General features: G+C 39.3%; 2 protein-coding genes across 4 annotated transcripts; one reads left to right on the plus strand and one right to left on the minus strand.

The window, feature by feature from the left end:
- Positions 1-26,906: 26,906 nt before the first annotated feature.
- On the minus strand, positions 26,907-115,805 carry GREB1 (growth regulating estrogen receptor binding 1). The gene is made up of 33 exons (XM_059468144.1): positions 115,702-115,805; positions 82,913-83,069; positions 77,821-77,946; positions 76,950-77,126; positions 70,032-70,214; positions 69,605-69,748; positions 68,191-68,316; positions 66,148-66,270; positions 65,154-65,291; positions 64,801-64,986; positions 63,909-64,259; positions 63,082-63,210; positions 61,400-61,525; positions 60,752-60,949; positions 60,481-60,661; positions 58,799-58,991; positions 58,076-58,212; positions 56,772-57,111; positions 55,125-55,240; positions 54,213-54,412; positions 52,329-52,418; positions 50,368-50,942; positions 43,270-43,372; positions 42,400-42,558; positions 40,562-40,704; positions 39,639-39,800; positions 37,656-37,860; positions 36,668-36,842; positions 35,529-35,747; positions 33,142-33,277; positions 32,405-32,605; positions 30,273-30,411; positions 26,907-28,615 (listed from the first exon to the last, which is right to left on the minus strand). The coding sequence occupies exons 2-33, from the start codon at positions 83,067-83,069 to the stop codon at positions 28,452-28,454; spliced, it is 5,802 nt and encodes a 1,933-aa protein (XP_059324127.1). The 5' UTR covers positions 115,702-115,805; the 3' UTR covers positions 26,907-28,451.
- An 8,964-nt stretch (positions 115,806-124,769) lies between these two features.
- E2F6 (E2F transcription factor 6) lies at positions 124,770-135,111 on the plus strand. Of its 3 annotated transcripts, XM_059467964.1 has the most exons (8): positions 124,810-124,981; positions 125,774-125,883; positions 128,881-128,929; positions 130,443-130,659; positions 130,975-131,133; positions 132,126-132,240; positions 133,517-133,668; positions 134,382-135,111. In XM_059467964.1, exons 1-7 carry the CDS (start codon positions 124,810-124,812, stop codon positions 133,634-133,636), a joined length of 942 nt encoding a protein of 313 aa, XP_059323947.1. In that variant the 3' UTR covers positions 133,637-133,668; positions 134,382-135,111. The 3 variants fall into 3 exon arrangements, with proteins under 3 accessions (XP_059323946.1, XP_059323945.1, XP_059323947.1); XM_059467963.1 differs by lacking the exon at positions 125,774-125,883 and having other exon boundaries at positions 124,770-124,981; XM_059467962.1 differs by lacking the exon at positions 125,774-125,883 and having other exon boundaries at positions 124,785-124,990.
- Positions 135,112-144,179: the final 9,068 nt, after the last annotated feature.

Consider the following 144,179-nt stretch of genomic DNA (forward strand, 5'->3'; position numbering starts at 1 on the left):
CAATAAATACAGTGATGATGATGATGATGATGATGATGATGATGATGATGATGATGATATGAACAAATAATTTGAAAGATTTCTTTTTCTTGCCTAGAAAAATTATGGCCAGATTTGCTGGTGGTGTATTCTCAAAACACCCATATTCCTTCATATTCAAATCTCAACATTTTTCAAACAAAAATGCTTATCAGGAAAAAAGGAAAAACATTCTGCTCTCTATAATTCACAAGTTATATGACACTCAGAATACTCTGTGGAATTCTACTGAGCAAATAGAAAAGGTATAAAATTATACTTTTTCTGAATTTTCTTCCACTTGAATAAAGACTATGAAACCATTACAAATAGGGAGCAATCAGAAATAGCAAAACAAGCACTACAGAAAGAAATTCACCTAGTTCTGGTACGTCCAGTTCTTAAGGGTGCCATTACTGTTAATTACACTGGTAATTACACTCACACACTCTGGTACATGTGTAATTAGGATATAATTTCATGTGGGGGATGTGACAAGTAAGTTTGAGGTGGCACAATCAGAGGAAGACAGAAGTCTGGCACACAGGCCTTCTCTGTTCATGACAATGTCTTGCACTTGGAACATTCCACTAAGGATTGCACCACGGTATTCAAACAAGTTTGAATTTACTCAAACAAGTTTGAGTTTACCAAGTCTCTCAACAACCTTATGGACCAGAAGATATTGTAAATTCCATTTATCAAATTAAGAAATTGAAATACTCACTGATTAAATTACTTACTTGGCATTACAAAGGACTTCTAGCATCTCAATTAGGAACAGAGCTCTTTCCACGTGGTCCATTATTTTAACAAGTGGTCTATCTTTTCTATTCTCAGAAGCAGAATAAAAATACTGGCACTGTTGCCCCGGTAATTAAATGATCAGAAATACTCTTCCAGGCTAAATTAATAATTGGAATACAGATGCATGCTGTATGCAAATGCTGTATTCAATATAATTGCATTTTCCTGCTGCATGTGCCTGTTTGTGTTTAAGAGCTATCATAGAGTGGTTTGGGTTGGAAATAACCTGAAACCATCTGGTTCCAACCCCCCTGCCATGGGCAGGGACACCTTTAATGAGACTAAAGTGCTCAAAGACCCATCCTGCCTGGCCTTCAACACTTCCAGGCATGAAGCACCCACAACTTCTCTGGCCAACCTGTTCCAGTGCCTCACCATCCCCACAGTAAAGAATTTCTTCCTAGTATCTAATCTAAGCCTACCTTCTTTCAGCTGAAACTGAAACTGCTTTTCAACTGAAAGATGTTCACTCTTGTCCTACAAGCCCTCATAAAAAGTCCCTCTCCAGCTCTCTTGTTGTCCCTTCTGGTACTGGAAGGTGCCATAAGCTCTCCCCAGAGCCTTCTCTTCTCCATCCAACTCTCCCAGCCTGTCTACAGAGTATGGGTCCTTCAGCCTTCTTATCACCTTTGTGGCTTCCTCTGCACTTGCTCCAGAGTTCCACATCTTTCCTGTGCTGAAGGCCCCAGAGTTAGGTACACCAGCCCCCATGAGGTCTCATGAGAACAGAGCAGAGGGGCAGAATCCCCTCCCTCACCTGCTGCCCACACTGCTTTGGATGCAGCCCAGGACACAGTTGGCTTTCATGGCTGCAAACACACATTCTTTCTTTCTTTTTCTTTCTTTCTTAAAAACAATCAAAATTCCACGATCCAAAAAATAAATCTCAGAAACATCTGAGATAATAGGAACTGCCACAGGCAAACAGTACATTTCATTAGCAGAAAAGTCAACAGTGTGTTGCAACAGAGCTGGTAATTTTACAAGAGTGCTGCTGCCCGTGCATTCAGTTCCTCTGAAAAACAATGATCAGAGACAGTCCTGTAAAACATTCTTTGTGTACTGTGCAACAACCACGCGACTCTCCAGGATCTCTGCCAACATTTTGAAAGTACAGTTAATATTGCAGTTAAGTATTTGATGTTTTTACTTGTCTAATCTCTTGTTCCTGCTCACATTTGAAAAACAACCCTAAGGAACTTTCATTCAGACCCGCAATTAATGGAAAAATTCAGAATTTAATGAATTATATTTTGTCCATTCTTTTGAGCAACTGTTGTAAATCGACTGCCTTTCCTATTTAGTAGTCTTGGAAAGGCAAACTGATATGAGCAACAACAATTTCAAAGCAGACACAATGCATTAAATCTTTCCTTTAGTTGTACCAGCCTCAGAAGGCACCCTGCTGACCTTAGAAAACAAGCTAATGTGGGGAAAGGATGCTTGTGTCCTATTTCACTTGCACTTAAGCGAGTGAAATAGGGCACAAGTGCTATTCCTGTACAAGACAATCAGAGTCAAGGCACAGGTGGAGGCACTGGGACACTCTGGCCTGTGCCCTGATGCTGGAAAAACAGCACTTGGCACAGGTGCTGCCACAGCCAGCTGGCAGCTCCCAGCTTGGGAACGAGCATTTCCAACAGGCCTCTCAAGGAGGCCAACTGGTCTTTAGCATTGATGGAGTTTAATAACAATAATAGCAGGAGCTGACTGGATCACCCCAGGTAGCATCAAAGCCAGAGAATGGGCACTGTCACTGTTTAGTTTACTATCACCAGTGTAGCCAAGAGATCCAGATCTCCTGAGAAGCTATCTGAGATTTTTTGCTTCTGGGAGTGTGGACATTATTGAACAGCTCTCCTGATGTCTAAAATAAATAATATGCTCCTAAACTGTCAGGGGAAATTCAATAATATTTATAAGAAAACTTTAATTTGTGGTGCAAAGCAAAATTTGCCCTTTGACCTCTAAAGAGAGTCTTTATGACCCTATATTGCCCAGTCTGTTAGCATTAAGCCAAACTGTACTTTTCCCAACTAATTATGGAATGTTTAAGAATGAAGATATTTCTTTTAGCTGATAGAAGGTGAAGTAAAACAGAAGACTCAGAGATAACAGATATGGCCTGATATTTGCAGAACAGATTAGTCTATATTTCATACTCTCACTTAGAGAGAAAATATATATCTTATATAAAAATATTTCAAGCAAAAGATAGCACTAGTAACTGAAATCCATGCCCCCTTGGGAGAGATGTGGAAATGCAGTGAGCATGAAAAGAAACAGGAAATATTTAGGCATTAGGAAAACTTTGTAATAGTAGGAGCACCCAAGCTCTGGTATGGCTTGGCGGAAGAGGCTGAGATCTTTCAGAGCAGGCTGAACACACATTTGACAGAAATGTTTTAATTATAGTTGAATTTGCCTCTAGGCATAGAGATGGACCGGATGATCTCTGAGTCTCTTGCAGCCTTGAATTCTGTTAGTCTATGATAAAGTGATGTGGCAGAATGAGAATCCATTTTCAGGAGTTCTTTCCTGGCAAGGAAATCTCACAGTGGGAAAAAATACAGAAATTGGTGATGAAAACCCTGTTACATGAAATGCTTTGAATTTAAAAAAGTAGTGCAGAAACAAGTTATAGGGAAGCACAGCAGAGTAGCAAAGGGATGGGCAGGGTGACCTAAGCAGCTCTTCTGTCTCAAACTTCTGACTCAGTCTCACGACATCACCTGACTGGTGTTTAGCTCATCACACTGATGCAACAGGTGTTGTAAACAAAGTTAGTAATTTGTGAATTACTCAAGTAATTTAAATCAGGTTCCTACGGTAATCACACCTCTAAATGTAGTTAAGTACACATTGAGTGCTTTATTTCTGCTAGTACCAGATAGAAACATCCTATTACTTCCCTTGAGGAGCATCTGATGCCCAAAGTGAGTTATATTTTCCCTGCGGTATGGGTGCCTTGTGCATCTGGTCTGTTCTTTCACAGAGAACCAGAGTAGGTACCTTTTGGGAGGAGATGCTATCTCCACTACAGAGTAATTTTAAGGAACAAAGAGGAAGGAGGGCCACCTTCTTTCAAGGTAAGATGACAATCCAATTGCCACATGATCATAATGCCTTTCTAAGTGACCTAAAGTAAGAAAACCATTTCCTAGCTTCTCAAATAAGTCAGATTTGACTGATAACTTTAATTTTCCTGGAGAGGTTGTAACTAGTCAGACAAGGCTTGGGACATCAGTAAATAATGTGGAAGAAAAAATGTAACTACCAAGAGTTCTGTCAGAAACTTCAGTAATGAATTCCTAGTTAAATGGCTTGATGTTCTAACACTCCAAACAAAAACACCCTTGTCTATGTTTATCTTCTATAAGAAGGCTACCGAAATAAAGCCACTGGTCTGTAGGAGACAACATGGGAGCTGCTGTCCATGGAGATGACCACCGAACAGTTTAAGAACTTTAAGAATATGGAAGCCCAAGTCGAGTTTTATCATGTGAAGCAGAGGAAGCACAACAAGGAACCAGTTCTGTTTAACTGCCTCGCTCAAACCTGGTCCAAAGTCAAAGGAGCCATTATGCTCAAGCACTCTAGCAGCTCCAGGGTCCCAAGGCATACATGGAGACTGAGGAACAGGTGTAGGGTGGGAAGATCACAGCAGTTTGGAGTCTTCTTGCTTGCCCAGCTCTCACAGCCTGTATTTCTCTGGAGACAGCGTGGGTGCCAGGGCAGCTCTTGCAGCATGAGCAGTGTTCTCCCTGTCCTTTCCTTGCTGAAAACATGGATACCTGCATTGTAATCATAGAAGGGCTTGGGTTGGAGGGGACCTTAAAGACCATCTAGTTCCAATCCCTTACCACCATGGGGAGGGATGTCACACACTACACCAGATTGTTCAAATTCCCATCCAACCTGGCCTTGTATGCTTCCAAGGACAGAGCATTAACAGCTTCTCTGGGAACCTGTGCCAGTGCCTCACTCCTCACAGTACAGATTTTTTTTCCTAAAATATAATATAAATCTCTCCACTTTTAGTTTAAAACTGTTCCCCCTTATCTGAGCACTGCCTGCTCATGCAAAAAGTTGTTCTTCCTCTTTTTTTATAGTTCCTTTCAAGTACTGGAAGGCAAATCTAATATTTCTTCAGAACCTCTTCTTCTCCAGGCTGAACAATCTCAACCCTCTCAGCCAGTACTTCATAGGAGATGTGTTCCAGCATTTTTATGTCCCTCCTCTAGACTTGCTGCAAAAACAGGTCCATTTCTTTCCTTCACTGAGGACCCCAGATCTGGATGCAGCACTGCAGGCAGGGTCTCACCAGAGCTCCTTTTGACAGAGCCCAGGATACATTTGGCTTTCACGGCTGAAAGTTCGCAGTGCCAGTTCCTGTGCCAGTTCCCTCATCCACCAGAACCCCCAAGTCCTTCCCTGCAGGGCTGCTCTCAATGAGTTCATCTCCCAGTGTACTACACCAACTTCCTAAATGATTTTGAAATCCACATGTAAGCTGAATGCTTTGTAATAATCCAGCATATAAATTAAAGACAAAAAAAAGTGAGAATATCCATGGCATTTCTGTCCTGGAGCTGCTGCAAACTGCAGGAGAGCTCAAGCATTCTGGTTTGCTCACCACACTATGAAATGACTTTGAAATAAAGGTAGAACTAAGGACTGCAAGCAAGACACTATGAAGCTGCTCATTTAGCCAGAAACCTCACTGAGAACATCCCAGGGCTGGGTTAACACAGGGAACCCTGGTCTTTGAAATACACCCAGAAAGGGCCTCATGCCAGGTCTGTATTTTTCCTGCTGAGCTCCTCCCTTTTCTTAACCTCACCCTAGTCGCTCACAGAGAGAATTATCAGCTGTTTATCTAACATCTTGCAAGGCTTGCTGATAAAGGCTGTTTTGTCACCTCCCGCAGACCGCTCAGAAGGGCAGGGCCTGTTTGGCTGCCGCCACCATTGGCAGAGGGGGTGGCCCCACCACCACACGGGCACTTGCTTTTGTCGGGTATTTTAATGGCTGCAGTTAACACTGCACCTGGGAATGTGTCCCTTAGGAACCACCCTAGGCTACCAAAAGGTGTTTCATGCTGATGTTCACCCCACCCTCCCTCAGGGCATCAGCCTTTCCAGACCCAGAGGCCTCCCTGAGCAGCTTCTCCATCAGCCCTGGACATGGCAGCTGCTGCCCACAACTTTCCCCAGAGCACAGAGGAGGGCAATACATGCCCCTCACCGGAGCAGGGTGAAAATGGCTGCTCCCCCTTACAGCCAGGAGCAGAAAGCTGGTGGGTGGTCGAGCTCCGTGACAGCAGCATTGATGCTGCCCATGGCTTAGGCTTGGTGAGGCTTTGGGTCATCCAGACCCTGATTGTTAAGTGCAAGGCAAAGGAGTTCAGAGCTAGATCTGGCTGAATGTAGCATCTGCAACCACAAAGAATCTATAAATTTTGGGTTTTCATGATACAGAGCAAACAAAGCTCATCTAGCCCACTGATGTTCAGTCTGAGACACAGATACATGCTCAGTCATGTAAACAGAGGACTCTCTAAAGAGAAAAAAAGGAAGGAACTATCAAGAAGTTCCTGATTTAGTTCAGAGGGATTCTGGTCAAACAGGTATGGCAGCAGAGCTGAACTGGCAGCAGGCTTGTTAAAGACTTGAGGAACTGGGTTTGTGCCACATGCTGGACCTCCAGGCTCCCAGTACCCAGCAGTACACAGAGCAAAGCTGCTGCTGCTGTGCTGTGCCTGCTCTTCAAATAGTACCAGGCACAGACTGTGCTTCTGCTTGCTAGCAAACTTTGTCATGGGTCACATACAAACACCTTGTACAAATACCTTATAGAAGCTTGTGGGGAGCCTTCAGAAAGGGGCATTTCCCTCACCCCATTTGTTTTCTGTGCAATCTTAGGCATGAATTTCAAGAGTGATGATGGGGTTAGGAAGATGGCAGCAAAAAAACTGTGCTGTACACTGAAAAGCTGCATGAGCCTTTAATGTTATGATTGAACCCTTTATCCATTTGCCTACGGCAGCTGCCTCCATAGGTATAAAAGTCATGGCAGGTGGGAGGTAATAGCCACATCTGGGCCTGACGTGTAAAACCTAGCTGGGCTTTTTATTCTCTCTGTCTATTTACTTTGTTTGCTTGTAGACTTAGAGGTCTTCCCTATGGGTATCATAGCTATTTTAGGCTGCCCGTGATGCTTCCCATCCCCCTGTCCATTGATTTGTGGGAAGCCTCCCATCAGAATGCAATTCATTCAAAGAATATTATATTTTGCCACAGAGGGACGTTCCATCAAGTCAGTACTGATATGTAAGTACTTGCACATTAGTCACTGTCCAGAGTCATCAAGGGCACCAACAGTGACGGGCAAAAGAGGTTTTAATGTATGGCTTCATGACAGGCTTGATAGAGTCATGACAAGCCTCCATTAAAGTGTGAGTGAATTAAAATATACATGGGGGTTTTTCCACTTTGTCCATCTAGGGGAAAAAAAGCCACGTAGGCTTGCTGTTCTTTGAAACCCTTCAAGCATTCAAATATGAAAGCCTCACATGCAAATTCCTAACAGCAGAAAAAATTGTATTGTGTGTAGTTTTTGTAGGGGTTTTAAAAGAGATTTGCTAGTCACAGCTTTTGAGGGAGAAAGTTTATGTCATTTTGTGGGACATAGGTATGTTTGTAATATGAAGAGACCTTGTGTCCCAAGATCAGATTTCTGGAGTGGAACAGAGGAGGAAAAACAATCCAGCGTCTGAGGGGTAGGTCAGGAAGTTTGGAAACTTCCATTGGGCCTGGCGCTATTGCAGGCTGTCTGTGCTCTGCTGCACAACCCTGCTAACCTCACTCTGCTTCTGGTTTTTTAATATAAAATAGAGAAACATTATCAACTCAGACTACTGTTACAAAAGCGAATTTCTCAATTTTCACAGTTCCTGACTTCATTGGTTCAGTACACAGGGCTCACATGTAGTAAAGACTGCGTGTATGCAAAAGTAAACACATGTTCATAAATAGACTTTGGAAGCAGCTCCCTGCTGGCTCTTGTCCAGAAGGGAAGAAAATAAAGAGGAGGGGAGCGTGCCTCTTCATTGCAAGTGATTTGTTTTTCTCACTAATGCTACAAATTGTTCAGGACCGTTTCTAGGAAGAAGGCAGTCATAAAATCCAATCAATATATGCTGCAACATTGCTGACTAGAAGAAAAACAGCATGTGCAGAACAAGAGGAAGTGTTTGAATAAAATTCTTGGAAAGAAGCATCTCAGAATGCAGTGGGCCAGGAACATTTTTTCTGTGGTGTACATTTAGTACTTGTTCACACAGAAAGATTTAAAAGTATTTAGAAATGTTTTTTAAATGTTAATAATCCCTTGGGCTTGACTGGGCTTTAATTAATACTAAAATAACAGCATTGGCTTTGAAATTCTTTCGCCATGTCACAATGTCACACGTTTAGAAGTTTTCTGCCTCTCCTCCTACTTTCTTCAGTATTTTGCCTAAACAAGGCTCAGTGGCCTGGCAGCCATCAGTCTCTTTGTTAAATGTCATACAGTTTTTCTCCAGGCAGGACAGCACTATGGGTGAAGCTTTACAGATCCCTGGCTGCAGAGAATGAAGTTTGTAATCAGTGGATGCTCCACAAAGGGCTGGCTGGCTCAAGAGTAGAGCAACCTTGAGTGTTTATTTTACATTCCTGAAGGTGCCACTGCAACTATGCTGGTGATGAAGCAGTGCTGGATTGATAGAGCACAACCAGCTGCCCTCAGGAATGCTTTGGGACTGTCTTTTTTGCCTTTATTGTTTAAGGACAATATGGAGAGACAAGTTACCAGACCTCCACCTCCAAACCTCCCCCAGCATGTAGCAACACAGTCAAGGCCAGCAGAGGTCCACCAGTGTCACTGGAGGATTCCAAGTGCTGTTTCTGTTACCTGCACTGGAATGATTTTCCCAGAAGTTAGATCACAGGAACATTCAAAGCTCCATTTTGTGAATAATCTTTTATTGACTACTTTGGACTTTAAAGGTACTCCTGACTTCAGTGGGTGAAGGATTGTTAATTGTTCTGCGAGAAATTAACAAAATTAACACCCCCTGAGACTCCAGACTGGCAGGATTAATTTTTAAACTAACTTCACAGATCAGGTAGTCAGCAAAAAGAAAGATGGTGGCAAGAATAATCTGTTCACTGTAGCAGGCTCCTGCATATTTACTTGTTTTCTCTTCATTATGCAGTGCCCATAATGTAATTATTCCTTTGTGTAGGGATTCCTGCAGAGGGTAAGCACATAAGTCCAGCTGTTCTTATTCCACTTGATGTGCCAACTTGACCTTTTCAGAGCCTTTTTCACCCAGGCCACAGCCTTCATTATGTGGCATCAGTTGAATAGAAAAATATCCTTTTTCTGGGCTGGATTGTTAGTGCTTCTGTTAATGAGATAGCACTGGATTTTGAGTCCCCATGGTATCTAATTCAAAGATATTTAATGTAAGAATCCTACTATATTCAACCCAGATGTACCTGTCTGACTTTAAGGTGAGAGAATAGCTCCCCTTCAAGGCCACCTTTTTAAGTGGGATTAGATCCTGGAGCTGCCCTTTTTACCTTAAACAGTCCTAAGAAAGATGATATTGCCTGGATTCCCTTTCTAATTAATCCACAGAGAGTGTTGCACCATTAGAGCATGGTCCATTTAAGCTTCCTTAGCATGGCATGACACAGAGCGACAGAGCGTTTAAATGCAAACTTTTCTTCTCTAAATGTAACTCTGAGCTGCCTTGGAAAGATCGTTTTCATAACTGCCTGCTATTCTTTCCCATTAAATTTTCCATCTTTTTTCCTCACAGGATAGATCTACTTTTGTATCTCACCTAGAGCATACCACTTCCATCAAAATCAGCTTCTCTTCAGCAAAGCTCTCATAGTCAATGAAAAAGTGAAAACAAGTGCAAATACACCCTGGAAAACATTTTAGCAGTCAAAAGAGCTTCCTTTGTTGCAGCATTAAATTATCACAGAGTTTATAGAGAAAGTATAAAAGTATCCTAGGGTTTATAAAGAAAAAGAAGATTCACTAAGACTCACATTCTATACTGCTGTTTATTGGCCTTCAACAGTGCTTTGAAGCTTTAATTGGGGCTCACTTTGTCACACAGTGTACAGGGAGGAAATTAAAAGGTTGTGACAGCATGCCTCTTTTCTGAAATTCTCATTCATTTAAGTGAAGTTTTCCCAAGTCTTAGCATTCAAAAGTCTGGGCAGTCATTGACTCTCTGCTACTTGCCACCAACTTTATTAATATAATAAGGAACAAGTCATCATTAATGTAGGCAGCCTAGGATGAGCTGAAGGGTTTGTGTGACATGTATGGCAGGGTCAGGAGCATGCTGCACAGCTCCCACAAGGCCAGCAAGTAGTCAGGAGGTATGTCTGCTCCAGCCTGCTTTCAGGAATGCTTGTCTGAGGATTTACAAAGCAGAAAATAAACTACTGGTGTTGCCAAGCAATTAAGACCACTGTTCAAAGGCTCTGAACTGAGACAAGCCAGTTAAAGTGAGGAACTGCCTCTCCCATGTGTACATGTTGCACAGATTCCTAGTGAGTAACATCTTCCCAAACCTTAGAGGAAACCTAAGTGAGCTCACTCTTCCCTCTGTAGGGAGGGCAGAGACAGACGCAATTCCAAGGACTGAGTTACTCCAACAGGATTGTTGCCTTTGGACTGTAGGAATAAATCCTTCGGTGGATTCAAACAAAACCTATCTTTCCTATTTTCACTGAAATGAGGTAACAAACCTGCAGCATCCTATTTTGTTACTTTTTTTTCCTCCGGTGTGGGCGGAGATCAAGTAAACCCACAGGAAAATGGGAGGTGGGAGCCCCAGGGAAACTGTGGGAATCCCTGGAGTGGATGAGATTGAGGTTTCTTCCTCAGATGCCCTGTGAGGAAGGGCTGGATGCTGATGTCTCTGGTGTTTGGCAGCCCTTCTCAGTGTAGGCCAAAGGCTCCTTCAAGTTCTTGCCAAAAGCTGAGGAAAAGCATTTGCCGGGCTGAAAGCAGCCCAGCTCTTGCCTACAGCTTACGTGGGTGCTCTGTGCAGGGCAGGCCTTTTCCCCATCAGCCAGTGTCTCCATGGCCCTGGATCTGTCCACCCTCACCCTCCAACTCTGCTTCACCCTCTACCATTAACCCCCTCGGTTCCAGCCTTTCTGCCAAGCCTGGCTGCATCCCCATGGGCTGTCCTGCTTGTTTGTCCTTTCCTGCTTACAGGCTACAAGTGCCCAAGCAAAAGCCAAGTGTCTGGATCCTGCAGTAAGGACTGGGTTAATTCTCAGTCCAGAACATCCTCATAGTTCTGCATCCATTGCAGAAACTTCCTTTTCCTACCCAGCTGCCCAGAGCTGCCAAGAAAACTGAGGAAACTTGACCACTGCCTCTGCTGCTAAAAAACCTGCCACCCCTCAGGCACAGGCTGCCTGCAGGAAATTAGACACCTGCTTTGGTCTTCTTCTTGCAGTCATGAAGTGTTGGTATAGTATGTCTGCCAAATCACTATTAATAAACCACCTTTTTGACTGTCACAGAGTTATGCCAAGATAAAATGCCATTCCTTCTACCATCCATCTTCTTTTTATTTCACAGGTCCTGGCAGAGCTCTCTTTTCTGTACTATTTCCTGATCTATTGAGATTTGTGGAGCACTGACCAAAAGAGGAAGAAAAAACTAGTGAGTTAGTCAAATAAGTAGGAGTTAAAGAAAACTACCTGGTTCTCAGTTTTACCATTGGGTCCTGACTATCTAAAACTTGCCATCCTAGGGGGAAAAAGGATAGAAAGGGTATTAATTTTGAAGAAAACATGAACCTTCTAGCATGGATTGTATACACAGGTGTTGCTATGGTCTGTGCCCATCTTCATGGGCTTGTCCTTTACAAGTCTAATACAGCTGCTGGAGGGAAGCAGGAGAGGAAATTGATGAAAAATAGGGCTAACATATTCTTTAATTTAAATTCCTTTCACTTAGTGTTACTTTTCATATAGAAAGGGGGGAAAGTATGATTGTGTTTATTTATAAACTGCATTACCCAGCTCACACACAGCACAGCCTGGTGAATGTTGCAATATATTGCAAAAGGTGTTATTAGCATAATCCCCTTGCAACAGATGGAGCAGCTGAGAAAGTTGCAGAAGGTTATTGAAACTCATCCAGCAGCACGAGGGAAAACAGCTTTGTCATCCTGTCTGGGGCCAGCACTGCTCTGACCAGGGCAAGAGCCACAGCTCATTTCTCAGCCTTAGCTGAGAGTCAAGTCTGCCTTCACTTATATTCAAGTTCTGGCCTCTGTTGCACAGACAACATTAGATTTCCAGGAGAAGGGATTTGGGAGCACTCAAACTTTTTCTATCCAAGGTCATGTTTGTAACTGCTTTAAGTTAGCTCACTTGCAATGACTGATGCATTTCCACTGACCTTACAAAAGCACCAGGACTCATACAGTGAATCCAATAAGGAATTGATGGTGAAGGACATTTAAATACCCATTGGGAAAACTCTCCTTCAAGTTTAGTCTGGCTTTTTGTTGGGTTTTTCATGTTTGTTTTTGTTGTTTTTTTTTTTTTTTTTAATAAGGCTAAAACAGATTAAGGAAACTGTTGTTTTGCAAAAGAGTTTTCATATAAAATATTTATTGCAAATTATTTAATGAAAGAGTATTTTTCCATTGAATTTCCAAAGTGTCCCTCTGAAGGAATGCTGCCCCTCAGATGCTTTTGACTCATAAAAACATCTAAGCAAAATTGGCAGAGTGGAGGGGCTCAGAAATTTATAATGAAAGAAAATCCTTGAACTCCAGGGATTTCTCAGATATATTTCCTGAGATGGAAATCCCACAAAGTCTCAGTTTGTACCTTTTCTGCGTTAAATCCTTTTCTGCATTAAAATATCCAAGAAATAATGAGTTCATGGAATCTAAAATACTTAGAAAAAATAGGGTAATCCATCATAATTTCCATATTTTAAAGGAAAATTAATGATTTTATTAGCAAAGCTATGCTGAATTCCTTATTGCTTGTGTAAGTAAAAATTACCCTTGAGTTGCCTGATGATATATTGTTTGCTTTGCAAAGGTCACCTCTGTCCTGTAGCAGATTGCAGTATGGATGGTGTTAGAGTTGAAGCTGTACCACGTGCAGAGAGAAAACCCCCACACAATGCAGGAAAAAACACTCCTGAGATGAAAAAAATTAAAAGTGAGTAAGTTAAAAGCTTTCAAACTGGTTAGAAGGCATACAAAATATCTCAATATAAGGATACATCCAAATTATCTGACCTTTTTTTAAAGGGTACATCCAATTTAATTTGTTTTACTTGTTACAAGCTGTTAAATATCATATGGCCTCATTTCTAAGAAGGGGAAGATAAATATCAGGTGTCAGCCAAAAATAATATGTGGGACCACTGGAGGGCACTTTTGATTTAAAAATCCCTCACTTTAAAAGTCTTTTGGCAGCAATACAACTTCTGCAAATGCAGGAGAGAGCAGAACTGGAGCTTATCACTTGTTCATGAAAATTTATAGGAAGATATTTCTTTCATTTTAAGATATTTTGTAGTCCAGAAGAGCTTGAGGAAATTCTAACAAATAACCTTTATGAAACATCTATTCACACTAATTTTTTTTCCTTATTACAGATTTTTGCAATGTGACTGTTTTGGCCTAGATCACATAACATTAATGAGTCACTTAATTGAAACAACTACTATAGATTGGGTTAGAATAAAAAAGACTGTATTTTTTGTCTGTGTTGCTATGCGGACACATTGCTAGCTCTGCATTTAAAAGAAGAATATGCTAAAACTATTCACCTGATCCATGGATCAGATATCTGCCACTTGGTTCAAAGACTCTGAGTTTACTGAAGGAGTAAAGAAGGAGCAAAGAAAAGTAGCAATTCTCTGTGTACTGGATTCATTTCTAGGCTAATCCTGCAAACTTTCTCCCCTCAGCAGTCTTTCTTAGATGATTGATATAGATCTCTTCAGAGGGAGAGTGGGCCTGAATGAAAAAAAGATTTATCAGACCAGCTGCCAGTGTTCAGTCTGTCTTTTTGCAGTTTTTTTTTTCCTTGTTGACTTTGACCTTCCTGAAAGGGGGCTGCTTCCTGCCTGGCCTCCCGTGCTTGGAAGTAGCCATGCAATTCCTTGTTCCCCATTTTGGTTGGGCAAAGAGCAATTTGCTTCCATTATAGCAGAGCATTTCTCTGCAAAGCCACAAACCCAGCATTTCTATAAGATCAGACCAAAGCTTTTGTGAAATTCAGAAGACAGAAGGGCAAAAAGGAAAAGAGGGAAAAGAGAACAAGAAAAAATGAAAAATGCATAGATGCCTCCATCAGGTTCTCTGTTCTTGGCTTTTCTGAATGAAGGATGAAGAATTTATTGTGAGCAGGCATGTCTCCATTGTCTGGTAACAGTGCCTGTAATATAGAGTAAATGATTGCCTGTTTGTGCTGTGGTTTGTGGTTCTGATGATGAACTTCCTGAGGGACTGTAAAGATAAAAATCACAGTTTGGTACTTGGTGAAGATTTAAAGAGCTGTAACTTCTAAATGGTACTACTGAGGGATAAACAGGCTTTTGCCTCCTGCCCCTGAGCACCATGGCAGGGTCACAGGAAGCTGAAACTGAACAAAAACTCACACTGAAGCCCACAAAATTCGTCCCTACAGGACAGAGCACAAAGAGGCTCTGCAAAGCTGAGTGAAGGCTCTCCTTTGCTGTCCGCTTTACAGGGAAACCATTCCAGTACAGCACTGGCAGGCACCAGCACAGATGTAAAGAACTCAGGGATGGTGGTGAAGTCACAGCAGAAACTGCCAGCTTCATTTGGGACGATACAGATCATAAATCAAAGGGGAAACAGTTTCAGGAACTTATTTTCTCTCTGCATTAATATATATGATATTATAGTGGTAAATTCTCATAAAATTAGTGGCTGATTTTCCTGTGAGTGTGGCTACTGGTACCAAAAGAGAGAAAATTGATTCTGAGGATGGTCTTGGGGTCACTTCATTCCTCATTTCAGGAACTGCAATCCCAGGTGGCATTTACCTCAGTTCTAATACACAGGGCATCTGAACTGGGAGCATGGGGCAGAGTGAGGCAGTGTGCCCTGACAGGATGGCCATGCATGAGGCTTTGAGTAAAACATCTCCTTCTCTTCTCATTGCTCCTTTGCTCCACAGGCAAGCACATCTTCACTTTCTGCTCCTGTCTCGTCAGGGCTTCACTATATGCAGCCCCATTTGCAATTTCTAAATTATTTCTAACTCTGTAAAAGTGATGAGATCCCCAAGCTCACTTGATTCCATTTCCTTAACATATTCCCCACCTCAAATATGTTATTTCTAGTGAAGTAGAAGACAGTTCTTTATTTTCTGAGCCATTTTGCCATGCAGGTTTTTCAATGATCTCCCCAGCTTGTGCACATTAAAAACAGAGGGGACACATTCTGAGGTGCCAGCATGATGGTCCCTGGTGGTGCAAACCCTGTTATGGCTCCCTGGGTGATGTCTGTGGGAAGTGCTCAGCTGATGACAGCCCAGCCCGTATCTGCTCATTTATTTGGAGCAGAAGCTCTTTGGGAAGATGCAGTGGCAGTGTCTTCTGCTGGCTTTCATGAAGCTTTTTTTTTAGCTCCCAGAGATAGGGGACTTGAAATTGAAAAGAGTTTTAACCTTTGCCATGACTGGTAACAGCTTGGTAATTTTTTAAATGCAGACATCTAAAAGCCCATAGCAAAAAACAAGCATCTATCACGACTTTCAAAAACCTCAGGGTTTAAGACAGCTCTGGTACTTGGAGATGTGTTTGTGCTTTCTGTCTGTTTGGATTGGGTTTTTCCTAATCTGCTCCATTATTCAAAGTGTTTTACATTTGCAGCCTAGACCTCAGTAGGTTTTGTTTAGCTGCTCAGTTGGAGCTGCTGAAGCTCAACCCTGGGCTGACCAGTCCTTGGACTGTGGCCTTGACAAGGTGCAGACTCCTGTCCAGGAGAGATTGAGTTGTCACAGACCACTTTAAAGAGTAGGAGAGTCAGAAACAGAGAGGTTGACACTCTGTTTGCCTTTATGGCAGCATGAGATAAATAAGTGCTATTAAAACATTACTCATCGTGCACATTGTTATGGTGCAAAGGCAGTGAGGTGACAGGAGCTGGGGGGTGAAGCAGCTGACAGCCACTCATGGCCCTCACTGCCCTTCATCCCCGTGGACCAAGCTGAACTTTCAGATCTATATTAAGACAGGGCATGATCTGTGAGACATGATCTCCAGATACAGAATGACCTCCCACAACCTGCCCTAAATAAAATGCAAAAGGACTTGGCCTGCAGTCAGCTTCCCCAGAGTGAACCACACGGGAGGGTCCGGGTTCAACTTACTGTTTGTTTTTCAGTAGGTGGGAAGGCAGCACACGTGCTTGATGCTGGAGGAAAGCAGATCTGCAGTGAAGTTGAGACTTATTTACCCTTGCAAAAATACATCCTCTACTCTCTGAAGGGTCAGCCCTCCAAAATGGGAGCAAGGAGCTGCAATGAAGCGGCACCTGCTCCCCTGGCTGCTGCTGCCAACCTGCCAGGCATGGCAGGGAAAGGCCACTGTGGGGAAAGATGCTCCTGCCCCTGAAAAGTCTGGAGTCTATGCAGGAGATGGCTGCAAAAAGGCCACCAAAATAAAACAGAAGGAGTGCCAACACTGTGGCCCCTGTGCATAGGGTGCATAGGTACAGCTGATCCCTGTGCCCGAAGTGGTACAGATCAGCCACAGGGGAGGAATCAGGCCCCATGGGAAGAGATTCTTCCCCAGCAAAGGTCCATGGGATGGAGCAGTCCCAGAGGCCAGGGCATTGCCATCTGCAGGGACAGCTGGGAACAGCCTTGCTGTCGTAGTAGCCGTGAGTGTCCTGGCTGTAGAGGGCAGGACTGCAGCCCTTGGGCAAGTGGGCTCTGCCTCTGGCTGCTCTGGGGCAGCACAGCTCTGGTGGGGTGAGGGCACCTCTGACCAGCCCTGCTCCTTCTGCCTTACCCAGGACAGCTGTTCAAGCTGTTCAGTGCAGTAAAAGCCTCACAGTGAGAAACATACAGTTCTTCCATCTCCAAAGAAATTGATGCTGCTTAAATTGCTACTGGAATTCTGGTAAATCTAGGACTGTCTGTAGCTCCAGAGAAATGCCAGTGCTTTGTCATGACCAGTGGTTTGTCACTGGGACTGGGAACTGGGAAGAGAATGATGGAAACTTGCCCTGAGGAGTCCCTCTCCCAAAGCAGCATCAACTGCAGCAGCAGCACTGGCAGCAGACAGTGACTGCAGCTAGTTGTTGAATTTCTGGAAGGCTTCTCCCAAAAGGTCTCTAAACACAACAAAAGATTCAGGTTAAACGAACCTAAAAAGTCTACGTGTAGGAAGAAAATGAAAGTTACAATTTTCTAGTGTGCCTGTTTAATTTGGGTACCCAGTGCAAGTGGCTCTGGGAGTATTTTTACAAATGGTCCTTGTGGTAGAGGTGAAAGTTGTAAAAATTCTTCTGAACATGAGGATCTCGAGCAGAGCTCTTAGAGCTCAGCTACCTAATAATTTGAAACACTAGCAAATAAAACGTGAATTTTGCTTTGGGCAGTATAGATAGTTTGTATTTGAGGCAGGAATTTGCAGAGTTCTCCTTGATTTCTGCTATGTTTTGATAGTCCCAGTTTTGACCACCATCCCCACATGTTATATCAGCTTCTCTCAATGATGCTTAATTTATTTGTTATTTTTTACTTACTCCTCCTCTGGAAAGAACGAGAGTTCACAATCTATTTCCTAACCATAGGGAAAGCAAATGTCTGTATGACATCATATTTGTTTGGTCCTCTTGCAACATCATGATAAATCAGAGGAAGTTTAAAGTCTAAATGCTTACAAAAACAAATTTTTGCTTCTGGAAGCAGGTAAGTTTTTAATCACATGCTGCATTTCAGAGCCTGGGCCCCATATGTTTTTATTTGCATACCTAGGGAATCCTTTTATCAAGGGGCTCTCTGTGATGAGCTTTTAATATTCTCTAATATATGTATTCTATATATATATATATCGTCTTCAAGGACCAAAATTTTCTCTGTACTCTGCAACACACTGATAGGCAGAACCACTTCAGTAAATCTACAGAGGTAAGTGGCTCTTCTTTTCTGATGTCCTCAGCAGAAGCCCAGAGTCAGCAGCTCCTAAAGGCCAATAGCAAGAGTTTCAAATGATATTTAGCACATCTATTTTGATCAGAAATCTGATATTCTTTATATGCTGAATAACATTGTTTATTGAACTTGTAATGAAAATTTCAAATTCACTGCAAAACAGATTGTTCAAAGGAGAAGTAGGATCCATGACTTTCCTTGGCAATTTAAGAGACTTATAGGTGAAGGAAATTTCTAGAAGGAAGCTAAAGCTAAAGTGCACATCATACAAATGCAATAGTTAAAGTGTTGTGTAGGATGTCTTAATTTTTAATACAGGTGAAAGCCAGGAGTTTAATGACATTTGAAGTTTAAAGAAAAAAATAAAATCCCTGACTTCTTTGTTCCTTCTCAGTTTGGTTTATATTGAGCATATTCTTGATGTTCCTTCAGTGCTCCAACCATCACTGAACTAATCAGTCCCATCTCTCCCACCCAGCCTCCATTCTGCTCAGTCTGTAGGGAATTTTCTGTGGAAATAGAAAGTTGCCACCTATGTTTAATTGAGAAATCAATACCTATAAACTATCTTCCTATCTGTCAAAAACAGGCATCTACCAACACACAAATACCAGGAAACCTGTGTGCTCATAGTGAGAACAACTGGTGCTCATTTTCACCCTCCCTACATGTTCCTCCAAATATGAAACTACTTTAAATGAATGTTTCTGTCATTAGCTTAACCAATTTATTCTATGTATTCTACCTTAAAAAGCAAAAGTCTCAGATAATCCTTGGGTACCTGCAGGACATATTAGTTCTAGACACACATTCATGCCTGGCCATATTTAGACAACATTTCAAATATTGTCATTCCCTGAAAAATCGTAGATGTGTGTGTCTATAAAAATATATGAAAACCATATATGAAACCATAAATATTAATTTCAAAGCATATAATTGTTTTTAAACCACTTTAATGCTTTTTTTAAAGTAATTTAAAGCCTTGGTTATAACCCATCCTGCCTTTTCCTGAAACTTTTAGTGAATTGCTAGGAGATTCAGTAGAGCTGTTCCTATTTCTACCCAAAGTCTCCTGAGAGGGAATTCATCCTGTGTCTTCCTGCCAGAAACCTCTATTGACCCACATCCTCTCCAGCAGCATTAGGCATCAGCCCAGACCTTAAAACGCAGGACCATGAAGCCACTATTAGGGGGGCATCAGTGCAGATTGTATTTCATTAAGGCAGCTTCAGTCTTACTGAGAAAAAAATTTGTATTTCACTGGCTCTTTTTTTAATGCAGACCTCCAGAGCAAACATTAACACTGTTCTTTATATCCCTTTCCCTCTATTATACCTAAAAGCTACCTTTCAACAGTGTGGCTTTGCACAGCCAGTGAGACAGCAAAGCAGACAATACAGAATCAGTCAGGTTTTCTTGTAGAACCTGACATACACAGGAGAAGCAAAATAAGGTTTTCCCCATTCAGTTTTTTTTTTTTTTTAAGTCCACAAGCTGAACTAGAAGAGATAACCAAACCATTGATCAAACACAGACTTTAACAGGAGACTAAAAATACTGATACTCAGTACTACTGAGGGTCACACAGCACAGCTTGTTACTTTTTTCTAAAGCTTTAAGTGTTATTTATGCCACCTTAGGGCAGAGTCTCTTACCCAAGACCAAGGGGAGCCAATGGGGGTCTCTGGATGTTCCTCCTCCTCAGACGACATCCTGAGCTGGTAGTTTTTCCCTGTTCTTCACATACACTCTAAAGGCACTGCTGGTTTCTGCCATATACAAAAAAGCTGCCTTCAGATTTTAGCTGCCGACAACAAAGCTCCAGAGAATATAATTTCGTAGTGATCATGTTCTTGCTAATTTTACCTGCCGAAGTTCTTGGAAGCACAGTCAGAGCAAGAAACCTGAGCTCAGTAAACCAGAGCACACTTTCCTTGCAACTGACTCCTCAAGTGCTCTTGCTCAGTCAAAAGGTTCAGGGAAAAATTAGAGCCTGACAAACACAAATTCACTTCGAGTCAGTACCCTAACTTTCATATAAGATTTTATGGTCAGACAGTTTACTGAGTTATAAGTTCCAGAAAAAGAATACAAGGAATTTTTACTGCCAACATTTTGTTACTATCATTGATCATATTTTGTATGGATTTTCATAGCTTAATTTTTTTCAGGACAGGTTCTTAATGCCACAATCTAATTCTGCCTTTCTGCACAGCTGCACAACTCCACAACTCCACAACCATAACTGTGTGAGTGAGAAGACAAGCACAGCTTTCCTGTTCCTCTGTGCAATAATATTCAAAAGAGGATAATTTTTGTTTCCACTTGTTCCTTTTGGTTTTCTGTTCGTGCCTAGATTGATACCAGTATGTAGAATCCACACAGATCCATACAGATCACACACTATTTATTTATCAGATAAACTTGTCCTGAATTTTGAGACTTCTGTCTCTGTCTGAGAGGACAGCTGGGTCCAGCATCTTGAAATCACTTCTGGCAGCTGGCAGAAATAGCAGCCTTGCCACCAAGATACAGCCTGAGGCTTTGTGTTCAAACTGACCACTAAATCACAGCTATGATACACTTTCACACTCACAGCCTGTGGCTTGAATTTTGTTATTTATCATCCCTCTGCAGTAGCTGGTGAAATAAAGTTGCTATCCAAATCCCTGAACCCTTCTGTTACAGGTCCGGCTTTGGGCAAAGGCTTCTAAATCTTTCCACTCTTATGTAATGAAATGGGCTATTTATAGCACCCCACTGCAGGAGAGTCCTGGCATTAACTATGAGCTGATAACAGTTATCAAATGAACAAATATGCCCAGCTATGCTTTACACTTAACCCTAGGCTATATACAAATTCAGTGAGTAGGAAAATAATCAATCAATGGAAAAACACTGGAAATAAGGCATAGAGTAGAGAAATAGCCTGTTGCCAGCATGTGGTCTCTCACCACTGTGAGTGTCACAAAGTAGGCAACAGATAGAAAGGACTAAAAAGTGACAGTCCTCTGTGCAGCCCACCAGGCACTGTCAGCTGGAGGATTAGGGTATCACAGCCATGGCTGGACAGTGTGTTGGTTTCAACAGCAGCATCAGCATCAGCTGTTCTTGCCTCTGTCACCCTCCTTATCCCACAATACAACATGCAAGACTGTTTAAAGTCTGAAATACTTTCCTAAAACAATGTATGCTGAGGTCTCAAGAAGAGCTGTGGTATTTAGCTGAGAGTTAAGTTCATTGCTGCATGGAGTTGCCTTTAAGCTTTGGGAGTATTGGGAATGAGTGTTATTCCTGTGTATCAACCAAAACTAACAGCTGCCAAACTGCTCTGAATGCCTGGCATGGCAAGGGAAGTGCCAGTTTATATCACAGGACAAGCACTAGATGCAGGCAACCCAGTCTCAGCTCACTCCAGTTGCTCCCTGGGCCTATGGGGTTGTGCTGGGCTCCCTCAGCATCCCTCCAGCACTGTCACACAGCTCCTGCTGCTGGCTCTGACCTGCTCCTGCTCCTGAAACCCTGGCACTGCCCCACTGCAGCCAGTCCCTGATGCAATGACTTTCCACCTGATGGGTGTCTTAGGATGACAAAACACTGATGTGAAAGGCATCTGGAAGAGATCTAACCATCAGAAAAAATGATGCTTACTTAGACTCTTCATCCTTCACATTAGAAAATCGGAATCTGAAGTGGCCCAACAGCCAAGTCACCCTCCGGTAGCAGAGGAACTCTTCCAAGAGAAAATAGCACAGCACTTGAGTTACCAAGATGCTCAAGTTACTCATTTCTGTTGTACACCAAACATTAAGACTGCAAGCACAGAAACTCATTTGTTAGCTATCTCACAAATCACATTTTCTTTCTGGAACAATTTTGGGGAAGGAAATTCAATACAATTCTTCTCATTTCAGATAAACAGGGAAATGCCACGCCTAGTGAATTTCAATGGCATTCCTGCCCCTGCTGAAATGTCTATTCACCAAATTTAAAAGATAGGAACCACTGTTTGTTGGAGTAATTTTCCACTGTTCCACCCATTTCTTCTGATAAATTTTCTTTCAAGCTGTGATGGGTAAGTATAACAATCTATCAGAAATAGCATTTAAATAATTGTTATATGCTGCATAATGTTTATTTATCAAATTCTTCAAGAAGTGGGTGTGCATCTTTCCCAGCACACTGTATTCCTGAAGCCTTTGTCATTTTCTGTACCATCTGATTTCAGGAACTTCCTGCTTTCCCCAGGAAGCACTAACAAGTGTGGGCATTTCCCCTTGGCAACGCAGATGAATCCAGTGGCTGCTGTTCCTAGATCAGTGCATCTGGTACCCATGTCCAAGGGTGACCATCACCAAACACTTCTGATCAATACACCCACAAATGGAATAATGACTAGATGTAAAAGAACCTTTCTCCATAATTTGCATCAATGATGACAATGTTTCCCAGACTTTTCCCAAGGTTCTCATCCCCACTACCTGCTCCCCATCCCACCTTCTTGCTTGCACACCCACACAGCCAGGCCACAGTTTCTTTGCTTTCTTCACAGTGTTCCCCAACGACCTCAGCAGCTGCTTTTCCCTCACTCCCTTTCCATTTTTGCACTCTCAGGATTTCACAGCTTTGTTGCTACTTCCCCAGTTGGTGTTTTCAACCAAAGACAAAGGTGGAAGGACAGCTGACACAAAATTCACAGAAAATGTTCTCAAGACTCACAGTTCATGTAGGCTTCACATCAGTTTTTTGATTCCTCCTCAGCCCATAGCCTCTGTGACACCCTCTAACAACAGGTTTCACTGGATAAACACTATAAACAGAAGTTTTGATGCCACTTTTAAGCAGTGTCCTGTGATTTCACTACATGACACAGGTTAAAGAGGAGCAAGTTGCTTTTTATAAACAGCATTTGCAAGTGCTGTATTATGAGAAGAAAAAAAAAATTGTAATCACTCCAGAATATTTAAAAATAGAAATATTAGCTCATGGTAGCCTCTATGTGAACTTTCTTTTGCTGAACTGATAACAGTCATCTTATTTTTAATAGAATAATTTAATAGAATAATGAAAAGAATATTTAAATATAGAAATATTAGTTCATGATAGCCTCTATGTGAACTTCCTTTTGCTGAACTGATAACTGTCATCTTATTTTTTAATAGAATAATTTTTCAACTTAAATAGTAATTTAAGATATTTTTAAATACAATCTCAACTCTACTGTACTGGAACAGCATCACTTTCCTAAAATAGTTGCTTTTCACATTACAATAGTTTCCATGGACAAATCTTGTGGAGCTTCTCTCTCTCTGTTTTCTTTCTGTAAAGGCTTTTGTCTCATAAATGCCTATGGAAATTTATAGCATCATGTATATTAAGAAAGCTATATTGAGAAAGCAGAAAGAAAATCTACCTAACAGAAATACTGAGTCATAGCTCTCCCTTTTTGCATCTCCTGCAGAGGTAAAGTTCAAGATCCTACAAATGCAGACCAAACATTATTCCAGTGGGGGACTTAAGAAGGGTACACAGGGCTGCCAGCTGCCCCACCACAGGTGCCAAACTTCAATATTTATGGTTGATAAATAAACAGTATTTACAAGTATAATTTAAGGCCTAGTAGAGAGAAATCACACCATCAGCATAAAAGAAATGTTCTATATTTTTGCAAAAGCACATTTATGAAAGTGTATCTTATGATGCAGAATCAGCCCTGTGATTACTGCAATAACCTCTGAGCAGTATCTGTCCTCATAGCTGTTAATTATTCTGATAGGTAGCAACAAGTAAAAGCCCACTTTCCTGTCAGTCCTGTTGTCTCTAAGTATAAAGAATACTGTTTAATTATTGTTAATGATGCCAGTCATCATTTTCCACAGCATAACAGCTCACACTGACAGAATAATAATAGTTCATAATACTTCAGCATTTAAGTGCATAATCAATACATTGGTCATGTAACAAGCGAGGAGAAATTTCCTTCAGTTTATATTCCTATGTAAATCTAAATCAAAAATTTCAATTTCCTTGAGGATTTTAATCAAAACCACATTTATGTATGAAGCTGCTTTATGAGATCTTTCTTTCTTTAAATCATGGCAGTTGATTCCCAATGCCTTCTTCTCACAGCACAGGAGTCTCACTGATATATCTGACACCCCAGCACTTCCTAGGCAAATAATGTCAGCAGTGGACAATGTCAGCGTGTGGACTATTGCCTCAGAACTGCCGGAGTTGTGTCCTTCACAATCATCAATGGTTATTTTGGGAGCTGTCAAAACAGGACTGGAAATGTTTTAAAAGCATTTGCAAACTACCAGAGCCACTGAGTATTTATTCAGGTGTAAACTGGAGCAAGGATAAGGGACAGAAGAGAGTCACCAGGCAAAGGATGGATGGGGCTAGTTTTAATTTTCACTGAAGAGCTGTACCCTTAAGGAAGTAAGAAAAAAGGGAAGAATATGGATTTTTTTTCACTCCAGTATATCCGCAATATTTCAGTGGTAGCTGATGAATTATTAGGACTGGCTGCTGAGGGGATGATGTGGGAGAGGAGGACTGTGGCAGGAGGGTGGAAAGGCAGCATGGCAGCCTCGTGTGGTGTGGTGAGAGGCTGTGCCATGGGGCTGTGGGCGCCCACCAGGGTGCAGGGCTCTGCTCTCTGGGCAGGCCACGCATGGCAGAGGGATGCCAGCAGAGGTTGGGCTTTATGGTCATTGCAGTGCTTTACCACCCTGAGAAACAGCTCTAGCACTGTCATATCTGGCACGGGCACTGGGTTGTGGCTGGGGGATGGTCCCAGGAAGGAGGGATGGCTGACAATCCTCACTCACCCTCACAGCCAGACCAGAGCAGCAGCCCATGGCAGATAGCTGGGTCCTGTTGGGATGACACCCACATGAATTCCAACTTCCATGGAAGTCCAGATTCTTTCACACTGCACATAGTCCCTGCCCAGGGTCCTTGATCCCCTGCAAACACTTCCAACTGCAGCCAGGAGTTCTACTTTCCCCCCAACTTCTTCCATGCTGCTGGATCGATTCACAGTCCCCATTTCACTTGCTCTTCAATTTCTACCCTGTCCCTTAACCCATCCTTTGGGTTTGTTGTACCTTCCCTTTTGTGTCAGTGATACCTTCCACCACAGAGTGCTTTTCAGCCTTGGGAAAGCAACCCCCTCACAAGCAATGTTTAGCAACTGCTTTTAGATGCAGAGTGGGAGCTGAGATCTGTACATTCCCTGTCACCACAACAGGAAGGGATGAAATCCCTTACGTCCTCCAGTGATTAGATACCAGATATTAGTGCTTAAGTGCTTGTGAAGAGCTCTTTAACAGGGAAGAGAGGATGGTAAGAAGGAAAATAATGTCACCTCTCCAATAACCTTCTCTATATTTGGACTCTGTCTTTTACAGAAGCTGAATCATAAACTACTTCTCCTCTGACTGACAATTCAGAACATGCTAATAATACTATCTGCAGGTGATAATAGTGGATGACTAAATCAGAAAGCATGGAAGGTGCTAGAGAAGAAGGCAGAGGCTATAAAAAGTTTGTTTGCTATCACATTGTCAAGTGAATCCACAGAATGCAGAATTCTGCTTTCTTGCCACATCCAAAACCAGAAAGGAAATGCTTAAAAGATTTGTATGCATAATGGGCATGGGCCAAGTTTTCTCACAAAGGTCATGGGGACTGAAAGCCAGTGATTCCTTCTCACAAAAGAAAGACAAGAGAAGTGTGGACCTGGGACCTGGGTTCCCAGCCCCTACACATGCACATACAGTAAAGAACTATAGCACCAAGGGTAGCAGCACAGGATGCCAGTCCCACCCAAACAATAATTTATCATTATTATTTATCTGTATTACTTCATCTCAGAGTCCCAACTGGACACAAAACCTACATTGCCCTCTCCATGAAAGCCTTACACTTTAGGGGGGCTTAGCTTGTAAACTAGGTCAGGGATAAGGAAAATTTTGGATGGGGGTCTGGAGGCTGTCTCTCCCTGAGTCATCCACCATCATTTTTTGGCCTCCTGTGGGCAAAATGCTGTGTTTTTCTGCCATGTGGGTGCACAGATGTTCCCACAGCATGACAGGAATTACCTGCGTTTTGGTCAGAGTAAGGGCATATCTGGTCTTTTTACAGGGTATGCTCTCCAAGGCAATGGGCTGTGCATGCAACTTTCATCACATACAATTGCTCATAAATATAGTCCATGATGGAGAATGATTGCACTGGGTCACACCATAGACCCAGGTCTGCTGAGGCCAGGCCCTGGGACTCCTGTCAGGTATACAGGATACCATATGGAGAAAAAGGGTAACATGAAACAACACTCAGGAGTACGATGGCTTCCGGTAACTGTCAGCTGTATTTTGTCAAAGTTTTGGAAACTTTGTGGCAGAATAGAATGTTAAGAAAGGATGTGATTTATTTTTTATTTATTTTCTTTATTATTTTGTACTTTAGGGCTTTTTTAGTTTCTTGGAGAAAATGGGTGTCTAAAGGCTGACAAAGCAAATGTCAGACCTAAAACACACAAAAAAGTTAATGGACACCTGGTATAAGTTGTTTAAATATTTGGTTACAGGAAAGGAAATTTCAACTCACTGTCTTTCAATTTGAGTTCTTTCGAAAATCCTTATACTTTTGAGGCTGTGTTATGATGCAGGCCATTAAGAAGTCCTGTATTTTCTCTTGATCAGTTCAGGTCATTCCTTAATTATATTAACTCCTTTCAGCCAGTGCTTTCCCTCTGTTTTTTTCCACTACAAAAATGTGTGTACTTATTGGCCCAGTACATAACCAAGACAGGCGTCCGTGCAGCATGAACTTTATTTATAAAGACATAAATGTCACACTTCCTTAAAAAAAAGTTTAAATTAACTAATCAACTGATGAAAACTGAACAGTAATACTATTTACATAGGCCAATGCTCACCTTCCTTCACAAAACTTAAAGTGAATTCTCACTCTGAAACACAAACAATGAAATATAGAAGCACACTGATTGCCAGCAGTTTCCTTGTAGATAGCAATCCACATGTCTTACAGAATTCACAACTTACAGAACTTACATTTCCTCTGTAAACTAACCTAAATTATCTCTTTGGCACAGTCATAGGGATGCCTGCATTTCAAGGCCAGCACTGTAACAGACTTAGACACCAATGGCATTTCATCTGTATAAAGCAAATGATCCCCTCATTGGTGTATCCAGCAAGAAAGGCCTGCCCAAATATTAGATATCCTCTGACAATGTCTATACTCATCCTTCCTACACCTTGACTGAGTGACATTAACACTGATTCCATAAAGACAAACAGGAAGTTGCAGCTTCGACAGCATTCCCAAACACCGAGACAAGGACAGTGACCACTGATTTAACATCTACAGCGTACGAAATACCACAATGCCCGGTGCTGCTCAAAAACATGGGTTTAGATTTTCACCTGAATTTCTCAGCATTGTAATCTCCATTTCTCACTCCTTTGAAGCACCTTGGCAAGAAAATATCCCCAGAAAGTGTATTTGGAGTGTTTTAGAACCATTTCATAGGCTTTCCTGAGTGCACTTGCCTCAGCTTGAAGTCTACAGCCAGTCTACAATTTAGTCACAAAATGTCACTGTTCTAGAAATAAATCACTTGCAGGTCAGTCCCATCATTTGATCTCTTCAGTTATTCAAGTTAATATCAGTTTCAGGTTTAAATGTTCAGATCTCATTTTACCATCTTGTTAACTCTCTTCCTTATGCTAATAAAACCAGATATATAATTAGTCTTCTACTCCAACAGTCCTGCACAGTAAAACTATCCAGTGTGGCACTTATTCCAAAAATTAAAGCTTCAACTGAGTTCCTGCTGTTAAAGAAATACACTTTACAAATCTTCATGTAAAAAGCCTATCTGGATCAATCAGAAGCAGTATACTACTGAACTGTACCAACTCCTGTTGCCCTATGCTGACTGTTTGATAAATAGGACTTGTAAACCAGAACCTGCTCCTAAATTTACATTTCCTATTTCTGGTATGTGCAAAAAGATTCTTTATGAACTTGCATGTGGTCTTCTTTGTCACAGAAGTGCACTCTTTGACCTCTCTTCTGCTATGAAATGCTTTCCACCATGTAAGTCTCTGTGTCTCTATCAAGAATTAGGGATGACTTCCATCAGAACATTAAATTAGAAAAGTCACTTCAATGTTTGTAAATATGATCTTAAGCTGTCTGATTAGGTATCATTCTAATAAACAACAGGAAACAGTCCTGTTTCTGTTTTGAAAGCAGAGTGCCTCAAAAGTAATTTCATGAGATGGTGGCAATTAGTGTCTTGTGTCATTGGGGAAATGTGTCTCTTTTCAATTAAATATGTCGTCCAGTCAGGAAGAACAGTGGTCTGTCCTCTTTGGCGTTGGCAGTCTGGAATTCGTCCCGCAGGCGGAACTGCCACTCATCTTCCAGCTCCAGCCGGACGACAGTCTGGCGGAGAGAATTGCGGTCCTGGCAAATCACACACAGCGTGGCACCTGGGCAAACAGTTCAAAAGGAACTCTCATGAGTATCCCCTTTGTTCTCAGATCACCCATCTCCCACCCCCCTACATGGAGAACTCCACTCATTTCACATCAGGAGAAAATTTCACATCAGGAGCTTGGGAGAAAATTAAACGGCTCAGGTAGGACTTGAGGCGAGCTATGTTCAGCTACCTATTTGTCAGGATCTTCTTGTGTAACTTGAGGCACCTCATAATCACCTAGTAACAGGACTAGAAGCACTTTTCAGGATCCCTAGGGTAGGAAAAGTAAAACTGGCAGGTCTAAGGAGGTCTAAAGGTCCTGGCAGCAAACCAGATAAAAGCCCTACATCCATTCCTGTTGTAGCCCTCCTGATCATTACCTTTGTTGCGTGAAACCCTCACTCAGCAAAACCCACACGGCAATCACTGTGATGACTGACTAAGCTCTTTGTGCTTTGCTGCCCAGAAATGTTCTAAACATGTCTTTAAAACTAATCACAAATTTTAGTGGCTTTTGGATTGGTAAACTCATGTCCTGGCAAGAAAGAATCTGGTTTGTGTGGCTACAGTCACAAGCAAACCCAGAATGCCAAACTAAAAAAATGATACTTCAGTAACCAATGCCAACTGTCCAGTCTGGCATGCTGATAACCACTTTAACTTGCATGCATGGCTTCATGGCTGCTGAGGAAAGTCCTCCTTTAAGAGAAAATATTTACCTCACCAGCATTCAGTAATCTAAATGAGAAATGGTGAGGTAAGTGGTAATGGCTGAGACAAAAAAATCCTGTGAATATAATAAAAAGAAACAAGACAGAGAGTCACATGGTGTTTAATTCTTATGTGACCCATTAGAAAATCAAGCAGACTGCCAGGGGAGATGGAGAAATCCCAAAGCAAACATACTTTATGCTACATGATATAAAAATGGACTGGTTTATGCAAAATGAGACTGACTGGTAGCCTCTGTTTTAGCTGCAACGAAGAACACAGCAGTCTGTAACAACTCTGCCAGTTTCAAGAGGCACTAACCACGGTGCTCTTCCCCCAGTGACAGCTGAGAGAAACAAAGCCCCAGAGCACCAAATGCCCAGGATAGCAGCAGGAGGATCCAAAGGAAGTTTGCAATGGGACTGTCTGCAACACAAGTGGAAGTTACTTGTCTCCACTGCTGCACAGCATCATAAGGTTTGCATGGAGAAACTGGGTATCAGGAATAAATAGTAAATGAGCCACTTTCTATTTCTAAAAATAGGAAATAGATTTTGATAGATGCTTGTCAATCACCTATTTTCCATCAACATTTTAAAAAGCTGTAAGATCACAGTAGGTAAATGCTTCATGCATAAATCTTCAATACTCAGTTTTCAAACAGAGTAAGGAGTTGTGCACATACTCTAGGCATGATGATATGGATCCAACATTCCTTCTCACTTAGAAATCTGCAGAACTTATAGCACTGCTATATACCAGTTTACTACAGTGCAGAGCCAGCATGATCAAGCATCAAAGTTGGGACATATAAAGAAGAATATCAATACATGCATGAATAAATGCATATATATTAAATAAATATAATAGATTTAAAACACAGATAAAATAGATTTTCCCCACATTCTCAGAGACCATGTCACCTAATTCTCTGTAATAAAATTATTGCAGCTCACCTTTAAGAAAATGAAACTTCTTCAAGAAGCTAGCCACAACAAAGGAGTCACAGAGGTACAGCAGGAGACCACTGAATGTCAAACCAGAGGAACTGATATTCAGAGAATGAGGCCGAGAACTCACGTAGCAAACTGCAATCTGATTGGGAGAGAGTGGAAAAACATTAACATCTTTAGAGCTTCCATATGAAGCTTCCAGTATCTGCACTTGATTCAAATTCAGACCTTCTTTCCAACTCCAAATATTGTGAGCTTTATAGTTCCTTCCAAAACATAGCACTACTTATTAATAATATACATAAGCACAATTCATCATCATCATCATTATTGTTATTGTTATTGTTATTGTTATTGTTATTGTTATTGTTATTGTTATTGTTATTGTTATTGTTATTGTTATTGTTATTGTTATTGTTGTTATGTTTAGATGTGATAGAGTTTGAAAGCTGCAGTAACAATTGCTCTCCACAACCATAATGCTGTGACCTGCCCTGCACATTTTATTTATATGTGAGTAAATACAATAACTCTACATTCAGACATGAAATTAACCCCTAGAAATTCCAAATTTCATTTACATTACGATTACTCAAGGGTTACTCAAGTCAGTAGAGTTATTCATATACATGAATTTATGAGGTTTCCTCTTGCCTAGTTTGTTTTTATGGCTACTCCTGAAATCTACTAGGAACAGGAATATGTACAGCACTCTTTCAGGATTTATAAATTCAGATTAAGGGTATCTTCCACACATGGCTTAGTTTCAAAAGTGCCACTGTACTACTTAGCCGGGATACATCCTCATCTGGCATGGATCAGCATGACTGAGTGGAGGAGGAAGGCTGAACTTCAGCAACTAAGACTCTGTACCAGAGTCTTATTCCTATTCCATATTCCTTCAATCCTGCTGTATCATATTACAATTCAGGCAGCAATTCCAAATGAAAGTGAAATAATTTCCTTTGCTGAATGGGTTAGAGCTGAAAGGATGCAATGGATGAAGACAGTAACAGTACAATGCCCTCCCACAAAGCTTGTTTTTCCAAACATGGTGGAAACAAAAGCCTAAGAACTCAAAATGTTGTGGGAACAGCATACATGGGAAGGTTATTACACAGCTCTTTGGAAGAGAAGTTCAGGAAACCCAGAAAGACTGAATTTCATTTAGTATTCAGTGAAGAGATAAAAACAGTCCTATTTTATTATGCAGGGTGCCCCCGACAAAGGAAATTATCAGCATCTGACTCTATTGATTCAGAAGGCTGAGCAATTGTTTTATTAAACTATATATTACATTAATAGTATATTATAACTATACTAAAAAGATACTATACTGTACTATACTATACAAAGATACATACTAAAGGAAAACCCGTGACTGTCTCCAGACAGCCAGGACACAGATTTGACCTAATAGACCAATTAACATAAGCAACCATCACTAGAATCTAATTACTAAATCTCTTCAGGTAAACAATCTTCCTAACACATTCCACATGTGCAAAAACAAGACCAGAGAATAGAGATAAGAATTGTTTTCTCACTGCGATTTCCAGGAAAAACCTGAGAGATAAAATTATGTCTCTTACTGTTCAAATAATGTAAATTCCACACAGTTCCTCTCTCCTGAACCACACCACCTTAGTACCAAATTTCTATTGACATATTTGAGCTGAATTACGACCTTGGCTTTAGATCCAGACTCATCAGAGAGAGCCAACAGCTCCTGAGACTTAATGTCAGCATCTCCCATTCCCACTGGTTGTTTAATATTTGATTCTCTGCCTCAGCTTATCAGTCTGAAGTGAACTAAAACATCTGTATATTTGAAGTGCTTTCTAAGAGTTATCTAGTATTTGTAAGACCCTCTTGTGGAAATAATTTTCTGTAGGAAAAGCCAAATTATAGCAGATTGAGAAAGCACTTCATAGACTATATTAGTGTTTAGGACAATTCTGGGATTTCTCTCCATGTACTTTAGTTGAAGCCTCTGACAATATCTCTACAAGACTAAGAATTCGATTGTAACATTATAGAAATGTGCCTCATTCTTCAAAGGAATACATCAATAACCCACCCAAAACAGAGCCTACACATTTCTAGAGCTACTTGGAGATTGTTTTGTTCAGTACCTGTGGTCCTAAGTTAAGGTAGCAGTCCACAGACAGCACTGGATGGCTATAGTTCTTCAGTGAGAGAGGGAAGAAGCGATGGCTGTGGTACTGGAGATACTTTTCAAGGAGCAACTGAGCAGGTGCTGCCAAGAAGGTGTGCTTGCTGTCAGGAGCACAAATGTACTGAGCAGGGGAGATTGAAACTGGATTGTCAGACACCTGTGAGGAAAAAATATTTCTTGTACAGATCAATCTTAATCCATCAAGCTGCGTGAATTCTGGTTTGTATGAAATACATTTCTACCCTACAAATCTAAGTTTTACTTAAGAAGAAAAGTTATTCTGCAAAAAATATCTGCTACCAAAACGGTTTCAGTTTCATAAAATTATATTTGTGTTTATAGACTTTGAGGTTTCTTCTTTGAACTCAAAGTACTCCTACCTATGAAGTCACATGAAGTTGCACAATTCTATAGCTGTAGATAAAATCCACATACTGAATGGGTACTTGGATTGCAAAGAGACACTTTATGTGTTTTTCAAGGTTTTGAAGGAAAACTATTAAGGAAAATTGTATTTATGGCAAGAATATTTTGGATTTCAGAAAAAAAATACTGAAAAAAGCCCCACATGGCAGACATACCCCATTACAGGCAACAGATGATGCACCAAAATACCTCAGGTCTCCTAGTTAAAAAAGACAAGAAAGGAAAACACAATTTTAACAACAGCGCAACAGAGGTCTCAGTGCCCACCTTAGACTTTATGTGGAAGGATCGCTGTCCTCCAACTGCAATTTGCTTTTTCATGACACTGAAGTGGTTGAACCGACAGATGAGAAGGCCAGCACTGTGGACACGCAAGTTGAAGTCAACATCATCACATGTAAATCTGGAAAGAAAAAAATCATAGCAGGTCAGAGGAATGTTCCTCATCACACACTGACCAACACAAGCACTCAGAGCCTTTGATCAGCACCACAGAAAGGACAGGTATCAAACATACTGACCCTCCACCAGTGCCTATCAGTCAGGGAAAGGGGATTCAGCTTTCTAGTAATAAACTAGGCTAGCATCAGTTTGAGAAGACCAGAATGAGGGAGGAAAGCACTTAGGGAGGGAAAGGATCAAAAGCATAAAGTGGAAAGGCAGTAAATTGCTAAGGAAAATACCCAGGAGTTAAAACATTTTTTTTGCCTTTTACTACAATAATGGAGTAATAAGAAATTGCTACATACATTACTACTCCAAATAAAGTCAAGGAAATTAATTCCTTTGACTTCCAAGGAAAGGGATCAAGCCTTATGTTTGATTTATCAAATGCACAGAAGTATCTGACTACTCATTTTCCCCTCAGAATATGAATAGCTAGCAATTTTTTCAATGTTCCTCTACAGAACTAATGTAATTGTATTTTAGAAACAAAAACTATTTGAAGGCAGGTAGTCTTTATACAAGAGAACTGCTGAGACACAGGAAAAGATTAAGTAGAATGAGGGCAAACATCCCTCAGCTAAATTTGACCCGTTTAAAAATATGAGGGAACAGAATAAAAGGTAAACTCCTAAAGATGACTAAATTCAAATACTCTGATCTCTGGAAAATTCAGGATCAGTTCTTCAATTTGAATATATTTCTTACAAAGGAAACAAGATGATGTACAGAACCACTGGATTGACAACCAGAGCTTGAATTTAAGCTAACTGAGCAACCAGTGCAACAGCCAACACCAGTGAGAAACATGGCATTCAGTTATAAGTTTTTTAAGTTTTTTCTTTGATCTTAGCAATATCTACATGGTTATTTGATATCCCTGACTGTCACTGCCTCTGGGTTTTAAAATGTACCTTTTTCCTTGCCCAGGCTTGGAATGCCATACAATACTTCACAGTCAGCAGTACCCACACAGGATTACCCTGAGCCTCCTGAGGTTCAAAGACAGAGGCAGGAAATGGGTGGTGTGATGTGGCGTTCCTGACATTTTAACATTGTTGCTTGTACTCATATCATTTTGCTTTATTGTCATTGTCTCCATATGCCCTTCATGCATAATGCCTCATAAGGTAACACACTTAGGCAGCCTGGGAGCACAGTTCTCTAATAGGAGATGCACAGGGGCAAATTTGTTCTTTTAAGATGTCAGGCTGGTGACAATAGAAATATAGAACATCTGTTTATTCAGAGAATAAAGAATGCAGAATGCTTCTCTGCAGTTAGAAGTAAGCTTGGGCCTCAAAAGATATCTTCCTGAGTTAGCAGGGCTCTGAAAAGCACAGTGACTGATGTTCAGTTACCCAAGTGTAACTTACAGCCATTTTAATTACCTGGGCTGTCCCACACAGCTTACAGAAAACCACACATTTCATGTCATACCTGCCAGCCCCATATGGATGTCTTCCATATTCTAAGGCACTGAAAGACCAGTTTTGGACAAGTGAATCCCACCTCTAGTGATATATATACACTTCATTCTGTTGTTATAAATGCATGTCCCTCAGAAACGGGAGGAAACGCATAGTTTATTTCACGCAGATCAGTGAAATTCTGTGAGACTATGAACCTAATGAATACAGTTCTGTCAACTGTGGTAATGCTGTGCATGACAAAACTGAAATCTGATATGTCCTCAGTGGCACAATAACTGAAAAAGTGGAATTTCTGAGACAGCTGAATGTGAGAAACAACCACCAATGTGAACAAGACTTATTTATTCTTTTCTTCTGATTGTCCCGATGAGCACTTATGTGGTATGCTGCACTGTTGTGCTACTCAGGGTAAAAAGCCCAGATATATATATCTGAATGAGATTTGGTTATGCACCAATCATCCATATATTCCTGTTGCCTTTGGAAGGGAGAGCAGTTAGGCAGACAAGAAGAGAAGTACATTATTGACCAAAGGCCACTTGGAGTAGACCAATACTGCAGAGTACACTGCTTTCTATGTCTATCCTGTCACTTTGTTATCACTGTTTTACTTGGAACTATAGAAATTAATGTCTTTTTCCAACTTCTGGCAGCCTGGGAAGGATTTGAATCACCAGTAAGAAAACAAAAACTGTCTGTATGCCATTCACAACTTCCCTAAAAAAACAAGAGCTTTGTTTAAGCTTTGCTGCTGAAAAGTGCTACTGATTCACTTACCTGTTCTGATTGTACTGTACATTCTGTGTCAGATCCACATTCAGCATGATGAAGTCATGCACGTGGCAGCAGGAGAATGGTTCCTTGATCTCAGCACTGTTTGTTTTACTGGACCATTTCCTCATTCCAATTAGGGCATAATGAGTGACATTGGGAGTTGCTTCAATGTGTTGCAGAATTTGCTTCAGGGAAACATTCCTTTCAGTCCATGTATAGTCACTACAATAATTATGAAAATGTGTTAATTTTAAAATATATAGAGAACATTCGGAATCTCTTTCTGCTGAAGAGCAATTCTTAACAGTTGGAAGTTGTTATGACTTTCAGGTAGATAACTTCAGTGTTGTCTTACTTGACTGTATTTTTTTGTCTCTCACTATAGTTAAAATTAACTAGTGCTTAGGTGGTAGGGACTGGTATGACAGATCTGTAATTTAGTCTACATCTCTCAAAATATTCACTCAGATATGTAAACTTTTAAAGTTACCTAGATAATATTCCAATGAATCTTGGAGAGTTGCTGACTTGTGCCATAACTTGAGCACAAAGTATTAAGATCCTTCTAGCCCACCCCTGGAGTCCATAAATGTCAGTTTTCATCGAGTGTCATTCTCTCTGAAAGTCTGCTGTAAATTCTGCATAGTCTATTCATGGAATAGATAAAAAATCTAGCACAAACATTATTCTAAAGCAATGAAAACAAAAATGCTAGTTCAGGAATTTGGGGAACTCATAAAGGAGACACACAGACTGGGACTGACAAAAGAGCCAAAGGAAATCAGTTGCACAACTTGCACAGAACTGTCATTTAGCTTCCCTAGAAAAATCTGGTGAAAAATTGACATGTTGTCCAGTGTATCAGGGAGTGTTTACAGAGTCTGAAATCTGCAGTCCAAGTAACTCTAGCTTGAACAGCAACGGTTGCAGGGCACATAAATCCTCAGGGGACACGAATGAACAACACGCACTACACTACGTGCTGTGCAAAGACAGATACCTAGGAAAGTGCTCTCCTTGGGCAAACATAATTCTCTGCTTGTACAGGGTAGAAGTTGTAGTGTAGCAAACATAATTTCAAAATTACATGCAGAGAAAGGTTAAAAGAGATCAGATGAAAAAGCATACATTTCACTATTTACCTTCTCCTGTCTCCTGAACAATCAACTTCTACTGCGTTCCACATAACACAGGAGTCATCTGAAATGACAATGAAAGGCCAAATATCCTGGGGTTTTATCCCCAGCTCTTCCTGCCGATTCCGTTCAAGCTCCAGGTTATGATAGGACAACTCCTTAATCAGGAAGTGTGCAGCACCTGAAACCATGGGCATAAACCACCAGATTAAAAATAGGGGCAGAAACCGTTTGCTTTTAACTCAGAAGCCTTTTGAAGTGAATATTTCTGCACAGACAAGGGTATAAATCACTCTGAAGATTTTAACCCCACCACCCACAGCCAGCTTGCCAAGCAAGTGACTTAAAGAACCACCTTGGCAAGGATGAAAAATGATGCCTGACTTCTGTAGTAAAGATTTTCTAGTGTCTTAAGGATTTAGTGACTACTTCTTTTCACATGACAATATTTGTGTTCATTAGCATCTCTAGGTGCAAAGAGTTAGAGATGCTGACTGACCAGCTTTCCAGTGAATGACACTGGAAATTGTCCCTGATGATCTACTCTGAATGTTTGTCACTACTGCTGTATATAAGGTGTTCCAGCAGCACAAGAAAAGGGTTGAATATTTCACAGATGTTATATTGGCAGAACCTTCCTGAGGGATGGACCCAACCAGAGCATCATTGCCCATGCAAGTAGCACGCAACTTATTTCCACAAGTGAAATTGTGGAAACTGTGGAACTCCATCTGAGTTTTAACACCCTCAGCTTCTTTCAAAGACAATAGAAGAGTTAAGTATTTCTAGGGTGCAACTCACTGAGCTTGCTCTAGGTGTCCTGGATTAAGAGAAGTGTATCTTCAACTGTGACACATTGTCTTCAGAGGCAATGCAGATCACCAGCTCAGACATCCTAGCTGCAAGCTGTGGGTCTACATTTCACTGTCAAATAGCAACACCTAAGGACCCAAGTTGTGTGTCCACATTTTTTAGAACCTCTTGTTACACTTACCTACTCCTGCACTGTTGAAAATGCTTGGAAGAACGAGCATGATGTGGTTGGGCCAATACTTCTTATATATGGCCATTTCGTACTCCTTGACAACTAAAACATGCAAATGACTGGCTCCATCCATTGCATGATATAAATTGAAAAGTCCATGTTCATGACGGCCAGTGGTGGGAGTGAAAGTGGGGCTTTTTATGTAATCTTCACTCTGTAGGTAAAAAGAAGTGTGAGCTTCTGTATTAATCTGGACAGAAAAAGGAGAAATAGATTCTTCAGGACAACAATTCAGATACACTAACACTAGACAAACTGACACATTTTAAAATTCCTTGACAGGAAAATAAAATTTTTATAAGAATTGGAAAAAAGAAAACTATCATTTAGCTTAATTGACAATGAGAGTGTGGTGGGATGGACAGGACTGCTAACCTTGGCCTGCCAAGTGCAGAGGTACCTTGAGGATAGATCTGCAAGAAGATTTAGGTCCCTATGATATAGGACTGCAAGAAACACCTTACTCCAAAACTACAGTACAACTCTTCTGACTGGAGCAAGGGAATAGAAAAAGAAGAAAAGGAAGAATAGTCCTTAAATGTCAAAGCCTCAACCAGGCCAATGGCAGAAGCAAGAAAAGAATCCACAAGGACCCAGCACACAGCTCTGACCATGTAGCCAAGCACAAGTTTACTGGGTGTGGGAGAGCAGGAGATGTCATTCTTACATTGCTGTTGTGTTACTGTCTTGGTTCTTCTATTTAAAACTTGAACTGGAGGGTGATATTGATTTATTAGTGTTTATTGGAAGCAGCTTATTTTCTCCAGGATAGAAGTGCTATACTGCTTACTGCTGCTCCACAAATTGCTTCAGTACTCCAAGCAGTGTGGCCTGAGCAAGGCACAGCTTCACCTTAGGTGTGAGCATCAGGAATATCTGTTAAGATCAACATCTCTGCACCTGTGTGGCCTCACCTTGAATATTCTGTGCAGTTTTGGGCACCCCAAGATAAGAAAAATATTAGACTATTAGAGAGTGTCCAAAGGAGCGCAGCAAAGAAGGTGAAGGGCCTGGAGGAGAAGCTGTGTGAGGAGTAGCTGAGGTCACTTTTTCTCTTCAGCCTGGAGGAGACTGAGGGGAGACCTCACTGCAGTTACAACTTTCTCATGAGGGGAAGAGGAGGGGCAGGACCTCTTTGTGGTGAGCAGGGATGGACTTGAGGGAATGGCCTGAAGTTGTGTCAGGGGAGGTTTAGGTTGGATATCAGGAAAAGATTCCTCTCCCAGAGCGTGGTTGGGCACTGGAAGAGGCTACCCAGGGAAGTGGTCACAGCAGCAGCCTGCCAGAGCTCAAGAAGTGTTTGGACAGTGCTCTCAGGCACATGGTGGGACTCCTGGGGATGGTGCAGTGCAGGACCAGGAGTTGGACTCAATGATCCTTGTGGGTCCCTTCCAAATCATTTATTCTGTGATTCTGTGGTTGGAGCTTGTCAAACAGATACCTTTCTACAAGCATGACATGTAATTCTTTATACAGTCTTGAAGCTAAGATTCTTTAAAAGCATTATTTTTATATGAAAGTAACTAAGCATTTATGCAGCATAAAACAGGATATTCCACTGCTTTTTCTCTACAGAAAAAAATGCTTCCTCTTACTAATGGTATGATAAATGAAATCATATCTTTGAGTTTCTTTGCAGAAACTATTCTCACTTTAATATCTTAAACCCATAACCAAAGACCTTTTGTCACAGATAAGACTGTTGATACCAAAGGATCAACCTTGACTTTGACCAAAAGATGGAGCTTTTTGGTGTCTCAAAATTTTTTTTCACGTATCCCTTTCTGGGAGAAAATACAAGCTTAGCATAAGGGCAAACTCATTGTCTCTCGACAGTAGCAACAGTAGTACAGAGAATACTAATTCAACAGACTTTGAAATTGGTGGTGTCTCTCTCCCATATATAGCCACAAATAAAAATAATCCAGCTACCTTATCTGTGACTAGTGGTAGCCTCATACTTTCCAACTGTCTTCCTGGTTGGCTAAAGACAAAATGATGCTCCTTGGATTTTGGAATGATAAAATGCAGCTGTATTTCTTCTCCCAGCATAGAATAGGAAAAGGCAAATGCATGCAGAGTCGACTCATAAATCTAAGGATGAGAAAAAATATGATAATTCCATTTAAAGTCAAACCACAAGGTCTCAGTGCAGTTTATATACATTTACAACATTGCTGAACAGATTACAGTCACTTACTGTATGACATTAGATTTAGCTTCATTATTTTAGTGTTAAGCAATAATCCCTAGGCTAGAGCTTAACTAAAAAAATACAGATTAAAGTGTTCCCTCTTTTGAAACTGTTGTTTCAGTTTCATCTTACAGATGGCACCAATACTTACAGGCCCCTCCTGGCTTTCACAGTAATACTGACACATAAAAAACAGCATTTGCATTGCTGACACTTTCTTCCTCACATTAAAACAGGCAAGAAATTAGAGGGTCATTCTGAGCAAAAGCAAATTGTATACCACACACAGACTACTCTGTGCTGGACTACTCCTGTGTCAGAAGTAGCACCTGTTGCAGTCAATTAGGTGCAAACTTTTCCACTTAAACAAAGCCCAGTGGAAATCTTACTGGGAAAGTAGTTTTAATTGGTAGTACATACGCAGATCACAGCACCAAATAAACTAGCATGAATGACACAAGGGTCGGTCCTCTGAGCCCCCCAAACTGCAGCCTAGCCAAGGCAGGCAAACCTCAAGAAATAACAAAATCTGTAAATCGGCTGTATTTGTACACATAGACAACTTCTAAGCCAATCAAAATACAGTGAATGTACACAAACTGTGTTTGGGTTGTGAATGCTTCAGCTTCTCATCTGCAGAGTAACTCCTGGAAATCCTCACCTGGTACCTGGGATTGAACCCCATGTACTGATGGCACTGCTCACAGTGATGGTATGTGTTGTACGCTGCGTACTTGGACACTCTCATCCTGGTTGTCTGCCGGCACGTGTACATGTCTTCCTGCCTCCTGCTCACTGATCTGTCTATAGAGAAAAGAAACAAATTAAATGTAACATATATTCAAGGATAGAATGTATTCTCTTGTGATAGACTGTTTCTGTCACCAAAAGCAGCTTCTAGGAAAATGGCAATATAAACCACTTACAAAACAAACCATGAATTCATTCCGAGCACAGCATATTTTATAAATTACTACGTACAGCAAAGACATCTAAAAGGAATTATCTACAAATTCATGATTATGGTAATTCACTACAGATTTCACATAAGGCTGAGATGTAAGCAATGCCTGACCATTAAAATTTTCATTGTTGCTATTATTGGTAGAATGCTTACAAAGCAATAAATAGTAATAAAGACCCTTATGACATTTGCCATTCTGTGACAGACATCACAGTAGATTATGTGAAATTAATTTGGCAATTTAGTGATGTTGTTCCTTCATGTATATCCATATTTTTCAAAGGATTCTCTTTGTGAGAGACTGAGAGAAGATGAGGTATATTTTCTGCTGAAAAGGACTTTTTTATTTAATCTTCCACTCAGATTTTCAGCATCAGATCAGGTTGCTCAAAGCTTTTCCTTGTCATGTTAAGTTTCAAAAATCACCAAGAGTGGAGCTTTCATAATCTCTCTGGGCAACCTGCTCCATAGTTTGACTACTTTTTATTCGGCAAATATTTTTCATACAATCTAATTGTAATTTCCCATGTTGCAATTTGTGTCTGTTGTCTCTTGTCCTTATGCTGTGTATCTATAATAGTTTATTTCTACAAATGCCCATTAGGAAATTGAAGACAGCATTCAGATGCACCTGCTTGACGTCCCTAGATGAAACTAACCCAATTCACTCCAATTTTCTCCATATCTTAGTGGCTGCTCACTGGCCTCACTTCTCGATGTCAACGTCTTTCTCATACTGGGAGGCCTAAAACTTGACAGAATACCCAGATGTGGCCTTAGAGTTGCCATCACAGAAGAATAATCACTTCCCTTGACCTGTTGCTAGGTTATTAGTGAGCCATTGACCCAGTGGAGAACTGGTGACTCATGTTTAATTGTTGTCAACCAGCACCATCAAGTCACCTTTATCAAAGCTGCTGTCTCTAGAGCTGGTCCCGAACTTGTACAGCTGAATAAAGTTATTCTATCCCAAGTGCAAGGGGCATGTTGGATGAACTGTTCTTGAGGCTCCACTTCTCCAGCCTGCCAAGGCCTTTCTGAACAGCAGGGTTTCCTCCCTGCCACCCACTCCCACAGGCCTGTGCATGTCCAGCTGGCTAATTCAGAGCACCAATTCTCACACCAATACTCCAGGAATCTAGGTCTGAGCATGTTCATCTCAAGCTTTCCAAACCTAACCTAAAATCTAAAAAATAAACCTATAGATACTTTTAAATACAAAGCTAACTTTATGCACAGAAATCATTGCATTGCTACAGAGAAGGGCAATGCTACTTTATAAAATCATTCAAATGCACAAACTCATTGAGGAATTAGAGCTTTTTTAATGAAAGACTATCCATATAATATTCCTTAAGTAATTTATATGGGTCATACTCTGGTACTTCATCTGGAAAACTTGAAATCTTTTTTCACTATTACTTAATCAAAAGCATTTCTGGTATTTTAACTCTGCTTAAAAGTTTAACAGGATTCTCACATTAAAAACAAATAAATACATAAATGTGTACCAATCAGATTTTTAAAATTCTAACCTTCACTGTCTATAGTCTGAAGCTTTGAACAAATCAGACTTGCATCTTCATATTTTGGGTCATGGATGGTGTAGTCAAAAGGTATCTTCTTAAATGTCTCCAAATCTGGCCACATATCTCCAGGCTGATGGTAGTATTGATCAGATTCTTCTTTTATGTCTATGATATATCGAAAAATAAGAATTCAGAATTTTTTTAAGCTCTTTATATTACTATAGATGGTTTTGCTGTACCTATTATTCCTGCTCCATTTTTTCTTTCATTAGTCTGATGGCACAATGTCATTATGCACCAAGAGGTAAACTTTTGCATAAATGAACCTTGCACCTCAATGCAACTCTGCCTTTTAAAATTATCTTCATGTCCTGTCTGACAGAAATACATCTGGGAACACAAAGCAGTAATACACTGTAAATAAAGCAAGTTTGGACCAAAATTAGATATTAGAGAGCAGAAACTCCCTTCCCTCGGGTAATCTTGTGTAATAAGAAAACATGACATTGCTCCTCAGGGTATAAATCTGGCAAAATTTCAATGATTCCTTTTATGCTTTACCACAGAAATTAATTCCAATTCTACACTGAAGACCAATGGTTGGATATCATTTAATATACATAAATGCTGTCGATCTCTTTCCACAAAAACCAGAGGTATGTTCTTTGCTTAAATTCTAAACAATGAATAAAATAATGAAATATTCTTAAGTATCAGTTGAAGATCTCAGAAAATTTTTTTACAGTATTTATATAACGTAAAGCAATTGCAAAGGTGATGAGGATAGAATAGGCATAGAATATACAGACAACTATATTTCAATTTAGCATAACAATTTTCTATTGTCTCCAGAATATTTTTATACCAGGAACTTACTGATGTTGATTTCTTCCTCATCGTAAACATCCACTTCTGTCAGTCTAATCAGCATTCGGGACAAAATACTGAGGAACTGCAGGTAGGCATCTGTTTTCCCTATCTGTAAACATATAAATTAGAAAAAAAAAAAAAGTAAAATTTTGCTTTTCATCATGTTAGTTTTCCATATATCTGGAAATTGCAGCTGTGGTGAAACTGAATGTTAATAATCAGGACTTGGATATCTTTGTTATTTGTATATTCCTTGGCATAAATGAAGAGCATAATGTTCAACAGTTTTATTCTCTCTGTGCAGGACCTTAGCTGGAAAACACATTTTATATCAGAGGTCTAATTACAGGCCCAGAGACAAGAATTTTCTCTCCTGATGTTATAGGTTCTACACAGGCAATAAACATTTAAAAATCACATAGGCTCATAAAATGTACAAAGAACCCTCAAATTACAAGATAACTAAAGAATTATCCCAAGCCTTTCATTTCTATATGATTCACCAGTACACTGCCTGCTACTGAATTCAGTCACTCTCCTGAGGAGTAAAAGTGGCAACACATCCCTGGGAGAGCTCCTGCTGGCCATTTCCACTCCTGAAGGACATGGTATGTGCAAAAAATGTCCTGTTTTCATGCTGAAAATACAATATTTCCTTTCCAATCTTTTAAAATTATCATTTAAAAGTCCATTTTAAAATTATCTTAAAATACAACTTTCTCCTTTCTTTTTCACCCCATCAACACAGTGTATAAATTTTCCCTTCACTACATCAAGAGTATTGCTGAAAGGTTTAAGCCATAGCCAGTGATTTATTCAGTGGGTTGTTCTGTCTTTCGCAGGTAGTTTGCTGGTGATAGCATCAAGTAAATAAGGCCATATCCAAGCAGGCCCCTTTAAAAACCATGATGTTGTGTGTGAGCAGGATGTACAGGGGAGGTTAGCACATGGATCAGTTACAACACATTGGACAGCAAATGTCTGATTTCACAAAGGGGCATCAGATTTTGGATTAGGTCTATATTACTACTGAATTGAAAACCCAGCTTCACTTCCATTACTGCTAGGACATGTCAGAAGCATAGGGTGTTGGAATTGCTAAACAGAGTATTTAAGTTACTGTTTTCCATCTATGACAAGAAAAATTTTCATTTTCTCTCAACACTTGAGGAAGGGAGGCTTTAAATTCAAAGCAAGAGACATTTGCTCATTATCTGTTTCTCCTATCAGACTGCAGTTTGAACAGTTGCTTGCACAGGGTGGATAAGGGTCTCATTATCCCTATTCTCTGTTGAGAATCAGATGTCAGCACACAACTCTGTCATCCTGGAGTAACACAGAAAAAAGAGTAACTTCAAGTAGAGGAAATGACAGCATGGACTATAGTCAGCCCATGGACCAGATGTTTCTAACTCCCAGTTTTGTTTTTTATCTAAACTCCATTGAAACTGATGAGAATTTTTTACTCTGACCCTGGAACAAACTTGGAAGCAATGGCTACTCATTGAGGAGCTAAAACAAAACCATCTTATTTTCCCACATCTGAGGCAAACAAAGAAAATACTTTCATTTGTTTTCCTCATGTCTGAGATTACCTTTTTATTCTGTTATGAACATACTCTTTTAAAGTGCCTCTAATCATCTTTTCATTAAACACAGGGTAGCCTGACATATTAAGTTTCCAAATTTCAAACAAGAGATCATTTATCAAAACCACACCTGTCTCCTTGATATTAGATATCTATATAAAAATTAATTCTTAATCTGTTTGAAGTATATACTTAGAATTGTCAACAGAACAACATGTTGAAAGCCTTACTTTTTCTTTTTGGTATGCATTAAAAAAGTTCTATCAAACTCATGTATTTCAGAATGTGTGTGGGAGTGATGAGGCTACTGCTGTGTGGTGCTGAGATGAAAAGCATTAGTCACCAGGCTCAAGGGTACACAAACTGTAGGGTCACGACTCAAAAATGCTGGAAACCACAGGATGACAAGTGCTACACCGCTAATCTAATACATGCACTTAGGCCACTGCATGCATTAGATCTTACCCAATCTCTATCTGTCACATTAAAAGTTTCCAATTCAGTACTGTGAGTTTTATGAACTGCTAGATATGAGCAATGCTGTGTGTAAAAAGCTGTTGAGAGCTTTCAGAAATATCTCCATGTTATTAGAATGTTTCCCTGCAGAGACTGGGCTGAGCACATGCAGCATTCATATTTGGACTCCATTCACTAGCACATTTGCCTGCATTTACTGCTCAAGAAATGAACTGGTGAAAGAGAGAACACCTTTTTCAGGTCATTTTGAGATTTTCAAAAAGAAAATGAGAAATTAATGACATCTCATTTACAATCAGCATTTACTCCAGAAGGGAAGAATCTTGAACAAGTGAACTTGTAACATCCCGAGATAGCTAAATGCACCTCTAAAACTAATTGTACTGTTTTATATGCGTACCATCTCCAGGCAAAATGGAATAGCACAGAGACTTTTTCTTTGTTTGAAAATAAAATGTGAAAATAAACTGAATAGCAATCGGAAAACACAACTTCTTCATCTCCCCATCTTGCCCCATCTGTCACTACCCCTTTTTCCAAGAGTTTGTGCACTGTAAGAAGCTACCAAGAGATCCTGCAAGCAAGGTATGCACACCTTTGAAGCATAATGCTCTGCATAAGGGGATCCTGCCCATCCCCTATCTCCTAACTGCAATAAACAGGAGATCTGAAAAGAAAATTTAAAGTGGATACCTGATTGGTCTGCAGCTTTACATGGCTTTGGGAAAGTCAAGCACAATGCTGTGCTGATCCCAACTAGTGACTCTGGGCTAAGCATGATATATTAGTAATGTCAAGAACTGGTAAGGAAGCACTCTGAGCAAGATGTTTTTCCCCATATCCTGTCTTTGCTCTGGATACCAAAGTTGCAAACAGATTAAAAGACTGAAGGAACCTAGAACTGGGGTGTATTTTTACAATTTCTGAAACAAAATGTACATGAGAGGGGCCACTATGACAAACAGCTCTGCTTTCCAGAAAAAAGGTTCCTCAAACATGTGGCAGTGCTCAGTGTTTTGTTAGATAAGGCACTTGGGGGGCAATATGCCCAAATAATGGAAGTATTACTCAATTGGTTCCTGTCTATCTGAGTTTGGAAGACATAAGTCTGAAGAATCAGACTTGGAAGAAGAAAATCCCAGAAGACTAAGAAATGAAAATCTCAAATCTTTTGAAAACTGATGATAACTAGGGAATTTGGGGCCTGATGAGATTTAGGGGGTTTGTTTCTATTTTCATCCTTAATGTCATGGATTATTTAGTCCTTAAAATACTAAGAATATGTTTACTCTGAAGCTCTTCATTTATGAGGAAGAGGAAGGAATATGAATTCAAATTTTTTCCTAAAGAAAATTTGACATATATATGAAGGTCTAGTTTTTATATGAAAGACATATATTACCAAAGAGAAGGGGAAAACTCTCCAAAGTTTTTGACCACTGAACTCTGCTTGCCATAGATATCAAGCATAGGGTGCAAACCAACCAAAAATCTGAGAGAGAGCATTCCAGTGAGATAAACTGCATGTGTCCCTCCATGCATCCAGAGAATTACATTCAAAAGTGGTGTTGTAGAACATGCAACAGTAATGAGCTTCCTTTTTTAACTTGTTCCAGATGCTGGACACCAGGACCACTAGAAGTATTTTATTATTCTTACATGTTGGTATAAAGCATCATCTGATTTCAGGCCTCACATTTGGAGAAATATGGCAAAAGGGGAAATAATTCCATAAGGGGAAGTTCTCTATTCTAATTTCCAGGAAAGACGGTTCTTCACATACCATGACAGTGGTTTTCAAACTGAGGCCTGTGAATCAATGATGATTTGCAGAAAACATGCTGATGATCCACAGACAGTTGGTCAAATGTTGATGGCTCTTCTCCATGTTTCCAAATGCTACATTCTTCTAAAATACAGCTAATAATAGATATATTAAATATTTCCCTAATATTTTTCTTATATAAGCTGAATGGTGTATACGTTCATTGTAATGAGTTTTTAATAAAGTTAGAGTAATAAAATGGGCAGTAGTTTTCTTCTTCAGGAAGTGTCTTAAGACATGCTTGCTCCATTCCCTGGATGTGGTGCCACAGGACTGAGTTGTGCTCACCAGCAGCTTCCACGCTTCAGGAAAATGCCAGTTCTAAATTGTAAAATCCAGTTAAAAACTGAACATACAAAACCCTGATTTGCAGTTTGGGGAACTTTAAGATGAATTTTCTGAGGAAAAAATACTTGAGGGAATTTAGAACTCCATATAGGCATTTGCATGGGAGTACCAGGGAACAGACGTTGAGCCGTAGATACGATACGTATTGCTCATGGTGATGTATATTGAATTATACGCACTAACCAATGGCTTCACTTTGATCATATGAGCTAATTACAGATAAATTAGTCCATACCTATCCAGTTTTTACTGCATTTCCTAAAGCCTATTGTAAAAATAAGACATTTCTTGCCTTCTAATGTACATAACTGTCCTTGTAAAAATCTGACAAGTCTTCCAGCAAAATATTTTGACCAGCACATAGGGTAAAATATCTCCATGAGAGAAGGGTGAGTATATTTTGTTTCTAATTTCCCTGACAGTGAGAACTGTCATTTTGATTCTCTAATGTTTTCTTGCTCTGTTGATTTAGCATTTTTCATTTTAATCAGAAAATTGCTTCCTGATTTAAATTTTAGTAAAGGAATTACTGCCTTATAAAGAAAACAATTAATTACTAATTTTTGGGAAGATACTACTCTGGAAATCTTATACTTTGGCTGAGATGTTATCAACATTTAGATATGAGCTGTCTAATAATTGTTTTCATTTCTGCCTATACCTCTCGATGGAGTAAGTATTAAGTCCACGTGAAATGTTAATATTATCAAAAAAAAAGAATAAAACCTTCTTCAGGAAGGAAAATTATTTCTTTTCAAAAGAGAAAGGCAATTCTAATTACTGCATATTTTATTGCTACTATTCCCTTCAAAAACACTGCATTGTTATACCTTAAATTAACCCACATACATTTAAAGCAGTTTGTTTGATTTACGGGTGTTTTAAGTACTTTGGGAGGTTAAAATAGTAAAGGTAGAAAAGTTGCTGGATTTTTCCATGAAGATAGAAATAAATTAAGAGATTTCCATCGAATAATAAGTAAAAAATTCTATTAAATTAATATATAATGCTACATTTTTTTATTTAGGAAGAAGATATGATACTCCTGATTTGATGAGTATGAATTTGAGAGGAGAAGATATGATATACTCCTGATTTGATGAGCATGAATTTGTTCTGTGTGAAACAGGTATATTCTTCAGAAAGAACTGAGGAATATAAAATGAATAAACATATAAAAAGCATCCTTTAGGAACTAACCAACTGTAGGACCCCATACAACACTAGGAAATAACCTGCATTGTGAAGACAGCTGAAAAAGAGATGGAGTTTCAAGTAAAAGAATTGTTACCAAGGCTGAAATTCACAGCTGTACAGAGGTGAGCAAGATCCTATTCCATACTTGGAAAAAAAACCAGAGAGATTTGATAGTGAAAAGTGGGCTGACAAATAAACAAGCTATCTGTTTGATAACAGTTAGTTAAATTGCAAATATCAGGTGTGTGAACTATCAAAGCCTTCTCACCATGTGTAGTATGCTGTCAGAAGTCTCTGAATGACTCTTCTGAGATTCACAATTTACATTTGGGACTCAAATACCAAGAAAAAAATTTCTTATTGGTTAATCTGAATGTTTAGGATGGCTTTCAGAATCATATCTTTATGGGGTTTGATGTGAATGCAATATAAAATTCTAACAGAAGTTAGAGCCTGTCCTTTTGTTACAGCCTGTCATTTTGGGTTTTTTTGGGGATGAAAATGAACATCTCTCTCCACATTGTATTCATTTTTATGCTACAGCTGATATGAAATTCAGTTTCTTGATCACTTAACACCTCAATATTTGGCAAACACAAACTATTTAGATCAAAGGAATGGACAGTGAAAAACTGATCCTCAGTTTCTGGAATCCTTTGTGACTCAGAGTAACATCTGTGAGAATTCCCAATATGAAGAGTTCATTTATGCTCCTTCTGCCCCATATATTTGCATATACAATGGAAAACAATAATGTTACAAATAGCAATATGGAGTTGCTTTTTGCCATGGATGGGCATAGAAGAGTGTATCATGTGGCAATCTAATTCAGTAACTGTCTTTGGATTAGTTCTTTGGATTGATGTTACAGTAACTGGAAACACCTTTGTCTTGGTTTGCATTTATCCTGTTTGACTGTGAGGTTGACAGGAAATGCATCTGCTCTCAGCAGGCACAGTGCCTCTTCCTATCTTGTTGCTTCATACTGCAGTAAAACATGAGGCACAATTCTACCTTTAGCCTGTAACATGTGCACTTAACTAGGAGATACCTTGCTCAGAAATAAGTGCTAAACATTCCTGGAGAATTTACACAAGAATTAACTTCTTAGAACTAGATCCATTTTCACACATATTTTCAAAGTAATGTAAAAAAACTCCCGGGTAAGCTACTCATCTTTTAAATATGGCTCTGCTACTTTGAACTGGCCTTCTTGCATGTATTATTTATAACAGCTTCTATTTCTGTCTGCTGTGCAAAGGAAACAAAATAATTTCATTACAAACTCAGCTGCTTTCACATTGAAAGCATAAGAAAGTGGCTTTGTCAAGATCTTTGATCTTTATTTAAAACATAAATGCATATGCAACTTTAACAACTGAAATTATACATGAAATCTATCTTTCGAGCAAACTGTCTTTAAAACATTTTAATGGAGAGAGACTGACAAAGTGAATATTGCTGCAGCGTCTCTGTATTGAAACTCAGACTAACAGTAAAGCAAGGAAGATAGTTTTTATTAGAAGGGATTAAGAAATAAAATATAAGTAATTCACTCTCCACAAAAAACCCCACCCCTGCAAGTATGAATAATAATGACTAAATATTTTTTCTGAGATTATGATAAACAAAATGAATCAGTGATAATACCTTTTTCTTTTTACACACCTGTGGTGGCCCACTCAGCAGCAGTCTCCTTGGGTGGAAGGTGTCCATTCTGCCCTCATTTCTGTTGTTGTAGTCCATGTGGATTGGCTTGGGAACCGTCCACTGGCGGTAGTACAGGGACTGCTCCGTGCACGTCATCATCTTGCTCATAAGGGGACGGAAAGAACTTGCCCACATAACAGAATGGTAAGGCAAGAGGGAAGAGGATTTGGGAAGTCCACTGCTGTCTGTAGAAGTAATAATGTCATAAACCAGTTTGGGCAGGAAAACTATGGGAGGCTGTTTAGATGCCTTGGTCATGGAGCACTGAGACGTCTGTAGGATGAAGGAGTTATGAGTAGGTGCAGAGGAGGAAGAAGAGGAGGAGAAAGGTGGGGAGGATGATGAGGTGATGGAGACTTGGGTACTTTTTATGTTTTGTTTCATATCCAGTTGTTCAGTTACTGGTGGCAAGTGTTTGCTGATTGTTGTTTGTGCCCCCTTGTCTACTTTTTGCTTCTGCCTTTCATAGTTATTTGTAGTTTCTTCAGTGCTGTTACTTAGGGCTTGGGGAGGGGATGACTCAGTGCAAAATGCTGTAATTAAAAGAAAAATTGTATTTCAACACAGTGCAACTATCTCTTCTAGTCAATGCCACAGTTAAACAAAACACAACAAATAATCCTCTTGATACATTGTCCAGCAAACATGGCTCCTCCTCTTGATTTGACCTTCCTCGTACAGGAAGCCATAATGGGACAAGTTTGTAGTATTTGTTTCAAAGCAGAAAGTGGCTTTTAAAGTCCTGAAGTTCATAGGAAAGATGTCAGTGATTGCTCTGTCCTCTATTTCCCTCATACACTTCTTGCTGAAGGTGCTCACCTGATACTTTATTCACTCAAGACAAATACAAAATTACTAAAACCATTGTTTAAATGCATTGAAGGAAGTAAGTATTTCCAGGCTATTACCCCACCACACTACAGAAATGTCTACTCAGACTGACATCTAAAAACAGTCCTCTGAGTCAGCTCTGCTCTGACACCCATGTCTGGGTCACTGCAGCACTTAGGCTGATCTAATGAAACCTGGCAGCCCTCAAGCACCTGGTGCTACAGAATGCTTTAGTGCATTCACAGAGCTCTGGGTCAGCTCAGAGAACATACTGAATTCATGGATATTGGCTGGGAATATGTGATGTAGATACACCCTGCAGGTAACTGTGCATTTTCTGAAAGCTATATATTTTTACGCTATATATATTTTAACTATTAAGATTTCTTGAAAGTTTAACACATGTTAAATGGTTCTGAGCATCTTTAATGCTTAGTGAAAGAGGGCATGCAAATATGTCACAGTCTTTAAAGTAGACAGAGAACTGCTTGTGGAATCAGTCTACACAAGGTATAAGAAATATCTACCTAAGGCTGAACATAGATTAAACCAGATTTCCCCTCATGGTGAAAACAATCATGCTGGTTCTCAAAAACCCCCACATTTTGAACAAACAAAAGTCAGTAGAAAGAAGAATGCTGATTTCAAGAAATGCTATCCTCTGTCTATTAATCTGAAGTAGTCAGTAATAGCCATTAGCAACAAACACAAAAGTGTCACCAGCACTGTGAATGGCTGCAAGTAACACCAGTGTGACATCCCTCAAAATACCAGTATCCAGGAGCACAGAAAATAGTGAAATAAAAATATTTCTTTGACCACAGATGTACTGAGGGCACAGAGCTATGGGCAGACCACATGGAAGTACCTAGTTTGAGCACCCCATGGCATGTTAATTTTTCAAGAAAGAAAAGATCCTATTTTCTATATTTCAGAAGTCTAATCCCTATATTTTCTAGTCATCTTAAGTGATCCCATTAAAATAGGCTTGATCAAAACCTTAGTGATTTATGTCTTATACTATTTATCAAATAAGCCAAGGTCTCTTTTATGTCCTAAATTTAACATAGATGATCTTATGGTCTTACTGGAAGCTTTTGAAGAGAGAGATGAAGATGCAGAGTCATGGGAACATGATCTTTCTCTTTTCATAGGACTTCTTTTTTCTGAAGTAGAACCTGTTTCATGAATGATAGTAAGGGAAAACAAAATCAAAATATAATTTAGGTAAGCCTCTAAGTGACAGCTATATTGTCAAAGTAAGGAGAAGTACAGAAGGGTTTGTGTGGGATTTGGCCTCATCCTGACACTGTTTCCAATATGGAGAGTATCTGTTCCCACCACAGAATATCGGATCAGCCTATGGTCTAATTTACCTGTGCTGAGCTGCAACAGCTTCACAAAAATCAGTGCTGCAACCAGGAGCTGGTAATATCTAGGCCTGTCTCAACCATGGTTTCTCTTCCAACCCATGTCTTACATTCCCAACTAATCCAGTGTCAGGAAAAGCAGCAGGCAACAAGCTCTATTTTATCAGTATGTTATGAAATTACCTCCTACCCCACACAGCTTTATGGCCAGATTATATCTCAGTTTTCAGAGATGAAAATCCTCAGGTGGATGGCCATCATTCACTTGAGATTCCTAGCTGAGGCTCCTAAGTTAAAATGCTTGTTTCTGTACAGTATTAACGTGATAAACTGAGATAAGCACTGCCATCAGCAAACTTAGACTGTAAGCCTATCTCACATGTTCTGAGTTGGACTCTGGATGATCACACCATACTTCATGGACCAGGAGACCACAGGAGCCCTTTTGACTCAGATCACATACAATCTCAGCATACTTCAACTAAATGGACAGAACTGCTCATTGCAAGGAGTACCCATCACATCTGAAGCAGGCATCTCTTGAACACAGTTTGAGTATGACCTCAGGCATTTCATTCCTCTATGAAGAGTCCATATTGGATTAAAGAAAGTATTTTTGTTTAGCTTGTTCTGCTGTCATTTTCAGTGAGTAAGAACTTCGTAGGTGAACTTGGAAGGTAATTGGGTTTCTTCCTCCTCATAGTATAGAAAAAGAAATGAAGGCAAGTTGTTTGAGATTTAAAATACTTTACAGGGATAAAAATCCTTTGTTTTCCATAGGCACCATAGATAGTAAAGAAAAGTGTAAAGAACTAATAAAAAACTGATAATGTCCATCAATTATAACTCAAACAATGCAGAAAGTAATTGTTCCTGGGTAAATTATTGTTGGGTTTTGCATATTTGTATGTGCTCAATTGGTTTCTTAAGAAATTATGAATTCACGAACTCTACACTGTTCATTTGATTTCATGGGCATTTTCAAGGAGAACTCAGAAGTTTCTATGTTGAGATATATTTTCCATCCATACTATTTAACCCCTTACAAGGTAGGGACTACTCAGCTGTTTCCTTGAAAGGAATCTTTATCACTGACATCATTGTAAGGATAGGTTCAGTAGCACCAGGAACGGTTTAGTTGGAGCTGCCAGTGAGGGGAGGGATGCAGTCACTGCTGCTGCTTCTCAGACAGCAAATCTCACTCTTCCCTGCTGGGGAGGGAGATGCAGAGGGTCCTGGAACAGTGAGTGTCACCTGAACAGTGAGTGTCACCTGAACAGTGAGGGTCACCTGAACAGTGAGTGTCATCTGGTGCTCCTACTCGAGCTCCACTTGGTGGCTGTCAGAACACATAGGGCAAAGGAGGAACACAGAAGGGAGCCAGAAAACAGAGAGAGAAACAGATACAGCAGTAGAACTGCAAGAAGTTAAAATGCATCAGCAGCAGGTGAGGAAACAGAGGTTCAATGAGATGAAACAAAACTAAGGAGCAGAGATCACTCAGTAAGACTAAAGTGAGAAAACCTCACCCATAAATTGCTGCTTTTGATAATCATTTTCACTCATTTTACAGCTCATTTTATTACCAGTAATAAAAAATACCTTCTGTTGCTATTTCTTCATCTTCATTGTCAGTACTGCTTAGTTTCTCTGGGTCACTTTCTAACACATCATTCACAACTGGTTTCTCTGTGTGAATTTCTGAGCTCACAAAGTATGCTGCCAAACCAAGTTCTTGCTCCAGGCTTGTCCGTACCAAGGAAGATGAATTTATTAAACGTAAGTCACAGTATCTCAGTGATCTGGAGAGAAACAGGAGGAGCTACTATGAAAACTCACCGTAATCTACTGCCTTATCTCTTTGAGAAACACAGCCAAAGGGAAAATTTTTCACAATTAGCTTCAATGAGGGATGAGATAGAACACAGTATTTTGTGCTTAATAAGTTTACCACTGTGATGCATACACTTTTCTTTCTCTTAACCCAATTACACAACTTGATTTACTGCACTGAACATTAGCATCAGCATAAGAATAATCATTTGGATTCTAAACCTAACACACACAGAATAGGACTCAGTTGAACATACGAAAGCATTTAGTGCCCCAGGGCATCCTGTCTCTCTTCCAGCTGCCATTCCAGAAGGCACTCCACACATCCTGGGGCACACATACAACCATCATCAGCAGATTTCTCAGCTACCCTAAAGAAACCTAAGCAGCTATACTTAAGCAGCTATACTTATTTTTTTTAACATACCCATTCTCTCCTCTAAACTGGGATAACTTTTATAATATTTTTGAATCTATTTATGTCTTTGTATAAACAGAAGTTTATTATCAATAACATGGAGTTTGCATTTATGATACAAAAACTGCCCCAAAAATGGCAAAGAAACACCTTGACACTGAAATCTGTTCTCCTCTCACACAAGTAATCACACAGTTAATCTTTAGCTATTTGATAAGCAATGGATAAAACACTGCCACTGAAAAAAGAGTGGATCTTCTTACCGTGGCAAAGACTCCCCTTGTGGATCCATCCCACTAAAAATCAATATGCAAGGCAAACCTTCCAGTTCCAAATAGGTCTGTGGCCTCCAATCTACATCCTCAATTTTCTGCCAGATCTGTACAAGGTAGAGAAACCCTGTTGGACATATCTATATGTTGGACTTATCTGTAACTATATAAGAAGTTTATATATACATATATTTGAGATATATCTATATCAAATAAAAAGACAGTAAGACATACTTTATCATCCATTATAATAACCCACTTGTGCAGTGGAAGAGAAGCCACAATGCAGAGCCCAATTCCAAATAGAAAGCTCTCACAGCTTCTAGAGCATTACAGGCAGCAGTCTGCCTGCTGTTAGTCTGAGCACATTGGGACAGTATGTTCCAGCCTGCAGAGATAGCACTGAGACCAGGGCATATGGCAAATATGGCACAATGGAGAGTGAAGCTGAGCAGGAGTTTTGGGGAAGAGAATACAGAGGCTTCTCTAGGCAGATAATATATGGATGTCTGAGTCCAAGGAAGAAAATAAGCTAGAAATGAGAGTTTTCCACCTTAGAGGAACAGGAGAAAGTTGGAAGTGTTCAACACACACCACTGTCCCTATTTACAACCCTCTGGAGTCTCCCACTCTCCCCTAAAGCTATCAGTTTTCCTGGTAACTTTATGAGAAATCTGACATGTCCATATATTGTTTGACTGCTCAGGCTCAGGCTGTATTGCTTTACTCACCAGTCAGTCCTTTCTGCTGTGAGACTGATCTACAGATAAGGAGCATCTATGGTGTGAGCAACAGTACAACAACTCACCTCTGACATGTGCTTATGTTCCCCTCTATACATGTCAGAGAACATAATCAGGATGTGACTCAGAACTAATTCTGATTTTTCAGGGTAAGTGGTGTCTAATTAATAGCAGAATGAGATCAGCATTAGGCTCTGGATCTCAAATGACTTAATATAATGTATTGGATCAAACAGAGTAAACAGTATAACATATAGATATTACAACATTCTAGAGGAAATACATTTTTGCCTTGGAGATCAGAAGATGGTAATTTTATGAAGAGCAAAGGACACTTTTTTTAAACAGATGACCCACGATTCTGGACTTAAAGGATATAAATTAATCCATAAACCAAAACATGATTCAGAAAGCATAAAATCCCAAACTGTGAACACCAGGCTGCTCTAGGATCCATGATCAAGCAAATTGGTCTTTCAGTCCCCTGCTGGTGACAAGAATAATTTAACTATCAACTAGTCACTGATTAAAACCTTTTTGCACTGTGATGTTTTTGTGAGAAAATTCAGCTAAAACTGAACATTTTATTTGGCTTTTTATAGTCCCTTTCTCATAGTCCCTTTAGATAAAAGCATTTCAGCTGTTTCTGAGGGTTGCTACTGGAAGTCAAGTGCTAACTGTATTAGTTAATATTTCACTGAGCATTAACCACAGGCAGGACAGGAGAGGTGTCACAGAGAGTATGTGTAAAAGGTAAAAGTCATGCTCCTCATTGCAGTTTTTGGTTTTACTTTAGGACTGCACACTTCAGTTCATGGCTATAACTGTCACCAGTAAAGTCTCCCCACCTACCCATCTAAGGAAGCTTCCCAGCACATGCCATTCTGCAATTTACCTTCAATTGTTCCACAAAGTGCTTCCCAATGGTGATTCCAGAATTAGGATTTCCCAGGATTATTTCAAAGTTATCTTCAAGGGCTAGTCTTTCCCTTACATTATACAGACGTTCATATGCCACTGCAGCCAGAGGGACACATGGAATTCTCAACACGACCATGAGGCCGTGGCCACTAGGACATTGCCTTGAAGAGTTTATTAGATTTTGGGTGATTTCCAGAGTTTCAACTGAGGTGTAATTCTTCATCTGAGAAAGACCACACACTGCCATCATAGCTGCAGAGTAGTGTTGGATGAGGACAAAAGTCCTTATCACTGCACTGTGTAATCTGGGGAACCTGAAATAAATGGTGAATTAAAGAGTATTAAAGGGTGATGTGAAAAAACTTACAAAATATAGTAAACTCAGGATTTTCTCCTGTAATGAATCCTTTGTATCGACTATACAACAGAATCTCATCAATTGCAGTTGTAGAGTATTTGCAAGGCACCATTTCACAATCAGAACTGATGTTGTCTCATCATTTCTCCTCATAAAAGTTTACAAAGCAAGTAGTCCAGTAAAGTTACATCACTTTAGTTTATCCATACCTTACTGTTATTACAAAATTTATCACACAATATTAGCGGAGGAACTCAGTAATAGCATCAAACAAAATTACATTTTCTTATCAATAAGAATAGTATTCTTCATTGTGTGCCATTCTTAAGGGGCAGAGAAAGATTGGGTGTTTCTCTTGTTTTATTACTGAAGCCCTGAACCAATTTACTCTTGTGTTCAAGAGGACTGAATATATGTAGGCAGCAATGGCTTGCTCAGAATTGTGACTATGGCTTGCTGTGAAGATTTTATTTCTGATTTATGTGTACCTGCCATGGTGATATATCTAACTTCTCTTTGTGTTCCAAGTGCAGTGTACTCAAAATCAAAATCAGCCAGGGCCAGCAAGTGATAATATTGGACAAAAGTAATAACACATTTAAAATTATGTGGTGATACAATGGTAGATTATTACAATATAAAGGAGTTACAGGTCACAACAAGAACACATTGTAAATTGGGTTAAGCAGTGTGCATGCTCATAGTAAGAGACAGCCTCCACTGATGACACTGCAGGCCCAGTATATACTAAATACATAGGAGAAAATTAGAGCAGGTGAAACGTCTTGCATATGTAAATGATCTGTAAGACAGAGAGAAGTAAAATAAATAAATAAATAAAATGGTCTTCTAGCTAATAACTCAAGGCCATAAAAAGGACTTCCTAAGTTTCCCATGTTAAGCAAAGGAGGGCCCCATACCTCTTTCCCAAAGCCATGACCATTGCTTCAAAAGAGCTGTCGTACCGGAGCAGTGGAATGCTATGTCCAGAGAGGGTGGACTCAATGAACTCTGACAGTCCAAAGTATTTCTTGTTTTCATGGTATAAATCTACACCCTAGAGCAAATGAAGCAATAAAAATACAAGGATAAAGTCTAGAAATAATTAATTTATGAGTGATTAACCATTGGTATCTTGATATACTTACAATCACATTCTCTAATAAACATACATCTACTCAGACATATTAAAACAAGAAGAGAAAGAAACAGAACTAGCCATTTTGAGACGATGAAAATTTGACCCAATTTTTCCTCATTTCTTTCTCTCTCCCCATAAATCCAAACACACAGACAGACCAGGTATATAGACTAAATATGCACATATATGAATAAAATCCATGTATGTACATATATTTATGCAGCAATGCACTAGAGACAGAACTGAAGATTATTTCCATTTATGTAGCTCAAAAATATTTAGCAGAGCTACTAAAGTTTATGGAAAATACAAAAGGAATAAAGAAAAAGAAAGCTAGAAAGGATAAAAAAGGAAAAATGAACTTGCCACAGACTGAACAGGATGTCATGCAAACTTCACTCTTGTTTACAAAAATCTTGGGGACTTCACTGTTTTATTAAGTACATAAATGGAAAATAAATCATGAAAAGCTCAGAAAAGCACCTCAAAGCATCCATCTTACATTGCTGTATGAAGAAGGCCAGTGGATCTCATTGTAAGGGCTGATATGAGTGTGCTGTGTCTGCAGCGCGTAGGGGAAGGAAGTCACATGGAGGGTCACAATATTTGGTGCCTCTTTCACCTCCCTGCAGTTCAACAGTCTATCAACAAGTCCCGTCGACAGCTCTGTTTGAGGATAAAGACTATGCATAGCACTGCAAAAAAAAGAAACCCAAAACTCTCCAAAGTGATCAGCAAAAGGCAATATTTGTGTCTGTGTAATAGCTTAAACCCGGATGTGAAATCAAAGTTACAGGAATTTAGGACTCTTCTTTGACCCTGAAATTGTTGCAGAGAAGAAAATGCAAATTATTTCACTGCAAGTAAAAATTTTGGTGAGTCTGATAAGCTCTCTAACTAGCAAATTACCAATCCCTTGCAGCTACCAGAATATGAGAGATAAAGTAGGAAAGGAAACTAACGTGGCAGTTACCAATAGACACATAGTCCTGTAGTAACTCTGGTCAGATTGTTAGTGCTGCCCTTAACAAAGGATAATTCTAACCTACAAAATCAAGATAGAAAAGTACAGATGATAAGTCAGTATGATAGAACAAGAGAAAAAATGAATAGTTATTCTTAGAGCAAATCACAGTATCATGGAATACTGACAGTCAATTCCTTGCTCCTGAGCAAAATTTCAGTCCAAATTAATGCTATTGAATTTTTGGCATTTACCTGCCTATTTATCTTTATTAGGCAGAAAACAGAGTTGAGCAGCAACATAGGTACTTCCCTACCACTCAAGGAATATGAAATGCCTCAAAGGCTGGGACAGCTGTAAAAGTCCATGTAAGTTCCCAAGACAGGGGAGCTGAACAGGAAACCCTCAGATGCAGTTTCATTGAAAGTTATCATTGTTAACCTGCATTCACAAGTAAGATTCCAGTGTTTGGTTTCAGAAACACTACCACCATCCCAAAGTTGGAATATGTTGGTGTTTCTGGAGTTCTGAATGTTTTCCAACCTCCCCAAGAGCCTCAGAACCAGACAGCAAAAGCAGCCCCACTTGTCAGCAGGCAGGTTGTTGAGAATCTATGGAAACAGAGCTCTGTGAGGGAAGAGGGAAGCAATGAGTTACATGAGTGAGCTGATGGGAAACTTGGTAAACACTGGACAGGAACCATTCTCTTTCCCTTCAAACTCTACCTGGCATCACTAAGAATCCACAGAAGCTTTCAATTCTTACAAGTCACTGATTTTGGATAGAAAAGAACTGCAAAACTTCCAGTCAGTTAAAAACATAGGCAGCGGTGTTGGGTCACTAGTTTTCTGCTCACTGGGTTGAGGTTTTGCAAATTTTACAGCCCAGAGGACAGTAACAGAGGATGAGGAGCTCTGTGTACTTTCACAGGAAGCTTCCCCCTGAACAAAGGACAAACAGCCAAAAAAATAATAACTGTGCTGAAGATAGATAAGAATGGGGTGCAAAAAAAGCTGAAATGTTCCGCTGAGGCACAATACAATAAGCAGGGTAAGACTAAATCATGAAGGACCTTAAAACATATTTATTCAATGCATGGGGAAGCAGAGTTAGCAGAAAGTTGCAAACAAATATGAAGGAAGGGATAAATCTGAAAACTAATCTTTAGAGATAATGCAGATAATAATAATTTCTCTAAAAACAAGTTACAGTTTTCTTACCTCATTAGATCCCAGTGTGCGTGATCATGGATTAGGACAAACAGTGTGTGTGGATTCTGCATAGAGTTTTGTAAAAAAATTTTGAATTTAATTTGGGCTTCTGCATCTAGTTTCATAACATACTGCTCCACTCTCTGCTTTGTAAGGTGTTCCTTTTCTAATCCAAGTTCTAATAATATACCTAAAAGAACAGAACAAGTGTCAGTATTTCTGGATATGACTACATCCAAGAATATTGTGTAAATCTAAAATAAAGCTAACTAATGAGCACCTGAGTGCCAGAGATGAAACAAAGTCTGTTGGTAAGTCACTTCGGAGGGTGGAACACAAATCAAGAAATCAATTTTCTCGAAGGAGCCCAAATCAAGATTTTGAGTACTGGAGTCAGCAATTGAGCAAATATGAGACAGCAATTTCTGAGCCACTGCTAGCTGGAATGGACGGATTTGATGTCGTTCAATCTCATAACCTGGAAAAAGGCAAAATTCTGTTTAGATATATGCCCAAAGTCTAATCTAATGTAAAATGTTAAGAGTCTGGCAAAGAATAACTTATCTACTCTTTAAGTACTTTGCTTATTTACAGGAGTACATTTATGAAAATCTATAGAGAATATGCAAAGAAATCTTTCTGCATTTGGACATACTGGTCCTGTAAAGTGTCTGAGACCTGAAAGTGAATTGAAACAATAGTATTCTGGTACCAAAGAAGTAAAACTTACAGCTTCAAACACTGTAACACCCAGTGGAATGAAGCAGAACATCCATCAGTGTAAATCTGAATATTCCAAGACATGAGTTGCAGTTTGCCTCAGGACCTCTCCTTTCTGGGCTCTGCCCAGAGGGATCTCACTGTGCACCCAGAACTTGGTGTCCAGTGCCCTACTCTGTTACCTCTTTAGAACATCCTCCTTACTCACTTGTACACACAGCTGTTCCAGCTCCATTCACTGCTGTTGGTTTATTCGCTGAAGCAGAAAGTGATGAAGAGATGTGCCCTTGGTTTTCTTGATAAAATTTTTCCAGCAAAAGATCAATGTCACCCTCTGTCAAAGGGAAGGGATAGTGGAATAAACATCCGTGTTAATAAGATCTGCATTTCATATTGATTTTGTTTTGTAAATCTTAAAAACTTTATATATATATATATATATATTTGCTAGCTATCCTGCCCTTGGCTTATTGGCTGTTTTATACAGGAACCCTCTTGTTATTTTCTATTGCATCTCTTTTTACAGAGTATCACTAGTAAAATGAAAACCAGACCAGAGAATGACAAACCCTCTCTGCAGACCAGCTAGGACATTTATGGAATGTGGTAGAAAACTAACCTTAAGGCATTGATGCAAACCAGCAACAACAATGACATGAAACTGCCTTGGTTTATGTTCAGACCATGGATCCATACTGTTCATTAACAAGGATTACAAGGAAGTTGAGAAACATCTGATAAACATTTTTAAAACTCTAACATTTTTGAGAGACAGAAAGAAAAATAACTTCTAATACAGCCAAAAGAAAAACACGAGTCAATGCTGAAGCAAGCAAGGTGTATTTTATTGAAATATTGAATATCTGCAAACATACCCATTTCTATAGAGCAAGGGCCTTACTTAGAGATGAAAGCTATGCAGAGAGTACAATCTGCCTGATCCAGGCATTAGTATTTTCTCAGCAGTTGAAAAGATGTTTGAGCATGTCTGCAGTGAGCTCAGAAAGACAGGGCCTGTCCTGTGCAGAGCAGTCCAGTGAATATGGGTGGCAACTATTTTTAGGATGCTCATTTACTTGTTCTGCTACACAACAGCTAAACAATAACAACTAAACAATAATATTGCTAAACAATAGCAGCTGCAGAGAGCTCTATATCTCTCTGTGGTTCTCTGATTTTGAGAACCATGCTTTGAAGATACCAAGATAAACAATATATGACTGCAAGATGATTTAAGGAAAATGAGATTCCCTTAAGTGACCACTCAAAATATCATGACGCATTCAGAAGGGTTCTTGTGATCTATTTACTAACATGATGTGAAAGGCAAAGAAGACTGACATCTCATGAATCCTGACAAATATGCTGCATTTGCCCTAGTTGTGGTTTAACTTTCCACACAGCTTGATCTATCCCCAGATAATCCTGCCTGTTTTAATTCTCAGTACACTCACTTAACAAATGATCCAGTCTCTCTGCAATTTTCCTCTCTGTCCCAAGCATCACAATCAGGTTTTAAGTATGGTATGTTGAAGGGGCAAATCCCACCTTTCATGAAATAGCTCTTATCTATTCTGCTCTAAATGCTTAGGGTAAAAGAATTTATACATTCATATGCATATGGACTTATGTAATGTAAGGATGGATTTGCATAGCTAAGAATAATATGCTCAGCTGTTTGCTGGCCTATTTTTATGAAACCAATGGATTTTAGAAACTGACACTTTTAGGAGGAATTTCAATTCAACTGTACTTTCATAACTTTATCCTGCATTTTTCATGTACTTCTAAGAGTGTCTTCCTTCTGGTAAGGAAATGAGCACAGATGTTTTCATTAATTTAAGAGTTTCAGGGATTTGGAAACATGCCGCTTTACAATTTGTTAGGTACCTGGGCAGAGTGTGCTAAAGAAGGACCCCAGAGTTTCCACCTTCCCTGTGACCAGCTGATAGTTAACTTCTTTCTGGTAGTCTGAAGGACTGAGCATGCTCTCAGACAGAACTCTTGCCTGATACTTTCCTAAAAGACAAAAAAATTTAAAAAAAAAAAGGAATTTTGAAAACTCTTCAAACTAGTTAAGAATGTTCCTCTAAGTCATAATAAAAATACTCTACAACTAAATGAATACCACACATAAAAAAATGGCAGAGATGAGTCTTTTATATCTCCAACACATGTATGCACCAGACACATGTAAAATAGATTCATATTTTACAATTCTTTGTATTTCATTCCCAGTTTGGAAAGTATTTGTTGATACAGGATATCAAAAGACCATATAATATTGGAAGGAATTTCTAATTATCTTACAATCATATTGAATCTTTGAATGGCCATTCAGATAATTTATTTAATTGTGAGCAGGTTGTTGAAGGGAATGACATTGCAAGACCATCTTTTAGAAGCTAAGGAAAGGTTCCCTGCAGCAATATCCCAGTTGCACAGAGCAGGAGAGCCATATGCACTGTGTGTGCTGTAACTCACTATTTCTTGTCTGCAGCCTTGTTGGCTGAGATGCTCTGGTGAGAAAATGGGCAACGCAGGCAGAAGGTGGCTGGGGAGAGACCCAGCTGTGCAGGGTCAGCTTGGCTTCATCAAAGCCCACTAATGGTTGGCCAAAGCTCTGCTTTGTGAGGCAGCTCACTGGAACTCCAACCAAAGCCCTCACAGCACTGAACTGCTCTGGTTTGCCACGAGATAGATCCTTGGGATATTACCTGTAATCACAATGCAGGAGTCAATGGCTCGGTTCCTACTGGCACAAATGATCACCACATAGTTTGTCTTTGTTAGCTTTCCTTCCATGAGGAGCTTAAACATTTCTGAGAGCCCTTCAGCCAGGGAGTAGCTGCACTCAATGATGTGGACACTGTCGTTGCAGGAGCTGGCTGCCAGCCCTGCCAGCCAGGGCAGCTGGGCTGAGCTCACCGGGGCGATGGGGCCGGGCAGCTGCGGGAAGGGCTGGGGAGCAGCCGGCTGGTACTGGCGGATTTCACACAGGTGCGACTCCCGCCACGAGCGCATGAATATCTGCTCCAGATCCTCAATCAACGGCACCTGGTCTGCAGCTAAAAGAAAAAATAATAATAAGAGGGAAAGATTATGAAACAATTAAACAGAACTGTTGAGTTAAAAACTTCTTTTTTTTTAAAACCATGCTTCAGATTTCTGCATGCAGGACTCTGTTGCCCTAAGTAGATGAAAAGCAAATTTTTCATTTTGAAATGCCTTTGTGATACTCAGATAAAGCTGCCCTAATTTGAACCTGAGCACCAGTAATTAGAAATATTTAAGAGGTTGAGTGCTGCCTGTCTCAGCATACTTCTAAACCACAGATTGTCTGCAAGAACAGTGAATTACAGCTCTTTTCCTTTAATTTTCATTGCTGAGGTCCCAGATGCAGAAAATAAACTTTGTATTTTTATAACTCAATCTGTCTGGCCTTCAAAACATAGTCACTTCATTTTGTTCCATAACCATGAATGAAATAGTTTAATATCATATTATCAAACACACATATTTAGTACTGTCCTGCCCTAATATTCCCCTTCTCATTTGCCTGCATGTAAAACATTCAATGTAGTCTGCCTGGATGTAGAACAATCTTACCTAGTTGAACAAGGTAGTAGACAGTCAGTAACAGCTGCATTTCCTCAGAAATAGGCTGTATTGTGGATGCACCATATTGTTCATATGCTCTAGATAAAGACTGTGAATTTCTGTAACAGGTGTACAGCAAAGGACTCACTATCACATCATTAATGTTCCCACAAAGATATGGGAAGTTTCCATGACCTACAAAATAAATGTATGTACACATCACATTAATTTTGTCATTTTTCATATGTGCAGTAAACAGTTTTAATAGTCACCCTCTTGAAATGGACAGTGTTTAGGAGTGGGATATATCTTTACATCTCTTGCAAAAAATAGAGGCCTTGTTGTGGGATTGGGGGATTTACCTTTAAAAATAACTGGTTTTGCTTTACAGATTTTCAGCAAGTTGTCAGGAACTGAGACTGGTTCTCCCGAGCCCACCATTGGAGAGGAGGCTGGTCCCGCCAAAGCAGAATGTGGTAAAGATGACAGGCTTCCTCCATCTGAGATTGTAGACAAATTATTCCTGGGGTTAGGTCTGGTAAGGATTTCCTCAAAGATAAGTTATTCAGCATCATCTCATATCCACATTTGCTATCAGCATTAACTGTTTTTGTGGCTCCATCAAACAGCCCATGACCTGTTACTACAGCCCACACTATTGTGCTCAGTGTCTTGGAGGACTAATTATGTCACTGCAACACTGGACAACACATATGCATCTAAAGATTTTGAAATGTTTATAAATAAACACTTCCAGGTATGAATGCATAAATAGAGAGACCTATGTGATATTGTGTAGCTGTGACTACATGTATAGTTATGATTTGTGAGTTCTATGTGATATATTTAGTTTCACTCATTCTAAACAGTTTTTATTGCTATAAGAAGAAAGAAAAAAACATGATTAAATATTTGCTCAGGCATAACTTCTTTATGGTAATTTTAATATTAAAAATAGTACATTAAAAGAAAATATTTTGGGGAAACTGGGTTTATTTCACTGCATGTCACTCTTGTCTGTATCTAGACTTTAAAATCCAAGTGCCACAAATATTTTGACAAATAATTGAAACAATGAATGGTACTGCTATCATGGACTTGAGTTATTATACTAATTTTAATATTCCAAAGGTGTTTTGGTGTCTAAAAATGGATCCAGGCATCTGTTGGGATTTGTTAATGACTGGAACCTAAGGAGAGTTAGGCTCAGAGCCTCAAAACCAATGGAAATAAAGCATCTAGGTAAGCACAGAGAAATCTCTCATATGAATCTGCATGTGTCTTTAAAATAATGCCTCTCTCCCCCCATTATTTTCTGAATAATGAGACAAAATCATTACTTTGTGTATAGCTTACCATTTTTAATTCTGTTTGAAGCCTGTGGATTGAGCTGCAAGTTCCAGGTCTCAGTGGATGATGGAGATTCTGGTGACCAACCTTTATGGCGCTTTTTTGGAGGCCCTGAATTTGTTAATGTGCCTAAATGTTTCAGAGAAATATTAGAATAAAATATATACAGGTTTGTGCATGGTAATTCAATATTTTTTGATAAACTGAATGTATTCAATGAGTATGGTAGTACAAAAGGTCACGTCTATGAAAATAATAATTTTGTGTGGTTTATTTTACTTTGTTGTGTCCTGATTAAATTTCTTGGAAATTTCTGGAGCAGAGAACTCCTAATTATCCAGATTTTCCTTATCTTATACCATTGTTTTCTCTCTACTAAGAAAAATACATTATAAGTACAGTAAGAGACATACTAAGAATCCTTAAAAGTACTAATATTTTGAAGTCAAGACTGTGGGCATTTTGCTCCTTTTATTTCTGAACACATGACACAGTGTTACATGGAACTGAAAAGTAATATTCCCAAGGGTTTCAGAGTAATAGTAATAAACATCTGAACTCTTTTCAACAATTTCCCCATTTATAGGATTTTTGCCACTTCTTGCTGATTCCACCTTTGGTTTTTTGTTGTTCCATATTAACTCCTATCAAACTACTTCTACACCTTCCTCCTACAGATGAATAGCTTCAATTTTTTTTCCTGTGAAAGCAATTTTCTTACAGTTTCTCTAGGACATCCTGATGACTAACTTCTTTAATTTTCTTCCATCATTTTCTTGAGTCTCCTTGTGCACTCCTGCAAACTCCTAGAATGATGAGCCTCCAATAACACCAAGTATTTACAATTATTGGGAGTCAATGGTCCTCCAGGAATTGCTCAGAAACTCACAGGATTAAGCTATTTCTGTTTCTGGACATGACTACCAAAGGTCATAGCACTGCTTCACCCTGCCAAGGCTGCACCTCCTGGCAGAACAGTTAGTGCTACATAAAATGCGAGGCAACATAAGAATTTAATATAAAAAGTGCGGGTTTAATTTTTAAAAATTTATTAAAATTAAAAAAAAAAAAAACCGAGGCCTTCAGATCCAGAAGAAGACGGTTCTCTTGCAGACCCTCAGACACAGATTTCCAGCGAGTTTGTCCCTGACACTTTTGCCACGCGAGGGCAGCCTTTGGCCATTTTGCTGCTCATCCTTTCACTTGCGTTCCTGGCATTGCCTGGGACAAAGTCACAAGATACTGAGGGCAATACAAAGGATTTTTTATTTGACAGTGCTGTGCTCTTTCGTGCAGATATGTTGATATGTGAAATAAATCCTTCTGAAATGAATTAGCAATAATGTGCTGCTGCATGGAAAAAAGAGATTAAGAGCCTGAATGGGCAGAGAATTTGTCTGTGATGTCAGCAGGGAAACTTGGGAAGACTTTTCCTAAAATAGAGCTATAGTTTGTTTCTAGCCATAGTGAAAACTAATTTTCTTCCTTATACAAGTTTGTGACACAGTGACAGAAAACAATGTGACACAGTTTGTGACAGAAAACAATTAACAAAAATCCTAATACTAATGCTACAGTGAGGACAATTTATTGAATTTGGAGCTGGTTGACAAAGTCCAGCTCTCCATCCCAAAGTGAGGTGCAACAGTTCAATAGGAACTGCAATAGGAATCATCCTATGAGTAATTACTAATAAATATTCCTTTATTCCCTTTACAAAATCTGTTGGTGAAATCGATGCAAACTGACACATTCCTTAAGAACCTGGATTCAGAATCTGGTCTGTGTCTCTATGAAATTAATGAACTGTAAATATGAGGAAAACATCCAGCTAATATTATGAACTGTAACAAAACTGTGGCTGAAAACATCTAAAGAAAATTTTTCCCTGGAAATTAATACAGAAAATTGTATTGTGGTCAGAAAGGACTTGGAAGGGAATGGTAATTTCTATTCATTCAGGAAATTACAATCATGATATCATTTGTTCAATGCTTCTGTTATACACATAGAGTTTAGGGTTATTAAACAGCAAATCCATACAAATACCTAGCACTGAAGGTCTTGTCAGAGCAGACAGGTTATTTTTCATCATCTGTTGTTTAGGTGATTCCTTGCCATTATAAACTGCTGAGCTGAATGCAGCTGTTGAAGGGATGTGATCTACAGCTGCAGCTGAAAAGGAAAAAAACCCAAAGTGTTCACATTAAACATTTCTAAGTCAAGATCCTCAGCTGATACAACAAACCAATCATTTCATCATTTATTTTAATAGAGCCATTGGGTTCTGCTCAAGAGTGAATACATTGCTGAATGAAACAATCCACTTCTGACCTCCTACTCCCAATTAAGTGCCTGGGCAAAATCTGATTCTTCAATTAAATGCATATGTCAGGAGCTGTAGCTTCTTTGCATGACCCTGGCTCTTACATAAAGTTTACTCAAGAACGAGGCAAAAGAGACATGTTTAAAATTTACTAAGCCTCCATCCCAATCCTTCTCTAAGATTTTTGAACTGTGCTGCATTAAGAAAAAAAAAGGGGGGGAGGCATTCTCAAGACTAATATATTTGATATGTTTGTAATTAATGTAGTGTTTTTTGTAAAATCTGAGGAAAAAAAAAAAAGGCAATCTGTCATCATAGATTGATGATTTGTTCTGGAAGGGCACCAGTATTCCAGATCACAACTATTTAACAGGCTTCTATCTCACACAGAGAATACAGAATATAACCACCACAGATGCCCTGCTCAGCTCCCCTGTGTAAAAACCCAGGAAAAACCTGTAATAGTCACAAGACACTAAAGAGCTGTTTTCATTATAAGAAGCTCAGAGAGATCACTCTAGCCTCTGTCATCTATCACGTTTCATTTATGTCAAATTAATGGAAAAGTAAAGGTCACAAAAAGAATTTTTAATACAAAGAAAGTTACAGATACTGACCATTAGTTTGTTTTTTAATATAAAGTCACTTTTCTCAGCAGAAGAAAAAATCCAGAAGCTTTCAAGCTGATGCCCATATACTGTCTGTATTGAAAAGGATTCTGGTCATAGCATAAAATAAACTGGATCAGACACAAAAAGCTAAGATTACAGAGGATCCTGTAACAGTTGTCATCTGTGACCAGACAAGTGACAGCTGGAAAAACACTTCAGAAATAAAGCCTTTTTAAAACATTCTGGTTTGGTTCAACTGTGAGTGAACTGCAGAACACCTATTTACTATTTGCTAACCTTTTATACACAAACCTGATGTGAGAAAATAGACAGCGAGAAGCCTTCAAAGAATAATTGCTTTCTTTGTTTGTAATAGATCTCTGATTCTATTCAGCTTGTTTTATTAGGCAATGTGCTCACGTGTTTGTTTGTCTTTGCTTTCACACAAGTACAAGCACCCAAATACACAAGCACAGAAGAGTTAAGTGGAAGTGGAACCCCAGCATGTTTTCCCTCCAAGAGGTACCTGTTGGCTGAGTCCCAGCTGGAGCACTGGGATTTGCAGGTGGGAGAGGCTCACTGGAGGTGCTTCCTGAGAGGCCTGAGCTTTCTGGCAATTGGAACAAGGTGCTTGAGCAGGTACTGGTTGAAGACTGCCGGCCTCTGAACTCTTAACAAAAAAAAAAAAAAAAAAGAACTTACTTTATCTCTCTGATAATTTCACACATGAATTGCTTAGAGGTTACAGCTCTTGAAATGAGGGAACCAATGTCTTCAGACATGCCAGGCTTGTATTAGGTCAGACAATGGCTTTTACAGCTGCTCCAGCAGTCACCTGGCTTTAGAGAGTCTTTCAAAGGATCTCTTAGGCTTTACACAGACACCAGACCCCATAATAGCTAAGCTTGGATGATGAAAACCAGAGCTCGAGGAAGACAGCTTCATTATCTTACCTGCCCCTTTCCAGCAGATTACAGATCCTTTGGTCAGAGCTCCCTGTGCATTCCTGACCAGATAATACTTTAAGTGTTTCTGTTTCTTGGGCTGAGTGGTCAGTTTAAGATTAATGTGATTTGAGAATTCTGTAAAGTAGCAGAAACCCTTCTTGCCACAGCCAACACAATTGCCAGAGAAGCCTGATAAAATAAACAATACACATAATCCAATGAGATAGGTGGGTCACTATTAATAACATTCAAACATGACTCTTTCCAGAGGAAAGGCTGTATTTAGGTTTGGGGTTTTGGGTTGGTTTTTTCAGAAAGTGAAATTTTTATTACAGTTTTCCTCAAAAAAAGTATTTGCACTTTGTACACAAAGTGTATTGCACTTCAGATTACAGACTGCAAAAATACAGCCCCACATTTAAAAAACAAATAAAATGGGTCATATTTTTAATTTTCTCCCATAGAAAAATATCACAATTCCTATTTATTACCTACCTGTGAAAAGTGTCTGACTGAAGAGCTCTGAGTCAATTGCTTAACCCCAGCCCTATTCAGCACCACAGCACGTACATGCTTCACTTCTCTTTCAGTTTTCATTGACATATCATTCAATTTCACTGAATTTCACTTCACTCAATTCAATGAAACATGAAATTAAGTCTCAAGAAATTAAGTATATATAACCTACTATATTTAGATAGATCTAAACATATTTCAGTACCAAGTTCCTACTACAGACACTGTTTTAGAGAGGAGAAACTACTAAAAGATTCCTGGGCTATTAAATTAAAATAGCTTTGTCAAATTATGGCTGGACTGTGTCAGCACTTCACAGCAGTTGAAACTATTTATGATTACAGGAACAAAGTGTCTGCAACTTTATAGACACAACAGAGACACAGTCCTTCCCCGTAAAGCTTTTTGTACTCGGGCTTGATGGGGCATTTCCAGGGATACTGCCATTTCCTCTCATTCTGAGATACACAGCCTGGGCCTCAGCAAGGGGCTCATGTGCTGATGTCATTAGCACCGTAAATAAAGGGCTCTGCTCACACAGCTGCCTCAAGATTCTTCTTTCTTTTGCCCATTTTACAAAGCATTTCTTAAGACATTTTCATCTTCATCAGACTAATGCAACTATCTGAAAATACGTATTAGTATTAGTATTAGTATTAGTATTAGTATTAGTAATAGTATTAGTATTAGTATTAGTATCATCATCGTCCTCCTATACTGAGCAATTAAAAGATAATCTACCCCATGGAAATATTCTCTCTGTTCCCTACACATGACCTGAAGTATGAACTTTTCTTTAATTTTAATCATATGTAATGTACGTTTTTATTTGTAATAACAGGAATTGAAAAGCGTCTATTCAGGTTCTATTCCTCCATCTAGGCATTCCTTTCTATTCAGTTAATTGAAACATGGTAAAAATAAAGGAAATGTATTACACATAAGGTGGACAATACCATTGTCCAAGAAAAAAAGTGGAATAAAGGATCAATAATATGGTAAATCAAATTAAGAGACATTGATGAAATTTATTATTTCTATCACATAACTCAAACAATTAAATTTACAAACTAATGGTCAACGCTTTTTTTCTTTTTGGAAAGTACAAACACTGAAACATAATTCTCTGTAAACACCTGTTGTTTGGTTTTCAACCCGAGTACTTTCATTAATTTTCAAAAGGTTCAGAAGAATTTATTAAAAACTAAAGTTGATGTGGAGATTGGTCTGGTATCCATGGGAACAAGTGGCTAACAACCATTGAAAGCTGCCCATTATCTCTCTGATCCTAGTCAGTAGGATGATAAAAGTCATTGTGACTCATAAAATCAGGACAAGTCATGACTCTGCAGAATCCTCTGTGTTATATCAGTCAGCACAAAAGCATCTGTCTAACATCAGAGAGCCTTGAGTAGCTGCAATAAAAGCAACAACAAAAGGAAACAAAATTAGAACGGATGTGGCAAAAGCTGTAGAGTTTGCACGCATTTTATGCAGATTAAGAAATCATCAAAAATGCTTTTGCTGGTAAATGAAAACTTCCCATCTATTTGGCAGCACACAGATCATCACAGCAGCAGCACTGCAATTTTTGCCTGGTGGCCACCTGCAAGATTGAGCATGTTTTCAAATTTACTCTTTTTTTTTTTCCCAAAAGTACACTTTTTAGGTTTTACCATTTTGCTAGCAGTGTCTTGAAAAAGCAACTTGACAAAGCCATATATTAAAGTATTTGTTCAATCCAAGTTGGATAGCAGACAGAAAATCTTGTCATTTGGACTTCAGATTTTCAGATTACTTCTGTAAATTATATCTGCCCAAACTAGATTTAGCAATAACTTTTACCTGAAAAAACCTTTTGCCCTTATCACCTATTCTTAACTCTGCAGCATCTACAGGAAAATTAGTTTACACTCTATATAGCATGAGGTGAGGCTAGTAAGGATTAAACAGATCTAAACTGTCCACTTGTTTTGAAAAACCCTTGGAGGACATTTTAAAAGTTTATTTGTTTAATTTTCCTTTAAGTTAAATTATCATCTTTCATGTCAAGTTTCGCCAGCCCTCTGAGTGTGACCCCTTCCTTTCTTGGAAGCTCTTGTTAACATCCTTTTCCATCCTTTCCCTCTGACTGACACTCTTTGGTCACAGCCATTGCTTCATTAATGCAGCTCAGCCCTGAAACCACAGATAGAACACAGCATGCTCTTACAGCTCCAGTGCAATAAAATGCTGTTCAGTCATTTCTCATTGCTGGGCTCTGCCACCCCTGTTCAGAGCATTTCATGTGGCAGATTGAGTAACACTGAGAACCCAAACATTTCATCATCCTCCTCTGAATGCCCTGCTCATGCCATGGCCCAAGCCAGCAGCTGACAGAGGGGACAGCTTGTTTCATAAACAAGCTGCATTAAATATTCTTCCATACATTACAGAGAGCACAAAGGTCAGGGGACTTGGGTCAGCCATAAGGTGACCCAATATATCTATGTCATGGGATTGATTTCACAAGAGAATTAGAAATCAATGCCTGGAGTTTAGGGGCTAAAAGCCTTTCACCTTTCGGTCATTGGTTCATACTGAGCTCGGCTCAGTTGTGACTAAAGGCTGTTCCCCTCTGAAGTTTGTTTAATCAGAAGGTGCTTGATTGCATCTGTGATTTGTCATATGCATTTGCTTGAATTTGCTCACATCACAATAATCAATTGTCCATAATTTAAAAAGCTCTTCCACAGCAGGGACCTTGTGCTCTGAAGAAGGACCTTGCACCAAAAGGTTGTGAAACCTGAGCTACCTTCTCACTGATAAAATGGTTCCTTTGGATCAACGGTGAGCTTGTGTGGGGATAAAGAGAGGAGTTCAGAATGGAAGGACATCCACTTGATATTTCATAGTCAAATTTTTCACAAAGTAGTAGAAAATTTCCTTTGTGTTTTTCTTTTAAATGAGTAATAGGCTTTTAATTAACATTAGTATTTTGGTGGAAAGTTTGCAGCTTGCTTAAACAAAGAATAATTGTATTTTCAACTTTTCACCACAAGTATTTCTTCTTTTCAGTTCTACTCATAGAAAAAGGTACTCAAACACTGACAATGCTCAATGGTTTTCCCGCCTACTCAGTACCACTCCATTTGAAGACTGAAGTCCTAAGTTTAAAAAATGAATAAAATCAATATGGTCAGGGCAGAGAGCTCCATTGTATGGCAACTCAGTACTGCTACAAAAGCCCAACAGATAATTGCATATTTATAAGAAGCAGTCACAGTATTTTATACTACAATGTTTTCCTCTTACATACAGCTTACAATGCAAGCAAACTAATCTTTTCCTCTGTCCTTCTGACCTCAAGGTCCTACAGAAAAAAAAAAAAAAACCCAAACATTTCTTGTTTCCTGATAGGAAAGTAGGCAGCTGTTTGGTCTTTTGGAAGATGATAGGTGAATAGCTGCTTTGTTTATCATGAGAGACACTCCTGAATAGCAAGACTAGGGAAGAAAAATAAAACAAGAAGAGAAAAAAAACCTTTGGGAGTGATACATGTTTGCTGCTTTAATTAGGAAATAATAAATATCTCACTATCACAGATCACTTCCTCCATCTAAGCATTCCTTTAGACTGCATAAAACTCAAGAAACAGCTTCCTAAAGGCAAAAACCTGCATCTGTTTTGCAAAGCAGTTAAATCTGTGATCTAACGTGATTAACAGAATCAGATGAGGAACATGCCTAGAGACATTTTCCTTATCAAAAATATAGTCTTTTCCAGAAACTGCTGAGGTTGTCTTCCTATGGAACAATACATTAATTGTAAAAACTAAAAAACAAAACAACCTCCAACAGAAATTACTTTCAAATCGGAAGCACATCTGCCTTGATTGGTGGGACAACTTGGTAGCATTGTCAATAAAATGGCACATGCCTCAGAGGAATATCAACATTCCCAAATGGGAACAAGATCTGAAGTCAAAATCTGGCCCTGAAACTACTAAGATATTTCCTGCTTTCTTCTGGTCTTTTTATACAATCCACAGGCAGCCTCACAAACACCCATAAGAAACCAGGACACTATTGGGTGACTCATTGGTGTCTTCTCTATTTAAATAAACTCTTCTGAAAAAGTCGACAGTACTGAGGAACAGCTGCCTTACAAAAATACAGTATATTAAGAGGAAAAACATGAAATTAGGTAAAAAAAAAAACAAAACAGTGAGGCTGAAGGGTTACAAATCCTGTGTCTATATCACCAACAAGCCTTACTAAAAGTGTGGGATATATACTCTGACCCATGACAGTTAATTTCAATTCAAAATTAATCCAATTAAATTTCCCTCTAAACTTAAAAAGGCTTGAAGGGACCACTTTCCATGCTGTTTCAAAAGGCCAACATGTTTGACAGAACTCAGAATACCAAAAATAAGGCTTCTATGCTGTCTTGAAAAGCAAGACACTAAATTGTTTCCCTTCTTCATATGGCGTGTTTTCAATTTAAATCTACTGCCAGACAGAGATCACTGTGCTACATTAGGAGATTATTTACAGCAATGATGGTTCTGGTTTATATCCCACTATTGTCCAAAACCATCAGAATACTCATGTCTACTTCTAATTTTACTTCCCCTGATTTGACTTGCACTGGGATATGAAAACCCGAATCAAACAATCATTTCTATCCACAGTGTGACCTATTGTACAAATGGTGTACTATCCCCATGTTAGCATGATATTTTTTTATTAAATTATATATTATGATACATAATTTTTTCATTAGATTAGGGACCAGGAACATTATTTTATCTCCACCTTCCAGATGAAGACCTCAGATCTTAAAGCATGTAAGCTCTTTTGTATTTGAGCTTGTAGAACACATAAAAGTCATACTACAGAGTTACTAGAATTGTCTGCAAAAGAATATGGTTAACTGGGGTTTAAGTGTATAACAACAGTCAAAAATAAGCATTTAAATGGTTTCAGGAAACTAAAATGTATTAAATAAGCAAACTGAGGATGCAAGTAGCATAAAACCCTCCCAATTATGTTCCTGTTGCCTTTTTCTGTTCTTGTTTAGCACGCAATTAACAAATACACTACTTCCTCTCTGCTAACAGCCTAAGGAGCTTAAGCTGTTAATAGTGCTAGCACTGAATGACTTGAGTGGTACAACATTCCTGTCTTTATCTTTAAAATGACAACACGTGGGTGATTTACAACCCTCCTAATTCTTTTACAATCACTGGTCAAATGCACTGTGACCAATCCAACTCTACAAGATCACATAGGAAAAGAAATTACTGTACATAGGATCACATTATGCACCTTCACACTCCACTGTCAACCCAAATGCCTTGGAGACTTGCTCAAACTGAGATAACAATTGAGCTCATGTCATATCCCTCAGTGTTTGTGAAAGAAACCTCTTAAAATTCTTGGGAAATGTTTCCCTTTTGCTATTCAAAGCTCAGGCTGATGCACAAATATATGATGCATCTTTTTTTGTGAACTCTGAAAACAATATACACATATCTGAGAGTGCCTGATTGAAAAATGAGTTCCCCCTCCAATTATGCACCACCTTTTCCAATATAAAAAATATTCCATTTTAATAACATTAATATTCATTTAAGTAATTCACATGATTGAGATTTTCCCTATTTGGCTTGATTTGGACAAATTTAATGGCAATCAGAATGACTATAATAAAAATAGATAGAAGGATCTATTTTTATGTCAGAAGAAGGATCTCTTTTTATGTCAGAAATTAAACTTTTAAGTAGATTAAACACAATAAATTGAAGCATCCTCCTAAGAGTATTTTTCCAACACACAGTGTTAACTGATTGCACATATGGGGAATATTTTAACTTATAATCACTCATTTATTTATATTATGATGATAGCAAGAAGTCATAGGTTAGGAACAGAACCCAGGCTATTGTTCAAACACAGGGGAGAATGTTATCCCTATCTCAAAGAGGTAAATTGAAAGGGTCATTATTTTTTGTCGTCTAAACTATCATTAAACTGTTTATATGTATATAAGAGCCTGAAATTTCCACTTGACAGGCCTACAGTATGTATACATCCATATTTGGAAAGCCACAATAGACACAGGCAGCAGTTTAACCAGTCCAGTTACCAGATGTGCAGTTCCAGCAACTCAGACATGCACCAGCCAAATAATGACTTTAGCATTGGACTGATGGACAGAAGGTGATGAAGCATCTCTAATGAAGTGCTCACTCTGTATCTTTCCAAAGCAAACACAGCCAGCTCTGACCTGTTATCTTCTTGTGCATGACCTGTGAGCATTGCTGTAGATGTGGAACAGAAATAAGACCTGCTGAACTCAAAACCACAAGTAGCTATTAATTGAAGCCACAGAAGAACCCAGTTACTGCAGTCAGACACTCACCCAGCAGGGCATTGCGCCCGTTGTCATCTGGCAGGAATCTTTTATCCACAGCACACACTAACAGGTGATCAGGTAAATTTGGTGACTTTGCACCAACAAGTAAAAATCCGGATGGCACCTCAATATGTTCATTAGAAATTGAAACCAGTCTCAAATCTTTACCAGCCTGGCAGAAACCTAGAAAAAAAATTCAACTTATTTTAATTTTTTGTTTCCTGCTCACAGTTGTCTTTGTTAAAGAATTTCCTATATTTTTAATGAAAGCCAAAGGCTTACCCTCTAAGATCAAGGGCATGCTAAAAGGGAATTTTCTTTCCTCGTTTTGGTCAGTCATAAACAAAACGCACAATGAAGTTTCTCTTGGTGGTAGTTTGTAACCAACATATTTATAGGACTACTGTCATCACTAACACCATAACTTTGGTCAGACATTCAAAAAGGGAGAAAACAGGTCTCAAAATCTGGTCAATTTCACCAGCCTTTCCTGGGTTTTCAAATATTTTTGACACTTAATACACTTTAAACAGGAAAGAGTGGTGATAAAGCAATAAGAATTATCACAGTCATTTTAGCAAATGCTATACCTGCAAACTTTGCAATTTAAAGGCTATGCTGCCTAAGAGAACAGAAGTTCTGTCCTTGTGCCAGGCATTCCAACACAAATGCTTATCTGACACTGAACAAAGACCCTGTCAAACAGAAGAGCAACTGAGACCCATCCAGCCTTGTCAGGCAGGTAATGAACACTGACATTTTTAGGATTTTTGTATCATATAGATTATGTAATTCTGACAAATTATAGGGGAAATAGCCCAAATTCTACCCTTTTCAGTAGGGCAAATGCTTCTGACAGCACAGTTGGTATTCTTACCATCAGTAGTGCAACATCCTTCTGGGGGAGGCTTCACCTGGTAAGAAACAGGAGGACTACTTGATTCTGAGCCTTCTTCTTCCTCCTCCTCTTCTTCTTCTTCCTCATTATCTGCTCTGCTGCCTGCTGCAAATTATCATAGTATAAATTACTTGGACACCAGAAAATGCTGGCAACAAACCAGTGAGTGAACAGGGTGACCCAGTTATAGAAAGTATTACAGCAAACTGGATTCTCTTCTCTTGACAATGACTTTACTGTTGCCAACTCTTGATAATTGTTATTCCTTAAAGCTCCAACTTCCAGTCATGCTTATAATAGAATGTCTTTAACCAAGAAAATAAAGATGTTAGTTCCTGTGCAAAACAAGTTAAAAAACATGACTCAGCTGCACCTGAGAAAGTAAAATACCCTTAAGTACAGATAAGAAGAAGTCTCAACGTATTAATTTTTAAATCATATTATTTTAATATAAGTGCACAATTTTTAGGGGACTAGCTTCTAATGCTTGATCTCTTGCTGATCAAAACAGTGTAACTGTATCCTTTGTTTAGAATATTAACAGGCAATAAAACCCAAAGTCATTACTTCTTGGCACTTTAGAATGTCCTGGCTACAGTCCAGGTACAGAATTTATTAATTAGGCATCGACCATGTCCTTGGTTTTGTACAGGAGAGTGAAAAAACAGTTCCTGCTAGAAACTAGTTTCACCACAGATGATGCCATGACAAGAACACCTAATTCTCAGCCCGTCTGTCTCCTACCAGAATCCAGAGCTCCAAGTAATGCACCAACACTCTCTGTACAGTGTCAAGGGAAGGCAGATGTTCAGGAAGATGATTCACTCCAGCCTGCTCTTGTACCTGGACCATGCTAGTCCAGGAGGCACTATGGAGGTAGTACTAAAAGCTGGAGAGGAATACATGATGTAAGCTTCAATTTTTAGAATGTGTTAGGTCTTTTCAGAGGGCTTTATTGCTGTGTGTTTCACCCCTTCAACTAGAGACTGCCTCTTCTTTCCACCCAAAGAGGTTTTTTCATGAATGATTCAACAGCTCCAGCAAAACTGACCATACTGACCAATGGCTCTATCCCCTCTTCTGGCTCAGACATGCTCCTGGAAAACGGGACAAATGTTGCAAGCAGAGGAGAGCAATTAACTGGAGAAGGGGAAAACACTTCCACAGACAGGACTGAGGAACATTTTACACACAAGAGAGACAGCGCACAAGTACTAAGTGAACCCAGTGGGGTTTGTGTCTTAGGCTTGTAGGCTTCTAGGGGTCAGTATGGACATGCCTGCAGCAAACACAGCAAGAGCTTCCCCTGGCAAAATTGGGTCATGAAGGGCTACAGGTACTTGAGTACCAGCAGGAAGCTGAATAGCTGCTTGTACTTGGGCAAGTAAAAGAGCAGTTAGGCACTGAAATTATACCGTTGATCCAGGTTTTAGTCTTGAAACAGAAAAAAAGTGAAGCAGAGCAGTCATCCTCCAAAGCCCAGTGACAACTGGACGTACTCTGTTTGCTTCAATTGACTTTGGATCAGGTACTCAGAATCCCATAGGATATCATCAAGGATTTCTCTTTCCTTTCCTATGACTCACCTCAGAATATCCTTTATTTTATTGACAAATTATTGCACAATCATCTAAATAACTACTATAGGATAAATGAGAGCTAGAGAAGAGAAAGTAAATCTGGAGTGTAATGATTTATCTGTCAAGGTCATTCAGATTTACAGTCCAATCTAGAAGAGGATTTGAAGGGTATGTTTACTTTTGAACTCTGAACATTAAGCTCCAGTTCTGTGGTGCACACAACTAAGAACAGAACACTAAACACAACTATTTAAAGGGTATGGTCTAAAGACAAAAATGCTGCAATTGAATGAAGAATGAAACTCTTCATCTATGCTACTAAAGTAACGGGTAAGTTATGTGTTATGACATAACCTTGACTAATATCCCAATGCAATGCAAAAGGGCTGAATTCCTTCCTTCCTTCCTTCCTTCCTTCCTTCCTTCCTTCCTTCCTTCCTTCCTTCCTTCCTTCCTTCCTTCCTTCCTTCCTTCCTTCCTTCCTTCCTTCCTTCCTTCCTTCCTTCCGCCACTTCCTTCCGCCACTTCCTTCCGCCACTTCCTTCCTTCCTTCCGCCACTTCCTTCCGCCACTTCCTTCCGCCACTTCCGCCACTTCCTTCCGCCACTTCCTTCCGCCACTTCCTTCCTTCCTTCCTTCCTTCCTTCCTTCCTTCCTTCCTTCCTTCCTTCCGACACTTCCTTCCGACACTTCCTTCCGACACTTCCTTCCGACACTTCCTTCCGACACTTCCTTCCTTCCTTCCTTCCTTCCTTCCGACACTTCCTTCCGACACTTCCTTCCGACACTTCCTTCCGACACTTCCTTCCGACACTTCCTTCCTTCCTTCCTTCCTTCCTTCCTTCCTTCCTTCCTTCCTTCCGCCACTTCCTTCCGCCACTTCCTTCCTTCCTTCCGCCAATTCCTTCCGCCACTTCCTTTCGCCACTTCCTTCCGCCACTTCCTTCCTTCCTTCCTTCCTTCCTTCCTTCCTTCCTTCCTTCCTTCCTTCCTTCCTTCCTTCCTTCCGCCACTTCCTTCCGCCACTTCCTTCCGCCACTTCCTTCCGCCACTTCCTTCCGCCACTTCCTTCCGCCACTTCCTTCCGCCACTTCCTTCCGCCACTTCCTTCCGCCACTTCCTTCCGCCACTTCCTTCCTTCCGCCACTTCCTTCCGCCACTTCCTTCCGCCACTTCCTTCCGCCACTTCCTTCCGCCACTTCCTTCCTTCCTTCCTTCCTTCCTTCCTTCCTTCCTTCCTTCCGCCACTTCCTTCCTTCCTTCCGCCACTTCCTTCCGCCACTTCCTTCCGCCACTTCCTTCCGCCACTTCCTTCCGCCACTTCCTTCCGCCACTTCCTTCCGCCACTTCCTTCCGCCACTTCCTTCCGCCACTTCCTTCCTTCCGCCACTTCCTTCCTTCCTTCCGCCACTTCCTTCCTTCCGTCACTTCCTTCCACCACTTTCTTCCTTCCGCCACTTCCTTCCTTCCTTCCGCCACTTCCTTCCTTCCTCTTTGTACCAGCTCTGACATTTAATGTAGCCTTTCCTGAGCATCCCAGCTTGCTAACCAGCAAAAAATCCAGCTAAGGAAAAAAAATGTGACCTATGTCCTCTTTTCTTTTTGCTGGGTTTATGTATTAAATTAGCAGAATGGAATATCCAAAAGATGGCAAAATTCATGAAAAGGGAGAAAACGGGCATGCATGGATAGATGGAGAGAACAGAACAGGATATGTTTTATTTCCCTTTTGGATAGAGTTAAACTGTGAGGTTTGTTAACCATAACAGGTGATTTAAGAAAGAAATGGAAAATGGAAGTGGAGACTAAGAAAAGAGACCTACAGCATTTTCAGTTCAAAAGTGGAAAGAGTAAAAGAGAAAGCACTCAAGCATGAGCTGCTGCCACCTGTAAAGGGTTTCATTAGCATTGCCCAAGCCCCCTAGGATGTCTCTCTCATTCAGGAGCCTCCTGTCCCTCAGAGCATAGGGATTCATGTAGCTAGAAGTGGAAGATTCAATTTCTGACAAGGCTACAGTAGGTAAGAGCAGCCTGAAGACCTCTTCCACCTGAGGAACAACCTAGAAGGCACTCTATTATAGGTCACTTCAGAGTTCCCCTTGTCTGAAACTTTCATGAAAGGAATGCTCTCTGCCAGGCTGTTATGAGACTTTTAATTACACTTCAACTCTGTTTCCATTAACTACAACGAACACAGAATCAGCGCCTCAAGGCTTGCAAAGTTCTTTGAAAGTCTTGAAAGAAAGAAAGAAACTACAGAATTGTGAAATTGCACTTTTGTTCCTGAACAATGCATCTGCTCCTGTGCTATCTTTCCCAAATGATGTCATAATCAATTTTGTGACATCACAGCTACCACGGAACTTTTTAAAATTCTTTGGGAAGGGTTTGATAGAAGGATCATTTTGTGCAGGGAATAAACAGCAAATATATTTAAACAATTATTGTATATTCATTATTTTGTCCTGTATTAGCAAAAAAAAAAAAGAAGAAAAGAGGAAATTATTAATGATATGCAAGCGGATTTTATTTTTCAAGAAATATTCACAGCTTTCACTGTGTGGTAATAGCAAAGACTTTGTTCTGTGCAAAATACTGTTATCTGTTACTACTCCTTGGCCTAATTTTGTGTGCGTGTGTGTTACTGTGGACCTTCATGCATTTCTCACTAACAGCAGCTAAGTATGACAGGCAAAGTAGGTGTGGACAAAAGATGTGAAACTCCATTCTCCTTACAGAAATTACTAAATAAATCATATTATTAAACATAACCTTACACCACCATGCCAGTGTTATGCACACATCAGAAAAGTCACTGGAAACCATGAGACCACTACAAGTAACAGACACCAAACACCAAACTGCATCATGAGTTTGTTTAGCAGATCTATACAGTTCATTACTGAGAAAGTAGCCTTCTGTAAACACACCCACAAATTCAGTGAGAAATCCTATTCGTTAAACATCAACTTGTGCAGAGTTTGTGAGAGTACATATCCTAAATTTTACCTTTGCAACCACAGAATAACTACAAATATTATGCCTGAAGTAATTATAAACCATCTCAAAAGCTAAAAAATATTTCTGCTGTATTTATGCACATTGAAAATCAGTCTTAGCATACATGTTTTACAAATCTGTTATGGGTTTTCTACCACTAACTGTGTGACTTTCAGCAGTATATAATAAATTATAGGATAACATTTATTTTCCAAATCTCCAAAGACTTCTCACAAATGTAACGGAACAATTCCTAGAACTTCAATTTATGTGTATAGATGAATCTGAGCAAGTGGCTTAATTCTGTCAAAATAAAAGACAGTGCATTTTGTATTTTTAATCCAATTCTAATGCATATATATTTGCAGATAATAAAAAAATCCAAATAAAAACTTATGCTTATCCATATTATGATTTAAAATGGGCTTGGCCATGGCTGAGTAAATAGCAGAATTGCCTTTGACAGAAATAGAAATTCAATTTTTTCCTACCTTCCAGCGATGATAGTTGCTGTTCTGCTTCCAAATACAACTGAGAAAAGATTGGTCTGGGAACCAAGTTGTTTGAGCGGAGAGAGGCCTCGATGGAATTATGCAACACTTCTTCAAACCGTGTTGTCTTGAGCTGGCCAGCGTAAGAATTTCCCATCTTCTCCAAAAACAAACAAACAAACAAAAAAAAGGCAAAAGAGACAGGAAGAGGGAAAAAAAAAAAAAGAAAGAAAGATATTACAATTTAAGCACTCAGAACTCCATCACTGCATGCTGACGCCAGGCTCAACATTTCTCATGAAAGAGAAATGCTCCATTGTCCACAAAGAAAGGCAAAGAACACTGACTGCAGCAGTCACTGAGCAGATCCTGCTGGTAAATTACAGGAAGTTATCTAAAAGTAACAGCTTTCTCTAATTCAGCAGAAAGGCAGCAAGCTTTGGCACCTTCTTGAAAAAGTGACTAGAAATCTGATTCAAGTAATTCCTTGATTTATATAGCAATTGAGGTGAGGTACTTTCAATAGTCATCAGTCTATTGTTAAACAGCCTTTCTATTTCAAGCAATTTGAACAGAATAAATGATCTGGGCAATAGCAGTTTTGTGTACTTTTCTTTGCACGGCCCATCATGGCTGAACCTGGCTAAAGCAGTTCAACATTTCTTTCAGAGGTGCTGTCTCATAAATAATGTAGCACTGCTGTAATCCACAGAGGGTGAAATATAACTTTTACTTTTCACTCTAAACAGTATTTTTCCTTGTAAAAAACAGTGCTTTTTTTGCCTTTTTTTTTTTTAATTAAACAGTATCCATCCACATGCATTGATATTGCATTCACTTATTTATTAGGACTTTACTTTTAGTGAAACCATGTAATTTATTCAATCTGTCACTGAGCAGGCAGTCTATTCCAGCTGAATATTCCATGGCATTAACTGACACCTACTTTCTACAGGGAACACAATGAACTGGTGTAACCAAAAGCCATGTCAGCTTTCTTTCCCTATTACAAAGTAGCTCTTGCCCTGGGCCCCATGTCCTTTCCCTCCTCAAGTAACTGTGAATAGAAAGCATGAAACGCTTCCTGTTTGTGGCAGTAATTCCTAAACCCTGAACAGCCCCTCCTCAGCCCTGGATGCCGCTTGGGAAATTCCCCTGTTGAGAAGCATCCCGTAGGAATCAGTCAGGCAAAAGGAAAACCACTGTGAAACCACATACTGCTTGTCATGGGAAAAGGGCTTTGAAGGGAACAACATACAAACTTGTTGATTTGGATATCCTTTTATGACTTTGTAAAGCATATTTTACATATAAAATTATATTTGAGTGTACTTGCTTGAATCATGTTAATACTGTATAGAGAGTATAGCTAGTACTACATGATATAAAATTGCTATAATAGATATATACAGTATTAACAGAACCATAATGAGAAAAATAAAACAATGGAGGCAGTATTGAAGGAAATTATTTAGACTAAAGAAGGCACTACCAACAAAATATTCATGTAGATACACAAAATCAGAGGAGTTGCACTGAATAGCACTGATATTTATATTTGGTAAGGGGCAAACAGGAAGCTGCAAAGCCTATTAGAGATGTTCACTGTTGGTATGGAAATCAGGCTGCATCTTCTCCAACACAGAAAACTTCTCACAGTTCCCATCCCACACTGGTAGGAACCCTCTGGCTCCTTTTGCGTATTGCTTCCCCCTACACCAAAGGCAGCTGAAGAGAATGAGAAAAGCCTGACATTAGAAATGTCCTTAACAAGCTTTATCAAAGGTATATGCAGGAAACCCCAGGTCAGCTCTGAAATTAATTCTATCCAATGCTGAATGCTTGCTCAGGATTTACAGAGCCCACAAGTGGTCAGAAGAGAAACCCTGTATTTAATCCTGAGGATGGCAGAAACCAGCATCTTATCAATGTGATGTTACAGATAAGGAATCAGTTAAGATTATATTATTTGTGAAAGAGGCAGGTTTTGGAATTCTTTGCAACACAAGCATGTTTGTTTGCTTATTAGGCAGCTAATTTAATTTTGTGAATGGTTGTTAAAAAGAAACAAAAATATACTTCCTGGATTTGTAAGATCTCATGTGTTTGTGTGATCTTAAATCACAGTGTAAACACAATCAGATACCCAGAGACCTATTTTGGAAGATGTGATAAATAATTTTTTAGCCATTTTTTTATCATCAAACACACACCACTGGAACCAGAAAATGGGCATCACAGCAGCTTTTTTGCCAGCACTAGTCTCTGCTGTTCAGAGCCCCACTGACTCTCAACTGAAATTACTCTCAAAAGAAATTACTTCTCCAAAACAAGCAAGGGAGAAACCATTTCCCACTAGCTATAAGACAGTTGTCATCCTCTCTTTTCTTCAGAGCTGCTCAGACTGTGGTATCTGAATTGACAGTTGCTGACTCCATGGAAGCAAAAAGTGAGTCCTGTGTCCCTGCTGCAATGACCTCATCACTCCCAGCCTTGATTTATGTTTCTCTTGGATACAACAGGGTGCCACAGGCTAAACTTTCAAACACTTGTGAAAGTCCAAGCCATGCACATAGATGGTCACCAGACCTACTAAAAAACCCCCATACACTGACACAGAAGGATGGCCCTCGACCCCATCTACTGATAAATCAAAGGGCATCTCGCTGTCATATGGCCAGTTTCCATGGAGAGCAGGCAGAGGAAAATACTTGCCAATATAAGGAGGAGAAAAAAGGCAAAGAGCTGGACCAGGAAGAGCCTCATAAAAGCATGATAAAAAGACAATAAACACTCTGAGCCACTCGGGAGCCTAAGAAAAAATTGTAGACACAAATGAAGCAGGTCAGGACAATGCCTTAGAAATCCATGGATAATGCTGGTAAAGAGAGATGCTAAGTCCAGGCATCTGAAAATGTGAGCAAAATTTTGTTAGTCACTTAAAGAAGCATCTCAAATTCCAAATAAAGAACCATCAGCATTTCAGTGGTAAGCAGGGACTGTGTAATTAAGAAAAATTGGGACCTTCTTAAGGGTGAATGTCAGTCAGTTTAGAGTCAACTTCAAGTTCAACTGCAGTTGAACCAGTCAGGGCTTAAGAAAACCTGCTATGAGCCTGCCCTCCGTGCTGTGATTTCAGTAAGGAGCTCCCTCAGCCACGAGGGCAATCCCTTCCAGGAGGGCCATGACAATGACTGGCCAGCAGCAGGAGGACATTCAGTGCCAGCAGCCAGATCACACAGGGAGATCTTGTGCACAGCGGAACAGACAGCAACATTTTACTGACTTTTTGCCGTGAGGAGCACTAGGGTTTTGTGAAGACTGAAGGTCTAGCACAGCAATTCTGGACAAAATTAATCCTACACCTAGGACAGATTGAGTATCCTAAGGAATTCTATGGACTTTAAAGCATGGCAAATAATCCAGGGCTTTTAACAACTCCCATTGAAACAGACTGATAAATAAAGCCTGCCCTCAGCAGAAACTGAGGAAACTAAAGAGTATATGTGGGCTGTGTTATGTTGACTTAAAACAATAATCAAGGTAATTAAGTGGGAAATTAGGAAGACCTGGTTGATTACTAAGAAATTCAGCCTTAGATACAAGTTACAAATTGTTACAGGTGGGAATGTTTCATATTAAGTTGCAAGATTTTTGCATTATGCAACATAATTTACACTGCTACTTTACTATATTAATCCTTTCATTATTGCCTTATAGCAGTGAATATGTTTTCCAAGTTTCAGCAACCAGCTTTCATTCTTTTGAAATAGTTTAACAGAGTAATTTCTATTGTATCATTTCTAAGAGGAGAATAGCAAGATGTTGTCATGCTCTCCAACAGAATTTGCTATCACTATGGCAAAAGGCAGTTTTTTGCTTGCATAGAAAGAAAGGTTTTGTTTTCATGGACATGGGATTTAGGTATCTAAAAGGCTATCTATCAAATTTTTTCTGTAAGGAGGAGAAAGTGTTATTTACTGCAGGTTAACAATTTGTTAACAGAATAGTACCAAAAAAGTTCTGTGATCCTTTTGCCCTTTGGATATAATTATATTTATCAAGTAATACCCAAAATCCATCAATATTTGTAAAGTCCAGTAAAGTCTCTACTGATGTATTAAAAACATCAGTCTAACAAAAAAGAAACCTTAGGGTAGGGACTCATATGTAAATATAACTATAAGAAGAAAAATAAATTTGGAGACAGCACAAAACTGATTCTCTTCAATGGTAGCAATACATCCTGCAAAATCCTCCTCGTGGATTCAGTCCAGCCATGAAAAATCACAATTTACTCCTTTATTTTCATGAAGCTAACTGTAATTACAGTGTTATCTCTAGCTTTGGATTTGGAAGGATAAATTATTTATAATCTCCTATATTAATGTGTGTCACATGTAGAAGTGATACTGTGTGGTATTTATTTCCCATAGGTTACATAAAATCTATTCCCACAGGATATTTAGAATTCTTGATTCAGGAGAACTAAAAGACACTCCGATTTTCAGCCCCCACAAGACACAATAAAGTATTATATTTTATGTCTTTACTACTAGTCTCAAAATAAGGCTACTCCATCCAAAATGCCCTTCAGGAACAGTCACTGGTCCATCGTGACTCCTGAAGTGTGTCTGGGAACTACTGAAGAGAGGGAGTACAAGCACCAGAGCTATGCCAAGACATTACAACAGAAATTTGATTTCTGGCACACAGAAATATCTCCTTCAATTGTTTCATTTAGTAATACAGCTGCAGACCATATGGGCAAAGAGAAATTAAAAGTTATTCTTCCAGAAATCAACCTAGTTGTTCATGGACCACAAAATTATCCCTTGTAGAAGCAATTTACAAAGCTTTTTCTCTGTCAGTATAAAACCATCTAAAAGCATTGTAAAGAGGTGGATTATTGCCAGTTTCTGAGAAAAATGCTAGTTTCTGGAAGTCAAATCTGTTTCCTCACTGTTCTGCCAGACTGACTTGGCAGTAAGAGAGAGGGGGGGAAAAGGGCTCATAAGACTGATGTTTATAATATAACACTGGAGCATGGGAACCATCACTTCATTTGAGATTACTTCCAGACCAACACTTTACCAAAATGATTTTCACCAAAATCTTCAAGAATGGTTTGATTTTTATCTGTTAGTATTACCCTGAAAGAGAAATTTTCAAGCTTCAAAACATGCTAAGAAATGAAATTACAATTCTTTCCTGAGCCCAACTCTACCAATATCAACAAGAATAAAATCAGTAGTCACTTATGGATCTGTTGATTGAAATCCACTTCTTCAGGGAAGTAATTTATTCCTCAGCAGTAAAGCTGTCAAATGAATAAGTCTCTAGTCATTCCATGTTTCATATATGACAAAAGTTTGGTAGTTCAGTAGACCCCTTTTGGCCCATTACATTTTAAATGCAACATAAAACCTTTAAATAAAACCACAGTTACCTTTGCCAGAAATTCTAGCGCATTCTCTGTTACCAAATCTTAGAACTTCCATATGAATGTGGACTTACATGAGAAATGTTATTTAAACACCAGGCCAGATGAAACTTAATGGTTTCCAAAAAATTTGGTTAGAAGCTCATGATGAAACACAGAGGCTCTGATTGAGGTTGATGACAGGTCACAGAGAATTTAATCCTACCACCTTCACACAGCCAAGAATAATTCTGCTGCTGCTTCCATAAAACAAATATACTGTAACAAGACTAGTCAGATCTCTCTACCACTTCTTTTTACCTTCTGTTTGCTTTTAACTTTTATCTGAGTTCTTCTTTGATTTTGAAAATCAGGCTGACTGCAGACAGGGATTTTCTCCCGCATCAACAGTGAGATGATTTCCTCCCCTGACTCATGTTTCCAAGCAACAGGATGTTGGAACAAGAACACAGATTGAAAGGTGTCAAGCCTTTTTTTTTTTTTTTTTGGCAACTCTAGATTCCAAGCCACATTCCTTATATTCATCACTGAAATCAGTTCTCTCACTCACTGCACAAGTAAATAACTGGGAAATGTCTTTATTCTCAGGAGATTGTTGCAGAGATTAATACAGACACTTTTGCAATGAAATTCAATACAGGAAAATTCCCCCACCTATTGAAAAATCAAGTCCATTTCCTAACTGATCAATACAAAAAAAGGATGAAAACAAACTTGGACAAATCAGTGTTAAACCACCTCAATAAAATACTATAAAAAAGCTATTGCTTCCTTTTTTTTCAGGCAGGAAGTAAATAATTTTTTTTAATGCATCACTCTTATTATGGATTTATTTCACATCCATTTTGCCCATAATAAAGACAGCTTTAAAAAAAAGTGTTTTCTTTTTTTTTTTGCTGAAATTTTTCAACTGCATATCCAATAAGCATTATTTCTGAGTGTTCATTTTTTCAATTTAAATACCATAATTCATGCAGGGAACATATGAATGAAATTAAATTAATAATTTCTATAGAAAAAGGAAAAATAATTTCCTGATATGTCTGGGAAAAAGTCCAAGAAAAACCAAAATGAAACAACAAAAAAACTTCTCATACAAATTCAACTTTACATTGAACCAAAATAAAAAAAAAAAGCCTGACGAAATCCAGAGTAATCTAAGTTGTCATAAACTCATTTAAATATACAGCTATGCTGGGGGATCTGGACTAAGGCATGTTGGCAATTTAATGACAAGGAATCCAAGCTGTGAAGCTGTGACAGCCTACACTGTAGATTTCTGGTGAAACAGAAAACTCCAATTGCAATCAGATTCCTGTAATTAATTAAGGATGAAAGACTGTTTTGGTTTTAACACAAAGTTTGGTCTTTCTTTATGGTGACAGAAAACTTAAGCTTCCTTCACCCTAGTAACTCTTACGCCTACTCTCAAACCAGAGCTGATTTGAGACATTTAAAGTACTGTTTTGTGCTAAAATGACACTATATTTTAATTTATTTTAAAGAGAAGAAAAAATGCCAAAGCTCAAATTGCTCATAACAGAAATCCTTTGTTAAAAGCTATATATTGGATTACTTTTCAAGTTTTAAAAAAATCATAATTATAAGCACTATTGGGACTGATGTCTGATAAAAATCTGTACCTGCAAAAAGAATTCAGAAGAAATCTTAGACTTTTAAAAAGTGACTTAGCATCTACTATTAATATATTTTAATTTCCACTGGAAGTCTATTTTAGATATAATGATGACACTGGTTTTCATTTATTTGCTTCTTGTTTTAGCACGAACCTTCTTTTCAAAGACTTGTCATTCCTTTATATCCTGACAACTGGGCCAAGGGGCCACTTGATAAAAATAAATGTGAGCTGGGTGATGGTCCAGTGTTGTATTCATAATGCAGACTGAGCCTAACACATGATATGGCAATAAATAAATTTAGGCTGTGGCACTTCATCCTGTAAATGCTTTCACATTCCTCTCTGCAAGAAACAATGTATTCTGATACAGATTTCATTGATTTTCTTACAGGATCTAATAAACTGCAGGTGTTACTGGAGAGAAAATCTCTTATCAGCAGCTTCCAATATAGTGCAGGTGATTTGCTTCACTATTTCTCCAGCACAGATCCCTGATCCTGTGGCTGGTCAGACAGCACTGCCTTGGCTCCCATTTGCCTTTTGTGCATTGCTTTGATCAGCTCCTGGCTGTGGATGAAAGAAATTCTTTCAGAGGCCACCTTCAAACTCTCTTAAAAAAAAAGAATTACATACATAAAACCAATTGAGCTTGTTAAGCAGCAGGAAGAAGTCAAGTAGAGGGAGGAGAAAGGGAGGGAAGGAGGTGCCACAAATCGGGGCTAGGAAGCAATGATCAAAGTGGTGACTGGGAAATTAGTAAAAATTATCTCCAAGTTGTACAGGTCTGGGGCCTTGCTGTAAGTGCAAAGGCTCTCTCACTATTACCTAAAGAGACACAACTCCCTCTCCAAGAACTGTCTCAGACATCTCATCCAGTGCTTTGAGAAGAGCCACTTGAGATCTCGGAGTAAAGCAGCAGGCAGCAGATTGGCGAGTCAGGAGAGAGATAATCTTGAAATGCATATTTTCTGAAGAAAATTCTAGGAAACCAATACTACTCTTTCTTTTGGTTATTGGTGCTATAGAGTGTTTCCAAGAATCTTTTCCAAGTCCAAAAGGAGTGTACAAAGAGTAATGCTGTACTGATTGTACAGGTTAGCTTTTTGAGCCATGCTCAAAACCAGACTTTTGCTTTTCCTTCCCCAAAGCCTCCAGACTCATTCCTATCCCCACCCCTCCAGGCTCACCCCTGGAAGCAGTGCAGCAGCCACATGCACACAGAGATACCAGAATGGACAGCTTAAACACACCCTGGAGCTGTCTGCCAGGGCAGCAGGGGCAGAGCCAGCGCCTGTGGCAGTTCTCCAAGGATGCACACACATCACATGCCCTCAGGTTCAGGGGCTCCACCTCATTCGCAGCAAATGGCCCCACTGCTTGAAAGAGAGCCTCACTGATTTCTACTAGCAGAGCACACTCTACTGTATCTAGGTAATATTTTCCATCTAATGAACAAAGATTGGACACAAATACAATGGGAACAGTTTAAAATGTACCTCACCATCTGTGGATAGCAAATACATCTGTAGATGAGTGTACCACATTACAAATAGCTCTGAACCTCAAGGTTTACTCAATCAGGAGATTGATTGCACCACTATTATATGTTGAAAATACATTAAATAAGAAACATTTGCAAACAAAAATATGCAATCCAAAGCATTAATCAAATATCTTTAGTTAAAAGTATCAGTAGAATCCTCAAATTTAATTCACTTAAGAAAGTGAACTTAGCAGTTTTATATATGAGTTGTCTACTTTGAGGGTTTAAAAATTCAAGTTGTCTGAACTTTTAGTATTTCAAAGTTTTCCTAAGTGGAAATCACTCAAACCAAGAACAGCAAACAAGAGACAAAAAATGCAGAAAAATTCATATAGTTAAAGCATTAACATTAGCTGTAAAATGTCTCACAAATATTATATTTGAACAGTAATCAATATAAGACGGTATACGTTATGATATATTAATATTGTTATTAAACAGTAACAGTATTTTTCAGCACGGAAATATACAATAGAAAACATACTGTACCGTACTGAAAGCGTGTGCTCCTCAGCGACTTCCAGTAAATGACTCCTGAAGTTTCATGTCCTGACTGCAGTGCTGAATACCTTACACCTGTGCTAACTGCCAGTGATTAGGTCTTTGTGGAATTTTCTTTTTTGTTTCATTTAGGAGAGTCTGCTGCTTGGCAAACTGGTGAGCACACTTAAGGCTCCTGAGTCAGCACAGTGCGCAAGTGAACAACCCAGTCGGGTCACCATGACACGAACACTCTCCTGTCACAGTAGAGCACAAGAAGATTTCAAAGCTATCTATTCTGCAACTGTGGCAAAAACTAAGTAATGAGACCACAATATACCCTGGCAAGCTGTTCTCTAATTTGTGTACTGGCTATACTAAATGATAAATGGTCTGACTTTATGTCTTATTAACACAAAAGTGCTGTGCTGGGTCATGGTGCTCCCAGCCAGGCACACAGGAATCTATCAGTCTGAAACATTATTAAAATCAACAGTTTTGTTGGAGGCTTTTGGAAGGACTGAAACAGTTTGGGGTTTTTAAGAAATAAGTGGGTCCTTCTGTACTATATAGATATGAAAATCACTAAAGAAAGCATGAAGTATGCACTGTAGGTTTTGTTGTTTTTTTTTTTTTTTTTGCTAAGAGAAGAAAAGATTAACAGGAGAATGAAATCAGGTATGTAGCAATATTATCTTTGTGTTGGTACTGTGCCCATATCTCCTGTACAAAAGGATAGGAAGTCAAAACAATATTTGAGAGAACATGTTCAATACAACACTGGATATACAAAGAAACAGCTGTTGCATCATATTTAAACAAACACTGCATCTTTTCAAGATACAGCTAAAGTACATGTACATGATAAAATGTTGTAAAAACATATTTATCAAACATTTCTTTAGGTAACAAAATAATTTCAGAAGATAAAAGCAATAATTCTTCTTTTTCTTGCATCTCCAAGTCATGCAAGGTTCAGATCCATGCTTGATTTTAAACTCAGTTAAATATTACTGAAATTAGTAAAAATCAAACACTTGATTTTACTTGAATCAAGCACTGGGAGTCTTGGCTCCCAGTGGAATTAAATTTCTGTGTAACCTTATATGCAGAGTATTTTTGGTACAGCTTGTGAAACTTGATTTTCACCCTTCACTCTCAGGACATGGTTTCAAGACTGGCTCAAGCTACTCCGTACTCAGGTTACTGCTGAAAAGCAACATCTCTCCCTGCTGATTGTATATTCCCTCTGTTGTTCAGTGGCATTGATGTCAGCTGATATAACTGAAGACTCGTAGTTTTTGTAGGGTCATGTTTTGCTGGATCAGATCCCTCATCTAGCTATGCATAAAGTATATGGCCATTAATATATGCAAAAGGAAAGTACCAGTACATGGCTAGAGAGGGTAGTGAGAACAGTATCTTTCTCTATCAAAATGCTTAATAACACTTTAAAATTTGAAAGATACAATTTCCGATTCTTCTGTAACAAAAGAGGGGAAAACCTGAATTTTAAAGCTCCTTGAAGCTTTAAAATGTTAGGAACTTTGGTGATTTAATGCTTTCACTGAAAGCAATTTTCATATTAATTGCAAGTTTTCATTGTTTATTTAGTAATTTTTTTTTAATATATGCTCTCTCTATATACTCAACACGCTTTAATTTTAGATTGGCCCTGAATGGGTCAGGTAGTTGTACTGGATGATCACTGTGGATCTCTTTCAACTGACAGACTCTAGTCTAGTCAATTCTATTCTTAGATTTTAGATATAAGCACTCCATTGAAGAACCTGAAAGAGAAGCTGTCCAGAAAGTAGTAAATAATTATTTAGGAGAGTGATTGGTATTTTTTTCTGTTTCTATGGAAGCGAACTAGAAGCTTTATAAATGTTCTATATTTGACACCAGAGAGAGGAGACCTCAGCCATGCATTTGCAAGTAGGGTACAAATTCTTTCAGCCAAGAAATGCAGGAATGACTGACTGGCTTCCTACCAGCACTGTACAACTGTGTATCTTCAATATATTAGCTTGACCAAACTGGCACTTGAAGTATTATATTGATATCCAAAGTTTAGAGAAATCCAAAAGGAAAACAAACATTGCAAGAAATAGATATGTGTGTGAGAGGTGATTTTTGAAAGTCACTTTTAATAATTTACCAGGCCAACCAAAACAAAAGCCAGGAAATTCACCTTTTAAAGAAGTATAACTTGACTAATGCCAGCCTAACATATTTGCCCCATAGCTGTAGTGCATTAATGAGCAAAATTTCTCTAGGATGCACTGCCCAGGATGGTTTTGGAATGACATCTAGAATGCTGCAGTGTCTGCCTCTGACTTTGCTTTGTGGCTGGAAACACCACATCAGTGTTTAGGAATATTAGCATAGGGGAGATGTTAAAGAAGAACATGCTAACCTGATATCCAGGAATGGAATGCAGAAAGGAAGCCTGCCTGCTTTGGATATAAGCATGGAAAAGAAGTTCCAGAGGAGAAAGGGCAAGAGGGCACAAAGGGCTCTATTGTGTTTGATTAGTAGCCAGAGCAGGAATTCCAGGAATGGGCAATGAGCATGGAGTTTATGTATGAGAGATTTTGTATACAGAAGCAGTGAAGAGTCAGTCACAATGCAGCTGCTGATACCACATTGACTGGAAAAGACAGGCTCTGCCTGCTGAAATGAGCTGCTGAATCTGTGTGAAATGAGTCAGTAATGTAAGTAAGTGATGAATTGACAGAACAGTTGTTAGGGGAAAGCTGATCATATAATTATCCCAACAAAAGGTATGTAAAATTGTAACCTTGTACCTTAGGCATTAAAGAAGAGAATAATATTTTACAGGACTCTATAAGACATGTTTTTCACATATTGAGAACACTGGAATAGAAGTGAAACACAGCATGTATCTTGGGGTTATAACCTCAGGGTTACAAGATTTCCAAAAGTCTAAAGCACATGAGCACAAAAATGATAAATGGCATCATAAAAACAATTTACCAGGACATGCATTTATAAGGCAGAATGAGGAAAGAGATGTCCCCTGTGCAATCAGAAAGGAAAATTAAGATATGATTTTAAAGTTTAATGTTTTGGGGTTTTTTTTCCCCAAGAAAATGAGAGGTTATTTATGATCAAATGACTGGTTTAGCCAGCAGCTTTAACAGGTAAAGTGGAGACTGTTACTTGAAAAGTCCCATAGAACTTAGTATTTAAAGCATTCTGCATGCAGACTGTGCATGAAAGAACTAAAACTGGGTCCTGCCAATCAGAATGACTGGTTTAATTGTGAGACAACTATTTTTTTTCTCAAAATGTTTTTAAAATGGCTGTAGGCATACCTGCCTTTTGTGTTTATACAGAAATAATACTGGAGTGTGTATAAAATGTTACATAAAATACATCATCCATATAAGCTAAAAATACACACCACACTGGTATGGAGGGTACTTATGTGGAGCCCAGACTGTCTCCTCCAAGAGAAACACGCTCAGTCTTGTACTTAGAAGATGCACAAAAGGAGACCTTCAAGATCACCTAGAAATACAGACTGCAATTCAGCTGCCTAACCACAGGCATTGTCTAACTTTGAGATGTTCTGGGCAGTTCTGTCTGCATTCTGACTGCTGCTCCAAAGAAGCAGAGCTCTGCAGCAAGTCCTCTGTCATTTGTGCCAGTCCTTTACCGACACCTCAGGTAAACCAGCGGGCAAACCATGAAACCAGGCACCTACGTGTGAATGAGACTCCAGATATGTACTGTTTCACTAGGCAGAAATTTCCATTATAACCAATAAAACCAAGGGATCTGATAGAGATCTGATCAGCTGACGATGATTCAGCTGACCAGCTGCCAGTGTCTATTTAGCTCAACATAACCTCCCTCCCCCAGCTCCACTGACCACTCTTGGCTTCACTGGCCACAAGGCACTGCAGCTGTAGCTGCAGGAAGACCTCTACATTGAGGAGTTTTGGGGCTCAATTCAGTTGCTTACACAAAGATGTTTAGTGCTCTTTGATATGCTCCAGGGTATCTGAGGCAGCAACACACCTGTAGGAGACCATGCCAGGCAGGATACCTGAGGGCATCTCAAATTGCAAAAGCACATAAACAAGACACAGAATCACATTCTCCATCTCAAAAACCTACTCTCAAAGTCAAAAACTGGCATGACTATGGCTACATCTGCATTGTTAAGAGACTCAGCTTCCAGTTTGCTTCCAGCTCCCCATCAGCTGATCACACTGTGTACACACTGGTTTACATCCAGGCACTGTGCACTCAGCTTTAGTTCCACAAGTAGTTAAATAAGGCCCTCCTTTCCCCAGAGACTGAAAAATTAAAATAAACAGGGTCATGCTGACCTCAAGGCAAGCAACAGACTTAATTACTGCAACAGACAACAATGAATCATATCTCAGCAAACCTCCCATTCCTTTTCAACAGAATGTATTATTTATCAGACACATTGTTTTACAACTAGTACAACCTACACCAGAAAAATCTTTCCTTTCTTCAGGGCACAACAGGAATATTTCAGAATGTCACACCTGTTTCTTCATCACTCTTATCAGTCATAAATTGTTGCTGATTTCATGTCATACCCACATTTAATTTTTATTCCCACACTGCACAAAAGCATCCACCACATATTCAGTCATACTGTATCTGTGTAAAAATCTTAAATGACTTTTCACAGACCATTTTTTAAAAATTTGAAAGCTACAGCCTGACCCATACTTCTGCAGCTATTAAAGACTCTAACTGTTCAAAACAGTTCTTTAAGAGTGTTCCTTCATCTATAGTAATTGTTGTAATGGGCAAAAAAGCCTCTGAACCTCCAGGCTGAGTAACATCCCTTTGAGTGCTTAGAAAAACAGCTCTTAAGAACTCTCAACTTTCTGCGCTCTCTTTGTGAAAGACCTCGTATGCCAAGCCATGTGATGGAGGATGCTGTACAGTACATTGGGTCAGGAGATGAGATGTGGCACCATCTCATACCTGGGGAACAGGCACATTGCATTCTGCTGCGAACGTGAACTGAAACTAATTGAACAAATCCTGTGCTCAGGGTGTGGGATTTGATATGCCTGTGCTAACCCACTGGCTCTCTCCAGCTACTGAGCCAGCCAGGAGGCTGTTCCACTGCAAACTACTGAAGATACTCATACCATCCCCACTCATTGCCTTGCTTTGTACCTGTGACCGTGGTCACAGGGGTTTTCAGGTGAAGGAAGAGACGAGAATGGTGACTCCATATTCAGAAGCATTGATTTATTATTTTATGATATATATATTACATTATAACCATACTAAAAAGAAATAGAAGGGAAAGGGTTCCTCAGAAGGCTAAGCTAAGAATAGAAAAGAATGAATAACAAAGGCAGCTCTCTCAGTCTCTGTCTGAGATAGCTCTGTCTTGATTGGCCATTAATTATAAACATTCAAGATGACCCAATCAAAAATCCACCTGTTGCATTCCACAGCAGCAGATAACCATTGTTCACATTTTGTCTCTGAGGCCCCAGCTTCTCAGAAGGGAAAAAAATCCCTAGAAAAGATTTTTCACAAAAGATGTCTGCGACATGTACCTATTTCCCAATTTGCCATTTATGTATATTTCCAAGCCCCACATATTCTTTGGAAGGAATCACTATGAATCATTAGAGTTTTAATCTCTTTAGTTCACCTTGGGTTTGTATATTTTTTCTTAATAATTCTACCATCTGGTCACTTATAAATACTAAAGACCTTAGTGCTGTATATTGGATGCATTAATTGAGAATGCTCACAACAGTATAGTTCTCAATCTCACTTAAAAACTGTACCATGTTACTTTTGAGAGCCACCACAACCTCCAATTTCTCTTCTTTCAGATCATGGATTATGCATCACAATTCCTGAATACTTCAGTGATTACTTAATATCACCCCCAGAGAACAACAGGGAAGTAAGGATATCTTCTTCCTCCATATTACTGACTTACACTCAGATTTACAGTCTGAAGTGAAATTAGTGTAGCTTCTATGAGCATCTGAATCTCTAATTACAAATTAAATCCATGCCAGGTAATATTATCTAAATAATTTTAAGAGTCTGAGTTCAAAAATTTCAATCAGTGTCAAACCGTGGAAAAGTGCAGATCTGAGTGCAGCTCATTTATTATTTAATTTAAATGTTGAAATACATATTGAGTTTAGAGAAATAAATCCTTCTATTTCTGTTATTCTACTTGGAAAGCCCAACTGTATGGTCACATAAAAACAATCTTCAAAGTAAGTTTTCTGATAAAAAATAGATATTTTTTCCTTATTTGGGTAGTGCTAGAAATTCCCTGTCACTTTTGAAAAACTATAAGCCATAGATGAGGGAAAATAAAGCATAAAGTTTTCACATCTCCTGTTGTGTTTCTCTACTGCTCCTTAATTGCACTGCAGTAACAAAATCAACATGGCCCAGCCATGTGCCCTTGCATCCCAGAAAGGCAAATGTGCCCTGGGCTGCATCCACAGCAGTGTGGGCAGCAGGGGAGGGAGGGGATTCTGCCCCTCTGCTCTGCTCTGCCCTGGTGAGACCCCACCTGCAGGGCTGCACCCAGCCCTGGGGTCCCTGCACAAGAAGGACATGGACCTGTTGGAGTGAGTCCACAGGAGGCCACAAAGATGCTCAGAGGGATGGAGCACCTCTGCCATGGAGACAGGCTGGGAGTGTTCAGGTTGTTCAGCCCAGGAGAGGAGAAGGCTCTGGGGAAACCTCAGAATACCTTCCAGTGCCTAAAGGGGCATTAGAAGAAAGCTGGAAGAGGGACTCAAACATAGGAATTTTTCTAACATTAAGAACCAAAATTTTAACAGGTCTAGTATTTGCAAATAGAATAAATAGCACTAAGGACTGGGAAGTCAGCTGCCCCTATTTTTCCATACATAAAAACAACAGGCATTTATTTGGAGGACCTATAGACATTATTTTGCAAACTCTGTATCCTTTTCCTCATTCTGTTCTTAAGAATCAATTCATCTTTACTTTAAGTTTTATTATACCTAATTCAAAACAGCACAGCCATTTAAACAAGTTTAGTCTATCAATTCACCCCAAGCAAAAAATACAAAGGGATAAATTTTTCATAATTTTCTCATATATTAAAATAATTGCACTTTTCAACTGATATTTTTAAACTAACATTAATGTTACCTACTGTGAACATATTACAGTGTGAAAATATTTTCATTATGCTACCACCATATAAAATTCATTGCAGTTTCCAAGGTCTCAAAACTTCACTTTAAACAGAATACTGAGTGTCAAATTGCAAATGCAAAGGTGCTACAAAATCTACTTTAGTTTAGCACTCTGAACAGCCAAAATATGGTGCTGCAATAGCATAGTGACTATATATGCTGCTGCTGACCTTTGGAAAAAGTAGTAAAAAGTTTTAAAAGCAAGTATTCTTTACATAATTACATAATCAAGTATAATGTTTGCTCTTTTATTCTAAGTATTTATCAAAAAGCCATTCTGGACCCAAGTCTGCCAGAATGATGAAATTTTCGATAAAATTTTCAACAATATTAGGACTCAGTTTGACAGATGTGTGATTTCTGAAATTATGCTAAGCAATGTTAAAATCTATAGCATTTTTGACACATCGTACTACAGAAAAGAAGCTGGAGGGCAAACACTGTCATTATGACATTTTTGTCTCGTTTGACATTTTGCCTTGTCCTTTTTTGAAATCATGATTTTATGTTCTGCAACACATACACAAGAAGTATTAGTAGGAAAGGCAATCCAGAGGAATAGATCTATTTTAAAAAGCAGTACAAATTGTACACAGTATTATTTCAGTTGGTTGATAGTGTCTCACATTTTTCAGAAATGCTGGGCATTGCTCTCACATTTGAGAATTACCCATTGTACATTGTCCCTGCAGCAGAGAACAGTCTCTCACGATCGAGAGAGACTTAAAGAACAGAGTTCATGTCACTGGATGAAAGAATGGAACAGCACTCTAAACAGACAGCAGGAACAGTACAAAATGGTATGTCTGAAACAGCACAGCTGGACAGATTGCACCAACTGACATGCTAGGAACAAGTTTTATGTAACAGCAAATTTCTTGCCTTTAATGAATGGCTCTTACACAACTGCCAGCATCTATTTTCCCCAAAATTATATATCCAGGATATTTTACACACACATATCATTTTTCCAATAGCAGTAATCATTTCACATAAAGGACAGTCTTTTTTCTAGACATTTGATAAAGGCTCTTTCAGAAAAATATCACAATCTATGGTATAATTTGAAAGCATGAAGATGATGCATTCAGAAATGTTAGCACAAGATCAGCTGGAAAAAAATTTAAACTTCTAATAAAAACTTTGAAAGCTTCAACTGTCTTTGATTCTGAGTAGTTCACCTGCCTGAAGAATAAAGAAAAACATCCTATCAAAGCTACCCAAACACTACCTCTATGACAGAATATGGGATGAACTGTAAATGAAGTGTTCTCAAGAATTTATCCTATGCAGGGAAATATGTGAAAAATTACTGGGGAATAATCATAACTATTGCTTGTTTACAAGCTGTCTTAGACTCAGGAACATCATCTCTGCCTGAAGAAAAGTATTAGTCAAGCCCATAGGAGGGCCCAGGTCACTTTCAGATTGAAATATTATCCTTTTTCACTGTCTCCTGTGCTAAAACTTCTGAAGAAGAAAAGGTAGGAATAACTGGCTCACAGAAAATAACCCTACCTCTTCTAGAATTCTGTTATCTAAGTCACTCTTCCTAACACTCTGACTGATGACTTCTTTCAGTACTTAACATTATGAACTTGGCATTTGCGCATAATTATCTTGGCCTCGTCATCTCCTGCATTCAATTACCAGTCTATATACTACATGAATAGCCTCTTCCCATTAAGGTGATATCCTTTACCAAAGCAGAGCTTTACAGAACTTTCTCTGACTGAATAGGTTTTTACTTTATAAGCAGTTTTGAAGCTTTTGCTTCCTTCAAATAAATTCTATGTATGACTTTGGTTTGTTTTTTTCACACAATAGTGTACCAGTATGCTACAAAGAAGTTCTTTTTGAGCAATAGCTACATCCCAGTGATGGATAAAAATAAATCAGGTGGGTAGGAAATACCTGTGCATACATACCTATTAATACCTACACACACACACACACAAACACAGAATCTTATGTGCTCTCAGGCTGAGGTTCAGCTATCAATGCATACCACTTAGTTGTGTACATACTGTTGCTTCCTTCATTAACTGACATTCATCACTCTACTTGCATGACCTCACAAGAATTTTGCATAAAAGGCAAAGGCAAAATATGACCCTTATGCAGAAATGTAACTTTTAGATATTGCTGTTAGTGACTTCTCTGTATGCCCCATTCAACAGCCCTTAGCAATAGACTCCAGAGACATGAGTTTATCAGAAGGCACATACAAATGAAGCCCCTGCCATTAGCACTACTCAAAAAGGCAACCACTCCCACTCAGGTGAGGTTGCAGCTTCTCGGGAACCCCATCCACTTATCAGCTACATACAAACAGGGAATGTTGCTCCTTTGCCATGTCTATACTGCTAGATAAAACCAGGCCACTGCTGCTGGCACAGTTATGCCCACTCCCCTGAAAACATGTAGTGCCCTGTGGCTTTGTGGGCATATTGAGTGTGGTTTGAGTCAGAACTTTGACCAGTGCCAGGGCTGTGCTGCAAGTCATCACATTGGAGCTTTCTCAGTGTGGAAGGGAATGGCTGTGGAAATGCTTTCGTGGGGAGAGGCTGCTGGGACAGCATGTGAGGTCCATGCGCTCTGGGAGCAGTCCCTGGTGCATGCCATTCCAAGCCCAAGCACTGCCTGGAAGACTATTGAGTGCCACAGGCCAAAACTGTACCGGGAACCACTCTGACTGGGAGTTCCAGATCAGGCCCGCCACAAACTGCCTCCCTTAGCTTTTCAGACTCTGCCTTCAAGACTATGTGCACTCTGGTCACAGTTTTCCCTCCTTTGTCCTCCTTTCTCTGACTTCTTTTTTACTCACTGTCTTTTTAAAACTTTTTACTCTCAATGCCCTCCCCAAAAACTATATACATACTCCACTTACACCTACCTCTCCTTTCCAAGAATTGGAATATTCAACAATGAAACAACTAATGCTGACACTTGGGCACCACTAGGCTTTAAAATTATCATTGTTAAAAAGATGAAGAGGTTGAAGAGATGAAGAGTGTCTAAAAAGAAACATGGTATTGCAGCTGCACATATACACATGTAAGAGACAATAAGAGACATTGTTTTCTTTACCTTTAAACTTCATAGATTAAGTAAATACAGGAGCAAGCTGAATATCTGGTTCATTATAATAGAAAAGCTTCTACATCAGCTCCTGCTTTGCTGTGGGTAGATTGTCCAAACTATAATTTAAGCCTTGTGTTTGCTCCCTGCCTTTGGTTACACACAACACTATTGAAGGTAATGCTGCTCATGCCACTCAGCAGCAAATTTCTTTAGGCTATTCCCATTCTATTCATAAATAGGTTCACATTTTTTATGTGTATCCTTGTTAGTTTATATGTTTTAAATTGTTTTTACTTCCTCTCTCTTACTCTGTCCCATCAATGAGCACTGACTGTACTCTTCATTTTCTGAGGCAAGTCAGACTAAACATGTGTTTCAGCACACATTAAAGGGAAGAGCTAAGTAATAATGAGCCTTAATTTAAAATACAGAAATTAAAGACAGGAACTTCATCTTGAATGGGAGGTGATACTGTTTGTTGCACTGTCATCCAAACATAGGCTGCAACTTCTCCAAACACAAAACGTGTGTTATCCAGCAGCACTTGCTTTTCACTTTCTTTCATATTACCCAAATTCTCATGCATTTTCCCATAGTACGTAACAGGTTTCTTATAGGATTCTTTCTTATAAATTTGTGACAGAATTCAAAGATATTATTAATCAATACCTCTCTAGATATCCAAAATCAAACTCTTCTGAAAAACTGTTAGATCAGACCATAGAAGACCACTTTCTCAGAAATTATCATAAAATTCAAATTTAACTATTTAATCTAATTGTACCATATCAAAAATGAAGAAAAACAAAATGCCAGAAGATAAGCAGTAATAACAGCAAGTTTCAGTTCTGTTTCATGATAATTCCTGATAATTCCAGAAGCATGATATCCTGTTTCTTTCACGAAGAAAAACATTGAACCATGGAATCACAGAAAGTTTTGCTTTGGAAACAACCTTTTAAGGTCATCTAGTCCAACCTCCCTGCCACGAGCAGGAATATCTCCAACCTGACCATGTCACTTAGAGTACCATCCAACCTGATTTTGAATGTTTCCAGAGACAGGCTACTACCATCTCTCTGGACAATTTATGCTGGTGTTTCACCACTTCTATTAAAAAAAAAACTCTTCCTTATATATCTAATCTTAATCTAGCTTCTTTTTTTTTTAAACTATTGCTCCTTGTCCTATCACAACAGATCCTACTAACATTTCATGCATTGAACACTCCATCCACCAAATCTGTACCTCTCCAATTAACAGAGAAGGATGTTCTTCACTCACTGAGAATATTCTCTTGTGAAAAGTTAAGGACAGAGAAGTTTGCAAAATCAGGATGCAACTATGACAAGGAAAAAAAACACAGATGTAAGAAAAAGGTTAAAATGCTATAGGAGATGCAATACTTTGTTTTCCATGTTTTTTTCTAGAGGTAGCACTATATGAACTATTATAAAATATACTAACTATGGAAAACATAGTATCTGTGTTCAAGATCCATACACTGAAAGTAAAAAGCATTTGGACTCTCTTTCCAGAGCAAGGAAAATGAGTATGACCACGTAGCCTCTCTATGGTCACTCAAGCACACAAGCAAATCTGCAGCTCTTCATCTTCTTTACTAAATGAGGGTTCAGGAAGATAGTAATGATGAGTCATATTAGCAGCCCCAAATGCCAGGTTTCAAGTGCAATATCCATCCAAATAAAAAACAATTATGCCAGCACATCTGTTGCTTGTTATAAACTTTAATGCAGCAACAATGATATTATTATCCATGTTCTCCTAGTTAAACTTAACTCATAGGTTTATATAAAAGTTTTCTCTTCACTCCTAAATTACAGTAAAATGAAGTATGGCCAGAGAAACACATGCTCCTTAAACAGTTTCATTTCAGACTTTCAAAAGCACATTGCACTTACACTTTGAGCTGTATTTAAAGATGTCACATAACCACGTGCTGAAAAGTCACAGCTCGATTTTCCTCTATTTAGGTGTGCTGTCAATTCGACCACAGTTTTATATTGCATATTTACCTTACCATCTTAATTATATTTAATATTTACATTACTAATATTTACATTATTATCTTCATATTGACTTCATGTAGTTTTCTTATGACAATAATGCAATTATGTGTATTCATGTGGTCTAATTTTATTAAAGATTTCAAGTACATTTTAATTAACAATATACTCTTAGCAAAATGTGCACAGCAGTGAATCCTAAAAACTGAGTTTATCAAATATTTATAGAGACTGATCCATAGTCACAAATTTTTCTCAGCCCTCAGTCCTGTGAAGAATATATTTTACATGGTGTCTACTTAGTTCAAGAATGGCAGCAGCACTGCATAATGACACAGGCAATATCACTGGCTCTGAATCAGCTAAAAAACCCCAGAGTTTGGTTCACAGGAATCACCAGCACAAGCCCATTTCTAGGCTGCCTTCCTCTCTGTTAGTCCCTATTTTAGGCTTAATAAGCTGTTACATGGTTCAGGACCAGATTACCACCCCAGCGTCCACTAAAATTTGCAATATTTCTTTTCAAAACTGAGGGTTTAAAAAGCTCTGATCTCTAAAAAGAAATACAAAATTACAAGAAGTAAACAGTTGGGTTTTGTTGGTTTTTTTCTCATAACATTTTATTGCATTTATCACAAACAATAGCTGTTCCTTCATCAGTATATTAAAAGGTTGAATGGATTTGAAACATTATTTTAAAAATGTTGGCATAACTCTTCCAGGCATCAAAGTCAATATTTCAAGCATGAAGTGCATTAAATACTGGCTCCTTTTTATTTTAAACAATACCTCAGTACATATAACACATTAATAAAACCAACCAAACAAAACAACCCACAAGCCAAACCTCTTTGCAAGTGTTAAAGGAAGACAGGGGATTTGTTTTGTTTCATTTTCTCAGACCAGTTCTCCATAATATTTCCAAGAAGGCAAAAAATTCTTTGAAACTAAGGTCTCATTACAAACACATTATGAAAAATTGATTTTTGGATGTGCAGTGTCTAATTTATAAGCTTGACTAATCTGCATTTTTAGAAACTAACTGATTGTTTTACTGGTTGGTGCAAATGTTATTGATCCGCTTTCTTGCTGAATTAATAGCACTATGATAGGACAGCTTGCTTTCTCAGCTTTCCCAATGTTTTCCTGAAAAGAGGCCCATTACATGGCAGGGGGCAAAGGACAGGCCTTGATAACACTGTTTGTACATTTCTTTGATGTCCACAGGCATCATCCTCGACAACCGACCACCAGAGACAAAAGAGCACTCTCAGGCTGCTGGAAATCCCAGCCATTCTTCTCACCACCTTTTGATATCCCAAGGCTTCTATAGCCTGACCTCTGCACTCTGACATCCTTATTTGAAGGATGGTCAGAAATGTCAAAAAAATTGTTTCCAAATTTACCCAATAAACTAAGGATTTATTTTGCTTTTCATAATTGCTTTGTATCCTAATGTACCTGTGGGAACACCAAAGATTTTACAAAAAGAGTAGAAGGAAAAGCATCAACAAGAAAAAAAAAACCTTTGATTTTCTGGTTTTGAAACCATTCTCAAACATCTGCCTTCTAAAAGCCAACCACTCTGTCTAAAGTGCCTTGACATTGTCATCATAATGTGCACATGCACCCATAGTATTTCTACCTAGCCAGTGTCACACAGATTTCTACTTCTAACATGCAGATGTTGCTTGCAGACATAACTTCACTCAATTAACTTATACATTTTAAATGGTGCGCATGCCGTATGTTAAGGATTGATATAATTTTCTATTCATTCATATTTTAAAAAGAAAGGTGATTTTAACATTTTTTCAAATTGTTTTGCTCCCTACACACCTATGTGATTTATAATTGGATCAGTTTTCCCCTGTTTTCCAGAATATTTAAAGAATAATTTTCCACGAAACTACCAGAGATTATCATGGGTGCTTTTAGACAACTTCATTTTTCACCTTTCTGAGGGACTGAAATTGAACAAAACGGTCAAACAGAAATAGGACACATCCAGCTAAAACTCTGGAAGTCAAGCAAACACCTAGAGAAACACCCTTCTCTCCTTTACTCTTCTGGGAGGTCCTGCTGAAAACCCACCCCAAATATGTAAGTGAAATCACATATACATGTAAAACCTCTTAACAAGACCAACTTGCTGACAATCCATATGTATGCACAAATTTGGAGTTCAGCCAAACTAGTATTTATATTCAGTCTCTTGTGCTTTGACAACAATTTTTTGTAACACAGTGCTAAAATATTATCCTGCCATGAAATTCTTTAGCTTGAAATGAGGACAAAGTCTGGTCCAAAATGTGATGGATTTCACAGTATACAAGCTTCTAAACTATCTTTAGTTTAATAAACTATGCCCAAATGATAAATTGTTTTGCATTGATTTTTTTTTTCAAACTGGCATCAATACCATTGTTTTCTACACTGACAATATTCCTCATAATTTAAAAGTCAATGATGTACCAGTGTTAATGCAACAGATAGAGAAAAACAGATAAATGTCAACATTTTAAAAACCAAACTATTCATCATTTGTTATGCAAACACTGGGATTAATAATGCTTGTTTCAAAGCCAGCTCTAAATCACCTAATATTATCTACTCAGCTCAGCCAATGTTTATTTATTTTAATGTCTGCCAGAAAAGAGTGAAACTGAATTCACAAAGGAATTGTATGGGATTCAAACAGCCAAGAATCCTGAAATCTTCAAAAACTCTCTTCTCTGTATTAGTTTACTACCATAAAAAATAGGGCATGAACCAACAAGGAAAAAAAAGTAGCAAAGAGGGGAAAAAAGTTGTTTTTAAGGAGTTTAGGAATTCATAAAGTTCTCAGACAAAATGCTGATAATAGCGACATAAGGGCTGTTCTAATGGATCTTTCTGACTTTGGTGGATTTTGAATTAAACCAGACCCCAAGGATTTCTGTTCAGTGATAGATCCTGATGATTTATTTTCAATGTTTAATCTCATTATTTTTAAAATAAATTGCATGTGTTTAAACAGAACAGGAGCTCGGATTCTGAATCAGTACAGAGCCCTCAGAGCAGCTCTGGCAAGAATGTAAAACAGATAAAGTTAAAACAGGGGGGAAAAAAACCTAATGAACCCCAAGTCTATAAATATTACCATTTAACTGAATCCTGACCATGGCTAACACAAATTACCTGTGAACAAGCAACATGTATACAAACCTAAGGTCATACCTATATAGCAAGAGGAAAATACTGAAAAATCAGTGACATAAATGGCAATCAACAAATCTTCCACTTCTGGCAGCACCCACTGAAGATTACAATCTATTTTATAGAGGCTCATTACTGCTCTGATGTTGGAAATTATTGCCCTGCCAGTGTTATATATATATATATATATACATTGTTTTCCTTGCAAGCAATCTCTGAAATCTCTGACCCTCTTTAGTAAAAAAACGTTAACACTGTTACAGTAATAGAGCTTCAGCAGCTCTATTCAATTCAAGAGGCATGGATTAGGAGCCATGCACAGGAGCAGCTCTGCTGGCACAGTCACCTCTCTGGCAGAAGTGCAATAAGGAGTTATTAGGGGCAGAGCTTTACAGAACTATGGTTATTAGGAACCATCTCAGCCAGCACAGTTGCAGTCCAAAGAGGATGTGTGAATAAAGCCTTAGTAAAACACGCTAGCTTTTCATGTGCATGCATTTATACACAGCCCTGAGTGCTGGCAAATTCTGTGGCTGCAGCTACGCCTAATTCTGATCTAGGTAGAAGATACAAGAAATAGATTATTCCTTTGAAGTCCTGCTGTTTGTCAGACTATTCTTTCTCCATTGTGACATCATCTTTAGAAGTTTCCAGACTCTTACTACATAACCTAAAAAAATACAAATGTGAAAGAAATTTCTAATTGGATGTATCAAAAATTGCACCTTAAAAAGAAAACTTTATTTCATCCTGGACCCACAGAAGCACACAATGAAAAACAAACAAACCAACCTACCTCAGAAAGTTTTCCCTATAGATTAAGATCTCATCTGCAAGGTTTAAAGGGATCATTCCAACTGAGTAAGATTTAGCTTGAATTCAAGACAGCCTTTTGTCTTTAGAAAGTGAGCACAATTCCAAAGAAACCAAATTACATGCAAAAGCAATGCCACCTAGCAGTGAAAATACAGTTAAGCAGTATAGCTAATTTGAAATGGGAATAGCTTCCATCCATGAAGCTTTGTTTTCTTGCTGCCATCCTATACACCATGACTTCCCACCCAGACTGACCTGTCAGCATGACCTTACACCTCTACTGCTGCAAGCATCTGGCTCAGGAAAAGATGCCAGGTCTTTATGTCCAGGGCTGGAGAACTGCCTGCATTCACAATGCAGGACCGTGTTCACATCACCTGATGCTGGGCCAAAGTGTCTCTGGGCCTCAGCTGGGCCTCCATGGCCCTGACATTGTATTTCTGTGTGGTCTTTCCCCCAGTCAGTTTAATTTCATTATTATGCAGGCTGTATGGAAGCTTTTATCAGAGCAGCATTTTTTGGCATAGAACTAAAAGCTTGTGATACATGAATGGGGATGTTGCATCACATCACACACAAGATACAAGACCTACTTCAACAGTATTAGAAAATCACGTGGGATTAGGAGAGTCATAGGTAATTGTGTCATCCACTTTGCTGAGTGGGAGCAGCCTTTGAAATAAATTAGCTCCAGAACAATGCTTAAGTTTTGCCTCAGAGGGAAATCATTGGATTTCCCTTAAAGAGAACCCAAGAGAGAACACAATTCACACAGTGAACATTGTCAGTGGGCTGAAACCTGGGAATGAACTCAAGCCAAGTCACCTTCCCCCCTTGCTGCACTCTTTTTCACACCTCTCAATTGGATCCCTCAGCTGCCTTTGTCTTTCCCTTGTGCATATGAAATACTGGAAAAATAAAATAAAATAAAATAAAATAAAATAAAATAAAATAAAATAAAATAAAATAAAATAAAATAAAATAAAATAAAATAAAATAAAATAAAATAAAATAAAATAAAATAAAATAAGCATCAGAACATATTGGGAAACTTCATTGAATAAAACAAGACATACACACAAGGAAAGACATATGAAAATCTATAGAAGACTATGCACAATCACTGCCTGAAATGTACAGATGTTGGTATTTTAACTGAAAAATGTGACCTGACCTTTGGAGATTGTATGGATCCTTTATGGCACAGTAATAACTAAATGCTAGAAATGCACAGGTATAATGAAGCATTTGCCTTTTCTGAGTATTTTAAAGTCATTATCTCAGTCTTCATTAGGGACATCTATTTTATAACATATGCAGTGAGAAATTCAGAAGACCTGCATTATAGCTGGAGAATACTGTAATTTTCTAAGCTCTCTAGTAATCAACCAAACTACAAATAAAGACATGTATCTACTTTGATATGTACAGTACCTGGAATCATTGGCATCCCCATATGGGAAGGCAGTCCATTAGATAGACTGAGCCTCCATACAAAAACATCCATATGCATAGTGATGTTATGGCATCATGACTTCGATGGATGGAAGCACAAAATTAACCAGATGAAGCAATCTTTTAGATCATACAAAACATACGTGAATTAAGCTATAGAAATATATGGCAAGAACATATCAGAAAAAAATGAATAATCAGTGGAAGAGCAAAGTCAGGTCCATTAACCAAAGAAATTCATTAACACAGCTATCTGAACTGGTATGAGTAATACTAATTTTTGCATCAGCAAACCCAATGTCTGCTTAATAATCCCAAGGAAAAGACAGTATTTCCCTTTTATTCTGTCACCAGTGCTAAGCACATCTCCCCAGAAAACAGCAACACTACCTGATTTTCTAGTTGTTCCTCCTATTATTTCTCTGAGCAGGAGCTTTTTTCCCTTCTGTATTAAACCTCCCCATGTCATAGCTGAACTGGTAGATGTAGGATTGTAGACCAGTACATTAAATTAACAGCTTTGCAAAAATTCCACTTCCACCTTCCCACCCTCTAAAAGAAAATAAGACTACGATTAGGTTTGATGAAAGAGGAAGTAAATGGCAGAAAAATTAAAGATATGTTGAGCACGAAACTGGAAATGCAGCTCTCAAAATAGAAGTGGTTTAGTGCAAAGTAACTGAAGGTCTCCTTGTTTCTTAAGGCCTCAAAGACAAAAGCTTTTAGCCATGAGTAGCTATGATGGAGCAGCTGAAGAGGCATGGATGCACTTAGGCCAGGGTAATTTACATAAGTTAAAACACATGTTGCCTGTCTAGGCTGTAAACTGTTGCTTATGCACAAATTACAAAAGAAACAGTGTATAGATCAAGTTGAGGCCACATGAACATATAGGTAATAATGTTCATCAGTGGGCTAGTGTAGGCAAAGAGGAGATACTCTAAAAATTGAAGTTGTTATAATTCTGATTTCATGCCTTTCTTGATTTCCTTGCTGCCTTAGGCATGGAGAAAAAGGCAGGTTGTCTGCTCTAAGTTACAATACTGTGCAATTCCCAGATGATACTTCAAATATGCTCAAGACAGTTACATAACTTCTATTTCATACAGAACAAAAGTCACTGTCATTTTGAAGACAAATGTCTCTTGAAGATCCTTGTAAGATCACATCTTTTTCTAGGAGGACATAATGAAGGCTCAAAGAGTTATAGTACATGGGGTGTCATCAGGCTGGCAGCCAGTCAACTGCAGGGTTCAACAGGGCTCAATTTTAGGGCCAGTGTTATTTAACATTTGTATAAATTATCTAACACAGGAGTAAGTTTGCTGAAAAACACAGGAGGAGCTGTGGAATCAGTCAAGGGTCAAGAGGCCTAATATAGAAAGACACCTGCAGAGATTAGGAAGCAGCACAGTCACCAATTTAGGGAAATTTAATAAGAGCAAGTGCTGGATTCTCCATCTAGGATGGGACAATCCTGGTTAAACATACAAACTGGGCTGGAGAGCAGCCCCACAGAAAGAGATCTGAGGGTTTGGATCAATGGAAATGTGAATCTGGGTGTGCTCTGGCAGCCACAGGGGCCAGCCATGTCCTACAAGCCATAGCAAGCCTGTGGAGGGCAGTGATTGTCCCTCTGGGCACTGCATCAGTGCAGCCCCACCTCCAATGCTGTGTGCAATTCTGGGTGCCTCAACTTGGGAAAGACATCAAACTACTAGAGTCTGTCCTGAGGAGGGTGACAAGATGGTGTCAAAGACAAGAATTGAGGGGAGTGGCTGAAGGAATGGAATGAAGCTAACCAGGGAAAGACAGCATCACGTTGGACATTAGGAAAAAGTTTCTCACTGAGAGGATGGTTGGACACTGGCACAGGGTCACAGCACCAAGCCTGACAGAGTTCAAGGAGTGTCTGGATGACATTCTTACTTAAGTGGTTTAGCTTTAGGTTGTCCTGCAAGGAGCAGGGAGTTAGATCTGATGATTTGTATGAGTGTCTTCTCCACTGAGATATCCTATGATTCTATGTTTTTACTATACATCTTTCCTGTGATGTTAATAAACTTTCTACAAATATTTTTTTCATTTTTATTTGCTGCATAATTATATAAATATGCCATCAACATAATTATAGATTGCTTTTAGTACATGATGTACTGCTGTGCTGTTCAACTAGAAAAAAAAGGTATTTTCTTCATATAACACTAGATCAGTATTTATATTTTACAACATTTTTTCTACAGTATACAATGTAGGCAAATGGCAATTTTCTATTACCGTTTCTTCACAGATACACCAGTGCCAATGTTACTTCTTAGATTTCCTTATTCCTCACATAAATATTTAAACATGAAAGGCAGCACATGGGCAATGGCAAATAAAGACAAACTGAAAACAAACCAACAATCTTGGGAATCCTTAAGTATAATTATAAAGTTACAGCTACAAATATCTATAACATGAGCATTAGGGATACATTTCAATTTCCTTAGTAAATTATAGTGTTTCCTGCCACAATCTGTATAAAAGAAGTTTTCAAGATTTAGTCAGATTTCCCAACTGACTGAAACATGAACCATAGTCTGTGTGGGGAAAAAAGCAAAGAACTATTCAGCTGTACTTCAGGAAGCAATATTTTCCCTGTGCACATGTGGAATATACAAATGCAGGCATGTTTTTGTAAAAGTAGGCATGTTTTCATGTCGATTTTCTACGATTGTAGTTCCACTAGCCTTTTATAGCTTTCATTCACATGAAATAAATCTCTGGCTCTGCCTGATCTCAGCTGATAGTAAGTAAATGCTTTATTTTGTATGAAGGAGAAAAAAAGGAGTGAGAGATCACTTATCATTCACCTTGCAGGCTTTGTATTCATTAGAAAAACCACAATCAATAAGAATCAAAGGCACTTTTCCCCCAAAGATAACTATGTCCAGCATCACTAGAGGGTCTGGGAGTCTCACAGGCTTTGATTTATTAGTAAGAATCACCTTTTAAAGTTTACAACTTCCTAATTCAAATGCCACTTTATTTAACTCTGCTGTAAAATGCCCTCCTTTTATTTTGTTAAACAAAATTCTGCTGTTTTTCTCATGGTGACTTTTACAGAGTGCAAGCTCCACAAGCTTCAAATGCAGAAAAATTGTAAATGTCTTGCTTTGTCACTTTTCACATTTTATAGAGCAGTATCTTCTGGGTTTTGGGGACAGGTGTTGTTTTATTAAAAGAGAAACTATGGAAGCCAGTAATTTCTCATACAGAATACATTTTTTTGGTTTAACAAGGAAACACAGAATTCAATTCATTGTTTTTAACTTGGTATTTCACATTAGAAAACTCTAGCCTTAACTTTGTGCATATTATGCATAGTTTTATTGAGTAACACGAAATCTCATCTGAGAGATTCAGAGCTATTGTATCCAAAGACAGACTACCCTAACAAGGAATTTAAATACAGACACAAACAGACAACAGACTTGAGGCATAAGTGAGAAGGAAAACCCTATATTTCAGATACCAAGGAAAAACAGAAAATAAAAACATTGTGACTAAGAGATATTCAAAACACAAAGATGATCACAGCCTGAGTGAAATTCCATCCCTAAATTATTCATTTCTGGGCTTGTGCTTATTACATCTTCTGTCAGGAGCTAATCTCACATGACAGGCCTGATCCAAAGCCATTTGAAGTCTATGGAATGTCTCTTCCTGACTTCAGGGAGCTTTGCATCCAGCCCTTATACACTTCAAGAACAATACAATTCATGGAAAGTTGTTTTAAGAGAACAGTAGCTAACTATTGTCTAAGTATAAAAGAATGTTAACTTCAAATGAAATTTACCTGCAATGGTAGATTTGCATTTGGGTTCTTTTTTACTGTTTCTTTATGCATCTAACACAGCTAAAACTTTCCAAAGTGAGTTTTTAACAGAAGCCACTGAAAATCAAAACTGTAGTCAAAACCAAAAAAAAAAGTAAAAATAAAACTATCATTTTGTATACAGTACATTTAGGTTTTCTAAGGAAACAAAAGATGACTTTTAAAGCCTCAATTAATTCAATATTTTCTTAAACAGCTGTACATTGAGGACAAAACAGAACAAGAGGTTTCAAAAATGTATCAGTTGTTCCTAAGTCAGAAAATCAAAAGACAGAATAAAAAATTTTTTAAAAACCCCCCAAACAAAGCCAAATTAGTTGTATAAGCAAGGGGGTGGGCTGACAGGAAAGCAAGTTATTTTGTTTTTCTTTTATAATAAAACCCTCATTGTCTACTAACTTAAGTAAATTTCAAAGCTAGAGGTGACAACTACCACACCAGACATGGTGAGTAATGTCAGACTCCTATTTATATTTTGAAAATAATATAAATGAAATAAGCCCTGAAACAGCAATTAAGATCATTGTAAAAACTGGTGGAAGAGAAGTCTCATTGCTGTGATGTGGCTTTTCTCTCATGTATAAGAAAAATGAGGCAATGTAGACCAGTACAGACCCTGATGGTGATCTGATGTGCACATGTAGCAGTAAATTTACACTGACAAAAAAGCAAATCAAATGTAGCTCTACCACCTCCAAGTTCCCAATGCACCAGAGAGGTGGCTCCAATTTCCTCCCTCAAACAACAAATCAACTCACCACAGCTATTTTAGTTACCTAATGTTGAGATGAAAACACAGAAACTTCCAATTAAGCACAAATATTGCAGAATGTCCAGCTTCCGAGAATGAATCTATGTTTTACAGAAAAAAACTCCAATAAAACAGAACCAAAATCAAACAAAAAACCAAATAAAACAAAACCCAACATTAGGTCCTAAAGACTCTCATTCATAAGACATACTAACCACTGGTGGTTAGTGTGGTTCTACATGTTTAACTACAAGCACTGATACTATAACTTTTATTAATTAATAATTTCAGAAGGGTCTATGAAATATTAGATCAAAACCAATGTAGCCCATACCTCAAAAAGTAAAGTAAATGAGACAAAGCACAAGAAAAAACCAAACATCAATCTTTGCAATGTAGAGATGCTATAGATTCTGTCTCCTTCATTTAAGATCCCAGTATCCACAAGTAAAATAAACATTTCACTTTACAAATACACCTAAACTAATTGCTGATTTTTTAGTCTGAACACAAAACTAGAAATCTCATTTCTAGTCAAGTATACTAGACAAGTATAAAATTGTGGTTTGATTTTTTCCTAAATGAAATGAAACAGTATTTCTCTAGTCAAACACCATACCTTGTTTTGGTATCACAAATATTTTCTTAAAATAATTGTCAAACAGCCCATTTTGTTTGACTTTAAAAGCACATTTATTTTTGGAATGTTGTCTTTTTTCCTTGTTGTTGCTATTAAGTGCATTTTTGATCTGAAACGTTGTCCTAAAATGAAAAATCAAACTTTCAGGTTAAAAAAAAAAAAAAAAGTCAAAACAATTTGCAGACTTTAACTTCACTTTTTGTTTTTTTTGGACACGCACAAAGTAATGGATTGTTTTGTTCACTCCAAAACTATATTTTGGGTAAATAAAAAATAAATTATTTCTAGCCCTTGCTAAGTCCCGTTTATCCATGTACCAGTTATACCCATTCCCTGCTCTTCCCACCAGGCAGCTGGACTGGAGCTGCCCGCAGCTCAGCACCGCTGCTGCTGTCCCGATCCCCCCGGACCTGCCCTGCTCCGCTGCTGCTGCTGGGACTAACACTGCCCTAACCTTCAGGAGCCCTGCGCTTCCACTTACCCCCCTGCCGTCTCGGAGCATTCCCAGGTGCTGATAAGCTTTTCTCTCTATTGTTGCTGCTGCTTCCCCTTATTTTGGCAGAAGCTGCAGCTTTGCAGGTTGCACGGCTCTTACCTCTGAGACTCTCTTTGTTGCTCTGTGTGCGACCACGCTGGAAGCAGGGAGTGATGAACATTAGGGAAGCATGAGCCTCCCCTCGCTGTTTAGCAGCGTGGTCTGCAAAGAAAGATAGAGATGCTGCTCCCTCCTCCTCCTCCTCCCCCCTCGCTGTCCCAGCTTCCTCCTCCCTCCTCCTCGCTCCCTCCTTCCCATCCCCAGAGAGCTGCAGCTCTCTGTGCGCTCCCACACAATGCGCTACCTCTCAGCACCAGCTACCTAAGGTCAAGAATACAAGCCCTCACCCTTCCCCCGCCTTTTCCTCTCCGCCCAGGCATCCCCACCCCTGCTTCCCACGGAATATGGTATCTTCCCACCCAGACGTGCCTCAGTCGGCTCTGGGATCTAAAGTGCACACAATTTCACCAGCCCCGGGGAAAAAAGAGTTGTAAAATAGAAAATGCATAGGGAAGACCGGGGATACAAAGGGAAAGTGGAAGCGTTTTGGGGAAATTGGAAACTTTGGGGGTTTATCTGTGTGTTAAAAAAATGAAAAAATTTAAAAATCAAGTCACAGTAGCCAAAGCCTGCCACTTGGAGATTAGTTTAAGAGATCTATACAGATAAAGAAAAGTGCCCCGGATAGCTAGTTGTCTCCCAAATCCAGTTTACCTATTGTTTATGCTCTTTGTTTCTCAAGCTTTATGCTAAATAGCTTTTTTGTAAAGAAACTTTTCCCCTGCAAAGCCAGACTTAAATAGCAGCATACTCTCGTGATGCAATGGAGAATGAAAGGGAAAAAGTAATCAGTAATATTTTTTAAGGTTATGAGCTATGAAATAACCCCTTTAAGATCACAGAAAACACCAGAACAAGTACTCTGACTTTTCAGCTTGAATGACAAATGTGTTCAAGGGGTCTTTTTTCACTTTGAGCAGTTATGTTGATTAGGAGCTCTTTCAGGCAATCAGTACATGGCTCCCAAAAGTCACATATAATTACAGCTAACCAGAATATTTTTCTTAAGGACCTAATTTTAGACACATGACAAAACAGTCCTTATAAAGTGTTTATGTTTGTTAAAAAGACTGTGGAGAGAGGTAAGTGATGCTGAAGACTTCTAAAAAATCTTGACTGCTTAAGGTTGCACACCTTATTTAGTTGGACAGGGTCTCCCTCTGGAGGTCTCGAGATGCTTCTGGCTCTCGCCAGTGATGTATGGCCACCAAACCACAGCACTCCTAATCTGTACTAAGTCAGAGGTTTTCTTTTAAGAACAGATAAACTTCAAAAGTAAAAAAAGTTAAAACAGGGAGAGAGAATAAAATTTCTAACTATTTTGGTACTAAAATATCTCTATAAAAAAATCATCTATGTTCTTTTCTAGAACACTCCAGAGATGTCACATTTGTCAGCACAATTTCTGAAGGTCAGAACTTCTTTCTAAAGCAAAGGAAGCTTTAGAACGGACAGATCACTTGGAAGTAACGTATCATCAGGACCAGAGGTTTTTTACACAAAATACAAAACTCCTGAACTACCAGCTATAAGATTAAGACCTATATATATATATACCTTAAACCAACTTCAGTAGTAGAAGTATGCTATATAAGAGTGGATCACCAATGGCTGACTGAAGAGGTGAACACGACTTTAATGAAGCTTGATACCATGTACAGCACAGAACACTGAAGTGACAGAAAACTATTCAAGCTACACAAACATAGACAGTGAAATGTTGCAGGCATATCTCACAACAGTGGATTATTGAAAGGCCAGGTTCAATTAAGTACTAATAAATGCAAAACAATGGGTGTCCAAGAAAATATCTGCCTTGTGGCTCTAACAAGCCACCATGGCACTCAGAGCCAACATGCTGACAGTCTGGGTACTCTACAGAGATTTGGAGATCAGTGGAAGAACAAAAGCAGCTCGCCAGAAGAGTCACCTATCCAGAGAGCAGAAGAAGAATGGTCAGGGAGCTACTGGCTCCAACTCTGCTGAGTCTCTCCAGTGCAGGAGCTTACCAGGGGCAATAGACACGCCAGAGGCACGAAGTGCAGTCCTCTTCCCTTGCAGCAGGCAACTCCCTCTCTGAACCAATGTTTCTGCCACTGCTTCATCCAACAGCAGCAGCCACAGATCCAGGCAATCCCAAACATACTTTCTCCTTACTATCTGCTTTTGTCCACATTCAGCGAAGTAACTTGGCACAGAGAGATGGGAAGGATGTTGCTCCCAAAGCCACACTTCACAATACTACCCTTTGATGCTTTTTTCCCTGCTCTGGATACAACCGCCAACTATGTGCATAATAATGGTCTCCTACCCACTTAGTAAAGAGGGGCTTGAGCACCACAGAGAGTTTTCTCTAAACAATGCTCACCCATTGGCAAAAAGGCACACACAATGTTTTAGGGAAAGAATAGAGAATAAAGAAGAAAACATCAGTTTGACATTGCATTAAGTCTACATTTAAGACTTCTGGTACCCTGACTGGGTATCTGATCATGGGATCATAGGTAGCCTTTTGGAAGGGACCACTGGCTGTGTCTAACCCAGTCTCACAGTCAAAGACAAGTCAGCTGCGCAGTGAGGTTACTGAGGGCTTTACCCAGTTGTGTCTTGGAAACTTCCAAGGATCAAGACTATACAACATTTCTAGACAATATGATCCACAGCTTTATTGTTCTCATGCTGGGGAAAAAAAATTCCTTTTCTCACCCTCCTTTTTTTTCCCCTTTCAGATTACCATTTTATTCCTTTCAAATGTCACATTTGAAAAGGCTACAGCAGAACAGAAAAGCAACATAGAAGAGTGACTAGAGATTTGAAATAACTTCCACACAAAACAGATTACATAGGTTAAGAGTCTTCAAATTGGAAAACTGGTGACTGAGCTGATAAATATCTATTGAGATATTTAGTTGAGAATAATATGGAAAAAGCACACTGAAAAGAAATTCTTCCAGTTTCCCATAATACAGGAATTGCAGAGTACCAAATTACATGATTAGGGAACATATTTGAAAAAAGAATTCCTTCATTTTTTCTAACAAGTTAAAATTATAGAAGTCACTGCTGTAAAAACCTGATCATTTTTGCTTTCCTGTAGTTATATAAATTGTTGTTTGTAGGGGGATAGAATATAAGTAAATAAAGGTAGTATAGAAGGTAATCTTACCCCCTAAAGAGTTGCAGCTGAGCCAATTATTAAGGATTAGGAGCTGGCCTGATGTTAACAGGCCACAGCTGTAGCCAATCTGAAGAGTGTTATAAAAGAGTGGATTGGGTGGCTGAGGGGAACTGGAGTCAGGTGGCTGCTGTGAGGGCAAGGAGGAGTCAGTGCTGGAGGAGCTGCCTACAAGAAACATCAAGGAGGTATGGAACTCCAGCAATATGGAACCCTTGCAATGTAATGACAATAGAACTCTTGCACTATAATGACAACAGTTGTTTACAATTAATAATTTATTATTACTTATTAGAATTTGCCTTCTGATCAGAACCAACTCAAGGTGAAGAAAAGGAGGCTCAAGGAGACCATATCACTCTCTACAAACACCTGTAAGGAGGTCATAGTGAGGGGGGTGTTGGCCTCTTTTTCCAAGTAATAAGAGAGAAGATGAGAGGAAACAGCCTCAAGTGGCACCAGAGGAAGTTTAGATTGGATATTAGAGGAAACTTCTTCACCAAAAGGGTTGTCAAGCAAGGTTGACCGCCTTTGGAACAGGCTGTCAAAGGCAGTGGTTAAGTTGCCCTTCCTGGAGATATTTAGAAGATGTGCCAATGTGGCACACAGGGACATGGTTTAGTGGTGGACTTGGCAATGCTGAGTTAATGGTTGGACTTAATGATCTTAAAGGTCTTTTCCAACCTAACTGAATCTCTAAGGTTCCTCAGTATTGTAGGCAAAACTGCATTTTACCATTCCTCAATGGTAAAACAATGGTATTACCATTCAGTGGTAACACTTACATTCCATTTTGCTTGTGGTGGAAATGTGAGAGGAAGGGAGGGATGAGAAGAGAGGCAGAAAAATCTGCTCAGCTTTACTCCTCTGGGGCTGGAGGTGATCTCATCTTGCTGGAGGCCTGGGGTCTGTTCACAAGGGGTGTTGCTCCCTGATGGTAAGACATGGAAGCACTGGGGCTGGACTAGCACAGCATGGAGGAATGCAGATGCCTCAAAAATGGAAACAAGTACCTGAGGTTCTCCAGTGGTTTCTGCTTTTCCAGCATCTGTCTACAACTTGCCTCGCAGTAGCAGGTAACCCACTTTCTCAGAATCTCCTTCTCCTACACCTTCCCTCAGCACAAACAGGTGCCCCAACATTTCTCATCCATTTCAAGTTCTCACTGCTATTAGAGAGTGAGAAATTGGAGGAAAGGATGGAAGTGGCCAATGTGTTAGGCTTGAATTACTTTTATGCTTTTTGTGCTAAATCATAAATCTCACTGCACATGTAACAGCAAGCTACTCTTAATTCAAGTAGGTACTGTATAACACTTTTTCACATTATAAGGTAAAATTAAATAATAAAATAAATTTTTAAAACCCCATCCAAAAATCCCAAAAAAAGCGGAACCGAACCAAAAACAAACAAAATATCAAAAACCCCCAAAATTAAAACAAAAACCCAGACAAAACCACATAAAAAAAAACCCCAAAACAATAACAACAAAAAAATCCAATTAATTTCAAGGATACTTTTAAACTCATTATATGAAAATAACTGCCTTACAAGAACATACTTCAACTTTTCCATATGTTTAGAGTTGACAAAATTAAATATATCTGGGAATTTTGCACCTCCTCTGCCACAGAAAAGATACAAACCAAAAAATATAATAATGACCTTTTGCAACAGGAATCTTCTCCTGTTGATAAATTCCTTAGCATGGATGAAAACATCCAGCAGGCTCTGTGAAGACCTTTGCCTAGAAACCCCCAGGCTCTGTCAGACCATGGCAGATGGCTTACTGCCAAATTTCCAAACCTTCCTAAGAACACAATATTCTCTGAACTTTTTCAGTAAGACACCAGTGTTCATATACAGCAAGGACTTGCTATTTACACAACCCTAATGTCACCTTAAGGGTCCTTTTTCCATCTATATACTCTTTTTTCTGAATTACAGGCAGAAGAAGCAGGAGCTTCAGTTTATATCATTAATTAAACCCTATTCCCCAATGTGATACCACATCCATAACTTTTAAGTGTCATTCAGGACGTGAAAAAAACAAATGCTGTTTAGCACAGTGCTGCTCTGATTAACTGACTCAATCTTCCTCATACTCACACAACAAAGTGAAGAAATAGAGGAGATCTGCCTTCTTAGACTAAAGGGTGACTATTTGCCATGTGTACAGGAAGAATTTTTTCAGGCAAATTAAGCTGAGCACATGAAGAAAAATTCTACTATTGCCAGAAACAGATTTAAGTCATTACATTTTACAGCATAAAATGTACACCTTTATGCCTAATGGTTATGCAGTGGTGAGGACCCTAGGGAGGCCTGGAAGCTTCTACAGACTGACACACAAATATACAAAAATTAGAGAACTCTATAGCCCCATGTAGTTAAAGCAGATATTTACAGAAATTGCTGTCTTTCATGACATTTTACTTTTGCTCTTTTGCAGGAATATATTTCCTCTGGCTCATCTTTTCAGGAACACATGTGCACATAATGTAAGATCCAATTACAAGATTATTGTCTTGAAAGGAAAGATTGCATTGATACAGAGCTGTGGGGTTTTACAGAAGGCAGCCTTGGCTTTAACTGCAGAATGCTGTAACCACTATGTACACAAAGAAAGAAAAAAATCATATAAGGATATAAGGTACTTTTTAATGGATGTATTTCCAACTTCAGGATCACATATATGAGCTAATATTAATAGTATATTAGTGCAGCAAAAAGTAAAAGAATGGGAAAATAATATGATTTAAACAAATTTTGAATTTTACAATGGCAATAGAAAAAATACCAAAAAAATCCCACACTGCATGAAATACAAACCATTCATCATTTCAGTGCTGCATGAAGTTCACTAGTAAAAACTTTTACAAAGCAGTCAAATTTCAGCTGCTCAAAATAAAAGTAAAACCTAAGTAGTACACGGTAAAATATTAAATTACGCAAGTAATTTAAGAATCATTTAAAGAAACTCATGTTTTGCCTTTGACATACAGTCATTAAGAAATGTTAGTAAATCCACTCACTATTCTGGCAGGTTTTGATGGTAAAAGATCAGATTTAGGAAATGAATTATTGCCCCCTGGTGGCACACTAAGAATCAGTGTAATGAAAAAGAAACCAATTACAGATAAACAATCAAATATTTTATTTGAAGAATCATGTCTTGTACAATTAATGTCTGGAGGGGTTAAAAGAATGCACAGTCATTTTAATATGCATTAAGATAAGAGTAAATGGGGTATAATTTATATTTTCATTTCCAAGATGATTCTAATAAAGAATGTGTGATGTTTAATGATCAGCTTTGTAAAATGTAAGTAATAACATACTAGAATAAAACTCTTTATCAGTAGAACACCACAGCAAAAACTCCTGATAGTCAAGCAAGTTACTTCAACATCTGATTTTCATTTAAAAGAATAATAAGTCTTATTAATTTTCATATAAATACAGAAAACACTTTCTGAACCTGAATCCCCATGGGGCTCTTCTTCGCTCAGATAACGTCAGCAGGCAAGGACAGAGAAGCACGGGAACAATAGGATTTGATCTTATGACTGGCTAGAACAACAGCATAGTTAAATGTTGATGCAATGTTTTCCACGTGGGTTAATACAGGAATTCATGTATCCTCATCCTCAAATGATGAGTTGTTAACATCCTCCTAGTGTCTGAGCAGCCAACAGCCACCAATTCCTGTTCAGCAACTTTAACACTGCTCAGCACATTCCTCACATCACCTCAAACTAACATGGCTCTAAATATCTACTCCAAACTGTTTTGCTGTTCCAGGTGGAACAAACCTGCTCTATCACAGTGGCTTTATACAATCTGGAACTGCAATGATAAAATACATCTTCCAGAATACAAAAGAAGAGTGAGTAATATTCATTCCTTGTGGAATTACATATATGACCACAGAGAAATTAGTAATTAGGTTATGTTGCACACAGTAAAAATGAGCATTTTTACATTTTGGTGTAATCATGTGCCCCTTCCATGATAGGAAAACCTGCACCTGCATCAGTCCAACCTTGCCTCACAGTACTGACAACCAGCATTTGCATTATGTCATTAAATGCACAACTCCAAATCTCCTGAACCACATTTTGCCTTTGAGGAGCTGTAATATATTTTTCCCTCTTTTATTCTGATTGATTCATTAGAGCAGAAGAACAATTCACCTTAGTTCTACACTTCCCTACAAGGTCAATTATTACCATGCAAGTACTTGACTGAAAATTGGTTGCTATGAAGAAAACTCCATCCTCTATCAAGGCATCTGATACATCATTGGTGATACCATAAGCTACCCTAAAGAAATGTCTAACTGGAAGGGCTATGAAACGCATGGCAAATGGAAATTAATTCAGTATTTATTCATGATAATAGAGTGTTAGTTGACTTGTTTGGTCTGGCAGAATATGAACAAAGTTCTTAATGGCTTTGAATTCCTCATATAGACTAGCAGTTTTACATGTCTGATGAAACCAGGACTAGAAATTTCACCTGAAATGTGGGTGGGAGAAGCAAAAAAGTTCATAATTCTTGAAGCAAAAGAATTCCATGACAAACTTACCTGCTGTAGAAGAGAGTTAATTGCCATGAAGAGCAATCAAGCAACAAATGGACTACCTAACAAGGAGCTGTGTTTTAAAGAAATGTTTTTGTCTGACAAACAAAAGTTATGTAAGCAATTGGAAATTTTGAGAGTACTGCTGAGGCTGGCAAATGACAAGGCATCAGTGCTTTGTAAAATGTTATCAGAAGTATGGAGGAAAGAGCAGGAGCGATGGAACTGGGACTTGGGAAAGGATGTTGCTGCACGGTAAATGGACAGGATTAGCTTGGACATGCCACATTTGATGGTTCCTGTCTGGCCCTAGAGGAATACACCTTGCCCTTCACTCACAAACCTCTTGTAATTAACTTATCCCTGACATGGGCATTCTATCCATGTCTCCCCTGTGAGTGACACACATCGCTTTGGCTGCCTCATACTAGCAAGTATTGACAAAACCAGATAATTTGGCAGGGAGTCAATACTAATTACTCTCACACACGCTTGCATGGCAATGCTCAGCCAGAATGCTCTCTCCTAGCTCATGGTGTTACCTGGAGGAAAGAGAAGTCTCCCTCCTCGCAGTAACCAGTGAGGACCCTGTCCTTGAGGGGAGCCGTGTGCCGGAGGTCACCTGGCCCGGAGGAGACCGAGGGGAGGGCACACCGCAGTTACAGCGGCTCGGGAGGGGCACAGGAGGGGCCGACGCTTCTCTTCAGTGGCCGGGACAGGACCTGAGGGAATGGCCTGAAGTTGTGCCAGGGGAGGTTTAGGTTGGATATTAGAAAACGCTTCTTCACCCAGAGAACCAGTGGTTGGGCACTGGAACAGGCTCCTCAGGAAATAGTCACAGCACCAGCCTGCCAGAGCTCAAGAAGCACTTGGACAACATTGTCAGGCGCATGGTGTGACTCTTGAGGTGTCCTGTGCAGAGCCAGGAGCTGGACTCGACGATCCATGTGGGTCCCTTCGAACTCAGCCTAATCTGTGACTCCTCCCTTTATCCACGCTGGCCGCTGCAGCGCTCAGTGAGCTCCCGCGGTCGCAAAGGCGAGGGCGGGGGCGACGGGACCGCTCCCTGCGCCGGTCTGGCAGGCCGACGGGAGGGGAGGGGAGGAAAGGAGCTGATTTGGCGCATTCCTGCCGGCGCCGGGAAAGGCGGGGGCAGTCCCGGGGGGCGGGAGAAGCCGGGAGAAGCCGGGCAGGGCGGGAAGGCGCCGCGGGGGCCGATGGGTAACGGAGGGAGAAGGCGGCGGCGGCGCCGCGCGCGCGCCCCGGCGGCGGAGGGGAGGGCGCGTGCGCGGCTCCTGCCCGTTCCCGCCCCAGGCGCGCGCGGGAGCCGCGGCCATGACGGGCAGCGATGAGGGCGGGAGCGGCCCCGCGGCGCCCCGCGCCCGGCCGCGGCTCGGAGCCTCGGCGTGAGGGCGTCTGTGCGCTCCGCCTCCTCCAGCGCCTCGCCGCGGGGCCGCGCCGACATGGCCAGCCCCGAGCAGTGGGAGAGCCTGCAGCCGCTGCAGCCGGACGCGTTGCGTGTAAGTGAGGTACATGGCTGGAGGCGCTGCCCGGGGATGCGGAGAGGGCGGGACGGCGCTGCAGCTGCGCTCCTGCCGCCGAGCTTGTGAGGGGGCGGCCGAAAGCCCGGCCTACGTCTCTGGGCGGGAAAGATGCGACGGGCCGGGCAGCGTGGTAGCCGAGAGGAGCATTGGGGTGCTTCCCTCCCTCGTGGCGTTGGGGCGGGCTTCCCGGGAAAGGTGCTGGAACGCTAAAGGATGGTTTTTCTCGCCTGTGTCACTTACAGCCTCTTAATCGAGCTAAGTATGGTGTAGCTAAGTATGAGAAAAGGGGACACAATGTGTTTTCTCCTCTTAACGTCTGTGATCGTCTTACATGCAGCTGCCACCGTTACCTTTAGCAATGCTATGAAGTGGTTTGCAAAAAAGTCTATTTTGTAAAACTTTAAAAAAAAGGTACATGTTTTTTAGTTTATCGTGACGGTGCATGCTTTTAATTTTGTGATATATTTTAAATACATTGCATTTTTCCTTAAATTAATCTTGTCAGTTGGGCTAAAGGTTACTTGGTAGTATTTTCTTAAAGCCGTGAAAGAGTTCACGTAAGTTTTTTGGTGGGTAATTGAAGTGATGATTGTAAGAAGCAAATAGTGTTTGGCACAGCTTCTTTATGTGGATACTTAGATGAGTTTACAGTGGGTGATACTTTCCTGAATCAGCTTCTTATAAACAGGGAGGTCAAAGATGTGGTAATCATTAACAGCCTTGCCTGTGATGGCCATGGAATAGTGGGTGGGAATTACATCTCTGCAGGTAGCTCGGTTTGCAGGCAGCAGATGGGTGGGATCCCTGGACAAGAGGCCATGAACTGCCCAACCTTTGGGATGACAAAGGGCAGGCAGGAAGAAGGTGGCACTGACCAGGTGAGTGGAAACTGAGGGACGCAGCAGAAGCCATGAACTGCCAATCCTTTAGGTAACAAAAGGACACAGAGGTGGTGGCACTGCCAGGGTGGATGAAGAGAGATGCATGGGGAGACACAGCAGGAGCAGAGAACTCAGGGCAACATTTACCTGAGTAGACTATGAGGTATAAAAACTTAGAGCTTCCTTTATTGTGAATCCCTCTTTGGAGGTACCAGCTTGGGCTGTTTATTCACCGTGAATAAATTGCTTTATGGAGAGACATTTGAGACTCTGCAGTGGGAAACCTGGGGTTGAGCCACTGAGGAGTAGCTCACTGAAGCAGTCCACCATGAAGAGGCTTCAGTCCCAGCAGTGACAGCATGAGACTTACAGGGAATCTCATGAATGGTCAGACTGGGAAGTTTTCTTAACAGTGGGATATTCAAGGAAGGTTCGTAGTAAAGTGCAGAACCTGGATTCCAGCTTACTCAGTCTTCAAGACTCCAGCTTATTCTGCCAAGAGGTAGGTTGAAATTTTTGGGAAGGCAGCTTTGGAAGCTGGAGGAGCTGAAGAGATTGGGATCAGTAAGGAGAAACACGTTTCATCATGACACTCATGGCAAAAAGAGCAGGACAGACTTGAAGGACAGCCTAACGAACAAGGATAAAAAGTGCCTGGACACGCAGATATGATGCTTGGAAAGCCAAAGTTGTAGTGTTGAAACTAGCAAGGAATGTCAAAGGTCACAGTACTGAAGAAATTTTCCTGTCTGACCATTCAAGAGCCACTCTTGTCAGTCACTCTCACACCACCTGAGCTGGGACTGAGGCCCCTTTGCAGCTGCACACCCACACTCACACACCCAAGGTCCCCTCACCAGATTAACCCCAGGTTTCCCATAGCAGAGCCTCAGACATTTGGACCCTTAAAATACCTTAGTCTTGGTACAACAGCTGGAACAGGGACCCCAAACAAAGGAAACCTTGGGCTTGTATAAATCTATATTGGGTTTTTGTGGTCAGATTTTGATAGCAGGTGGGGGGCTGCAGGGTGGCTTCTGTGAGAAGCTGCCAGAAGTTTCCCCCATGTCCTGCAGAGCTAATTCCAGGCAGGTCCAGGATGGATCTGTCACTGGCCAAGGCAGAGTTCATCAGAGACAGTAGTAGTGCCTGTGTGATAACATTTTTAAGAACGGGGAAAAAAGTTATTATACAGTTGTTATTACAGCCAGAGAAGAGTGAAGTGAGAATATATGAGACAACAACTCTGCAGACACCAAGGTGAGTGGAGAAAAAGGAGGAGGAGATGCTCTGGGTGCTGGAGCAGAGACTCCCTGCAGCCTCAGCTGCAGCCCATGGAGGAGAGCCAGGCTGGAGCAGGTGGATGCCTGAAAGGAGGCTGTGAACTTGTGGGCAGCCCATGCTGGAACAGGTTCCTTGGAGGGATCTGTGGAGCCCATGCTGGAGCAGGCTTTCTGGTAGAACTTGTGAGCCTTGAGCCCTGCTGGAGCAGGCTGTGCCTGAAGGGATGCACCCTGAGGGAAATTGATGGATGTTGGAGCAGTTGGTGAACTGTTGCTGTGGGATGGACTCATATTGGAGAAGTTCATGGGGGGCTTTCTTCTGTGGGAGGGAACTCCACACTGAAGTAGAGGAAGGATTCTCCACCCTGAGCAGCAGCAGGAACAGCATTTGATAAACTGGCATAACCCCCATTCCCCTCTCCCTGTGCTGCTGGTGTGGATAGGGTAGAGCTTGGGGAGGGATGGGGGAATTGTGTTTTCTTAAGATATGTTTTATTTCTCATTATTCTGCTCTGATTTTATTGGTAATAAATTTAATTAATATTCCCAAGCTGAGTCTGTTTTGCCCATGATGGTATCTGGGGAGTGATCTCTTCTGGTCTGTAGCTCAGCTCATGAACTTCTTGTTACATCTCTCCCCTGACCACTTGTGGAGGGGAGTGATAGAGCAGCTTTGGTGGGTGCCTGGCAGGGTGTGTCCTAGGGCCTGGTGTTAGGTGGAGGATGTGAGGTTTATGGGCTGGAGGAAGGGGTCATCTAACACCTCATAAACCCAGGAAGTTGAAAATCAAGAGTTAAAGCCTTGCCTTTACCCTGCAGTGGTACAGGCTGGGGATTACCCTGCTGAAAGGACCTGGGGGTCCTCATGGACAGTGGGCTAAATGTGCACCTGCATTGTGTCCTGACATTGAGACATATGAGGCTGTCTTAGCAGGAGAACAGTAAATTGAGGGAAATTATTGTTTTTCTTTCCTTGGCATATGTTAGATTGCCCTTGGAATGCTGTTCCTGTTTTAGGCCCACTAGGACCAGAAGGCTGTTAATAAGCTCCTGAGAGAACTTGTTAAACTACTGCAGCCCTTCAGTAAAATCACAGCATATCTTGAGTTGGAAAGGACCCATAAGGATCATCAAGTCCAACTCTTGTCCCAGCACAGGACAATCCCAAGAGTCACACCATGTTCCTGAGAGCATTGTCCAAGAGCTTCTTGAACTCTTGGTGCTGTGACTGCTTCCCTTGGGGAGCCTGTTCCAGTACCCAAGCACCCTCTGAGTGAAGATCCATTTTTCTAATATCTAATTTCCAAATTTCCCCAGACAAGTTTCATTCCATATTTGCAAGCAAGTTAAGAACTTTAAAGGTTACCAGGTATTTTACAGTTGTACACGATGGGCAGCTGAAAGGAAATGGCCGTGAATTGAAGCAGAAGAAGCAAGAGAGGTTGCAGCTTGCCTGGGCATCAGCGAGTTCAATGGTGTTTCCTGTTTTTGAAAACAGAGTGAGTTGTGCTGAGATGAAGGGCTTAAAGTTCTGGCAGGAATTAAAAAACATTTATTCCTTTTATCTAATGACACTTCACAGTAATAGCTGTTGAGTTGTCAGAACTGTGATGGCTGTAACATCTAAAGATTTGAGGATTTCTGCTAAAGAAGCTCCCTCTGTAGAAAGCATTTTATGACAGTTGTTTTTTTTCCCCTTTTTTATCCTCAGGCACCAATGATTGACCTGAATGTGCACAAGGACACCCAGCTTGTGAAAAGTAAGTTGCTCTGTGTCATGGATAAAAATTAATCTTACAGTATGTCATGCCTTTTTACAATGTGACTACAACGCTGTAGACAAATGAAAAATTATATTTAATATTAGCAGAGCAGGAAGAATGCTGAACACTGACTGAAATAACAGATGTGAAGCTATAGGTTCTTTATAGTTTTTTCTCTTCAGATCTGTTGCAAGTATGCCTTCCCATTGCTATATAAAAAATAGTGCACAGGAAAAGTGAGGGAAAACTGGAACAACATACTGCCAAATGTTGCATTTCATCTGGTGTTAATAAATGTAGAAATAAACTTGAGTGAATTTCTGGGTGTTGGGTTTTTAGGGGTTTTTTTTGTTTATTTTCTCACCAGCTAAATTACTTCACACCTTTGACAGTAGCACAGTCCAAAACTGAGTTGTTGAGCCTGTCACTTTGTGTTAAGGAGTGCACAAACTTGCAGCCATGGAATGGGTGTGATATGTTATGAGTAAAAGTGTGTATCTCATTCATCTTGGGAAAAATACTGATGGTTGAAGTAAAAGTGTTGTCTAGGGTACTTTGTTTACACACTCACCTTTTCTTGAAGCATTTGACTGGAATATTGCTGGGGACACAGGTTGATCAGATTAAATACTGGGTTTGCTTTACAGGAGAAAAGACAAGTAACAGCTGAATTTGACAATCTTTTATTTGCTAGTATCAAATAAGCGTGTGCATACCATGACTTTTTCACTCAGAAGTGGGTGCTTTTTTGTGCTTTTTGCATACATAAATAACAATCTCAAGTTATTCATCAGGGATTTCTGCTCTTTCTGCAAATATGGTGGTAATGAATACACATAGCGCAGGGATCTCTTAAACCAGGGTGTCAGGGCAGCTGTAGATCTTTGTTGTATTAGTAAATCAAGCAATGGAATGACTAGTTCTTTTGCCCTGAGAACAGATAGTGCAAACAGTTTGTCTGCATACTGAATTCTTCAGTTCCAGAGCAGATAGGTCCTGTGCAGGCTGAAACAGTCCCGAAGCCAAGCTGACTTGTGAACCATGCCTAATGGTTACATGTGAGGTCTGCTGGTTAAACTGGACCAAAAAGATGTGAAAAAATACTCTAATAGTGTCATGCAGCAGAGATAGAGCTGTGTTTCTCTGGCTGCACCTCAGCACGGTCTATAGTTAACCAAAGGTTTCATTGGTGTTTGGTCAGTGATCTGATCCCATGTCCTGTAGAGCATACAGTTACTCAGTTATTAATATCCATACTAGCAGTGTGGAGTCATGAATGTTGAAAGCACAAAAATGTATGCTTGCTATTTAGATAAAAGCATTGCAAACAAATGAAGGTATGTGTAGTTAATATGCTTTATATGGTGCCATTGCAATGTAAGCATTAAAAACTGCAGTGCTTCCAGACTTCTACCTTCATTGTTACTTCATCACTATCATATTTTTTACTTCATGCTTATGTAGTAGCTTACCCTAATATATTCTAAAATATTCTACCAAATCTTTACAGAAACTGTGGACATCAAAAGGCCTCGATTTGATGCATCCTTGGTGCTTTTGACACGAAAATTTATGGCTCTTCTCAGAAAAGCTCCAGACGGTGTCCTTGATTTAAATGAAGTAGCAAAAACACTAGGAGTACGAAAACGGAGAGTGTATGACATCACCAATGTGTTGGATGGCATCGACTTGATTCAGAAAAGATCTAAGAATCATATCCAGTGGATGTGAGTTGGCTTTGAAGCTTCTAGTTTCTGAAACAGTAAATCCCAACAGTGTTGAGTAATGTTTATAACTTTGAGAGTATCTTTAAGCATATTCAGTTACTTCTCATAGATAGTATTTTAAGTTCTGTTTCCTTCCTTATGCTATGTGAATTACCTAATACATTAACAAGTATCAAGTGTGTAAGTACATGGAAGCATATTTCAGCAGAAAAAAGGATGCCAGACTTTCTTACTGTTTGCTGTTAGTATACTTGATGTTTGATAAATGTGCTTTTATTTATACAAACATGCTAGACAATTTTCATATTCTTCTAGAGGTAACAGTCTTGACCAACTTATTGGAAGAGCACCAGAGCCACAGAACCTTAAAGAGGAACTTTCTGACTTATCAACCATGGAAGAAGCTCTGGATGAATTAATCAAGAATTGTGCTCATCAGATATTTGAACTAATAGATGACAAAGAAAATGCAAAATATCCTTTCAACTCTTGCATTATTTTAACACATGATTTTGGTTGCACATACATATCTAGTAAGAAGTGTAGGCTGATACCACAGGTATGCAGTACTGCTTGATAATGAGTTTTATAATAGCAGACTTTTGATTATTCTGCATTTGAGAAGGCCTGTCCTGTGCCTTGCTTTGCAGTATCATGGAGAGTCTAGCCTGTCCTCGGAGGAGTGTTGCTTGTGTGTCCTTTCCACTGCAGAAGAGTGAAGTGGGGAATAGTCTTAGTACCCTGACCATCACCCTGTTCTCTCCATTTGAGTCACCTCAGGGGCAGGTTTTGACCCACCAGTGAGCTCAAGATGCTTAGTGAGGTGACAGAGAGGACTCAGAATGGAGTCCCAGTGGTCTGTTGCCAAGGAGATACAATGGTATGTTGGTTATATCCTAATACTCTTCTCTCTTGAAAGAGATTCCAGTGCAGTTCTGACTTCCAGATGGGTTTTGGCAATAGAAAAGAGATTCATTTTAATATATGGCATAAAGATTGAATTTTGGCTTTGAGTTACAATAAAATATTATTTCGCTCCCTTGTTTGGCAAGATGTTAAGGGATGTGCACAAATGAAATGTGCTCATATTCTTTATACCTTACTGCTTAAGAAAATAGTTCTACAGTGTCTTAGGAAATTATTTTCATGCAATTAGAAAACAGAGTGTAATTTCTGAAGAACAGTATTCCTTCGGCTTTGTAGACTTATGACAACATCTGTGAAGACTGGGGTTTTTTTATAACATTGAATATATTTCTAAAAGCCTTTTTTCCTTCCTGGAAATACAGAAAGGTATTTTTCTACCATTAGCTGATACTTCATTTTACAAAGCTAATATTAACCTCTGCTGAATCAATTTTCTGAAGTTGGTATTCTGCCTCAACATATCTTGATGTGTTCATATCATAAACTCTTGCTTGTGCCCATTAGCAAATGACTTTACATAATCCTTGACCAATGTATACACTAGCTTATGTGACGTACCAGGATATCCGAAGCATTCAGGCTTTTCAGGAACAGATTGTGATTGCAATCAAAGCTCCAGAGGAAACCAAATTGGAAATACCAGTTCCTAAAGACGTAAGTTTTAATGCATTTCTCCTAAAGAAACAAGAGTTTATAAATTTGATTTTTTGCAGCAGCAGTCAGTAATTGATTTCCAGTTACTCTGTCATGCAGATAGTGGTAGTTAAATGTTCTTGTGTTCCACTGAACAGTGCTGCAGGGATAGTAGTCTTAGAAGCTTAGTTGCTGTATTTTTCTTTTTGCCTAAATTACTAAGCCATAAATGTATCTGAGCTTTAGTTACCTGGTTCTGTTAGAGAGAATGGAAAAGCTGTAATAAAGTATGCAATGTACAGTATGGTTGGAAAAAGAAAACCCTTTTGTCACTCTAGTAGATGATATCTAGAGGGATTTTTCATGGAGTGGGGCTGTGCCCTGTCCTCACCCCACGGTGCAATACACAGGCTCCATTCTTGTCTCACAGAGGAGCCAGACCTTTGCCCCCTGCACCCAGCAGTGCTGCAGCTGCTAGTGGGGCCTGTGTACTGGGAGCCCACTGTTGGTAGTGCTCTGAGAGGGCAAATCCTGGAAGACAGCCTAAGATAACAAACAGAGCTTTAATTCCATTTTCTTTTTTGCTTGAGCATTTTTTATAATCTTCCCAATTGCATAGTCATTGAAGTTGCCTTGCTATGTGGATAGAAAGGTGGGGATATCTTAGGAAAAGGAAATTAATCAGTAGAACCAAAGAGTTAGATCCACTATATAGATCTCCAGTAGTTTCCCTGGTCTAAAGGAGCTATTGTCATCCAGTGGAGATGAAAAAGATACAATTCCAGATGCCTCCTGAAGCAATAAAAAGGCAGAATTTCAAAAGTTGTACATTGGCACCGAATATTTTCTCCATTGTGCATTAAGATTTATTTGCTCTGTGTCTTGCCACACGGTGTCTGTGGGAGGAAAGCAGTAGAAGTGATAAGGATTGGTTGCTTTACTATTTTGTTAAACCTTTGTGCTCCAGTTTGTTGTCGAATTCATGGCAATGTTTTGTCAAGTTTTTAAATTTTGTTACTCTTCCTAAACATAAGTAAGTCTTGGTCATATATCTGAAGGTCAATAGAAAGACTAAACAAATACTTAAATGCACATTCATTAAAAATGAAAGCTTGTTAGCTTAATTCTGCATAATAGTTGTTCTACAAATGTATGTAATGTCATAATTTGTGTGGAAGCAGTAGCAATTTTAAATAGCTGTATTTGTTCTGTTTTTAATCTGTTGTCTTTAAAATAAGTGCAAAAATAAATGTATAAGCTTTATTCTTTGAATTACATACAAGTTGCTGTTTTATAGGATCACATAGAAGTACATGTGAAGAGCACGAAAGGACCCATTGACGTGTATCTATGTGAGGTGGAAAAAGAGAATCCAGGTGCTGAAACTTGTGAAGATATGGATACTGTCCATATCTAGTGAAACTGAGACATCATTTTATCCTGATGAAGGTAACATCCTCCTTTTCCATTTTTATCCACATGTATTTTTTTTGTTTTCTTAAGATTATCATATCATTCTGATAAAGCTGTAAACTGTGCTGTTGAACAAGTGTAATTTTCAGAGCATAGATTGTGGGCCAAGGTGTGTGGGAGTATAGGAAATGCCTGGAAGAGAAGTCTGTGCTGTTGTGTTACCTCACAGCAACAGGATGTCAGAGAGTGAGGCACGTGCACAAAGAGCAAGGCACTCTTGTTCCCTGGCCTTTTCCTTCCTTTGCTCCTTGCTGGTTTCCTGTCAGAGCCCGTGGATGGAGCTCTCAGCTGCTGCACTACAGAGTCCTGCTCAGCTCAGATTGTTGCCATGAGGGTTATGATGCTGTTTTAAACAAGACTCTGCTGCTGCTCATTCCTGCCCTAAGGGAGGGCAGACAGAAGAGGGGACGTCGTATTTCAGTCTCCTAAAACAGGACTGGATGGGATAGAGATTCTGAAGAAGCCTAGTGCTGCAGGATGTTGTGGCATAAAAATAAATCTGGCAGGAATTGCAGTAGCTCAGAACACAGCAAAAGAAATTGTCTTTAGAAGTGCTGCTTTATAGGTGAAGGGGAGAGTTGTCCTTTCATCCCAGGTATTTTTTAAATTAATTTTGCTTGTGGAATAACTCAAAATTGTATTTTCTACAATTAGAGTAATCATATTCCTTTTTTACTTTCCTTTTGAAGTGAGATCTCCGATGGAAGAAAAAAAACCCATTTGAGATGCCAGATTAATTGCAACACAAGAATCTAATATAGAATGTAAATATCTGTGTTATAGGGCTTTTCCAAACTGCTTGGATCTGCAAACTTCCTAACCTGAAATGTTCCAAAGTGTTTTAAAAATCCAGCAGTGGATTAGTTTAGTGTTTTCACAGGATTGCTTATCCTCCCAAGTCAAAAGACAACAGTTTCTGGAGTTGCATTTAGGAGCTTTGTTTTCTTAATTGCATATGACCTACAGAGCTTTGGGAAAATGGTTTTTTACCTTAAAATTTTAATTGACAGAAAACAAAGATAATCAATTACTTCCAAAAATTAAGATTGGAGAACAATTTCTGGAGCGGTTCACCATCTGCATGAGAATGTATAAAATGAAGAAATGCACTTTTCAGTTCTGAGGCAGCACTACTAAGCAGGATTGTCAAACACAAGTGTAACAAAGAACTGGTGTATTGGAAGCCTTTGATATGAAGAACAAGATGTAAATATCCCAAGAGCTATGCTTTACACTGTGTAAGTGCTGTTTGTATCCACCTCTACATGAACTATGGTATCAACACTGAAGTGAAATAATTGGGCTTTGTGTACATACTTGTATCATTTCTGGGTAGTTACTGATGTACATTTATTGAGATGGTTTGCATTTCTGCCTCTGTACAGCAAAGAAATAAAATAAGCTTACAAAAATATGAAATATTTTCTATTTCTGTGAAATATTTTCTAATGAAACACATTGGGTTGCCTTTGCTGCAATTCACTGAGTGACTACAAGTGAAAAACTATGTGAAAATCTAAAATCTGTTTTACATGGTACTGTCAGATAACACTTAGATCTGGATCTAGTGATGCCACAGTACTTTAGCAATTTTCAGAAGAATGATCAATAACTACTTAAGCTGGTCCATTCCAGTTTCTGGAGTTTACATACAGCAGAACCCTAGCTGAGTATCGTGATGTCTTTGTGGCTCAGCTTGCAAAAATATGTAAAATACTTAAGGACTATGTCTGTATTATCCATCTTTCATATCCATAAAACAAAGCTGTTGAATTTATATGCTGGATTTTCTAAGGGAGTGAACTGTCACTGTACAAATGCTGTGCATGGGCTCACTTCTTCCCAGTATGGTTTCTGTAAGGGTGAGTTGGCAGGTTTGGTTTTAAATAGGAAGTCCAAGTCCTTGGGTCACACAGTATTGACAACTATGCATCTCCTCACAAGTGAGACCATCAAAGCTAATTAAACCTTGCATGTTCTAGCCAGCAGCTCTACAGCTATTTTAGACAGGTGCAGTGAAATTAAAAGCCCTATGTTCTACAATACAAGTAAGTTGGCACAGGTGACACTGATGAGCATAAATATACCTAAATACAGAATGGAGAATTAACTCAGTTTTCCACAAGGTTCCCTGGTTCTGCAAAATGCATAGCAGTATACTTTGCAAATTGGGGAAAAAACACCAAGTGCAATCTTGTGTCAGAAAAGTAATCTTGAATTTTTATATCTGTCCTCTCAATTTCAGGCTCCAGAATACAGGACTTCTGGGAAAAATAGGATACTATATTTTTGTCTGTGAAATTCAAACTACAGGCTAAGCTGTAATAGTAATAAATAAAAGCAAAGTGACAGCACAATGAATACATAGAACAGGGTAAAAATGAGCAAGGTGCTCCTCCAGTGAAGCTGGGAATGAGGGTTAAAACTAAGAAAGCATTTTTTGCACAGGAAAATTGTCCTTTTCCTTCAGTGGCTGGTTTCTGTTCAGATGGCAAACTATATTTGATGTTTTACATTGCTGTTCTGTTTTGGTGGAGTTTGAGCAAAAGAGAAGCATTGATTCCCCCTACACTATTTCAACAACTCAGGACAATGTTTCCCATAAAACCTATAAAAATTTCCAACACTAACTAATTCTGAATGCTGTATATTGGGGTAGGTTTTTGTTCCATGATCATAAAATCCTAGAATGGTTAGAGTTGGAAGGGACCTTGAAGGTCACATAATTCCAACGCCCCTGCTTTGGGCAGGAACAGCTTCCCCTACATCACAGAATTATTTAAGTTGGAAAGACCTCCAAGACCATCAACTCCAACCTTTGACCAAACACCACAACGTCAAGTAGTCCATAGCACTTAGATTCAGATCCAGATGTTCCTTGAACTCCCTTAGGGATGGTGGCTCCACCACCTCCCAGTGCTTCACAGTTCTTTCAGTGAATAGATTCCTCCTGACGTCCAACCTGAATCTGGTGCAGTTTGAGGCCATTTCCTCTCATCCTGGTTGCTCAAAGCTCCATCCAACCTGGCCTTGAACACTTCCAGAGATGATAGGGCATCCACAGCTTCTGGCAACCTGTTCTAGTGTCTCTCCACCCTCATAGTAAAGAATTTCTTCCTAATATTTAATCTAAACCAACTCTCTAACTCTTAGCCATTACCTACCTTATATAAAAAGTAAGGAAGTACATTTTTACAAAATAACCATCTTAAAAATGTTAAGGAAGTTTGTCTTCAACAGTGGAACAATCCATTTAAATGAAACATTAGGATTTTTCATTTTGAACAAATCTCTAGTGATTGTTTTTCCTCACTCATTTGTACAGGTTTTCTAGCAGTATAATTAATGCTTTTAGCCACACAGTTGTCACAGTGAAATGGAAGAAGCTGTAATATGACAATTATACTGCTACTATTTTGTTTAATACATCTGTTGTTGTAATAGTGCACCTTCAGCAGAACAAATGGACTTTTGAAGATTAAACCACTGCTTTTGCTACTTGGTTATGTACAGTATTAGCCATTGGTGATACTGGAAAGCAATGTACTGTATAAGCTCAATGCACTAATTAGCTGAAAAGATTCAACTTGGACTTGAAAAATTCCTGAGTGATGCTGAACTTAGACACAAGTTACAAGCTCACTTGTAAATGTGACAGGACCTTACTCTGAATTTGTGTAGTAATGTTTGATTTTTTTTCTGAGAGATTATTATTTTTGCTGAGTCTACATCTGTTCATTTTCAGTACATTTGTATGTGTAAGAAGCTCTCTTGGCTATTTGAGGACTCTGATAAATTAGAAGTTTCTAGTACTCTTTCTGCCTTCCCTTCAATAAGAATGGTTAAGAATGTTAATGCATCAATCAGCAATAGCAACAACCAGGACCCATAATTATTAAATCCCTGGTTTTGCTGATTCTTACTGTAAAAAGCACTGCAGGTTGCCAGTTCAGCCCTTATTTGGTGTGGGAATTCACTTGTCAATTTTCAGATGTGAACTACAGTTTTAAATAATGTGATTTTTTAAGGAGGCAGAAGATTCCTGCAAATTGTTGTCTGTTGGAAAGCATTTGAAAGTCAGCAATTTTCTTCATTTTGAATAATCTTTTTGGTGTATATGAAGAGCCTCATTTTATAAGCATAATTAAACACTGATTTCAGAAGTCCTTGTCAGTAGCAAGGTTCATCTGCTGGCCAGGCCATGAGCTGCTCCCAGTGTGCTGGGGCTGGCTGCAAGCTCTAAACCCTTGTGTTCCATGATCCTGGCATGGGCTGGCCCCTGCACCCTGCTGGGACCTCAGTAACTGCTGAAGGGTTTATCAGGAACACCAATCTGCTGGTTTTGGTTCCACTTCTGATCTGCCTGGAGTAACTTGTGAGAAGTGCATTGAGGCTAAAATTATATAAACTACCCTTGGTTGTGTAGGTTACATAAATCTTGACGAGGCTTCTCACTGTTTGTAGATATTTACTGAAGGACTCAGGTACTTGTTAGTCGAAAAGCACGATCTGTGTTTTGAAGAAAATGTAATGTTTGCAGAGAAAGGGCAGCCTGGTTCTGTCCATGTATGGCACCCTGGTTCTTCCCTGCCACCCCTGCAGGCAGACCGTGGGTGATCTGAGGGTCTGGAGCTGTGCTCTCCAGACACCCACCATGTGGACGTGGGCTGATGGGAGCTCCTCACCTTGTGATCCATGAATGAAGTGGTGTTTCCAATTGACTCTAGATTAAGGGATGGGGTTATAGAAGACAATCCTAGAAGCTGTAACAGCAAATTCAAAGATCCAAGCTCAGCACATTGCAACTCTTTTATTGACTTAGCCCACTATGGGGGTGCATCCCCCCCACCCCAGCCACACTGTGATCCCAAAAATGTTTATCAGGCCTCAGCCTTGACAAACAGCAGCTGGTTGAGCTTCTCTTGAGCTTACCAGAAACACTCTTCTCCCAGGAACTTTTGTTGTCTAACAAGCTCCTGTTTTAATGAACAGCCTTGGAAACTTATTTTTGTTGCCTGAACAACAACCTAAGTGGAATAAAATTTTCGTTATCAAATTTTCAAATAAAGTTACCAGCCTGAATTGTGGCAAGGATGGAAAATTACTGTGACTAAAGCTAGCTCTCTTGTGACCTTATAAACACCAGCCCATAGTGAGACCCTTGGAGCTCTCCTGGACCGCAGTGCACTGTGGCCAATACCAGACACTCTGCTGCTAGCTGGGCATTCAAGGATCAAATCAAGCTTCCCTGTAGTTAGTTGTGATCTTTTCACAATCCCTAAAACATCTACAAAAACAGGACAATAGCCACACAGTGCCTCCATCCTATACACTAAAGCAGGTTGCACAGAATTCAGTCAGGAGCTAGAACTGTAATTTACTTGGTAATGCTACTCCCCACAGATCGTCAGAGAACCTTTTTACCAAGCAACATTCTCACCATCAGTGCCAGTAATACTTTGTGTAAGAAACAATTTCTCACGAGAAAAATCTCCCTGGTTTTAGAAACAACTTCAACCTTAAGTGCCTGCTGAGCCATTGTCTTCAGGCTGGAAAGAAGCTATTGGAGGTGATTTCTGTATTTATTCAGCTGAAGAGAAAACAAACACATTTGAAATAATGCAATATATTATCCTATCCTGCGAGAACAGTAATGGGGGAAATATAGAGATATAGGAGTAATTCTTCCTATAATGAGAGGTTAAAATAAAGCAAAGTAAAAACAAAATACTGTGAAAGCATTAGCACTGCCTTTCTTTTGTGATAAAAAAGACTTAATTGCAGATTTATCTTAAAGAACTGAATAAAAGGATAGAAACAAATGCTAGTCTTCCAAATTGCCAAAATTGGCACATTGGCTGTCAGAGTCCATGCAGAGATTAGTAGTTTTGACTCAAAAAACATTGACAAGCCTGGGCCACTGAGCAGCAGAAGAGGCAAATTTGGATTAATGTGTATTTCTTGATTAATCATGTGTTTCTCCTGGTCTGAAATACTCTAGACTGTATTAAAAATTTACTGCAGGTTGAAGCTCAGGGATTTTACTTCTTTCAAAAAGACTTTAAATTTGTGACATTAGATGATGATCAGACTCTTTAAAACAAGTATCTTCCAATCAAGATATATTTTATTCCCAATCTGTAAAATACTGTTCCTTTATACAAGGAGAAAGTATAAATTACTCGGAAAGAAGGGATTGGAAAGTTGTCCAGATATTGTTGTCTGTATTCTATGTATGTGTCTCTGAGGATCAGTTGCCTGGAAATGAAAACAAGACAACAGCAATTGTTTACATAGATGTTGCCTAAAAACGTCTCAGGCATTTATGTTCTCTCTGCTGACTTTATGCTAATTGTCCATCTCTTAAATTGACACATTGAGCTATTTTTGGGGTGTAAGGAGGAAAGTCAGCAAAGCAGGGTTTATAATTTGGAAGGAAAATTATACAGAGCTAAAGGGGGAAAAAAATTTCCCTAATGCAACTTAAAAAGTTTTTTACCACCTTTGAAATCAAAACCTGATCAGGATGGTGGTGTGTGTTCAGTTGATTGCTTTCACTCAGTTTAACAAAATCGAGGTTCAACCAGAAATACTCATTCAGCCATGGCTTTATTAACAGCAAATGATGGCTTTGAAATGGGCCTGAGTTCAGCTCTAAGTACAATTTACTTAATTGTTGCACTATGGTATTTTTGTATAGGTAATTTCTTATTTAAAAGTAATAATGGATTCACAATGGTAATACTGGTAGTACAGGTGAATTACTGATACAGAACTACCATTTTCAGAAGGATGAGATCTGTAGTTTTTGTTTCCATACAGAGAAAATCTCAGGGTGGGCTGTCCTTTAAGGACAGTTTTACTTACGTATGAACCCGTTATCTCCTTTCAACACCACATCCTGCTGCTGTCAGGCAGCTTGCTGCCTCTGGAACAAATCATTCCTCTGTGCTGTGCCCATTTGCGAAAAGGGAGGAGTGTCTTGATCTCCTTTGCAAACTGTGCTCAGTTCTGCTCTGCAGTGACTCCTCAGAGTGCCAGCTTCCCCAGACCCGTCATGGGATCCTTGTCCAGCACCAGCAAGGGCAATCCCCAGACTTGCTGTGCTCCATGAAGGAACCACAGTGGGTGCCCTGGGACAGTGCCCTTTCTGAAGACAGTACTGAAGATCTCTTCACTATCTTTAAAGATGCTATCCCAGGGCTCTCATTTCTGCTGCACGTCCTTTAACAAATTAATAAGCAAAATAAATTCAATGTTTCAAACATATAAACATAATTAGCATCTTACTGACAATTTCAGTTGAGAAGCTGAACTGTACAGATGTACAAATTTGTGTTCCTTATAATTATTTTACATATACTTTGGGGTTTTTGGGGGTCCCCCTCTTTGGTATTCTATCAGTCTTGTATTAAAGAGATGAGAAGATCTGAAACATTTAATTAATCTTCAAGTATAACTTGCCCCTTTTTTCAATGATGACAAAGTTTTTCCTCACTCTGGGTTAAATAAACTGACATTTAAAAAAACTTAGAGACAGGATTAACCCTTTCCTCATAACACCTCCCATTACATCTGTTTTTTACAGTGGCCAGTGAAATGGGTTCAGCCTTCAAGTATCAAGGCTTGTGTGAAACAAACACTCTAAACACCCCGAACTGGTGCGGAGTTTCCAGGGAAACTTTGGTGAAACGGCAAAAGGGAGACATTATCTGCCAGTTCCCCACCCCGCAGAGGACCCAGCTGCACAGAGGAGCACATCTGCCCCTGCGGAGACCGGGGATGCCAGAGCTGCTCCCGCCGTCCCCGACACCGCGGGGCCACTAGAGGGATGTCTACAACCATCCTTCCACGGCTTCTGAAGCAAACCACCACTTCGCATTCCTGGCCAGCTGCAATCGCACACGGCAACCAACAGTCCTAAGAAATGCTGCAAGGGATGCATCAGAGGGCTGCTCGCCGCGGCCCAGGGAGAGTGTTTGGACACTACCAGTTGGAAAGATGAGATGCAATGCTTGGAGTGCTACAAGGTCCAAGAGAGCAGACCAGAAATCATAGAGTCATGGATTCACAGAATGATTTAGGTTACAAAGGACCTTGATGATAATCTAATTCCAACCCCTCTTGTTCTGGTTGAATAGTTTTAACACTATTAAAAACTACATCTAGTTATATCCTTTTATTTGATTTGTTTCCAGTAGTTTAGCTTGTATCTAGTGGAATGGCATTATCTATTTAAACTATCAACAAGTTAGCATGAGAGTCACACTGCAAAAAGTTTTATTTTTCTATTAGTTTAAATTAGTTGACTAGGAAAGCATGAAAATGTAATAGAGAAGAGTTCTCTCTCCTACAGTGATCAGGTGTTGGAACTGATAGGATGAAAGTGGCTGCAAAAAAAGGAAAATATGAGTAAACTGAAGAAATAAGCATTAGTTGTAAGTGTTATAAAACAGCTTGTGCACTCCAGAACAGCATAAATAAGGAGCCCAAATTTACTACCCCGGCTGGATAGATGGGTCAAACTGTTACATTTAATTACATATACTAATAAAAAAAAAGTTTCAATTTATGTGGAAAAGAAGCATCATGGATTTTAAAAGAGGTAATAGTTAGAGTTGGGTGATTTATTTATTTATTTAATAGTTAATTCCCTGGAAAATGTGGTTTCAGTCATGTCTAAACTATTTGCTTCAAATTTGCTGAATAGTTTTGGCTGGAAAAAAAACAAAGAAGGGGATAAACTGTGTTGGAGGAAAGTCCCCAGTTACCCAACAGCTCAATGATCAGAGCATGTACTTAGGTAGCAGAGACCCCTTAACAGAGGCTCTGTTGAGGTGGACTATGCTCAATCTTTCCTGTGGCCACTTTGATTTTGTCCCAGTTACAAGGGATGGGGACACACCTCCCAAAGGAGCAGGCTGGTTCCCAGAGTAGGAAGCTGTGATTCTCATGCTCCTCCTCACTGACCCAACAAACTTGGTGCCTTTGTGCAGGTCACCAGATTCATTGAGAGGAAGAATTTCCCCTTTGTCCTGCTTCATGGATACCAAGGCCTTGGACAGCTTTCTAAGAAGTAGAATTCTGCTTCAAGTTCCCTTGGACAAAAGTAGGATTTCCTCATCCTAAGTATATCCATGCTATGACATTCTTTCAAGCATCCAAAACAAATATTCTACATTGGATTAAAACATAACATTTAATGGTTCATGCATAGAAATAACCTTCAGGTTATTTTCTTTCAGCAAAGAAAAGCAGCCAGTTTAGTTATGTCCACACTGTGCTGATTTTTATGACATTCACTGCAGTTCTTGAGCAAAAATGTAACTTCCACCAAGTCTTTAACTGATGATGAAATAGTTTGATAACCTTCATCCAGACTACTCTATGCTTCTTACAAACCCTTATTTCTGCAGCCACATAAGAGCTGAAAATGACATTGAGAGCTCCCAACTCAACACTCCTGACTCCAGTCCCTGTGGTGCCAGACACCATATCTTATGGCCCTGTCAGAGTGCACTGATACACTGCAGGTAGGTATTTTCTGGCTGCCTTTACTTGGATGAAGGTTGTACTAACCCCGCATTGTAAATAGCTAGAAGCAGTCTTATTTCCCATCTGCACTCATCTGTGACCAGTTTACTCACATCTGCTCTTCTGCCAGCACTCCTCTGTAGTGCACAGCTCTTAAACTCCTTGGTTGCTGTCTTTGGTGTATCTTTAGACACCACCATATTCTCATTCACTTCTCTGCTGGATCTAGAAAACTGAGTTATTCAAGCTATCTCCATAAAACAGGCTGCTTTGTTCCTTTATCTCTGCCAAATTCCCATTTTCAGTTCCTCTTCTCCAATCAGAGGAATGGAACTATTTATGTCCCAGTGTTCTAACTGGATCTTGCCCTATCCTATCTCACTTAAGTATCTTTGTTAAATTTTACAATACCACTTATACTTTTTAATTCCATGTTTTCATTAGCTAATGTAAGCCTGAAGTAATTCTCCTCAGCTGTTTCCAAGTGGTACAGTCCCACATTACATCAGAATTTCTTACTAGTCCCCAAGGGCACTCCCTCTATAGACTCTACCATTTTTAAAATGTCCTGTTTCTATCATTCCCATCATTGAGCTGATCCAGATATTCTGAGCAATATCCCAACCCTCAACTGTCTACTGATGTTGGCTGATGCAAACAGGATCAACAGCATAGTCCTGGATTTCATGCTGGTAAACAAAAAGGTTCCAATGTCAAAAAGTTAAACAAGAGGGACCAAGACTGGTCCTTGTAGTTCCTACCAAAACAAATCCTCAAGGATTCAACTAATACTTACCTCTCTGTTTCACCTCATGAGGCATTGCTATCCTACATGAAGTGAGTTCTTTTAACTTTGGGAATAGCATGATATCCTTCAGAATGTTTTATTCTCCTATAAAAAACGTCTCCAAATAATTCCCACTAATGTCAGCTTTCTCACATCAAAATCTTCC

This window comes from Ammospiza nelsoni, chromosome 3 (assembly GCF_027579445.1).
Source record: "Ammospiza nelsoni isolate bAmmNel1 chromosome 3, bAmmNel1.pri, whole genome shotgun sequence".
In the NCBI taxonomy this organism is placed as follows: Eukaryota; Metazoa; Chordata; class Aves; order Passeriformes; family Passerellidae; genus Ammospiza; species Ammospiza nelsoni.

Excerpts from the sequence above, each read along its gene's own strand:
- GREB1 (XM_059468144.1), bottom strand. The coding sequence starts at position 83,069 with ATGGGAAATTCTTACGCTGGCCAGCTCAAGACAACACGGTTTGAAGAA. Across the intron at positions 69,749-70,031 it reads AATCTGCTGGAAAGGGGCAG|AGTTCAGAGGCCGGCAGTCT; the intron begins GTAAGATAATGA and ends TTTTTTGTTAAG. Across the intron at positions 35,748-36,667 it reads TGTTCAGGAGACAGGAGAAG|TGACTATACATGGACTGAAA; the intron begins GTAAATAGTGAA and ends TAATTATTGTAG.
- E2F6 (XM_059467964.1), top strand. The coding sequence starts at position 124,810 with ATGAGGGCGGGAGCGGCCCCGCGGCGCCCCGCGCCCGGCCGCGGCTCG. Across the intron at positions 124,982-125,773 it reads TGCAGCCGGACGCGTTGCGT|GTAGCTCGGTTTGCAGGCAG; the intron begins GTAAGTGAGGTA and ends ACATCTCTGCAG. Across the intron at positions 131,134-132,125 it reads GATGACAAAGAAAATGCAAA|ACTAGCTTATGTGACGTACC; the intron begins ATATCCTTTCAA and ends ACCAATGTATAC.